General features: G+C 54.2%; 2 protein-coding genes and 1 pseudogene across 2 annotated transcripts; 2 read left to right on the top strand and 1 right to left on the bottom strand.

Annotated features, from left to right (window-relative positions):
• The first annotated feature begins 17,428 nt into the window (after window positions 1-17,428).
• LOC135878408 (MLX-interacting protein-like) lies at window positions 17,429-45,615 on the top strand. The gene is given in 19 exon segments (XM_065404076.1): window positions 17,429-17,745; window positions 29,490-29,596; window positions 30,041-30,123; window positions 32,436-32,525; window positions 33,271-33,312; window positions 34,791-34,953; window positions 35,315-35,410; window positions 37,435-37,472; window positions 37,787-37,996; window positions 37,998-38,070; window positions 38,073-38,249; window positions 38,781-38,824; window positions 39,223-39,310; window positions 42,155-42,231; window positions 42,630-42,746; window positions 43,153-43,280; window positions 43,699-43,822; window positions 44,151-44,280; window positions 45,001-45,615. Coding segments are annotated over 19 exon segments (2,367 nt in total). The 3' UTR covers window positions 45,264-45,615.
• A 2,188-nt stretch (window positions 45,616-47,803) lies between these two features.
• POLD4 (DNA polymerase delta 4, accessory subunit) lies at window positions 47,804-53,125 on the bottom strand. The gene is made up of 5 exons (XM_065403953.1): window positions 53,036-53,125; window positions 52,537-52,636; window positions 50,794-50,901; window positions 49,102-49,213; window positions 47,804-48,097 (listed from the first exon to the last, which is right to left on the bottom strand). The coding sequence occupies exons 2-5, from the start codon at window positions 52,625-52,627 to the stop codon at window positions 48,073-48,075; spliced, it is 336 nt and encodes a 111-aa protein (XP_065260025.1). The 5' UTR covers window positions 52,628-52,636; window positions 53,036-53,125; the 3' UTR covers window positions 47,804-48,072.
• Window positions 53,126-74,059: 20,934 nt separating this feature from the next.
• LOC135877841 (glycine N-acyltransferase-like protein 3) lies at window positions 74,060-131,443 on the top strand (annotated as a pseudogene).
• The last annotated feature ends 10,380 nt before the right edge of the window (window positions 131,444-141,823 follow it).

Raw genomic sequence — 141,823 nt, 5'->3', positions numbered from 1 at the left:
CGAGCCAGAGCATCGTCCCCTGGAGCCAAGCCCGGGCTCTGGCGGTGAGAGGGGCTCCCGGAGTGTGTGAGGAGCCGGGGAGGGAGGGAAGCGGGGCCTGGGATGCAGGGAGGGAGGAGGGGTCCTGCTGCTGCCACCACCGTTGCTGCTCTGAGTCTCCCCAGGGCGGCGTGGCGTTTCCCCGCCCAAGTGGACTGTGCAGGGCACCGCCGGGCTGGGCAGGGGGCGCAGATCCCGGCTCGCGCACTGATGGGGCGAGTGGCTGGGCAGCCCGAGCTGCCAAGGAGCTGCCCCCTCCTGCCCCTGGACCCAGCCCACCTCACACCTCCCCTGCCTCAGCCCCGCGCTGCTTGCCCCGGGCCCCCACAGCGCCAGGGGTGGGGAGAGGCAGAGCCCGGCTCCAAGCGGGGCAGCGGGGGATACTGCCCCGCCAGGGGACCCCCGCGGCTCGGGCACCTAGGGGTCAGTGTCCGTCCTTTCGGCTCTGCCTGCACGGGGCTGGGGAAGCAGCTGTCAGCGCCTTCCCCTCTCAGCCCATGCATCTCCCATCCTGCTCGCAGCCTCTTTACTTGTACCTCCCCCCATCGCTCCTTCACCACACCTCTTCCCCTTGTACTCTCCCTTCACCCGCACCTCTCCCCTTGTACCCTCCCCCAGCCCTTTCCTCCTGCACCTCCCCCTTCCCCTGCACCTCTTCTCCCGCAACCCTCCTGATACCTCCTCTCCTCCTCCACCCTCCTCCGCGAGTACATCACACCCCGCTTCTCTGCCAGTGTAGAGCCCCCAAGCACCCCCACACCCGCTCCTCTGCCTGAACCCTCTTTACTAGATCCTCGTCCCTTTCCGGGTACAAGGTTTGAGGGTTAGTCCCTATGCCTTCCATGTGCATTTGGAGCACTAAAGGTAGGCTTGCGGGGGGCGAGATTTATACTTAAGTGAAATAAAAATAGGAGAAATGGTTTGATCCCCACTGAAGTGTAAATGGGGATTGCTGTGGTGAATGAGGTCACGTTTGGGGGGGGGGAGCCCAGGGCTGGGGCGGCAGGGGGTGTGGGGGGGGGGGGGGGAAGAGAGAGCCCAGGGCTCGGGTGGGGGGGCAGCCAAAAATGTTTTTGCTTGGGGTGGCAAAAAACCTAGAGCCTGCCCTGGGTGTATAAGGGGCTGAGGGCTCCGGCTGGGGGTGCAGCCTCCAGGGTGGGGCCAGAAATGGGTTCAGAGTGTGGGAGGGGGCTCCAGGCTGGGGCAGGGGGTTGAGGTGCAGAGGGTGGGGATGAGGAGGTGAAGGCTCCAGGCAGTGCTGACCTCAGGTGGTTCCCAGGAAGTGGTGACATGGCCCGCCAGCTCCTAGGCAGAGACACAGCCAGGGGTCTCTGCGCGCTGCCCCTGCCTGCAGGCGCCACCCCCGCAGCTCCTATTGGCCATGGTTCCTGGCCAATGGGAGCTGCAGAGCAAGTGCTCAGAGCGGGGACAGCATGCGGAGTCTAGGAGCCAGAGGGACATGCTGGCCGCTTCCCAGGAGACATGCAGAATCAGGCAGTGAGCCTGCCTGCCCACTGCGCCTCCAACCCGACTTTTACCGGCCCAGTCAGCAGTGCTGACCAGAGCCGCCAGGGTCCCTTTTCGACTGGGTGTTCCAGTCGAAAAACGGACACCTGGCAATCCTAGCGCTGACCAGCCAGGGAAGGCTGTGTTTGCAGTGTTGCTAACTCTTGCAAGCTGACCGCACGTGACATGATTTTGATGCCTGCAGGATGTGCTGTCATGACACAAGAAGCTCCTCCAATACCATGGTTTTCACAGCTGGGCATTTGGGCAGAGCTCTGTGCAAAAGCCTCAGGGCTGAGAATGCAGCGCAGCCACTGAGTCCTATTTGCATGGATGGCCCTAGAGTGGAGAGTGGGTCCTGGGGCATTGGGAGGCACAGGAGTGGGGAATCAGGGAAGAGGGCCTGCTGGGTCCCAGGTAAAGGCGATGCCATGGGGCCGGAGAGCAGTGGGAATCGAGGAAGTGGTGCTGCTGGCAGAGAAGCCCCAGGACAGCAAGAGGCAGGGAGGTGTTGCTGCTGGGTCAAGACGGTAACAGGAAATGGCTGGCAGCTTCCTTCACAGCAGGGTCAGGAAAGGGTTAGTGGAGTTGCCATCTAAGGAGCCAGGGAAAGGTGTGTATTAAAGGTTGACTTTTCCACCTGAAATTATCACACACACATTGGCAGAGGAGTAAAGGGGAGTTAAAAAGACAAAAGAGAGACTAAAAAACATAAATATATTTCAGAGTAGCAGCCGTGTTAGTCTGTATCCGCAAAAAGAATGAGTACTACAGCCCACTTCATCGAAAGCTTATGCTCAAATAAATTTGTTAGTCTCTAAGGTGCCACAAGTACTCCTCGTTCTTTTTATAAATATATTTGTAACCCTTCTGCCAGTCAGAGTTGGGTTCAGTGTCTAGTGGTTCCTTTTCAACACTAAAACACATAACCAGCTCGAGCCTTCATCCAGTGACCTGGAACAATTACACACCACCCCCTGGGTGCCTCTAAGAGGAAATATTTCCCCTCTCACAAGCACGGAGTCTGAGTGTAGCAAAAAACTTTTAATAAAAGGAGGAAAATAATGCGGCATTAATTTGGGGAACACCACAAACAGTGTTTGTAAACATAAACCATGATCAAAAGACCCACCACCAAGTACGTTGCGCAGTATCCTTTTCCCCTCAGGTTCTTAAGTCCAGCAACCCAAAAGTCCCTTTAACATGCCCATCCCTTCTCTGCACCCCACACTTAGTTGCTGTCCTTGGACAGTGCAGACCCAGAGTTCAGAGGTACATCTACCTCCCACCCTGGGAGTGGGGGGGGGGGGCAAGGAGGCACCTTATTCACTGTGCTGTTTGGGCACTCATTCGCCACCCCTCTCTGCAGGGCTCTGCTCATCTCTGCCAACTGCTCTACTGGCCACTCACCACACCAAGATGTCTTCAGGACCCCTCACTTAACACATCTCTGTGATTTCAGTTGTTAGTGGTGGAGTCTCATTGCTAGTGTACACTGTCCCAGAGCAGGACTAATATTTAAACCTAGGTATTAGTGATTTCAGTACTGAAGCATATAACAAAATTCTCAATTGAGTCTTAATTAACTTATACAGTGGAGAGAAAAAAAGCTCAAATAGTGTTTAAGAATCCTTAGACACCACCAAGTACAAGTACCTGTTTTCCTCTAGGCTTTGGAACCCATGTCCCCTGCCTAGCGAGAGTCATTTAGTTGAGGGTGCGTCCTTCAATCGGGAAATGCCAAGTACAGGTCTGCAGTCCTTGGTTCACACAAGGATAACAACCTTTTATTACTCCTGCCCCCCAAACAAGGAGACTGGGAAATCCCACACCAGCCAAAAGTGACAATTTGGGCAAGCAATCCCATCATGCTGAGCACCTAGGCCAGGTGGGTGTGCCCATTCAAACGAGATTGGCGCCTGAAGTCCTTTTCCATAGCTCACCACTAGATGTCAGGGGAGAGCTCATTCAGACACTGCTTACATATTTTTTAAATCTCATGTTTTTGGGGGCAATCTCATGATTTCTGAGCTCTTGAGGGGGTCTGACTCCCGGGTTTTGATCTCTGAAGGTTGGCAATACCGAGCCAGCGTGTCTAGCTGGCAGCCGGTTTCAAGTGGAGTGCCCCAGGGGTCGGTCCTGGGGCCGGTTTTGTTCAATATCTTCATTAATGATCTGGAGGATGGCGTGGACTGCACTCTCAGCAAGTTTGCAGATGACACTAAACTGGGAGGAGTGGTAGATACACTGGAGGGTAGGGATAGGATACAGAGGGACCTAGACAAATTAGAGGATTGGGCCAAAAGAAACCTGATGAGGTTCAACAAGGACAAGTGCAGAATCCTGCACTTAGGACGGAAGAATCCCATGCACTGTTACAGACTAGGGACCGAATGGCTAGGAAGCAGTTCTGCAGAAAAGGACCTAGGGGTTACAGTGGATGAGAAGCTGGATATGAGTCAACAGTGTGCCCTTGTTGCCAAGAAGGCTAACGGCATTTTGGGCTGTATAAGTAGGGGCATTGCCAGCAGATCGAGGGACATGATCGTTCCCCTCTATTTGACATTGGTGAGGCCTCATCTGGAGTACTGTGTCCAGTTTTGGGCCCCACACTACAAGAAGGATGTGGAAAAATTGGAAAGAGTCCAGCGGAGGGCAACAAAAATGATTAGGGGGCTAGAGCACATGACTTATGAGGAGAGGCTGAGGGAACTGGGATTGTTTAGTCTGCAGAAGAGAAGAATGAGGGGGGGATTTGATAGCTGCTTTCAACTACCTGAAAGGGGGTTCCAAAGAGGATGGATCTATACTGTTCTCAGTGGTACCTGATGACAGAACAAGGAGTAATGGTCTCAAGTTGCAGTTGGGGAGGTTTAGGTTGGATATTAGGAAAAACTTTTTCACTGGGAGGGTGGTGAAGCACTGGAATGGGTTACCTAGGGAGGTGGTGGAATCTCCTTCCTTAGAGGTTTTTAAGGTCAGGCTTGACAAAGCCCTGGCTGGGATGCTTTAGTTGGGAATTGGTCCTGCTTTGAGCAGGGGGTTGGACTAGATGACCTCCTGAGGTCCCTTCCAACCCTGATATTCTATGATTCCATGATTCTCTTCTTTGGCCCATAAAGGTTCCTGTGACTGCAGCTCCACAGACAACTCACCTCCAAGGGTGCTACATTCTTCTGATCCAAACTGCTGAGGGAGTTACTCCAGACCCTCCTCCACTGCCTCTTCTTGGAGGTGCAGTCTAACACTTGGCTAGTCTCAGAAAACAAGATCAGCTGGAAGGGAGATGGTAGCCAAACAGGAGAATGGATTTGCATATAGGGTGACCAGATCGCAAGAGTGAAATATCAGGACACATTGGGCGAGCGGGGCGGGGGGGAGAAGAGAGGACGACAATGACAGACACAGGTGCACAGAGCCATGAGAGGGGGCCCTAGGAAGCTGCGAGAGGAGGCCCTAGGAAGCTGCGAGAGGAGGCCCTAGGAAGCTGCGAGAGGGGTTGTACGGCCCCTGCTGCAGCCCGCACCACAAGCCACAGGGCAAGGACACCTATTGAATTCAATGAGAATTTTGCATGTGAATTGATGTACCTAGTTCTGAGATTATAAAGCCAGAAGGGATCCGGTGATCACCTGGTCTCACCGCCTGTATAGCACAGACATAGAACTTTCCCAAAATAATTCCTAGAGGATAGCTTTTAGAAAAACACCATAACCCTTAGTATATTGTTAATCGTTAATTACTCTCACCATTGAAAAGGTATGCCTTATATCCAGTCTGAATTTGTCTAGCTGCAACTTCCAACCGTTGGCTCATGCTCTACCTCTCTCTACTAGACTGAAGTGCCCATTATTAACTATTTGTTCCCCATGTAGATACTTACAGTCTATAACCAAGTCACTTCTTAACCTTCTTTTTGTTAAGCTAAATAGATTGAGGTCCTTGAGTCGATCACTATAAGGCATGTTTTATAATCCTTTAATCAGTCTTATGACTCTTCTCTGAACACTCTCCAATTTATCAATATCCTTCTTAAATTGTGCACACCAGAACTGGACAGTATTCCAGCAGTGGTTGCACCAGTGCCAAATACAGAGATAAAATAACCTCTACTCCTGCTTGAGATTCCCCTATTTAGGCATCTGGTCACCCTATTTCTGTATGCATTTCCCCAGGTTTTTTTGTAAAAATCAAAACTGAACTGCCCCAGAAATTCTGGCATGTGGAATCATCGTGAAACTCGCATGGCTCCAACCCTGCCGATGAACCTTTAGATCCACTGCACAGACTTCTGCCACTTGAGCTAATGGAGTAAGTGATGGCAGAGGCAGTAGGTGGTCATCCTATATGTGATAGATCAGCTCTATAGGGGGATGAGACTTTTTTTGCCACTGGGTTTCACAGATATCTGCTGACAGAAGAGGAACTGTGAAACTCAGGAATCCTGGGTCTATTCCAGGCTCCTGAATGGAGTGGTCTCTAGTAGTCAAAGACCCTTCTTCCCCGTCCCCTCCAGTCTATGTCTATCCTATTGCTGTCTAACCCGCCCCAGCTCCTCATCTGATTTCAACTGCCCCCCACTACCGCTCTGGATTCCTTGTCCCAGTTTCCTGGTCCTGTCTCACTCTCCTCTCTCCCCGCCCCCATCCCTCAGATGGGATGTTTGTTCCAGACTGGCAAAATTATAAGACTTCCCAACATTTCAACACTTCCCATTCTAAATTTTCGGTTGCTTAACTATAGGCTAGCTCTGCCTACAACAAAGCATATTCAGAACCTCTGATTAAAGGGATTATAAGTGTAGCAACCTCCATCATAGCTAGTCACCAAAGATTGAACCCGAGCCATCCAGACTTAAAAGCATGAGCTTCTACTACTTGAGTTCAAGCTATAACTCCCTTAGCTGGTAGCTATACAGTTATCCTCTAAAAATCCACCAGAGGAGGGCACAAAACACATGTTGGACAGTGAATTACAAAAGTGCCAAATATTATTATTAGACCTGCAATACTTTTCACAATGAACATCAGCAGGGGATAAACTGGGAGTTTAAGAATATTTGGAAAACAATTTTAGAATAACATTCAGTGCTGTGGTTTAAAAGAAAAAAAACTGTTAAAACTCATAACTTAGCAGTATTCACTGTTTGAAAAAAAAACAACTTTTAGGAGCTATGGGATACAAGTTAAGAATGTTGAAACAGGAAGATGTTATGCTTAGTTACCACTTGGGCAAGGCGGCGTGCTATGTAATAATTGCAAGATTTCACTGTAATGTTTTACAATATATAGCAGCGCAATGCTGATTCCATTGATATTGTTGAGCAATTCATGCTGATTTTATTTCAGCCCACATCTTAATAGTTTTGAATACTATAGATCACAATTTTCAGCTCAGTTGGTCTGAACATGCAGAGCTTTAAAACTGCTATGCTCTAAACTGTATATTAACTACAATTTTATAAACCTGCATGTCAGAGAACTGTGTGCCACTACTACTAGACAGTGGCACAAGGCAATTCAGTGTAAATCACAGAAATGTAGGACTGGAAGGGACATCAACAGGTCATCTAGTCAAACCCCTGCACTGAGGCAGGACTGAGTAATAACACTAGACCATCCTTGACAGGTGTTTGTCTAACCTCTTAAAAAACTCCAGTGACTGCTATTCCATAACCTCTCTAGGTAATTTGTCCAGTGCTTAACTACCTTTACAGTTAGGAAGTTTTTCCTAATGTCTAACCTAAATCTCCCTTGCTACAATTTAAGCCCATTGCTTCTTTTTCCTGCATGTCCTGAGTGGAACGGGGGTGAGTCCAGGCAGTGGGATTGGGGGGAGGGAGGTCGAGGAAGTTGGTGGGTGTGTGGGGATGGACCAGGGGAAGCAGGGTGGAGGAACTGAGGGGGACAGGACTGGGACTGGGGGAGTCAGGGGGGCTGAGGGGGATGGGACAGGACTGGGATGGGGGGAGCAGGGTAGGGGCTGAGGGGAGCATGAATGGGACAGGGTAGAGAGCTGTGTAGAGTGGGGCGGGGTGGGGGAGACAATGGGGCTGGGCTGGGGAGGGTCGGGGGGTTGGGGAGAGGGACAGGGTCTGGAGGGGATGAGACAGAGGGGAGCAGGACTGGAATGGGGGGAAGTTGAGGGGGTGGGACAGCAGGGGGAGCGATGGGGGTGGGATGACGGGAGAGGCTGAAGAAGATATTTGGGGTAGGGCAGGGACTGAGGGCAGTGGGTTCGGGGTGGGAGGTACAGGGGGGACTCGGGGGAGGCTGAGGGAACAGGGTCAGGGAGGGGGCTGAGGGCAGTGGGTTGGGTCTACACTGGCACTTCTCAGCATTGCTGTGCCGGGCGGCAGACCTGCGCCAGCGCTACCTTGGCAATAGAAGAGTCCTCAGTGGAAATGCAGACTTCATGACATAGACCCTCCTCGTCACTCCAAACCTGATGCTGCTCTGGTCAGTCGCTAGGCTCTTGTCACTTTCAAACCCATGCAGGGTATCTGGCTCTTTTTCAGTTCTCAGGTTAAGAAAAGCCTCTGCATTTTGTGAGGGCTTCAGCATTCACATTCCTACTTCACAAACTGTCTGCCTGACACATTGCTTCCAGGGCATTCATCTTTATTCATTATCGGCAGGTCCATCAGATTAACGAGCAACACAGGGGGAAGCAACACAATGGTGTCAAGGATTTTTAATTTTTCAAACCACTTTGGCCTCAACAGGGATAACAGCAAATCTGGACAGAGCAGATGGGTGTCAGGATGGGTTTGGGTATTTATTTATTTATTTTTTTAAGTGAAAATGTTTGGGTCTGAGCAAAGGCTGCAAACTTCCCTTTGGAAACCTCTGCTGATCTTTTGCCCCAGGGGCTAACGACAGCCTGGAATCCGGGACAGATTTCCACATCCATGCAGGGTGAGATGATGGGGGGGGGGGGGAGGGGAGGGAAGAGACTGATGGGGGGCACAAGGGGGACACTGCGGGGGAGGCTGAGGGAACAGGGTCAGGGTGGGGGCTGAGGGCAGTGGATTGAGGGTGGGGGGCACAGGGGGGATTGTGGGGGAGGCAGAGGGAACAGGGTCAGGGGGGCTGAGGGAACAGGGTCAGGGTGGGGGCTGAGGGCAGTGGGTCGGGTGAGATGATGGGGGGAGGGGAGGGACTGTGGGGGAGGCAGAGGGAACAGGGTCAGGGTGGGGGCTGAGGGCAGTGGGTCGGGTGAGATGATGGGGGGAGGGGAGGGACTGTGGGGGAGGCAGAGGGAACAGGGTCAGGGTGGGGGCTGAGGGCAGTGGATTGTGGGTGGGGGGCACAGGAGGGACTGCGGGGGAGGCTGAGGGAACAGGGTCAGGGTGGGGGCTGAGGGCAGTGGGTCTGAGGGGAGCCCCCCCAGAGGGACCTGCCAGGGGGCCAGGTGAGCCCAGCAGTGCTTACCTGGAGCGGCTCCCAGGAAGCATCCAGCAGGCAAGTCCCGCTCTGGCTCCTAGCCTAGGGGGGTCGCGTCGCTGGCGGGTCGGGTCACGTCGAGAGGGGCGGGGGGGACTCAGTCTCTCTGCCCACTGCTGGCGTCTACAAGCCACGCCCCCCAGCATGTAGCCGAGCTCCGGAGAATTCCTCACTGCCTGCCTCACCTCTGTGTGTGCCTCAGGCTGCTGCTGCATTCTCGGACGCCAGCTGGGAGCTCAGCTGTGCAGCGCTGCCCCAGGGGCCCCGGAAGAACAAGTGAGTGGCGCCGGTGGCGCCGGCTTGCCGCGGTCCCCCGGATATCGGGACAAAGTGCGTCCCGACCAATGTAAGGTCGGGACGCGGGACAAGTCCCCTAAAATCGGGACTGTCCCGTCAAAATCGGGACGTCTGGTCACCCTGTTTGCATAACAGAGATAGATGTAAAGGTCTCATCACCTACCATAGATAAATAAGCAAGAGAAGAAAAATTGTTTGCCTGTCTGTGCGGTCTCTGTGCTTTTGGCAGCGAGATGGAAAAATGGCATGAGAAACAGTAGGTCATGGGATGGAACAGAGGGCAAACTCCCACAATCCACTGAGATGAGTGCTGATATTCAACAATATGCTGCAAAACTTTCCCACAAAGCAGTGCACCAGATGGGAGCGTTGGGGACATTGGGATGTCTCCCTGTCAAGGTTCCTTCCCCACTCTGAACTCTAGGGTACAGATGTGGGGGACCTGCATGAGAACCTCTAAACTGAATTACCAGCTTAGATCTGGTTTTGCTGCCACCACTCCCAAATGCTAACTCCCTTCCCTGGGTAGCCTTGAGAGACTTCTTCACCCACCAATTCCCTGGTGAATACAGATCCAAACCCCTTGGATCTTAAAACAAGGAGAAATTAACCATCCCCCCTCCTCCCTTCCACCAACTCCTGGTGGATCAAGATCCAACCTCCTTGGCTCTAAAAACAAGGAAAATCAATCAGGTTCTTAAAAAGAAGGCTTTTAATTAAAGAAAAAGGTAAAAATCATCTCTGTAAAATCAGGATGGAAAATAACTTTACAGGGTAATCAGATTCAAAGAGCCCAGAGGAACCCCCTCTAGCCTTAAATTCAAAGTTACAGCAAACAGAGGTAAACCCTCTAGCAAAAGGTACATTTACAAGTTGAGAAAACAAAGATAAACCTAACACGCCTTGCCTGGCTGTTACTTACAAGTTTGAAATATGAGAGACTTGTTCAGAAGATTTGGAGAGCATGGATTGATGTCTGGTCCCTCTTAGTCCCAAGAGCGAACAACCCCCAAAACAAAGAGCACAAACAAAAGCCTTCCCCCCACCAAGATTTGAAAGTATCTTGTCCCCTTATTGGTCCTTTGGGTCAGGTGTCAGCCAGGTTACCTGAGCTTCTTAAACCTTTACAGGTAAAAGGATTGTGGAGTCTCTGGCTAGGAGGGATTTTTTAGTATTGTACACAGGAGGGCTGTTACCCTTCCCTTTATAGTTATGACAGGTAAGCACGGCCGGGACTCCCCACCTCACCCCCCGGCAGGTCCCTCTGGCTCTTAGGGCGGGGTGGGCACCTACTACGGTGGCTCACGAGACCCTCCTGCCCAGCCCCTGAGCTCCTGGCCGGGGAGGCTAGTCCCCGGCTGTTCCCCTTCCCCCGCAGCTTCAGCTCGCCCCGCCACTGGCACATGCTCTGGGCGGCGGGCTGTGAGCTCGGCCCGGCCCGGCTCCAGGCACTGCGAGGCGGCCCGGCCCGGCCCCGGCCCCGCCGCCCGGCCCCGGCCCCGCCGCCCGGCCCCGGCCCCGCCGCCCGGCCCCGGCCCCGCTCCACTCTGGCCCGGCTTCGGCCGTGCGGCGCGGCCTGGCTCCGGCCGTGCGGCTGTAGCGCCGCCAGCCACCTCCAGGCAGCGCGGTAAGGGAGCAGGGAGGGGGTGCTGGATAGAGGGCAGGGGAGTTCAGGAGGATGGGGGGGTGGATAGGGGTCGGGGCGGTCAGAGGGCAGGGAATGGGGGATTGAATGGGGGCAAGGGTCCCGGGGGGGGGGGGCAGTCAGGAAGAAGTAGGGGTTGGATGGGGCGGTGGGAGGCAGTCAGGGGCAGGGGTTCCAGGGGCAGTCAGGGGACAGAAAGAAGGGGTGGTTGGATGGGGCAGGGGGCCATTAGGAATGAGAGGAGGGGTTGGATGGGGCGGCGGGGGGCAGTCAGGGGACAGGGAAGGGGGGTGGATGGGGCAGGGGTCCCGGGGGGGAGCATCAAGGAATGTGGGGGGTTGGATGGGGCAGGAGTCCCGTGGGGTGGGCCACGACCCCCTCGTGGGGTGAGGAGGGAACCGGTTGTTAAGATTTTGGCAGCTCGTCACTGCTAGTGAGTAAACACCACCAGCATCTTTTCAATCTGCCAAAAGCACATTCAGCTATCATTTTGCACCTACTGAGCCAATAGTGGAATTTTCCTTGGTGTTGTCGAGGTGGTCAGTGTACAGCTTCTTGAACCACGGGTAGGCTGGATCCCCCAGGATCACTATTGGCATTTCAACATCGCCAATAGTAATCCACCAGTTGGGAAAGAAAGTCCCTGCTTACATCTTTCTGAACAGTCCTGTGTTCTTAAAGATGCGGATGTCATGCACCTTCCCTGACCAGCCAACACTGATGTCAGTGAAGTGTCCCTGGTAATCCACCAATACTTGCAAAACCACAGAAAAGTTGATATACTCTGTTGATATATTCTGTGGTGAGGTGGTCTGGTGCCAAAATAGGGATATGCATGCTGTCTATTGCCCCACTGCAGTCTGGGAACCCCATTGCTGCAAATCCATCCACTGTGTCCTCATTGGTGAGAGGTGCAGTCAGGGCCAGATTTAGGTGCAGGTGACCCAGGTGACTGCCTGGGGTGCTGAGCTTAGGGGGTGCCAGACTTGGAGTGCTGTTTTTGTTGTTAGTGACTGTTATGGGGTTCACTCACCACTGTGGTGCCTCCAGCTGGATGTCCTGGGAATTAGCTCTGTTCACCAATACACCCTCCTCTGATGGTGCCTCGCTGCCATCACTTTTGTTTCAGGACCCGTGCCACTCCCAGGACTATGGCATCCTCTTCAGTGACTCTGTGCTTTCCCCTTCCGGGGGACAGTATCGCAGTCCGTCAGTCCAGCCACTTCCTCAGTGGTGAGTTGGGGCAGGAGGGACCCAGGCCCGTCCTCTTCTCCAGGTCCAAGCCCAGGGACCCTGTAGATGGCCCCACTTGCTGCATCCCTTCCGACTCCTCTGTAGACCTCCCTGGGCCACTTCCCTGCAGCCCTCCAGCAGCCTCTTTGCCCTTGCCTCAGGGCCTCAGCCTGCAGATTCCTGCAGCCCGCCAGGAGCTGCCTTTATCTCCCTGGGTCTCTGCCTGCAGCACTGCTATGTCCAGGGTGCTTGCTGCCTTCCACCTGCAAGGCAGCCAACCCTACTCTCTCCTCAAGCTCCAGGGAGTGACTGAGGCTGTTCTGTACTGCAGCTCTTCTTATATGGGCCTGCCCAGCCCTGATTGGCTGCTCCTATAAGCCCTTCTCTAATTGGCTGCCTCCTGCGCAGCCTCCCTAGGGCTCTATTAAGCCCATATGGGCCAGTGTGGGGAAGAGGCCCCATCACAGTGACAAAAGGGAAAATAGAATGTTTGAAGTAAAATGTTTCAGGTATTCTGTATGTGGATTAATTTTTCACTAACCTCCTAAAATGTTCTGCACCTTTGTTGAATCTTGTTCAACCTTCCAGACTTTCTGAGAACTACATTTTCCTTGAACCTCCTTGAAAGTTGTCAGCTATGCCCTTGCGGGTATATAAGGGGCTGAGCGTTGCCTCTCAGTCAGTGAGATATAAGAATGAAGTGAAGTGAAAGCCCAGCTGCGAGATTGTGAACCTTGTTTTATTGTGTAATTGTGAACGTGTACTTGTGTTTTGACTTGAAGAGTGTAAGTAGCAACTAATAAAGGACATATTTAATGAGATGCCAGAGAACCCCTACAACTTTGATGAGAAGCTGCCTTGATTTAATTGTGGCCAACAGAGATAACAGATTTCAAGATGCCATCTCTGATGCCAAAGAAATTATGGAAAATTTAGGAATTGAGTCTGTCTTCAAGGAAACTCGTATTCATCAGAAGAAGAGACAGTTTGGTTACGAGGGCAGAAATAGGGTGATAGGAAGCTCAGAAGAAAAATTCAAGAAGGAGTTTTTTTGCTCGCTCACTGACACTGCTTGAGTGTCCATTGAAGAAAGGTTTGGACAAATGAAGCACCATAAAAAGACCTGAGGTGAAAGGGGGTGGGGGGGGGGCACGGTTGTATGACCTTAGTAAACTGCTGGTGGACAGGAAAACACTCTTGAACAATTGACACATTGGGAATGTTTGGATGTCAATGATAAAGACCTCTATGTCGTATTGGACAACATTCGTCACATTTTGCAACTCAGGAAGCACTCTCCACTCCAGGTTCTCCAATTCATTCAAGATGCAGAGCTGAAGGACACTTTTCTTAATGTGTGGATAGCTTTGAGGATTCTGCTCACGCTGCTGGTCACAGTCGTGAGTGGTGAGCGCAGCTTTTCGAAGCTCAAGCTCATTAAAACATATTTTTGATCAATGATGGCCGATGAAAGACTGACATTCAGAGGCGTAGCGAGCGCCCTCCGTACCCTCCGACCGGAGGGGGCCCCGCAAGGAAGGGGGCCCCTAAAAGTGGCAAAATAAATACCGCATTCCAGTTTCTGCATTGTAAGGGGCCCCGCCCGGACATATGTTCGGAGGGGGCCACCGTTTGGAGGGGGCCACGTTCTTTGTTGCTACGGCCCTGCTGACATTGCTTGCTATTTTATCGCTTGAAAATGCCATTGGCCAGTCTTTGGATCTTTCTGATGCTGTGCTTCTGTTCACAAGGGCAAAGGTGAGAAAAGTGACTTTTGAACTAAAGGACACTAGGGTTAACATTCTGTCACCTACTGTAACACTATTTAATACTGGTCCACCCAATGTTGGTGCACAGTTCAATTTCTTGATATTAGTACATATCGGTTATTCTTAAAATTAAAAAGTTTCTACAAGCATAGAGGAATCAAAATTTTAAATTGCTTATATATGGCATGAATAAATACAAATTTACAGATCCTAACATGCAAATTTATCGTCTTATATGATGGGGATAAATCATTCATGTGTAACGCTGACAGACCCCGGTCATTGGCGGGTGGGATCAGACCTGGGACCTCTGGAGCTTAGTGCATGAGCCTCTACCACATGAGCTAAAAGCCAACTGGCTCTTAGCTAAGGCTGTAGAGCAGACTCATTAATCTCTCTTTAAGTGATCTCCGTGCCACTAGATGGGACAGAACACCACCCCCAGGAGGTGTGTGGGTTACACATGCAAATCTTGCATCTAAGTCATGAAATAGACTACAAATGCATAGACAGAGGGGTGAAGGTGCTGGATGGAAAGGGCTGTGAAAGGGGGATACTCCCTGGTTACGGCACCCCTGAATCTGGCCAATAACTCCACTGGAGCTATGGCCAATTGACACCAGCTGGGGGTATGGCCCAATGTCCCTCTGTGATGTTTGGCTGGGTTCTGTCTCTGCATGTGGCCCCTCCCACAGCAGGCAGCCTTTGCTGGCCATTGGTGGCCTCCAGCTGAGCTGAGCCTGTCGAGTTCAGTTCTTGGAGGTTTCCCTTTCATTCACCATTCTCTGGGGAGGACAGCACTTGAGAGCTGGCGACCGACCTTCCAGATATCATGGTCAACCTACCGCAGTCTGTGTCATTCTAAGGAGTTCTGCCCCAAACCCCTTTCATTCCAGCTCTCCCCCACTCACCACACTGCTCTTCTCGGAAGCGACTCTGGGACCCAGTCCTGCAATGTGTCAGGCACCCTCAGTGACCTCAAGGGGAGGAGAGGGGCCCGCAGCAGGATGGGAATTTGATCCCAGGAAGTGTGCACCCAAGGAGCACTGGATTGGTTTGGTCTGGGCAAACAGGGCTATTAAAGGGGACGGGCTTTCTCCCTGACCCTTTGGGTGCCAATCAGTGCTTGCAGGGGTGTGTGAGATGGGTAGGAGTTTACCAAATTCACAGTCAATTTCATGGTCATAGGATTTTAAAAATCGTAAATTTCATGAAGTTGTTGTAATTGTAGGGATCCTGACCCAAAAAGGAGTTGTGGAGGGGTCGCAAGGTTATTGTGTGTGTGGGGGGGGAGGGGTTGCGATACTGCTACCTTTACTTCTACTTTGCTGCTGGCAGAGGCGCTGACTTCAAAGCTGCTCAGAGCCGCTGCCAGCAGCAGGGCAGAAGTATTGGTACTGCCATCCTTACTTCTGCACTGCTGCCTGCAGAGCTGGGCCCTCAGTCAGCAGCCGCCACTGTCCACCCACCCAGCTCTGAAGGCAGCAGTGCAGAAGTCAGGGTGGCAAGGTATGGTATTGCCACCCTGACTTCTGTGCTGCTGCTGGCGGGGTGCTGCCTTCAGAGCTGGGCATCTGGCAAACAGCCATCGCTCTCTGGCCACCCAGCTCTGAAGGCAATGCAGAAGTTAGGGTGGCAATACTGAGACCCCCCTTGCAACTCCCTTTTGGGTCAGGACCCCCAATTTGAGAAATGCTGGTCTTCCCCCGTGAAATCGCCCCTGCACAGCCCACTTGGGCGGGGAAACGCCACGCTGCCCTGGGGAGACTCAGAGCAGCAGCGGTGGCAGCAGCAGGACCCCTCCTCCCTCCCTGCATCCCAGGCCCCGCTTCCCTCCCTCCCCGGCTCCTCACACACTCCGGGAGCCCCTCTCACCGCCAGAGCCCGGGCTTGGCTCCAGGGGACGATGCTCTGGCTCGCCAGCGGCACGGCTCTGGCCAGGGCCCGCTCCCGGCTTTTTGCCGCCCAAGCAAAAAAAAAAAAAAGGCGGGGGGGGGGGGGGGCTGGAGTGCCGCCCCTTGGAAAGTGCCGCCCCAAGCACATGCTTGGAGCACTGGTGCCTAGAGCCAGCCCTGGTGATTATAATGCAGACATGAATAGAGTAAACCCCCAAGGACCACTTTTGGGTGAGGAGGGGGGAGGGGCAGGTGCCATCATGGGGGGCCAGTAATAGTACATGTCTGGCAATGAAGAACTGGAGAGAGGTCACTAATTCGTGTCATGGAGAGGCCACCAAAGTGCAATTTGTGGTCACTACCAATGAGGGAGGGAGGGAGCGGGGGACGGAGGAGAGTGTGCTGGAACTGGTGAGAGATTGGCATAGACAGAGGGTTGAAGGTGCAGGCTGGAAAAGGCTGTGAAAGAGGGAGACCGAGAGAGGGGCGACATTTAAAAAGGAAAATTTAAAAAAATCATTTTGTTCTAAGCAGGGAAGGGGGCATTAGTCTGCTCCTTATAAGAGGTGAATCTGGGCATGGCTGGGACTCAGCCCTGCTCCCTGTCCAGCCATGCAGGGTATGCCCCCCTGCAGCCCCTCCTGGCTAGTCAAAGCTGTGGCGCCACTGAAAGCACTCAGGTTTTGGGAGGTGGCCCCGAGTCCCTGAACCCCATCAGCAAGCAAGTGCAGATGAGCAGAGTGTGGGTGGGGAGAAGCTAGTCCAAGTGCTCCTGGCCTGGGATTTCGGGAGAGTTGAGTCACCCCCTATTTGGAAGCTTAGGGGTCAGATTGGAGCGAGGGGAAGTGTGTGTGTGGGTCTATTCAAGCTCCACCCACAACTCCAACCTCCACCCAGTATTCCAGTGCTCAGCAGTGAAATAATTAACACTGTCGCTGTCATTAGGTTCCAGAGCTAACACTCCATGAACTCTGTCCCTCTGAACTCCCTGCACAAAGGGGCCTGACTCAGGGGTTCTGGGTTGGGGCTTGGTGTTGAGTGGACCCTACGCCAGGGCCCCTTTCACGGGGCTGTGGGGCGTGGAAAGGGGCTGTGGGCATACTGGCCCCTCTCCCCAGCTCCACTGCGTCCCACACCCTGCAGGGCTCAGGCACACAGAACCCCTTTCCGCCGCCTGCGGCCACAAAACTACAGCCCCCAGCAGCCCATGCGCACCGCCTGCCAGCACCTCCCACCGGCCGCGGGGCAGCTCGGGAAATGTAGTTCTATACGACAGCGTCTGGGCTCGGGCGCCATCTTGTGTCTGTCCGGGCGAGCGATCAGTGTGGGAGAGTGCGAGGGAACTACAATTCCCATCGTGCCCTGCGCAGAGGGGGAGGTGCTGCTCATGCGCACGATGTTTCTTCCTTGTTGCTATGGGATCCTGGAGCAGGGGCCTGGCACAGTTACAGCCTGCGCTCCACTTCCTGCCAGTGACCAATTTTTTGGGAGGGATTAAGCCCCCACCAACATTCTGGTTGCCTTAGCAACAGGGGTGCGTTGTCTTGGTGATTGTGGCACTGCCAGGCAGTTGCTAGGGTCGCGCCCTGGTTGCCTGGGATGTCGCGACCCCAGATCATCCACAGCGGCCACTTCATGGTGTCGGAGCCGCATGCTGACCCTGAGCTGGACCCGGGGGGCAGGGCTGCGGTTGGGAGCATGGCGGAGCGGACAGGGGCTGTGGAGGTGGGGGCTGGCGGCTGGCAGGAGGGGGCTGGGGCCGGTGAGCGAGCCGCAGTGCCCGGGGACGCCTACGACTTCGACACAGTCAACGCCTGCACGTGCCGGACCTACCGCTTTGGCCCTTGTAGCAGTGGTGCCCTCAGCATCGACGCCTCCCTCACCAAGCTCTTTGAGTGTATGACACTCGCGTACAGGTGAGAGGGTGGGGAAACGAATCCTGGTGCTAGTGCCCCGGGGCATGGATCCTATTGGGGGGGCGGGGCTGGGAGTGTGAATCCTGGCACTAGTGCCCCAGGGCACGTATCCTGTTGGGGGGGCAGGGCTGGGAGTGTGAATCCTGGCGCGGGTGCCCTGGGGCACAGATCCTGTGGGGAGGTGGGGCCGGGAATGTGAATCCTGGCGTTAGTGCCCCGGGGCACGGATCCTGCTGGGCATGGCTGAGGGTGTGAATGCTGGTGCCTTGGGTGTGGATCCTCCAGGGGAGGCCTGGGGGTGTGAATCATGATATTAGTGCCCCAGGGCACAGATCTCACCGTGGGCAGGAGCTGAGAGGGTGAGTTCTCACTGTAGTGCCTCATAGTGTGGATCACAGTGGGGACGGGGAGCTGGGAGTGTGAATCTCCAGTAGGAGTAGCAAGGTTATTTTACCTCTGTATTTGACACGGGTGTGACCGCTGCTGGAATCCTGTGTCCAGGTCTGGGGTCCACAATTCAAGAAGGATATTGATAAATTGGAGAGTGTTCAGAGAAGAGCCACAAGAATTATTAAAATATTAGAAAACATGCCCGTATAGTGAGAGACTCAAGGAGTGCAGTCTATTTAGCTTAACCAAGAGAAGGCTAAGGGGTGAGTTGATTACAGTCCGTAAGTACCTACATGGGGAACAAATATTTAATAATGGGTTCTTCAATCTAGCAAAGAAAGGTAGAACATGATCCAATGGCTAGATGTTGAACCTAGACAAATTCAGACTGGAAATAAGGTGTGAATTTTTGGCTGTGAGAGTAATTAACCACTGGAGCAATTTACCAAGGCTTGTGGTGGATTCTCCATCACTGGCAATTTGTAAATCAAGATTGGATGTTTTTCTAAAAGCTCTGCTCTAGGAATGATTTTGGGGTATTAAACAGGAGGTCAGACTAGAATGACCACAATGGTCCCTTCTGGCCTTGGAATCTATGAATCTATACAGAGGAAGCCATTTGTAAGTGTGACACTTCCTCACTGCTCTAACCTTTGCTCTCTTCATCATGCTAGTGCTGTAATTTCCTGCTCCAGGCCTCTGAGGTTTGTAAACACCAATACATCAGCTTTGCATTAGTATCTGCACTGACTTGTGTATGTGGCAGCACATGGCATTGTACTGAAGAAGGGCGGCTTTTGCTCTGCCATTGTCAGATCAGGGCATGGGAAAGAGCATCTCTTTCGCGGGGCTGCCTAGGAGGTTGCACAACGCTTGGACAAGTCAGACAGCATTTGTAGGCCCTCCTGAGAAGGAAGGAAATCTTTGGTGCAGATGTACACAGTTGTGTCTGCGAGATTTCCTCAAGGCACCCCATGCTGAGCCTGACTGTACATTTCCACCCTTTCAAAGCTTTCGCTTTAAGTTTAAGATTAACTGTGAATTTCGCGCAATTGCTATGCGTGGCTTGTGGTTTTTTTATACTACAATATTCCTTATAGAGTGTTTGTTAAGTTATCATTGGAAACCCTCAACTGTAACAGAGATTTTGGTCAGGAAATTTCCATCATTTTATAAATAAGCCTAAGGTACTCAGGGAGAAGCCAGGGGTGTTAATTTTGAAATTAGTTGTAATTTACAGTTAATTAAGAGCCCTGAATCTCTCCTCCATTCTCCAGAGCCCGAAGTATTTTATTTTGTGTACGGTGTCAGTGCAAATTTAGAGGACTGTTTAGCCGGATTTGCACTGGGAGCATAGGCATGATTTGGGCACTGAGAGGCAGGGAATAACTTTGGGGGTGTTAATTGACTGTGAATTACAGCTAATTGGCCAACCTCAGGAGATCATATAGTCCAACCCCCTGCTCAAAGCAGGACCAATCCCCAGACAGATTTTTGCCCCAGATCCCTAAATAGCCCCCTCAACGATTGAACTCAGAACCCTGGGTTTAGCAGGCCAATGCTCAAACCACTGAGCTATCCCTCCCCCCACTACTCTTTAGCCACCCCGCACAGACTCACTGCCAGTCACATACTTCCCCCACTCCCTCTACAGCCTAACCCACTGCCAGTCACATACCACCCCCACGCCCCTCCACATCCTAACCCACTGCCAGTCACATACCACCCCTACCGCATACACATCCTAACTCACTGCCAGTCACATACCACCCACACACTAATCCACATCCTAACCCACTGCCAGTCACATACCACCCCTACCGCATACACAGCCTAACTCACTGCCAGTCACATCCCACCCCCTCCACAGCCTAACCCACTGCCAGTCACATACCACCCCCACCCCCTCCACAGCCTAACCCACTGCAAGTCACATACCACCCCCCACCCCCTCCACAGCCTAACCCACTGCCAGTCACATACCACCCCCACACCCCTCCACAGCCTAACCCACTGTCAGTCACATACCACGCCTGACACTACCACATACAGACAACCTAAAGTCTGCATTCCTGGAGCCGTGAGAGTGTGGAGCTGGCCTGGAGAAGACAGGCTCCATGCCCTGGGAACTCTTACACAGGGCACAGTGGATCTGGTCTGTGGTTAAAGAGGAGGTGGAGGGGTTGGGAGAGAGAATCTTTACTCACCCAGGACTCCTGCATGAAATTCAGGGAGGTGTCCTCTGGGCCTAATTCACTAGCTTCCCGAGGCCAGCAGGAGACCAATGGAGCAATCAGTGTGCATGATGCCATTGCCTGAAGATTTTCTAAGTTTTCTTGGGGTCCCAGCCACATATCTGCGAGCATCTATGGCTCCTCCTCCCCACAAACCTCACTAGGGGGCATGGTGCCGGCATGCCTATTTACAGATATGACAACTTGGAAAACTTCACAATGGAGTTCAGAAGCTTGGTACCTCTCAGCTTTTCTCTACTGGGCTCATGTTACAACCCACTATGCTGTCCTGTCTTCCACCACTTCCTGGACCAGAGAGAGATCAAATCTAAAGCCATACAAGTGCTTTAAGAACAATCAGATGACTTTGATCAGCCTCTGATTTTCCCAGGCATCTTTTTGCCAATTGCTGAGTGAATCCACTGCAGTTTGGGTGAGGGGAGGGGAGCCTCATTTAGCCAGAATCCACTCCCCTAGCAGATTGGGAGCTTAAAATTCCACTTACAGGGAATTTCCAGCTTGGGAAGGGAAGGTGGGTGAGGAAAGCTTGTCCGTGCCTGCTGTAGAGCAGCTCCCTGAATCCACCAGCACTACCTTCCAGGCCTCGGCAGGCCTCACTCTCTCTGCGCAGGTTAGATTTGCTGTTCCAAAAGGAATAATACACACCGGCTTGTCAGATTCAACTCAGGATCTCCACTCTGTGTAACACTCCGCACTTAGATATGGTGAAAACAAGAATGAGCTTATTATCAAAGAACGGAGATTCAAGTGAGAGAGAATACTGAAACAAACCGACATATAAAACAAAATCATAACACATTTTTTAGAGACTGAACTTATCTAACAAGGCGTTTCCTTATCTCCTACATGATCACTTACCCGGTGTTTTCAACTAGTTTGGCTGAGACCCTTTTTCATAAAAATCAAACTCACTGGTGGCTTGTCCTCACAGATTGAAGGAATGCCAGGGTGTCTCTCTGTACCCCCAAGTACATCCAATCGGACCTTCAATGGTCATCTGAAAATAGTGTTCCACCGCTGCTGTTCACCTTTTCCTGTTAATTTCCTGCTCAAGTCTCCGTAAACTATGGATTAGCATTTTGTTCAGACTTTAAATGGACATTCATTGCCAGTGATACAATCCTCAATTTGCACATGACTAACCAGATTGAGATAAGCATCTCTTCCCTTCTGCCTGCCATGAGTATGTGGGTTACCTTTTGGTGACCTGTCTTAAGTCTTGGACATAGACAACATAATTTTTAATACATGTCTTCACATATTCTCTGTACATACGTCTCACAAATGATTGGCAAGACCACTGTGACACAGGGTTTCATTAGAGACCTTATATGACGTTCTTTTGGTGAACCCAGGGGATCTCTGTATTCCTGGGTGCCCTTGTGCCCCCTGACAGTTAGTATGAAGAAGTCTTTGGGTCATACCTCCCCTCTTTCATTTCCAGTAGGGTCAGCCATAGGCATCGGTTCAGAATCCTCTTGCCTGGACAGTGTGTCTGCCACTGTATTTTCTCTACCTTTAAAGTCATTTTTATCTCTATATCTTTTCGCATCATATAAATGTTGACAGGTTTCCACACATCCCTCTTTTTGCCTTATGACATACCCCCTAGCACTCATTTTTGGATGCATGCATTTTAGGTGTGGTTGGCCATTTTGAAAAAAAAAAGGCTTTAATTTTTTTAATTTAATTTGTCCTTATTGTATGCATTAGAACAAGTGAAAATATAGCTTTCATGCCTTTTCCTTGTTTTTAGAGGAAAATATGTTTTTTACACATTTAGAGCAATTTTCAATACTATCTAGTAAACAGGTATACAAAGTCTGAATGACAGATGATAGAGGTTTCAGAGTAGCAGCCGTGTTAGTCTGTATCCGCAAAAAGAACAGGAGTACTTGTACACTCATCAGATGCATAGAATGGTTCTCAAATAAATTTGTTAGTCTCTAAGGTGCCACAAGTACTCCTGTTCTTTTTGCAGATAATAGAGAAGTGTTAACTTGCATTTTGAGAGAAACATAATTTTAACACACTATATTTCTAAATAAAGGCACTACATACTTTACAAAAATCTTAGTAATGACAGTATACTCTCTCTCTCTCTCTCTCTCTCTCTCTCTCTCTCTGTGTATAACAGGCATTTTTAGAGAAAAATATTTTATAAGCAGTTAGTCAATTTTAAGTAAAGCCTTAAGGTCAAGGGAATAAAGGAAAAGCATTATATAGAATAATGCATTTTTAGAGAAAAATATGGTTTTATGCATTTTTTTGTATTTTTATTTATTCTTAAAAGTCATTAAATAATTTACAAAATCTTAGTAACAACAGAATAAAGAAATGTGTGTGTATATATATATATAAAAACATGCATTTTTAGAGGAAAATATTCTTTTTATGTTGTTAGTACATTTCTAAATAAAGTCACTAAATAATTGTACAAAGAGGAATAAAGGAGATGTATTAATACACATAAGTATACATTTTTAGAAAAAAATAATTGTTTGCAGTTAGTACAATTCTAAATAAAGTTCATTAAACAATTGTACAGAAGTCACAAAATATTAGTGCTAGAGAAAGAAACTATAACCAGAGAGCTTGTTACATACTACAAATGACAGACACAAGATAACCATGAAAGCTTTAAAACAGAAAGAAAGGAAGGAGGACAGAGAAAAGCATCTTACCTCACAGATTGTTACTGGCCAGATGGCACAAAACTTCGTTGGCTGAGCCAGTCAAAAGATATTCTTTAATGACGGGGTGTCTTAAGGAATCATATTGCATAGAATATTAAAATGTATCCCATTTTCCAGAATCATGCTGAGCACAGCACTTTATGGATTTATCCATTAATATTTAATTGACCCATATTTTCCTGTCATGGTGAACACAGTACTTTACTGGTTGTAACATATTAAAATGTAAATTAGAGGTAAAATACCAGTCAAAAAGAGCATGCATGTAGATTTCTTTAGCAATTAGCCATACATTTAGCAATTAGCATTATTTGGTTTTAACCCTGTACCAGGAATCAATTTTCCTCTTTCTCGGTAATGCCTTTAGCATTTGTCTTTAAAAAATGGAAGACCAAGCCTTTTGGCTTAAGTTGCATTAGAGGCCTCTTAAATTTTGTAAACTTTTTGAAGGACTTATAAATAAAAAAGGGCAAACAACACACAAATACACAGCACCACTAACCCCCCCCTCCCCGCTTCCCAAAAACAATTAAACATACACTGGAGTCAACTTGTATACTATTTTATAGATAAACTTCTGTAAGCATACTCAAACCAGTTTTATATTATTTTATAGACAAGTCACCTTTCCACACACATTTTCATATTTGTTTCTTCAGCATTATTTTATACAAAATACACACAGCCTAACTTAAAAGAAATTGAACGGTGCAAAATTGGTTAATACACCCCGTGTTGACAAAATGCACAACTAGTTTAAACTATTTTACGTAAAAAGAGTCAATTACACTCTTTATCAAAGATAAGAATGTTAATTCTTCCTGCCCCCTCGCCCCCCCCAGCACAGAGCATTTACATCCACCCTTCCCTCCTCTTTCTCAAAACAATTAAGCATAGAATCATAGATTCAAACCAAATTGGATACTGTTTTATAGATAAACTACCTTAAGCATAATTCCAATTATGTTTGTTTTATAGATAAGTCACACACGTTCATACTTGTTTTTCAGCATCGTTTTAGACAACACACACACACAGAGCTAACTTACAGGAAATCTTATGGTGCTGACAAAATGAAGAGCTAGTTTAAACTATTTTATGTAAAAAGAGTTGATAACACATTTACTGTTTTTCCCACAAACTATGCCCTTTTTGTTGTAACACTTTCAGAATGTATGGTATGGAATGTCGATTAAATAATTTGATTAAACTTGTATTTAATAAGTAAAATAAAAGCAGGAATTGGGTATTAGGGAAAACTGTATTTTTGTATTTGAGAGGTAGTGGAAACAAACAAAATGTTCTTAAAATACGTGAAATGCCTTAGCAGTAAATATTTTGCATTAACTCATATGACACATTTAGCAAAATAAAAAAAATTAAAAGTCACAAAACCGACTCACAGAGTAACCCGTGCTAATGGTAACATGACAAAACAGAGCATTAGGATAAGAGAGTTGGTCTGGATTTTGAGAGACATTTTAACAAATGTTTGAAATCTTTAGTGAAACAGTTTTGTATCCAGTGGCGGATTAATAATTTTGCTGCCCCTAGGCCGGGAAATAATTGCTGCCCTGGCTCCGCCCCGACTCCGCCCTTTCCCCGCCCCCATTCCAGCCCCCTCCCTTCCCCTATTGGATCCCTTCCCCAAATCCCCGCCCCCGCCTCTTCCCCCAGCGCGCGGCATTCCCCCTCCTCCCCCCTCACTCCCTGCCCCGCGAAACAGCTGTTTCGCGGCGCAAGCGCTGGGAGGGGAGAGAAACAGGACGTGGCGGCGCGCTTGCAGAGGAGGCGGAGTTGAGCTGGAGCAGGGGGGCGGGGCGCGGAGGGGAGCTTCCGCCCCTGCAAATTTGCTGCCCTAGGCCTAGGCCTTGTCGGCCTAGGCAATAATACGGCGCTGTTTGTATCTGTTCATTGTTAGTTATTGTGCTTTAGCAAGGGTAAACACGTGTCATACAGAAACTCTTCCCAACCTCAACATTATGTTACCCCTTTTTAATTTTTTTTCTAATTACTTTTCACAGGTGGTCAGAAAGAGTAAATAAATAACACTTACAAAATCATCAGGAGGAATTAGTATCCATACTAGGGCAAAACTGCAAGATTGGCTCTTTCTGACAGAGATGGAAAAACATTGTAACATAATCAATATTCTTGTCTTTACAGCCTTAGTGATATTTTATAGAATTACCTCAAAAGCAGCAAAAACTTTTGTTTGTTAGTACCCCAAGCCACACATTGGGGCTCTAAAAGAACTGCAGTGCCTAAACGTGAAGCACAGAAAGAACGATGGTGGGAGGGAAGCCAATTGCTACACTGTGCAGCCACAGAGGTGCAAAACTTTAAGCGCAAACTTTTTCTTTGATTGATAAAAAAGTCCTGTGATATAATCAAAATGCATCAGTGTCTTCACTTTTGTAGCAATTTTTATAGAACTTTCTGCAAAACAAATACTTTTTTCCCCATTTTATTTATCACATTGAAGCAGCTCCAAAGAATTAATTTTCCTGTCCTTATACAAAACTCTGCATTGTATATACACCTGGGGAAATTCTGTACCAAAAAGTTAAAAATTCTGTGCCAAAAAATTAAAAATTCTGTGCACAATCACTTGTATGTTCTTATGCACAATATTTTAAAATTCAGCATATTTTATTTGTTAAAATAACACAATCTAGTTTCAGTTATTTTGGTAATTTATTTCAATTATTTTGGTAATTTATTTCAAAATACCTGTCAGTAAGTAAGATTCAAGAAATGTTTTTTGACAAATAGATTCCTTACTAGGCATATTAATACAGAACTCTGAGTAATAATTCATTTAAACTACAATACAGAAATTTATTTCCTGCACCCCTCAGAAGCAGATCCCCACTTCCAAGGGATCTGGTGGAATTTGACCCTCCTACCCAATGCCCAAAACGAGGGACTTTGACTGTTCGTTAGCACAAGTTTTGTTAGCACGATTCCCAAGTGGTTTTTATTATCTGACACCCTCTCAGACTGCTCCCTGTGCTCCTCTCTCTTTCTTGTTCTTCTGCACTGCGAATCCTTCCCTCCACTCTTCTTGCTCTCTGCTGGGATCTAGCAAATGTGTCTTCCTTGGAGGTGTGCCAGGGGTTCAGCACTGATAACCGCTCTTTCTGCGAGGGCCGTGCAGTGCCAGATGCTTGGAGAACAAAGAAAAACAATTCAAGACCAGGGCATTGATCAAACTGGGATCCAAAATACAGTTTCTATTGCTTTCTTGTGTTCTGCTGCTGCAGTAAAAATGCCTGCCACGCAATGTGTTTGCCTTTATCGTACAGTGCAGCCACCTTGAACCACATGACACTGGGGAGGAGATGGGGTTGCCCCAGTCCACCAAGGAGGGAGCATCAAGCAACATCTGCCTGCTTGGCTTTTATTCCTGACATGCTCAAAATGGCATGAGCACCACAAAGTTGAAGCTAACAAGGGTTTATGTCCTGAAATATTGAATCCCACATCCATGGCCCAAACATGCCAGTCCCCACTCCCTTGTTAGCTTCAACTTTGTGGTGCTCATGCCATTTTGAGCATGTCAGGAATAAAAGCCAAGCAGGCAGAGAACTAAGGACACTGGCCAGGGATGGACACATCTGTCCTCCCGCAGCGCGTTGTCTGCCCAACATGACAGTACCCAGCCAGTACCTGGATCAGAGTTGTTTACATCCCCTTATAGAGCCGGAACCTAGACAGATTATTGTAACACAGCACACAACCCTTAATGGCTGGATCTCAGCATCTCCAGCACTGGCTCTCCCTGAGTTTTTGGTTCACTGTTTGTTGTGCCAAAGAGATCTTGGCTGTCTGGGGGAATCTTCTGGGGGTCCGTGATTGACTGGGTGCCTCTTGATGGCATGGGCAAACAATCCAGCATACAGGGGTTCCGCAGTGGGCACCCTGGCAAAAATCCAGTCCAGCCCCTCATAGTAAGCGCATGTCCTGGGAGGTCTTGGCTTTGCAATTCTGCCAGAGCTCCTGGTGCTGGGTCTCATCCCAAGAATGCCCCTTCTCCTTCATCTGCTGCCATAGCCACTCCTAGATCTGCGTTATGGTGATTCTTGGGTAGATGGAACTGGACATGCTCTCCATCCCATAAAAGTCCCGGACCTCTGGATGGCACCACACGGAACTATGGGGTGGTGTATGGGGTGAGCGGGGGTGTCTGGTGGGGGATACTAACCTGCTCTGTACGGGATGTACAGAAGTATAGGGCATGGCTTGCTATAGGGATTGGGGGATGTGAGCTTGCCATGAGCTGTGATCACAAAGGTGCATATTTGAGTGTATGCTGGTATTTAACCCAGAGTGTGCGTGTGTGACATATGGTCAAGATGTTCCTGGAGCAGTGGAGGGCATACAAATCATAGCGTTTAAAGCCAGAAGGGACCATTAGATCATGTGAAGTAATGCATTATGGGAAGGCTATCTGATCAGTGTAGATAATCCAAAATTGGGATGCATTCACACAAACCTTACAGCTCATTCTGGAATAGAGTTATGTCACTTCCAAAGCAGGGCTCTCCAGGGTCAGTCCAGGAAACGTGTGGCAGTGAAATGTGGGCACTGAGGAAGGTTGAAGAGCAGCAGAAGGACATTTTTGATTCTTTTCGTCTTCATCAGCTGCTCCATATCAAGTGGCAGGGCAAGATTAACAATAAGGAGATTATTGCTGTACCGTCGCCATCAGTACAGGTTCAGGTTCATTGGCTTTCTTGATACAGACATATTACTAGGATGGAAGACCAACAAATTATTAAGTGTGTTTACCAAGGAATGTCACTACATGGCCAACAATCACATGGACACCAAAAGGTTTGGTGGCGCAGGAAGACCTCTGATGATGGACACAGACTGAACATCCAGCCAGACTGTCTTATGGACCTAGCTAGAGACTGAGCCAGGTGGCATGCAATTTGCCTTTGTGGCTTACCCTGATGATGTGGATGATGATAACTTCCAGCACAGGATAAGACACCAGATAACATTGAAAAAAGAACTTGTGTGTTTGGATGCAAGGCAGTCTGTGCCAAAAAAACTAGATCCACCAAAGAAACGTCCCCATGTGGAGAAGCCCTGAGAGTCTTTTCATTTCTTAATACCCTGCATCTCCTAGATCAGGGGTTCTCAAACTGGGGGTCAGGACCCCTCAGGGGGTTGCGAGGTCATTACCTGGGGGGTTGCGAGCTGTCAACCTCCACTCCGAACCCCGCCTGCCTCCAGCATTTATAATGGTGTTAAATATATTAAAAAGGGTGTTTAATTTATTAGGGGGGGTCGCACTCACAGGCTTGCAATGTGAAAGGGATCACCAGTAAAAAAGTTTGAGACCCACTGTCCTAGGGCATGACTTCACTGCACAGTTAGCCCTGGGTGATAGGCACCCAGGTTGGCCTAGGTGTCAACGTCCTCACTGCAAAGCCCAACCATGTCTTCACTGTTTCTGCACTTGCCTGTGTATGTCAGATTGAGTATCCCCTGGTTCTTTGTGCTGTGACACTCAGATTCTTTCCAAGTCAGTTGTGTCAATTGCAGCAGAATTTGTCTGTCTTTGTGTGGAATTGTGGGAAGGCATTGGAGGACTATCAGCACTCAAATGATTTAGCCTGCATCCTCACTGCAAAGTGGGTGGGTTCCAGCCCAAGTTAAACCAGAGCCTGGGTTCTAACCTATTCCCATAGTTGGACCAGCTAGCCTGAGCTTGAAGCATCTCCAAACCCAGGTCAGAGGTTTTCCTGTGTGTGGATGGGGGGGAAATTGGGCTGTGTGCGGGATCCATGGGGTGGTGTATGGGATGAGCGGGGGTGTCTGGAGGGGGATACTGACCTGCTCTGTACAGGATCCATGGGGTGGTGTATGTGGTGAGTGGGGGTATCTGGTGGGGGATACTGACCTGCTCTTTACAGGATCCATGGGGTGAGCGGGGGTGTCTGGTGGGGCAGGATACTGACCTGCTCTGTACGGGATCCATGGGGTGGTGTATGGGGTGAACGGGAGTGCCTGGTGAGGCAGGATACTGACCTCCTCTGTATTGGATCCATGGGGTGGCGTATGCGGTGAGTGGGGGTGTCTGGTGGGGAAGGAGACTGACCTGCTCTGTACAGGATCCATGGGGTGGTGTATGGGGTGAGTGGGGGTGTCTGGTGGGGGATACTGACCTGCTCTGTACGGGATCCATGGGGTGGTGTATGGGGTGAGCGCGGGTGCCTGGTGGGGCGGGATACTGACTTGCTCTGTACAGGATTCCTGTCCCTTCTCCATCTCTGTTCTCTTCTGTCATTGGCTTGCTCCTCCCATTAGGCTCTGCTCTTCCCTGCCCGCGTCCCCCTCTCTCTGGACCTGCATCATTAAAGGATTTTGTTCCTTATGTTTTTCATAGTGGGAAAATTGTGTCCCCCAAATGGAAAACGTTCAAAGGCCTGAAGCTGCTGCCGCGTGACAAAATCCGGCTCAATAATGCCATCTGGAGAGCGTGGTACCTGCAGTGTGAGTGGTGGCTGGGGCTGCCCAGGGGCACATGGGGCTCTGGAGTCTCCCCAGAGTGGGCACAGCGCAGGCAGTGGCAGGGTGAGCTGACTAAGCAGAGTAGCCATCATACCAGAGGGGCTGCTCAGTCACTAGGGCTCTGTGCTGAGTGGGCGAGGCAACGTCACTTTCAGGGCAGCAAGAACCTGCTTCACTAGACAGCACCACGTAAGGAGCTTTCAGTCACTGCCCCACCCTAGAGGGGAAGGCCCCATGTCCCATTCCCCCACCCCCACCCTTCCGCCCCGAGACAGACAGTGTCCCTGCCCTGGGGCCAGATCAGAGCCGGTGACCCCTCGAGGGGAAAGGCCCTATGTCCCATTGCATAATCCCCATGGGAGTGCTCCCTAGTCAGTGGCGGAGGAGGCTATAGCAAAGGCAGCTGTTGTTTCTTATCCCCTGCAGATGTGGAGAGGAGAAGGAACCCTGTGTGCAATTTTGTGACGCCGCTGGAGTGCAGTGTCGGGGATGACCACCGCAAACTGGAGGTGAGCACATGGGGGTGAGGGGCACTGCAAGGGGCTCCTCTCCTGCAAGAGATTTTATTGCACCAGTGACGCAGATTACTTCATAGCTCCTCCTTGCCTCCTCTCCCCTGAGGGTTGCCCCTCACTTACCCCTCCCCTCCCCTCCCCTCTCCTCCCTCCCCTCCCTTCCCCTCCCCTCCCAAGAGGACTCTGACCCACTAGTCCTTGGGTCACCTCTCCGCTCCTCTCCCCCATATGGGGTCCTCATAAGGGCTTTCTGATATTTTTCCATCCAAACTGCCTTTGGCAGAAGATGGGTTTTCCACTAAACAGAATTTTCCACAAATACTGTCTGCTTTGCAGTGAAATTCTGATTTTTCATTGGAAAACGGAATGCCCCAAAATTGAAATGTTGTGATTTGGCAGTGCTGCCGCGGTGCCTTGTAGGAATTGGTTCTGCTTTGAGCAGGGGCTGGACAAGATGACCTCCTGAGGTCCCTTCCAACCCTGATATTCTATGATTCTATGATTCTAATTGTCCCTCAGTCTCCTCCACTGACTGGACTCCCCAGCTGGATTACATCTTCCATGATGTATAGGGCTACCATATGTCCGGATTTCCCCGGACATGTCCGGCTTTTCGATCTATAAATAGCCGTCCGGGGGGGATTTCTAAAAATCTAAAAATGTCCGGGATTTCCCCCCAGTTGGCTATTTATAGATCAAAAAGCAGTGCAGATCAGCAGCCAAAGCCCCTTCTCAGCTCCCCCCATCCCCTGCAGCCTTAGCACGCCTCCGGCCCCGCAGCTGTCTTCCCCCTCCTCCCTTCCCCTGAAGGCTCCGCCCCCCTGCTCCTCCCCCTCCCCTGCTTTCCGCGAATCAGATCTTCGCGGGAAGTCTGAAAAGAAGCAGGGGCGGGCGGGCAGCAGCAGGTAAGCTGGGGCGGGGGGGATGCGAGGAGGAGGGCTCCGGGGAGGCGCGGCCCAGTCCGGCCCCGGCCGAGTGGCTCTGGCCCTGGCCGGCCCAAGTGGCTCCGGCCCGGCCTGGCTCAGGCCCCGGGGCACCGGCCCCAGTTCCGGCCGAGCGCACCGGCCCGGCCCCGGCCCCAGCGGCTCCGGTTCCGGCCGAGCGTGTCGGCCCCGGCCCCGACCCCAGCGGCTCCGGCCCGGCTCAGGCCCCAGGGCAGCGGCCCCAGTTCCGGCCGAGCGCGCCGGCCCCAGCGGCTCCGGCCTGGCTCGGGCCCCAGGGAGGCCGGCACGTCCCCGGCCGAGCACCTCCGTCCCGTCCCCAAGCCCCACGACTCCGGCCGGAGCGCAGCCCGATTCCTGGGCTCTTGTTAAAGCCGGCCCTGGTCAGGGGAGGGGTGGGGGGGGTTGGATGGGTCGGGAGTTCGGGGGGGGGCTGTCAGGGGGGCAGGGGTGTGGAGAGGGGTCGAGGCAGGCAGGGAGCAGAGGGGATTTGATGGGTTGGGAGTTCTGGGGGTCCTGTCAGTGGGCGGGGAGCAGTTGGATAGGGCATGGGAGTCCCAGGGGTCTGTCTGGGGGTGGGGGTGTGGATAAGGGTTGGGGCAGTCAGGGGACAGGTAGGGTCCTAGGGGGGCAGTTGGGGGGGGTTCTCAGGAGGGAGCAGTCAGGGGACAAGAAGCAGGGAGGCTTAGATAGGGGGTTGGGTCCTAGGGGGCAGTTAGTGGCAGGGGTCCCAGGAGGGGGCAGTCAGGGGACAAGGAGCAGGGCGGGGTTGGGGGTTCTGAGGGGGGCAGTCAGGGGGTGGGAAGTGGGAGGGAGTGGATGGGGGCAGGGCAGGACAGGGGCGGGGCTAGAGTGGGGCTCCTCCCCCGTGTCCTCTTTTTTGATTGTGCAAATATGGTAACCCTAATGATGTACCATGGACCAGGGATTTCCATGATGCACAGCCTCCTGTCTCCGAGAGATCAGATTGTGATGCATCATGGGAGTTGTGATTTGGTTTCCTGATGTCCCCAGTCTACTCTCTGGGCTGTGCTCCCCAGTGGGACTACATCTCCCATGATGCATCATGGTCAGGGATGCCCATAGTGCACAGCCTCCCTTTGCCAAGAGGGGAGATTTTGGTGCTCATGGGAAATGTAGTCCAACCAGGAAGGCCAGCTTATAGGGGAGAATGGGATCATGAGGCAATCAAACTACAGCTCTCATGAAGCACAGCTGTAGCATTTATTAATTGAAATATTTCATTTTTTAGCTGAGATTTTTTGGTTTTTGAATTTCTGCTGAAAAATCTGAATTTTCTGTGGAAACTCCCCCTCACTCCCATTTTCCGATTGACTCTAGCCCCACCCTGCCCTTGCCTTGCAGGCCGTGATCATGGAAGGGAAGTACTGGAAGCGCCAGATCGGAGTGGTCATTCGGGAGTATCACAAGTGGCGGACGTACTTCTGCACACGGGTAAGACCCCACCACCGCCACCACCCCTGCATCTCTGGAGCCCTCCCCCTGCTCTGAACAGTGCTCCGCTCTGCTAGCAGGCCCAGAGGCCACTGTCCTGTATGCCAGAGCAGGTACAGCCCAGGCAGCAGTAGATGCTGTGGCCCCCAGACCGGCTTTGTATTCAGCCTCTCTGCTGCCACTGCCATCTAGGGGCAAGTTGGCAGCAGTGGGGGCTGGGTTCTGTGATGTGCCCGTCAGGAGTAAAACTAAGCACCCCTCCCCTCACCCCCGGGGTGTAAAACTTTGAGATCTCTATGCCAAGTAAGGAGCAGGCTTCAGGTAGAGAGAAACTGCCATTACTGCCCTGCAGTCTAGTGGTGACTCAATGGCCAACCCTGGGCTTCCTTGGAATCCGTACTCCATCCATCCATCAGTCCCTTCCCCCCTCCCTCCATCACTGGACAGCTGGCTGTCATCTCTGCCAGCAGCTACCCCTGCCTGCCCACAGCCCTCTGTAGATCTCCCCAGCTGCTATAATGCTAAGTTGGTGGGACATGCCTCCCCCACGATTCCCCCACTTCCCTCTCAGATCACCCAAATTTACCTCAGTGATTGAGAAAGCAAAGGCTGGCTCAGTGAAATCCCAGCCTGCTGGGGATGGGGAGTGAATGGGCAACAGCCTCATGCCAGAAGACACGATGCCCTGGACTGGTGGGCAAGGACCATGTGTTGGTTTTAAAGCTCCTGTTTGTTTAATGTTTAGGTCCAGAAGAAGAAAGATAAACCTGAGTCTTTATCCACCCAGGTACAGATTCCTTGCTCTGTCCCTACAGGTTGCAGCACCTCCTGCTGGTAGAGGCTGGAACTGGAGTAGCCCAGAGTTCCCCCCATTCCCAGCACTCCTGCCCCACTCCCTACAGTACCCCCTGCTGGGAGAAGCTGGGACTGAGGTAGCTGGGAGCTCCCCCAACAGCCAGAGTTCCTGACCCTGTCTTGGTACATGGCATCGGCTGCGGAGCTAGGTGGGGGACCACCTGGGCCGTGGCCTAGCCACGAGTGGCACTGCAACCTGGTGCATCAAACTCAGATTTGGAGGTGGTGGATGGATGGGTTCATAGGCCAGGGAGGTCAGGCTGGTGGAGCAGGGGGACGGGGGGGAGCACGTGAGAGGGGAAGAGGAGGGGCAGGTAGCAGGGGGGCCAAATCTATGCTGCTGTCCCCTTCCACTTTAAATGGCACTCCAGAGCCCCTGCGTAAGATGCATCTGCACCTCTGTTCCCCCTCTGTGGTCCTGCAAGGGCACCCACTCTCAGCTGCACTCTTCTCTGACACCACCTCTCTTGAGTGGAGACACACATCTTTCTCGCCCTGCCTGGGGCATTTTCAGGCTGCGCAGTCCCCTGACTGTGCTGTGAAATCCCACAGCAAAGCAGATTGTCTAAACAGGCCAGCATCTGTGCTGGGCATTCTCATCAGAGACTAATAACAATGACATTGCTAGCAGTTACAAGTGATCACGTGGTTTTTCTGAGCAGGCACTTTTATTCTTAAGGTAAAAGCATTACAGAGAAAACACGGAAACAATAACACAAGCTACACACTGGTAATAAGCTTACCAGAGATCACCCCAACTCCAGCAAGGGCTCAGGCTGGTGATCAGTCCTCCCAACCTCACCCGGGGATATTTCTGTGGTCACCAGTTCATAGCAGCTGTCACTCAGAACTAGCTCCCCCAGGAGTTAGGGAGTCCCTCCTTTAGCCGCTTTGAAGAGGGTGTGAATAGGTCTCAGCCAGGCAATGGGTTTCTCCCCAAGGCGCTGCTTCAAAACGGTAACTCCACTAACTTGCATCCCCCCCTTCCCAAGTATTTCCTAGGAAACCCACTTAACTAAAAGATCAGTCTAGTCTAGCCCATTGCTTTAGAGAGTCCTTTGAAGCACGTGCCACTTCCCAGGGTTTGCATTAGTCCTGTCTCCCCCTTAAAGGAGTTACATCCTTCCACAAAAATAACAGGAGTACTTGTGGCACCTTAGAGACTAATAAATTTGTTAGTCTCTAAGGTGCCACAAGTACTCCTGTTATTTTTGCGGATACAGACTAACACGGCTGCTACTCTGAATCCTTCCACAGTAATCCGGACACAGCTTTAATATACAGCGACCTCCCAAGACACTTCACCTTAACTCAGCAGGGTTTGTTCAGGGTGCTGCCAATTATTGTCCCGTCTGTCACAGGATCTGGGTCACCAGTTATCTCTCTCTGTCCCCCTCCCCACCTGGGCAGGAAGCGGCTCGTGCCATCCAGGGCGAGGGGCTGAGCAGTGAGGCCAAGGGCAACTGCCCCATGGAGCTCGACCTGGACACCCTGGACAGCCTCATCTCTGACCTGGCCGACACCATCTTCTACAGCCGCAACCCGTATGGGGGCCCCAACCCCCGCAGTCTTGGTGAGCACTGGTCAGAGTCCCTAACACAGGGAATTCCCCTCTCCATGCCCCATAGGCATTCCCCTTTTCAGGTCTCAGCCCCTTTTCCCCATCTCTCCCCTTCTCTCGTTTGCATCCCCTGCCCCCCAAGTGCTAAAAGGGGGCGGTCCTGAGCTCTGACCCCCTTGTATCCCCCAAGCATTCCTGTCTCCGGATCTCTGCCCTTCTCTATCTAGGGGTGTGAATGGGCCCCCCTAGAATCCTCGTTCCCTGCCTGGCAGTCTTGTACCTGAGGGGAGCGAGGTGGGTGGGGCAGGGCTCTGCTTTGGGCCGGATGGGAGCGGCCGGTGCTGTGTCTGACTCCCATCACCATGTCCCCCAGCTCACCAATTCAACGCGGACATGATTCAGCCCACCCTGACCCAGCTGCACCCTAACTTCGGAGAGGATTTCATGGACACCCTGGACCCCATTCATGGTAACTTTCACTGGCCATGGTGCACGGATCCCATCTGGGGTGAGGTGGGCGATCCTGGTGCACAGGGGCGGTGGGGAGGTTTCCAAACACCATGCTGCCTGGCAATAGAGGGAATCAGCCAGGTGTCCCCTCCCGACGGCCCTGGGTCAGACCAAGGGTGTCCCCTCCCGACCGCCCTGGATCAGGCCAGGGGTGTCCCCTCCTGACCGCCCTGGGTCAGGCCAGGGGTGTCCCCTCCCCTGCTGCCCTGGGTCAGACCAGTGGTGTCCTCTCCCCACCATGCTGGGGCACACTGTTAATCTGTTGCTGGGGGGAATTGGAAATCCCCATGGGCAGATTGTGTAGCTGAGTGCTGCTCATGGCCTGGCCTGTGGCCGACCCACTGCTAGCTCAGCCGGCTGCAGAGACTGCTTTTCCTCACAGACCCAGGCCTCTGCCAGATGCTTGCTGAGTCGCCCGCTACAGGCCAGGCGGAGATACCACGGTGGGGAGAGCCGCCCAGTATCTCACCTGAACCCCGCCCATGGCGGGGCAGGGCACTGTGCTCTCTACAGACTGGCCCCTACGGAGGAAGCTTAAACACTATTCACTGCCCTGAAAAAGATGCCCCTTGCTCTCTGTGCCTCAGGGCAGCTATCCTAGCATGGGGCCTCTCCCCTCTAGGGGGTGCCGAGTCTGAGCCAGCCCCAGGGCAGGGCACGGGCTAGCTCAGAGGGATGGGAAATGGGACACACGGGCCCTTTCCCCTCTAGGAGACGCCGGCTCCAATCCAGCCCCAGGGCAGAGGATTGGCAAGATCGGGGTGTGTGGAATGGGGTTTGGCCCTGCAGGCCTGGCATTGTCTGACGGGCTCATCAAAGGGAAGTGGTGAAGTGACTGTGGACAGAGAGCTGCCCCCGCAGCATGGGACATACCAGCAGAACTTCCTGCTGCTGGGCCTTGGCAGGACACTGGGGCTGTACGCCAAGGACCCTTATCTCTGTCTCTCTCTGTCTCTCTTCCCCGCTCCTCGCTTGGACCCAACAGACAGCCTGGCCAGCTCTCCCTTGGGGGCCGCCAGCCCCAGCGGCTCAGCTGTGCCTCCTCTGTCACCTCTAGCTCCTCTGACTCCCTGAAACTCCTCCTGTCTGTTGCTCATGTAGCCGCTGCCAAGAAAGATACAGAGTGGGCCCCCACGTTTGTTCGTCCTGCTGCTGCGCGTAGGGCTGGGCCCAGATGCTGCCCAGGCTAGCTGGATGGCCAGGCCCCAACTACCAACATCACTGATGCCAAGGGGCAGCTGGCTAAGACTACGGGTCCCAGCATGGACCCAGTGAAGTGTCTCAGGTCAAATTGGAGCAGTGCATCTGGGATATGTAGTGTCTCCAGGCCACCTCCCCATTTTCAAGATGAGGTAATTGGAACAGTGGGCCACCATTTCATCAAGGGGTTTGCCCATATGCCCAAAACTACCATGCACACAGCAAACCAACCCACAGCTGTCACCCTAGTCACCGCTGCTACGGCCCCAGCCACTGCGCACCAGGGAATCCTGCATACCCTTCAGCCACACAGCTCTGCCAGCGCCCCTCAATCCCAACCCACAGCCCCCTGCTAGCCCAGACCTGAGCTCCCCCCATAGTTCTGCCAGTGCCCCATAATCCTGACCCACAGCCCGCTGCTAGCCTAGCCCTGAGTCGTCCCCCCCTAGTTCTGCCAGTGCCCCTCAATCCTGACCCGCAGTCCCCCTTTGCGATCTGAGACCTGGGATCCTCCCCACCCTCCAGCTCTGCCGATGCCCCTCAATCCTGACCCACAGCCCCCTGCAATCCCAGCTCTGGGGTCCCCCAGGTCTGAGCTCTGAAGCTGCCATTTGTACCAAGTGTTGTGATGTAATCATGATCATTCCTATTATGATTATTCTGCTCTGATTTATCCAGGTCCTTTGCATTTTCTTTCTTTCTCTTCCCCCGTCCTCATCTCTCCACCTCCTTTCAGCCTTTCTTCTTTGTCACAGTTCATTCTTTCTCTCTTTCCCTTCACAGATTTCTTTTCTGCCTGTCGCCCCCAGCCTGTGACCCAGGTGAGTAGCAAGTAGCAGCTGCCCTCTGACTGCTCAGCAATGCCCCTGCCCTCTGTCTGCAGAGATCAGCTGGCACCACATTGCAGCCCATGCTTCACCTTCACTGCAAGGTCTATGACCTCCTCCCTGGTGTCACAGCCCCTACCCACCCCCTGGGGAAGGCAGGGCTGGGTGGTGCAGGCCCCTCCCTGGTGTCACAGCCCCCCCCTGCTGGGAGGGCAAGGCTGGGTGGTACAGGCCCCTCCCCCTGGCCTAGTGTTGCAGGCCCCCTGCTGGGGAGGGCAAGGCTGATTTTCTCTCCCCCTCTCCCCCAGGCCTCCACGCTACTACCAGCTGCTGCCCCACAGGGCTCTCTGTCCAGCGCTTGTGACCCGGATGTGACCACCAGCACTAACGAGCTGCCTCTCCACAGGGGCTCCCTCACCCCCCTTTCCTTCCCCCTGGACCTGGAGCCCCTCACAACCCTGAATGGACACCAGACCTTCCTGCCGCTCTTCCCCACCTCCCCGCTGCGGGTCAGCCCACCCCCACCCGGCCCTCCCATGCAGCACCCCCAACCCACCTTTGTCTTCTCCGTCATCACCCACACGGCTGCTGAAAAACCCCCTTCACCCACCCGGCACCCTCCTTCCCCCGGGGGAACCTTTGCCATGCCTGTGTCTGGCCCCCTGCCCAACAGGGCAAGGTCCCGGCAGCTACAGCACATTGCCCCAGCGCCCACCTCTAACCACCTCCCGGCAGCCCCCAGTGCCTTCCTTACCCGCCTGCTCGTAGCAGGTATGTGCTTGTGGGGGCAGCGCAGCCTGCCTGCCTGGCACTGGGGGGAGAGGCTGTTGTGGTGGGATGAGGGGGAGTGGGTGTGGGGTGGGGAGAGTGGGCATAGGGGGCATTGCTTTTAGGGGCAGGCAGGTGGTGATGGGTGCGTGGGGCAGGGGAACTGGGCATGCCTGGGGGTGTTGCTGGCAGAGGGGTCAGTGGGGGGGGAGTTGCTCGTGGGGGGCTGGGCATAGAGGGTTGCTGTCGGGGTGGGGGACTAGGTACTGGGGGGGAGTTGGCAGGGGGCTGACCATAAAGGGTATTGCTGGTGCAGGGGAGGGCTGTTGGGGGTGGGGAACAACAATGGAGTTGCTGGTGGGAGGAGCGGGTGGGGGTGTCCATGGTGCAGGGGAGCCTCTCCCCCCACCCCCTCAGATGTGGGCCATCCCAAGACCCAGGGCTGGAGAGACACTGCTCTAGGTGACTACCTAGGAGCTGTGACCTCTGTGGGAGAGCCTCACTCCTTCTCTACCCGCTTTCTTTCCCCCCCAGGCCCATCAACACAGCCTCTCGCTCCAGCCAGGGACTCTTCCCAGGTGAGAGCACCCCCTGCTGCAGAGGGTGGTGCTGGGCAGTTCAGGCTCCTCTCCCTCCCTGGTGTCACAGTGCCCCCTGCTCTGGAGGATGGGGCTGGGCAGTGCAGGCTCCTTCCCCTCCCTGGTGTCATAGCACCCCCTGCTGGAGAGGGCGGGGCTGGGCAACTATTAGCTCTCCCCCTCCCTGGTGTCACAGCGCCTTCTGCTGAGGAGGGCTGGGCTGGGCATCTAAAAGTTCTTCCCCCTCCCTGATGTCACAGCACCCCCTGCTGATGAGCTATACAATTTAAATCCACCCAGGAATCACTCAGCTAACGCTGCTGGGTTTAGGGTGCCCTGCTTGTGACTGGGGCAGATTTCTGTCCTCCCCTGCTGACTCCCTCATCTCTCCCCTCTAGGTCTGCACCCCACTAGAGCTCCCTGCAGGCGTCCTGCTGTTGGAGAAGCCTATCGACCCTCGCTCTGTCACTGCCTCCTCCAGCACTGGTAAGATGGGGGGTGCTGCTGTCAGGCCTCTCATCACATGGGCTCTTGCTGTGGGTGCTTGGCTCTTGGGGGTGATGGGACAGGGGAGATGGGTGATGGGGCTGGGGAGAGCATCAGGCTGCGGGGGGGGGGCAGGAAGGTGGTTGGCTCATAAGAAGCGTCTGGGGAGTGGGAACTTGGTGGGTTCATAGGTGGCTGGAGAGAGGGGCGTGTTGAGGGGATGGCAAGGTGGGGAGCTGGCTGGAGGGACTGGGGAAGTGTAAAGGGGGACAGCTTGGGGAGACTGGGGGGATGACAAGGTCAGGGGCTGGCTGGGGGATCAGGGGTGATGGCAAGGTGGGGGGATGGCTGGAGGACCTGGGGGGATGGCAGGGTGTGGGGATAGCTGGGGGGACCTGGGATGATGGCAAGGTGGGGGCTGTCTGGAGAATCTGAGGGGACAGGAAGGTGGGGGCTGACTGGGGGATCTGTGGGGATGGCAAGGTTGGCAGGCTGGCTGGTGGGACCTGAGGGGATGGCAAGCTGGAGGGCTGGCTGGGGGGACCTGGGAGAATGGCAAGGTGGGAATTGGCTGGAGGATGTGAGGGGATGTCAAGGTGGGGGCTGGCTGGGGGATCTGAGGGGATGGCAGGGTGTGGGGATGGCTGGGGGGACCTGGGATGATGGCAAGGTGGGGGCTGTCTGGAGAATCTGAGGGGACAGGAAGGTGGGGGCTGACTGGGGGATCTGTGGGGATGGCAAGGTTGGCAGGCTGGCTGGTGGGACCTGAGGGGATGGCAAGCTGGGGGGCTGGCTGGAGGGACCTGGGAGAATGGCAAGGTGGGAACTGGCTGGAGGATCTGAGGGGACGGCAAGGTGGGGGCTGTGAGGGGACAGGAAGGTGGGGGCTGACTGGGGGATTTGTGGGGATGGCAAGGTTGGCAGGCTGGCTGGTGGGACCTGAGGGGATGGCAAGCTGGAGGGCTGGCTGGGGGGACCTGGGAGAATGGCAAGGTGGGAACTGGCTGGAGGATCTGAGGGGATGGCAAGGTGGGGGCTGGCTGGGGGATCTGAGGGGATGGCAGGGTGTGGGGCTGACTGGGGGATCTGTGGGGATGGCAAGGTTGGCAGGCTGGCTGGTGGGACCTGAGGGGATGGCAAGCTGGGGGGCTGGCTGGGGGGACCTGGGAGAATGGCAAGGTGGGAACTGGTTGGAGGATCTGAGGGATGGCAAGGTGGGGGCTGGCTGCGGGATCTGGGGGGCTGGCAGGGTGGGGGCTGGCTGCGGGATCTGAGGGGATGGCAGGGTGTGGGGATGGCTGGGGGGACCTGGGATGATGGCAAGGTGGGGGCTGTCTGGAGAATCTGAGGGGACAGGAAGGTGGGGGCTGACTGGGGGATTTGTGGGGATGGCAAGGTTGGCAGGCTGGCTGGTGGGACCTGAGGGGATGGCAAGCTGGGGGGCTGGCTGGGGGGACCTGGGAGAATGGCAAGGTGGGAACTGGTTGGAGGATCTGAGGGATGGCGAGGTGGGGGCTAGCTGGGGGATCTGAGGGGATGGCAAGGTTGGCAGGCTGGCTGGTGGGACCTGAGGGGATGGCAAGCTGGGGGGCTGGCTGGGGGGACCTGGGAGAATGGCAAGGTGGGAACTGGTTGGAGGATCTGAGGGGATGGCAAGGTGGGGGCTGGCTGGGGGATCTGAGGGGATGGCAAGGTGGGGGCTGGCTGGGGGATCTGAGGGGATGGAAAGGTGGAGGCTGGCTGGGGGATCTGAGGGAATGGCAAGGTGGGGCTGGCTGGAAGATCTCAGGGAATGGCAAGGTGGGAACTGGCTGGGGGACCTGGGGGGATGGCAAGGTGGGGGCTGGCTGCGGGATCTGGGGGGATAGCAAGGTGGGGGGCTAGCTGGGGGATCTGAGGGGAAGGCAAGATGGGGGTTGGCTGGGGGATCTTGGGTGATGGCAAGGTGGGGGTTAGCTGTGGCATCTGGGGGAATAGCAAAGTGGGGGGCTGGCTGGAGGATCTGAGGTGATGGCAAGATGGGGGTTGGCTGGGGGATCTTGGGTAATGGCAAGATGGGGTTGGCTGGGGGATCTGGGGGGATAGCAAAGTGGGGGGCTGGCTGGAGGATCTGAGGTGATGGCAAGGTGGGGGCTGGCTGCGGGATCTGGGGGGCTGGCAGGGTGGGGGCTGGCTGTGGGATCTGGGGAGATGGCAGGGTGGGGGCTGGTTGTGGGATCTGGGGGGATGGCAGGGTGGGGGGCTGGCTGGAGGATCTGAGGGGATGGCAAGGTGGGGGCTAGCTGGGGCACCTGTGTGTGTGTGGAGGGGGTTGGCTCAGGGGAATGGGGTGACTAGGGGGTGGCTCACCCTGCATTGCCTGCTGGTTGGGGGCCCGGCTGCTCAGATTCGGGGATGGCACCAAGGTGTGATCACACCCAGGACAGCCAGGTCTGTGGGTCAGAGGCTGGTTTGGCCCCAGGCTGGCGCTGCCTGGGGCTGATCTGAAATGTGCCATTCTGGGGAGGACATTGGGAGGCTACAGTTTTAGGCTCCTCCCCATGGCGAGGGTGGTGCTGGGGAGGGTTCACGGCATCACTGATCTGGTGCTGGGGGTGGATCCTGGGAGTGTGGGGCCTGGAGCCCTCTATCCTTCACATGAACAGACCTCTGCTCCTAGAAGTGGGCTGGGAGCTGAACCCACCTGGGCAGGGTCTGACAGGTTCCCTTACCAGCCCGTGTGCCCAGAAGTGCTGGGGTGGGATGGGTCACTCACCATGCCTTACTGGGCCCTGGGGAGCAGCATTGGGATCTTGCCCACATGAGCGACCCAGATGTTTCCCTGTTTCCTTTGGATTCCCCCAGATGCCAAGTCCGAAGATAGAGCTGAGCGCAGGGGACCCCATGCTTCCCACCAGCCCTGCAGCCTCCCCAGCACCAAGGTAACATGGGCCCCTGCCAACCCGCCCACACCCGGGCCCCTCCCCGCTGAGTGGGGCGGCAGGGAGACTTCCCAGGGAAAGCCCAGGTGCTGCAGGGAGCGGGTGAGGGCTCAGTAGAGGGTGCTGTCCCTCACTGTCAGTGTTGACCACAGTGCGACACTAGGGGGCGCTGTGCTGCCTGAAGTGTGGGGGGGCTTGGTAGGGGGGCACTCTCCCCTCATTCTCAGTGCTGAGCCCAGTGCCCCAGCCAGGGGGTGCTGTGCTGCAGCGGGTGCCGTGCGTGAGCTGGATGGGCATGACTGCCCCTTGTGTTAGCTCCTGGCTCTGCGCTGTCGGAGAGGAGTCAGTCCTGATCCCTGGGGCGGGGCTCACAGCCTGGTTTTGATTGGATCCTGCAGGGCAGCCAAAGAGCCGGCTTTACCTCTGCTGACCACGCCCGGCGCATGAACATCAGCTGCGCCTTCGACACCCTCGCCAGCCTCGTGCTGCCGGGCTTGGCCCAGCCCAGCGTCAAGGTACATGCCACGTGGCGCCCCTGGCCATGCCTGCTGTCCAGCCCTCCAGTTCCCCCTTCCCTCCACTGCCTGGCACCGTTCTCCCCAGCAGTGGGTGCTGGAACACCTGGCCCCACTTCGCTGTGCTGGCCCAGTCCCTCATCCATCCCTGTCTCTCTGTCGGTCCCTCACCTTTGTCTCCCCCACCCATTTCTCTCTCTGCCTATCCCTGGTCCTCATCCCTCCCTCTCCGTCTCCTCCTCTGCTCGTCCCGGGTCCTCGTCCCTTCCTCCCCGTACCCTCTGTGCCCATCCCTGCTCTTCGTATGTCCCCCGTCTCTGCCCGTCCCAGTCCCTCGTCTGTCCCACCCCATCTCCCTCTCTGCTCGGCCGGCTGCTGTGTCTCATGCTCGGCCCATCTTCCCCAGCTCAGCAAGGCCACGCTGCTGCAGAGAAGTGTGGTGTACGTGGGGCGGCTGCAGCAGGAGCGCCGGCAGGTACAGGAGACGGCCTGGCGCCTGCGGGGCGAGATTGAGGAGCTGAGCGCTGCCATTGGGTGAGTGTGGGATGAGGGTGGGACCTCATTGTTGTCATTGGGTGACTGCAGGAAAGGGGTGGGGCCTATGGGGTGTGATCGAAGAGCTGAGTACTGCCATTGGGTAAGTGCAGGGAGCAGGCGATGCCTGTGGATGAGATTGAGGTGCTGAACTCTGCCATTGAGTGAATGCAGGGAAGGCGCAGGGTCTGTGGGGTGAGATTGAGGGGCTGAGCAGTGCCATTGGGTGAGTGCAGAGAGGGGGTGGAGCCTGCAGGGTGAGATCAAGTGTCTTGAGTGCTGCCATTGGGTGAGTGCAGGGATGGGGTGGGGCCTGTGGGGTGAGCTTGAGTGGCTGAGCGCTGCCATTGGTTGAGTGTCGGGAAGGGGCAGGGCTGTGCCCTGGACTGGTTTTACCTTCTGCCCCCTCTCACCCCAGGGAGTTCCAGTGCCAGCTGCCCCCCAGTGGGACCCCAGTGACTCCTCCACGCTTAGATCACACGGCCCAGCTGTATGACGACTATGTGCGCCAGCGCACCCTGCAGAACTGGCGCTTCTGGCTCGTATCCGCTGGCATGATTGTGTTCAGGGCATCCTGGGGGGCAGGGACACTGCAGGGCCCTGGCTGGGAGGGGGCAGGGATGGCTCTTCCCAGGGCAGAGTAGAAGGGTCTCTGGGGGTGGGGCAGGGCAGGACAAGGGGCTCTGGGGGCAATGGCAATCCCTGCAGAATTGGGGTGGCCCCTCCTGGGTTAGGGAGGGCAAGACAGAGCAGCTGGCCCTGCAGGTGGTGGTGGGGGGGGCTAAGCCAGCCCTTCCTGGTCTCCTTAGGTAGCTCCGAGGCAGGGGGCAGGCAGGAGGTGGATTCTCCTTAACCCCCCTCTGCCCACAGTTCAGCGTGCTCATCAAGCCGCTGTTTGAGAGCTACAGGGAAGCGGTGAGCACCCGCAGTGCCAAGGAGTTCTGCCAGTCGGTGCTGGGCTGGCTGGAGCAGCACTGTGCCCTGCCCATGCTGCGCCCCGGTACGTCCCACCCCCGCACCAGGCCCAAACATCCCCACACTCCCAGCAGCTGGGGGGAAGGGCCCCACTCCGGGGAAGAGGGATTCCAGCCTCTTAAGGAGCTTCTGTGATCCCCTCGGCCTCCAGGAAAATCCCGTTTCCTGAGGTAGGGCCCCCTGAGCTCCCAGAGATGGGCACTCATTCATCCTGCCTGCCTGACGGGGGTGTCCTTATCCACAGGGCACACAGAGAGGATGTAGTAACCCACGTCAGAACCAATCAGTGGTGGAGATGGGGATAGAACCCAGGAGTCCTGGCTCCTAGACACCCCCGGTCTAACCACTAGACTCCACTCCCCTTCCAGAGCTGGAACTAAAACCCAGGAGTCCTGGCTCCCAGCTTCCCTCCCCACTCTACCCATTAGGCACCACTCCCCTAGCCCAAGTCTTTCTGAATCAGACCCCTACAGTTGGGCTCCAAACCCCAAATCAGGTTGGCTCCAGAATCACTGGTTGCTTTGGAATGTGCCTGCCCTGGATTCAATGTCACCCCCAGGCATTCCCCCACAATCTGACCACTGGGCAGGGCTTTCTGAGCCGCCTCCTCTACCCATCCTGCCAAGCCCAGCTCAGGGCTCTTCCAGCTGATAGGCTTGGGGTAAGGATGTGGGCGGGCAGCTTCCATCTGGAGCTGGTGCTAGTTTCTCCCTCCCCCGCAGCTATCTCCAGCTCCCTCCTGCAGCTCAGCAAGCTCACAGCCATCCTGACCCAGCCCTCGCGCCTCCCCGAGCAGGCCCTGCAGGCTGTCTGCCGCCCCCCGCACAGCAAGGGCCACAGCTAGTGGGCCCCACTGTGCTGCGCGAGGACGTCCCGACGCTGCCCATTTGCGGAGAAGAGAGGATGGGAGGGACGCAGACATCTTCGACTCCTGGGTGGCGCCCCACCCCACCATGGGCCCAGATGCGTCTGGACGGACATGCAGGGGCTGCTGCGGGGCCTCTGTAATAGCCCTAGCAGGGGGAGGCTGATTGATCCACAGAGAAGGTGGAATTGGGGGGCTCAGAGCTGGGCATCCCTAGAGAGCAAAATGGGGGGGGGCTCAGAGCTGGGGATCGCTTTAGCCCCCACTGACATGGAAATGGGGTGGCTCTGAGTGGGATTTCCCTGTAGCACCCATAGAGAGGGGCATCTCTCAGAGCTGGGGATTCCCCTATACACCTCTAGTGAAGGGGATCTGGAGGATGAGTAGAGGGTCCCCTTTAGCATCCCCCCATGGGGGCAGGGGGATGCTGGCAGGTCGTGGCTCTGTTTGGACAGTGACAGCAGGAGCTGTATTAAACCCCCAGCATGTGGGACTGGCCAGTGCCTCAGATCTCTTCTTGCAGGGGGAAATGGAGGGCAGGGAGCATCCAGAGATACCTGCCCTCCCCTGCTTGCCCACCAGAAGGCACTAAAATGCCACTAAGGCAGTGGGCCAGCCAGGGATCTGTCAGTGATTAACCTGGGCTCTCCCCTTAGTCTCAGCCAGCCTCTGCCCTAGGAACTGTCAATGCCTATGGGGTGGGGGCCCAGCCACTGCATCCTACCTGCTCTCCCCACCCCCAGTGTCTCAACCCTGCTCCTGGGTCCCCAAGCAGCAAGAGAGTCACCTGCCAGAGTAAAGCCCCATCGCTGCCCCCTTGCGAACTGTTAGCCCCAGGTGGAGGCGCACAATGAACTAATCTCAGTGCTTGACTCGTTTGAGCTGCCCTGCCTCATGGGAATGTGGCTCCCAGCAGGAGGCGCTGCAGGGAGTGGGGCAGGAGCACTGGCTGTGGGGGGAGCTCCCGGCTACACCTGTCCCAGCAGAGGGCGCTGCAGGGAGCAGGATGTGGCTGGTGACTGGGTTGCTCTGGTTTCCTTGCATGTCTGTCTGGGGTTGCCCCTGCCCTTTGATGACATAACCACTCTGGTCAGAGATTTCGCCCAACTGAGGTGCCGCAGCTGTGGCCACCCACATGGGCCCATGGCCAGCAGCCACCCAGCTTTGACTCCTGGGCGCTAGGGAGACAGCTCACTGCTGGGGTTGGCCTCCAGGGTTCCCTTGCCCCTGCACTGGCTGAGCCCCCCTACCCTTCTACTCCCCTTCCCCCTCACCCAGCTCTGAAGCTCCTTCCTCCCTCACCCGCCCCACCACAGGCTCACCGCATGATGCTCGCTTGATGGCAGTGCCTAGGGGACTGGCAGGCCTGGGGAGGCAGCCCCCTCCCTGCTTGGTGTTTCTGTTTCCCCATGGCGGAGAGGGCAGAGGTTGGGAGAGAGGGTACATGATGAATGTTTAACCCCAAACAGGCCAGCCTGCTCTAGCTTCAGCCCAGCTCAGCCCATGGAGCTGCACTGGGCAAAGCCAAGAGCCAGCAGCCATCCCCCAGGCCTGCTGACCAGCGCTGGCACAGGGGGCCCTCCATGCACAATCTGGGCCCCTAGAGGAGAAAGGCTCTGTCTCCCATTCCCCAGAGCCAGCCAGTCCCCCACCCTGGGGCCAGAGCCAAGGGAGAAGCCCCCCCCCCACCCCCCCCAGGCCCACTCTGCATCATTGGATGACAATGCTTTTTGCACTGAGGTTTGGGCAGCTCCAGGCTGAGTAGCCTGGGCTGATGAGCACGTCTTCCCTGGGGGTTCCTGCTGACCTGTGATTGGGGCAGGGGTTCATGCACTGAGGCTGGGGTTCACTTGCCCCTGCGTGTGGAGAAGTCACACAATTACACCTGTAGCTGCTGGGTGTGCTGTCACTCCTATAGGGCCAGACGCCCCAGGCCATGACTTGTCGTGCTCAGGGCCCGCAAAGGCTCTCACAAGACAAGACACCACAGTGTGATTCTAGACTCACAGGCAGTAGAGCTGAACAGCTGTGTGCTGGAGCTGACCCACACAGGAAAATGTTCTAGACCAGACAGGTGCACTGATGTTCTGGAGCTGGTGCCTTGGATAGAGAAAAATCTGCTTCTGCATGCAGGTGAGCCTGGTGCCAAATGGATTTAGAATATGTGCATTAGCAAGATGGTGTTACAGAGCAGATGGCATAGCCGAATGGTTCTAGACCACATGCCATATTTGGTCACACCATCGCTCTGTGGGTCTAAATTGCACATGCCCTAGCTGGCTGCGATTGGCTTCTAGAATGCATGCCATGCCATGGTTCTAGACTACCTGTGCTATCTGGACAACACAAGGTGAGTGAACATTAGGAGACACCATGGTTCCAACACAGCAGCACTAGTTGGATACTAGGGGGTTCTAGAGCAGAAGGCTAGCTGGACATAAGGGTCCAGACCAGCTGCAAGCTTCAGTGTTTTGGAGCAAAGCTAACTAGAGGGCATGAGGGCCCCAAAGGTGGCTGCTTGTCCCACCCATCTCTAGAGGGACTGTGCACTGAAGTCGGAGAGCTGTTTCCCCATGACACCTAGGCTTTTCAGAAGAGACGCGGCCCACTCATGCTTTGGCATTTGACCCTCCTGCACCTGCCTTGCCCCAGGGTCTAGAATTCACCAAGCCTCAGAAGTTCTCAAACAGGCCCTTTAATCTGGGATATGGACCTCAGCAGCTGATGGAACAGAGCACAGCTTGGTCTAGGGTTGCCAGGACCTGGGTTTGCCCATCCAATGTGGGCCCTGGGCACTCCATACCCCAATTGCCAGGGGAACACCCCCCCCCCCCTTCTTAATACAAGCACAGAGCTATTTTCCAATCAGGAACCAGAGTAAATGCTGTGAGGTCCGGGCGGCAGCATGATTCCCCCTTCCTTGCTGTATGGCGGGGCCAGCCATGCCTCATCTCAGAGTGGGTAGTCATGCCAGAGGCTGCAGAGGAAGGCAGAGAGAATACGGTTACTCCCCAGGGTCCCTAGCTCTGCATCCTGCCCCTCCCCCCCCCTCCACGGGGCCCAGCCAGGGCTGGAAGGCCTGGAATGCAGCTGGTTCCCTGCAGCGCCGCTGTGGTGGGTCTGCAGGAGACACAATTTTATGGTTCATTTAGGGAAATGACACGGCTGGGTCCCACGACTATTGACTTTCAGGGATGGCCAGCCTGCAGCAGAGGGGAGGGAGCTCAGATCTCTCGTTCTCCCCTCAAACCCCTTCATTTCTTCCTTCTCTTTGCCCAGCCCTCAGAGCCAAGGGCTCTGAGCCCCAAGGCAGGACTGGAAACCCCAAGGGCTGCATGGTGCAGGGCTCAGCTGGTGGCACTCTCCCCTCGTAGTCACTGCTGGCCCCAACGCTTCAGTGCAGCACTAGGGGGTGCTGTGCTGCAGGGTGAGGGGCTCAGTAGGGGGCACTCTCTCCTCACAGTCAGTGCAGGCACCAACTGTACTGACCTTTGAATCACCCTCAATAGGTTTCAGGATTAATGCCCTACTGACATGCTGGGGTAGCTCTCCTATGTGGGAGCTGTGGGTCTAGGCGCTCTGCAAACTCCGGCAGGTATCACTGCAGGGGGCGCATTGCTTCACAACTGCAAGGGAAGAGGGTTCATTTCTCCACTGGGAGTTGGGGGGGAGCAGATCCTGAAGCCTGAGCCTGCAAAGGGGTGTGGAGATGCCCTAGATCTGCAATGATCATTTGTGGAACCCCCTTGTCCCTCAGATCTATGCACAAAGCTCCTTCCAAGCCAGGCTGCTGGGAGCAAAGGGGGTGGGGGCTGAGTTTCAGCTGATGCACCCAGGAGACTGATCACATTCCTCTTCTTCCCCCCACGCACATGCAGCAGGGCTCGTTTCAGGGAGATTTACTATCCCAGGGTGATGACGCTGCTAGGCAGCAGCTGGGAAAGCAACACACACACACAAGGGGCTGGGCCCCAAACCAACCAGTGCATGAAGCTGGGGTCTCCCTCATGCTCCAGCAGTGTCTCCCTCACCGTGAGAGGGGGGCTCAGCCCCAGGGACTTGGCCCGCTCCCAGCGCTGCAGCCGGGTGATCCCTGCCAGCAAAAGTGAAAGGTTAATGGGGGGTGGGGTGGCAGGAGCGTGCGGCCACTGAAGGCCCAGGTGCACCCCCATTGTGCCAGCACTGCACAGCTGACGACCAAGATCAGGGTTCCCCATTGTGCCAGGTACTGCACAGATCCGTCCCTAAAGAGCTTCATTTAAAAATGGCAGAACAGGCTCAGCCCTGGGCAGGGTGGATGGGAGTGCTGCCCCCCCCCCCCGGTTTTGATCAGGGGGCCAGCCCTGAGAAAATGGGGATCATTGGGGGGGGGAAAGCTGTAACTCCTCTCCTCCCCCCAGGGATCCCCAGACAAGTGAACCAAAGAGGAAACGGGGTGTTTGGGTGCTGCCATCAAAGGCCTGGCCCATGTCCATGAAGGGTCTGGAAAGACAACGGGCACCCCAAGGACTTAGCACCTGACACCTGCTTTTCGGCAGGTGGAGCCCAGGAACTCAGCACAGCTCTGGTATCAGACCGACGGGCCAGGCAGCTGGGCTAAGAGCCAGGCTTTGGGGAGCCAGAGCCAAACGGGAATCCACCCCAGCTTGACTGGGCGCTGACCTCTGTGACCTTTGCTTCTCTACACTGCCCTGAGGACTCCCCATGCCATGTGCCTGCAGGCTAACAAACCCTGCTCTGGTTGGAAAAGCTGCCTAGTGTCACTGGCTGGGATGCCCGGGGCCCTGGAGAGGGGGACAGTCTCTGACCAGGCATCTGGCTCAGTTGGACTCGCTGGGCAGAGCTCATGATGCAAAGCAGGAGCCCAGTGTCTCAGACGCTAAGGCTGTATGGCAGGTCCTTGAGGAAACGTGGGACCCTCCGAGGGTCAGGCACATTGACAGGGGTCCTCCAAGAGACTGTTTCAAAGTTGGGATGTAGTGCCCACTCTGCGGATCTGTGACAGAAGGGATGTGGGTCCTTCCCCTATAGGGGGTGCTGGCTCTGATCAGGCCAGGGGGGCTGGTTGGCTCAGGAGGGCAGAGAATAGAACACTGGGCCTTTTCCTTCTAAGGGACACCAGCTCCTATCCAGCCCTACCCCAGAATTCAGGCCCTCAACGTTGTTTAGCAGCAGTGGACCAGGTGGCGTGGCATTCATGTCCCACTGGCCAGGCTCCCATCACCGCATCCCCCAGTGTATGGCCCCATTGGCCACCTGGGGATGGGGAAGGGAGCAGGGTGACTAGGATGATCCAGGGGCTTCCCCTGCTGCCCCCCATGGGGCCAAGAGATGAGCTGGCCTGGCAACCCCTCAGCAGGAGCCAGCTGGAGCTCTCTCAGTGCAGGGATAGGGGGCGGAGCTCTCACGAGTGGTGGGGGAGAGGGAAGGAAGCGGGGCTATCACCAGTGGGGGGAGGGGAAAGGGGAGGGACACACATTGGTTCAGGATGGAAGGGGCGGGGCTCTCACCAGTTCAGGACAGAAGGGGCGGGGCTGTCACTGATGTGGGGGGAGAAGGGGGCAAGGCTCTCACCTGTGGGGCACAGGGAGCTCTCATCAGTGGGGGGCTCTCACTGGTGGGGGGAAGGGTGGGGCTCTCACTGGTTCAGGATGGAGGGGGCAGGGCTCTCACCAGTGCAGGGTCCATACTCCCAGCTGAGGTCGAACTGTTTGAGCATCTCCAGCTGGGCCAGGTGCAGGGAGCCGCCTGGGGGGGCATCATCTGGGACCGGCACCACCTCTGAGCAGCAGATGGGAACAGACAGATCAGCATTGCTGTGGAAATAGGCCCAGGCCCCCAGCAGCCCCCCCCCCAACCCAGTGCAAGCCAGGAAGCCCCGGGCTCAGTTGTTCCCCCCAGGGCTGAGCTGGAGGGGGCACGGCTTGAGAACACAGGCCAGTAATAGTGGCTGGCCCAGCTCCCAATGGCCAGGGGCAGATCGAGTGACAATGGTTATTATGGGTCTGTCCATGGCTCCAGATCTGTCTATCTCCCCCACGCCAACAGCCCTGACCCCTGGCTCTCCCCTAACCTGGAGGGTGGGGTATGTTGCAGGGACAATGTCGCCCCCCAGGACTGAACCCAGCCCCAGCTCTGAGAGCGCAACCCACTTGGTCTGAGCCACCGAGCCGCCCAAAGCTCGAGGCTGAGACAGGCTCCAGTCTGCACCCCTGGCTTGACCACTTGGGGGAGGGGAGGGGACGGATAGTGAGCAGCACAGGAGCAGAGCAGAGTGTACTCATGTCCCCAACCCCTGAGACAGTTCTGCCCCTTCATCCCCCACCCCTGTGACAGCTCCACCCCCTGCACTCCTCCAGCCCCTGACAGCTCCACTCCCTTGCACCTCTCAAAACAGCTCCGCCCCACATACCCTGCAGCTATTGAAGCGGTTCTGCATAGGAAACCAGGTGTCCTGTTTTCGACTGGAACACCCAGTCGAAAAAGGGTCCTGGCGGCTCCAGTCAGCACCACTGACCGGGCCGTTATCTGTCCTGTTGGCAGTGCTGCGCAGCAGGGCTGGCAGGCTCTCCGCTACCTCTGTGCCGTGTGGCTCCTGGAAGCAGTGGCATGTTCCCACTCCAGCTTCTATGCATAGGGGCAGCCAGGGGGCCCCCCTGCACACTGCCCCCATGCCAAGTGCCACCTCCGCAGCTCCCATTGGCTGGGAACTGCAGCCAATGGGAGCTGTGGGGGTGGTGCCTGTGGACGCAGCATGCACAGCCACCTGGCCGTGCCTCTGTGTAGAAGCCAGGGAGGGACACGCCGCTGCTTCCGGGAGCTGCTTGAGGTAAGCACTGCCCAGAGCCTGCACCCCTGACCCCCCCCCCAGGCCCCAACCCCCTACCCCAGCCCTGATCCCCTTCCCACCCTCTGAACCCCTCGGTCCCAGCCCAGAGCACCCTCCTGCACCCCAAACCCTTCATCCCTGGCCCCACCCCAGTGCCCTAACCCCCTCTTGCATCCCAACCCACTGCCTCAGCCTGGAGCCCCCTCCCACACCCTCAACCCATTTCTGGCCCCACCCTGGAGCCCGCACCTCCAGCCGGAACCTTCACCCCCCTGAGCCAGCCTGGTGAAAGTGAGGGAGGGAGGATGGGGAGAGAGGGAGATGGAGTGAGCGGGGGGCGGGGGTAGAGCCTTGGAGGAAGGGTGGGGCAAGGGTGTTTGGTTTTGTGTGAGTAGACAGTTGGCAACCCTAGTTCTGTCCCCTCTGCATCTCCCAGCTTCTGAGATGGCTCCACACCCACAGCACCCCCAATTCCTGCTCTACCCGCATCCCAAGATCCGTCTGTGACATCCAGGGCCCCAGCTGTGCCAGGCTGGGGTTTGAGCCCATCTTCTGGGGTCCTGCCCCTCCATGGGCCAGGCATTCACCTGGCTGTAGGCTCCCCTCCTTGGTGTCAGGGTCCTGCCGCTGCCTCTTCACCACCTGGAAGGAGTCGGTGATAAGCCGCTTCCTGCCCATGGCTCCTAGCTGCAGGGGGGGAGCAGGAAAGTTGGTCAGTGGGGAAAGGTCTGGGCCCTGGGGCAGCTCCCAAGAAGAGCCTGAGGGAGATGCCCCAAGGTGGCAAAACTATTACACTTAATTACCCCTAATGTTTTCACCCCTCAGCTCATACACTCTGCTCTAACCCCTAGACCCTGCTCCCCTCCCAGAGCCAGGATAGAACCCGGGAGTCCTGGCTGCTAGCCCCCTCCCCTGTAACCCCTAGACCCCGCTCCTATCCCAGAGCCAGGATAGAACCCAGGAGTCCTGGCTGCCAACCCCAAACCACAGCCCCTCCCCCTCCGTCCTCAGGGAGGGGCTGGGGGTTCCCCTTCCTGCTCTCCCAGCTCTGGGGAGGGGGAGACGGTCACAGGGACGGGACGATACCGTGGTCGGCTGCGATCGACGCCAGGACCCACCAACCGAGGCCGAGAGCCCTGTGGGGGTCCTGGGGCTCCGCCTCCCGCTCCCGACACAATGAAGGGGCCCCGCCTTCCGGGCCGGCAGCCAATGGGAGCGCTGCTTTCGCTTCATCTTAAAAGGGCACGCACAGCTGGGGGATGCAGAGAGTGAGTGAGGGAAATGGCGGAGCTGCGGAGCACGGGATAGGGATGGCCGGGCTGGAATAACACCAGCCCACAGCACGGATGGGGGGACCTGAGGGGGCGCACACAGCAGGGATTGGAGCACAGTGGGGGAAGAGATGGGGGACACGGTGCCCACAGCAGGGATGGTGACACAGGGGAAGGGATGGGGGCACACAGGACCGATGGGAGCACAGGGGGAAAGGGATGGGAGACGCACACAGCAGAGATGGGAACACGGGGGCAAACAGCAGGGATGGGAGCACCGGGGGGAAGGGATGGGGGATATGGGGGTGCGCACAGCAGGAACGGGAGCACAAGGGGGAAGGGATGGGGGACACGGGGGCTCACACAGTAGCAATGGGGCGGTATGTGGGAGGTGCACACAGCAGGGATAGGAGCACGGGGGGGGGAGGGATGGGCGGACATAGGTGGTGCACACAGCAGGGATGGGGACATGGGGGCAAATGTAGCAGGGATGGGGGACATGGGAGTGCACACACTGCAGTGATGGGAGCACGGGGCAAGGCATAGGGGGATGTGGAGGGCACACACAGCAGGGATGGGAGCATGGGGGGAGGGATAGCTCAGTGGTTTGAGCATTGGCCTGCTAAACCCAGGGTTGTGAGTTCAATCCTTGAGGGGGCCACTTAGGGATCTGGGGCAAAATCAGTACTTGGTCCTGCTAGTGAAGGCAGGGGGCTGGACTCAATGACCTTTCAAGGTCCCTTCCAGTTCTAGGAGATGGGATATCTCCATTAATTTATTTATGGGTGGAAGGGATGGGGACATGGGGGGGAAGGGATGGGGGCTCACAGGGGCACACAGCACCAATGGGGGGGGGGGGAGGATGTGGAGGCACACAGCAGGGATAGGAGCACAGGGGGAAGGGATGGGGAACATGGGGGTGCACACTTCAGGGATGGGGACATGGGGGAGGGAATGGGGGACATGATGGCACACAGCTGGGATGGGAACATGGTGGGAGGAGGTGGGTGCACACAGGAGGAATAGGGGTAAGCGGGGGGGAGGTCATGCCCATCCTGCCCTATCTCAAGGCAGAGATCGGACCCCAAGCAATCCCCTCGGGATAGGAGGGGAGAGGGACTCAGGTAGGCCAGTGAATTGGGGCTGGGATAATCCTCCCACTTCCCCATCCCACTGCCCTGCACCTAGGCAGGCTGAGCACCCCCAGGGTGAATGGGTCAGCAGGGACCCCCTCCCTCCCTGTGAACAGTTTAGGGGGATATGGCAGACACATAGGGCTAGCTTATTGGCAGATGCTCATAAGGGGACAAGGCCAGGACTAGACTCCTCCCTCAGTTTGATCTCCTCTAAAATTGAGGGGGATAAATGGGAGTCCTGGGTAGGGGGAGGAGGAGAGCATGGCAGGGTCTCACTCTGGGGTGTAGGGGATGCTGGATATGGGGGGAGGGAGTACAGTGGGATCTCAGATGCAGGGGGTATGGGGGAGGGAAAATTGGGTCTCTAGCAGTTGGGGGCATGGGAGCGTAATACAGTCTCAGATGCAGGGAGTACTGGGGGGAGCATGGCAGGGTCTCATTCTGGGGCTGTTGGACTGAACAGGTGCCTGTGTGATGGGGGAGGGGGACTAGAGAAGTCCTTGGGGCCCAGGGGGAGAGCAAGAGAGAATCATCATTGACTGGGCTGGGGACAGGTGCCTGATATAACCAGGTGCAACAGTGATGGGCATGCTGTGGGAGGGAGGATGGAGACAGTTTGGCTTCCCTGTTCATGGTGCTGTGTTGCTGATCCCTCCCCATGGACAGGGCAGGGGGAATGGACACAGCAGGGCTCTGGTTTTGCTGGAGAATCACCCTGGAGTTCAGTCGGGGTAGGGGGCCTCACTGCACCAGGTGCTGCAGAGACCCAGATGGTGTCTGCCTTTGGCAGCCGGGCCTGTGGGCAGCACTAGAGAGTGGGACCATGTCCATGGGGAACCCCTGCCCTGCCTGCCAGCCTGCCTCAGCTCTGTTCCTGGCCTTGCCCCACAGGACCCTGCTTCTGCCATGGGCTGGGGAGATGGGAGCCCTGGCCAGCCATGGGGCAGTGTGAAGTTTGTTTAGGGGAGTGTGATAATCTCTACTTATGTTCACTCCTATTATAAGACTATGATACATTTTGTACAAAGCACACTGCATAAGGTATCATTTGAAAACTCATGATTTGCTGATCATTACTGTCCTGATAAATGTGGCAATACTGTATATAAGATTGCACTGTATGATCTTACCAAGACATATTCCAACATGTTCTGGAGGGCAGTCACAAACAAATTCTGAGACAAAAGGCTAGCCAGTGCCTCAGCCAGGTGTCAACTAGATCAAATGGATCACCCCCTAATTCAGTGCCACTCTTCAGCAGGAGAGAGCATGTGGGCAAAACAAAACAACCTACATTTGACAAAGAAGCAGCTTCAGGTTCCTGGCCACACAGACTTTGCCTCCTGAACATTAGCTAGAGATAATTACTGTGCAAGGGAAAGGGCAGATGCCCCAAATCCTCTCTCCCTTGCTCTCTACCCACGACCTCATCAAACCAGAAGAGCAAAAGCAGCAGCAATGGACTCGAGGGGAGATCCTGACTGGAAGAGGTTTGTCCGGTAAGACCACTGGAACCTGATGTGACAGACACCTTTGCTTTGTATTCACTTAGTTTGTTAAGTTAGGTGTTGTTTTACCTTTTATTTCATTGTAACCAATTCTGACTTATCACTTTTAGTCACTTAAAATCCATCTTTCTGTAGTTAAGATGTTTTGTTGTTTTATCTAAACCAGTATGTTTGGATTGAAGTGTTTAGGAAATGCATCTGAGATAACAAGATTTGTGCACATCATTTTCTATTCATAAATGGACTTTATATGAGCTTGTATTGTCCAGGAGGGTGCTGGGCAGTACAAGATGCACATGTCTGGGACTGGGAATTTGATGATGTTGCCCTGTTGTGTAATTTGTAAATGACTAGCTATAACACTTATGTAGTATAGTTGAGTGATTTACAGGGCCCGCTCCAGGCACCAGCCCACCAAGCTTGTGCTTGGGGCGGCACCTGGAGGGGGGCGGCGCGGCGCTCCGGCCGCCGGGGAGAGCGGAGCCCCCGCCGGGGCTCGCCGCCCTCCCCCCGGGGCTCCGGCTGCCCTCCTCCCCCCCGCGGGGGGGGGGGGGGGGGGCGGCGGCCGGAGGCTTTTTTGCCTGGGGCGGCAAAAAAGCCAGAACCGGCCCTGGTGATTTACATGTCGGAGGCTGTGTGAGAGCAGTCCAGGAGTGGTTGCTCTTACAACAAAGCAGTGTAAAAGGCACCCCAAGCTAGAGAATTCAGGGGACACAGCTGTCCCATCAGTACCCTGCATAATGTCTGTAACAGAGCACAGACTCACCACTGCGGTGCCTCCTGCTGGTTGTGCTGGGAATTAGCTCTGTCCAGCTGTGGAGCGTCCTCTGCAGGTGGTGTCTCACCCGTTGTCTGCTCTGCTGTTGGGGACCCACGTTGCTCCCTGGCTTGCAGCATCCTCTTCTGGACACAGTCCTCCAGCTGTGCCCCACTCAGTTCTCTCCCCTTCCGGGGGTATCAGCAGTCCTCAGTCTGCACCTGCCCTCATGACCAAGTGCAGCCCCAAAGTCTAGCCCTTTGCCTCAGGGGCCAGCCACAGTCTGTATCGGGCCACGCTCTTCCACAGCCAGGTGCAGTCTAAGAGGGGGACCCAGGACCCTCTGGCAGCAGCCATGTCCTGCCCTCCTTCTCTCCCTGGGCCACTTCCCTTTGCACCTTCTCAGCCCTTTCTTTCAAGGGTCTCAGACTGGCAGGTATCAGGCTGGAGCTTTTCCTCTGCTCCCCTGAGCCTGCCCAACACTGCTCTATCTAAGGTGCTATCCCTGGGAACCAGTCCTCCTCTCTTGCTTATCAGGGAGAGACAGCGGTCTCCTCTGCTTTGCAGCCTTTATATAGGGCCCAGTCTGGCCCTGATTGACTGCCTTTCTGCCCTTCTCCGATTGGCTGGGTTCTGCACAGGATCCATCCAGCCTGCTTTAACCCGTCCTCTGCTGAAGTGGGGCAACTGCCCCACTACACACCCTCCCCCTTAACATCACATTGTGTGTGTGTGTGTGTGTGTGTGTGTGTTTTTATCTTCCCAGCTTCCCTGGCAGCTGGGCATGCAGGAGATCCCTCTCCTGTTACAGGCTCTCCATTCTCTAGAGCAGCTTGCTTGCCTCTTCCAGTGTTTGGGTCCCCACCGTAGACTGCTCAGCCCCTGCATGGGTTTCCCTCTCTGTTTGGGACCCCACTGTAGCTCCCCTGGCTCCCATGTGGGTTCCCTGGTTTAGCTGGGGCCTCTTAGCCCCAGTCCCTCTCTCGTTTTGGGCCTCAGCCTTCCCTGTCCCTCCACCCTGGGCAGGCTCAGACTGGGCCCACTGCTCTGGCCTCCCCCTCTGTCTCAGGGGGCAGTGCCTTTTTAAATGGCCCTTGTTGTGGCAGTGGAAGCATCTCCTTTGCCTTCCCTTTGCCTGGGCCCTCCCAGAGTCTGTCCCTGGCTTAGCCCTTCCCTCAGGGCTAGCCTAAGCCCTGCAAGTCCCCTGAGGGCACTCTCTCTTCATGTGCCCTGGTTTCCTACACACCCAACAAGCCTGGGGCCCCCGTTTCCCCTCACAGGGGGCACTCTCCCAGTTCTTTCCTTGTCCGGGGGCAGGGGGGCCTGTGTGCTCCATTCTGGTAGGGGCACTCTCATTTGTAGTGTCCTTTTCGCCAACAGGTGTAACAGTCTTTAGGCCCCAGCACCAGCCTCCAGCCCTGGGTGCCTGGCCTCCAATGAGGTTCATGTGCTCACCCCTACAGCAGCTGGAACAGTCCCCATTGCTGCTTGGCGAGCTGGGCCACACAAGCCCTCCAGTAATAGTCCATCTTCTCCACCCTTGGTCTCTCAAGTCTCTAACACAGCACAGTTTGCCCAGTACTTACTCTCTATTCCCCTTGTATCAGGGGAGGAACACATGTACCCATATTCGCCACCACGTGTGACGGAGCACAGACTCGCCACCACGGCACCTCCTGCCAGTCGCTCTGGGAATTAGCTCTGTCCAGCTGTGGAGGTCCCTCTGCAGGTGGTGTCTCACCCAGTTATGAGCTCCCAAAATCCTAAGAACCGGTTCCCTACCAGGTCCTCGGCGGCACTTCGGCGGCAGGGGGGTCTTCACTTGCTCCGGGTTTTCGGCGGCAGGTCCTTCACCTGGAGCGAGTGAAGGGCCCGCCGCTGAAGACCCGGTAGGGAACCGCACGGTGAGTACAAGCCCCATGTGCCTGTCTCCCCCCCCACCACCCACTCATCCGACCCCAACCCAAGTCCTGGCCCCGACTGCCCCCCTCAGAACCCACAACCCATCAACCCCCCCCTTGTCCCCTGACCACCCCCTCCCAAGACCCCCTACCCTAACTGCCCCCCAGGACCACACCTCCTACCCAACTCGCCCCACTCCCTGTCCCCTGACTGCCCCAACCCCATCCACCACCACCCCAACAGACCCCCAGGACTCCCACGCCTACCCAGGGGGCAATTTAAAGGGCCTGGGGCTCCCAGCAGGGGCTGCAGCCCCAGGCCCTTTAAATTGCCACCAGAGCCCCACTGCTGGAGCCCTGGGGTAGCGGCAGCAGGGCTCTGGGGGCTATTTAAAAAGTCCGGGGCTCCCGCTGCTTCTACCACCCCGGCCCTTTAAATAGCCGCCGGAGCCCCGCCGCCACTACTCCAGGGCTCTGGCGGCTATTTAAAGGGCCGGGGCAGTAGAAACAGGGGAGCCCCGGTCCTTTAAATAGCCCCCAGAGCCCTGGGGTAGCGCGGGGCTCCAGCTGCCTCTGCTGCCCTGGTCCTTTAAATAGCTGCGGGAGCCCCGCCACTTCCCCCAGGGCTCCAGCAGCTCTGCAAGGGGGGGGGGGAAACGGGGAGGGGCCAGGGGAGCCTCCCCAGCTGGGAGCTCAGGCGAGCCAGACAGGAGGGTCCCGTGGGCCAGATGTGGCCCGCGGACTGGAGTTTGCCCACCCCTTTAGGAACCGGTTCTACACCGGCTTCTAAATTTAGCAACTGGTTCTTGCGAACCAGTGCGAACCGGCTCCAGCTCACCACTGGTCTCACCCGTTGTCTGCTCTGCTGTCTGGGACCCACGTTGCTCCCTGGCTTGTGGCGTACTCTTCTGGACACATCCCTCCGGCTGTGCCACACTCTGTTCTCTCCCCTTCCGGGGGTATCAGCAGTCCTCAGTCTGCACCTGCCCTCATGGCCAACTGCAGCCCCAAAGTCTAGCCCTTTGCCTCAGGGGCCAGCCACAGTCTGTATCGGGCCACATTCCTCCACAGCCAGGTACAGTGTAAGGGGGGGACCCAGGCCTACCTACTACTCTGGGTCCCAGCCCAGGGATCCTCTGGCAGCAGCCATGTCCTGCCCTCCTTCTCTCCCCTCTACTGCTCACACTCCCTGGGCCACTTCCCTTTAGCCCTTGCACCTTCTCAGCCCTGTCTTTCAAGGGTCTCAGCCTGGCAGGTATCAGGTTGGAGCTTTTCCTCTGCTCCCCTGAGCCTGCCCAACACTGCTCTATCTAAGGTCCTATCCCTGGGAACCAGTCCTCCTCCCTTGCTTATCAGGAGAGACAGCTGTCTCCTCTGCTTTGCAGCCTTTATATAGGGCCCAGTCTGGCCCTGATTGACTGCCTTTCTGCCCTTCTCTGATTGGCTGGGTTCTGCACAGGATCCCTCCAGCCTGCTTTAACCCCTCCTCTGCCAAAGTGGGGTAACTGCCCCACTACCATGTCATGGGGGAGGGATAGCTCAGTGGTTTGAGCATTGGCTTACTAAACCCAGCATTGTAAGCTCAATCCTTGAGGGGGCCATTTAGGGATCTGGGGCAAAAATCTGTCTGGGGATTGGTCCTGCTTTGAGCAGGGGGTTGGACTAGATGACCTCCTGAGGTCTCTTCCAAACCTGATAGTCTATGATTCATAGTGGTATAGTTGGCAGGATATATGCACAGATAGTTATTTTAAATGAAGTGTATATGTTAAGCCCTGGTACAGTGATTTTAAGAGAGTCTCAAGTATGATGGCTGGAAATGGTCAAAGAGGTTGCTGTTTGTTGTTTTCTATTTGTTTATTTTGGGTGAGGGAAATAGAAACAGAAAAGCGTAAAAATGAACACCAGTGAAACAACTGCAAAGTTAGAACTGGCCAGATTGGAGGCAGAAGAGAGACAGAACACAAATTCCAAAAGTGGCAGGTAGAAAGGAGACTGAAATAAGCAGTCGGAAAGAAGTTGAAGGAGACAGAGGCAGCTGCTGCATGGGAAGCTGAAGAAGCCTCCCATAAGAGAGCCATGGAGCCAAAAGCACCAAGAAACTGAAGCCCAGAAGTGAACTGAAGAGGGAGAGGAAATACAATCTAGAACTGTTGGAAAAGCATGGAAAGATCCTAAAGTCACCAAAATCTCCCTACTCTTAAGGAACTCTCAACTGGAACAAGTTGTGTTGTTACAAGAGTGTGGACTTCAAGTAACCTGTACTTGGCACAACCGCAGCCATTTTGTATACCCAGCTACGATTAGTTAAAAATGAGAACACTACATAGTTAGAAATAATTTGGCTGTTGCCTAAGTAAAGCAGACAAATAGCTGCACAGCTGCAGCTTTGTACAAATTTATTTAATTTTTTTAAAGAGTGTAAATAACTGGCCTTGGATCTGTGCATCTTACTGTTATGACTAGGAGTGACTTTGCTGATAAGTAGCATTATGAGGTGTGGGGTGTGGTGGTGGTGGTTTTTTGTTTTTGTTTTTGCTGTTGCTAGAAAAATGTTCGCCTAGGAGAGGTTACTATAAGTTATAAATATGTACTTTGTTTTGAGTAACTTAAAAACATTAGTTGAAAAGTGTGCAATTTGGAGCAATTCAAGGAGGATTTCTAAGACTTAACAGACTGACATCTTACTCCCCAGCAGCTGGAAGGATGGCTGATCACCGGAAACCTGCTGTTGAACACTTGACCCCTGGCTCTGCCACTGGCCCTGCCCCCACTCCACCCCTTCCCACTCCCCTGAGTCTGCCATGCGCTCGCTCCTCCCCCCAAGCCTCCTGCACACCACGAAACAGCTGATCGGGAAGTGCGGGGAGGGAAGGGGAGGCGCTGATCAGCAAGGCTGCCGGTGGGTGGGAGGTGCTGGGAGCAGGGGGGGAGCTTATAGGGGGCTGCTGACGTATTACTGTGGCTTTTTGGCAATGTTCATTGGTAAATTCTGGCTCCTTCTCAGGCTCAGGTTGGCCACCCGTGCTCTAGACTATTGCTGTTGCATATGTGTGTGTGCTTGAGACATAATCAAAAAGGAGCTTTAAGAGAAAGCACTCTTGTTTGTACCAATTGTTTATCAGAGGGAGGAGCTGTGTCCCCATTGATTTAATTTCTGAAACTGCTTGGAAGACAAAAATTAGTTACCAGAGTATCATATTCAAATAACTCCCAGTAACAAATTTGGTGAGCCAGCCAGGAGTGGTGGAGAGGAAGAGGACGATTGGTACAAAGTTTGTTGCAATAGGGACTAGAGCATTGTTTCCCAAACTTGGGACGCCGCTTGTGTAGGGAAAGCCCCTGGCAGGCCGGGCCGGTTTGTTTACCTGCCGTGTCCGCAGGTCCGGCCGATCGCGGCTCCCACTGGCCGCGGTTCGCTGCTCCAGGCCAATGGGAGCTGCTGGAAGCGGCGCGGGTCGAGGGACATACTGGCCACCACTTCCAGCAACTCCCATTGGTGTGGAGCAGCGAACCGCGGCCAGTGGGAGCCGCGATCGGCTGGACCTGTGGACGCGGCAGGTAAACAAACCGGCCCGCCAGGGGCTTTCCCTACACAAGCGGCGTCCCAAGTTTGGGAAACACTGGACTAGAGGATGGTGGGACAGGGTCGCAACCTGTAATTCCCATGTTGTATCTGTAAATTGACTCGCAGACTACAATCCATTACTGGGACGCAGGCTGGTAGCCTGGCAGAGTAAAAAAAATATTTCAGAAGAAAAGGGAACATCTGAAAAAATGGAAAGGTTAGAAATAGTTTTGGGTAACAGCTTGACAAATTTTGTATAGGAATATGGTAATAGTCTTTGGAAGCCTGGAGCCTTCACCGGCCCTGGGGCATTCCTGCAGCTCTGTAAGCAAATGGTAGCAATAATAGTAAATTATATATATATATATATCAGTTAAAGGCAAAAGTAAAAGAGTTAGAAAAGAAAGCAGATAGCCTAAAGGCAGAGTCAGACACCCTTAGGGCTACTCAGGCAGCATAGCGAGTGGCAATGCAGAAGCAAATGTGTAGTAGTAAAAAAAAGTGAGTGAAAGGCTGGAGCAGGAAGTATATGAATTGAAAAGGCAGAAAGGGGAAAGTGGAAAAAAAAAACCGAGGAGTCCTTGTGGCACCTTAGAGACTAACAAATTTATTTGGGCATAAGCTTTTGTGGACTAGAACCCACTTCATTGGATGTATGAAGTAAAAGATACAGGAGCAGGTATAAATACATGAAAGTATGTGGGTTGCTTTACCAAGTGTTAGGTCAGTCTAACGAGATAAATCAATTAACAGCAGGATACCAAGGCAGGGGAAATAACTTTTGAAGTGGTAAGAGAGTGGCCCATTACAGACAGTTAACAAGAAGGTGTGAGTAACAGTAGGGAGAAATTGGTATTGGGGAAATTAAGTTTAGGTTTTGTAATGACCCAACTACTCCCAGTCTTTATTCAGGCCTAATCTGATGGTATCTAGTTAATTCCAGTTCTGCAGCTTCACTTTGGAGTCTGCTTTTGAAGTTTTTTTGTTGAAGAATTGCCACTTTGAGGTCTGTTATTGAGTGTCCAGAGAGATTGAAGTGTTCTCATACTGGTTTTTGAATGTTATGATTCCTGATGTTAGATTTGTGTCCATTTATTCTTTTGCGTAGAGACTGTCTGGTTTGGCCAATGTACATGGCGGAGGGGCATTGCTGGCACAAAGTGAGGCAGCTGTTACAGCCTGTAGGCTGTTCGCCCGGGGCTCGTCCCCCTCCGGGGCGGCGGGGAGCCAGAACGCCTCGCTACTTTGGTCAGGTGTGTCGGGGAATTATCTTGGCTGTGCGGCAAACAGTCAGCAGCTCCGGCCCTCTGGCGGGGGCTGAGCAAACAGTTCAATAGTAGCAAGCCCCGGCCCTAGATCAGGGCGGGCAACAAACAGTCAGTAGCTCAGGCCCTCAGGCAGGGACTGAGCAAACAGTTGAACAGCAAACCCTAGGCTCCTGGCTCTGAGCAGCCGGGGAGAGGGGGAGGCTGCCACCTGCAAGGTGGGTGGCAGGGGGGACGCAGGCCCACCCACTCCACTGCGTCCCAGCCCGGGGCCCTAGCAGCGGCAGAAGACCCGCTGCTGTGTCAGTGGGGATCCTGGCCGCAACACACTGACATGGGCTCTGGCAGTGTTGCAGCCTGACTAGGGTCGGCTGCCCCCGGGCTACTTCCTACCTCCCCCCTATAGGTATCTGGGTCCAGACGGCATCCTCCATGGGGTCACACACCATGGGCTCCTCGGGGTAGCTGGCGAGTGGTAGGCTTGGCAGCGTCTCTGGGCTCGCGCTACCATCAGGCGTTGGCTGGTCTGGCCAGTCCTCGGGTCGGCCGCCCATCGCCGTGGTCTCCCCACTGGGAGCTACCTTGGTCCAGACGGCGTCCTCCAAGGGGTCACACACCATGAGCTCCTCGGGGTAACGGGCGAGTGGTAGGCTTGGCAGCGTCTCTGGGCTCGGGCTACCATCAGGCGTTGGCTGGTCTGGCCAGTCCTCGGGTCTGCCGCCGATCGCCGTGGTCTCCCCACTGGGAGCTACGCCACAAGCGTCTGGTCGCTCCGGTGGCTGAGTTCCAAATGAGCTCTGGGGTCGGGCTTTTATACTTCCTGTCCTGCGCCTTGATGTCTGAGGGGCGGGCGCAGGGTTTGCTGGCTCCACCCACTTTGGTGTCCAGAGAGGCTCGTCCCTCTCCGGGGGGGTGAGCCCCAAGAACTGTCACCCCTGACAATTTGTGGTGGGAGGTGGGCAGGCCACCAGGGCCTGGACTTTTCACATGAGGGGCTTCACTTGTCCATTCCCTATGGTGTAGCCCAGATAAGTAGTCTCTTGCCATCCAACGCGGCATTTTTTTCGGGTGGGCTGTCAACCCGGCGGCCCGCAGGGATCTCGGGACTGCAGCTACCCATACCAAATGATCCTTCCGGTGGCTGCTGTAGATGCCCACATCGTCTAGGTAGGCAGCCGCATAGTCTTGATGGGGTTGGAGGACATGGTCCATCAGTCACTGAAACGTGGCTGGGGCCCCATGAAGGCCAAAGGGCATCCGGGTGAATTGGTACAGACCTGTTGGGGTGGCAAACGCGGTCTTCTCCCTCGAAGCGGGGTCAAGGGGGATCTGCCAGTAGCCCTTGCTGAGGTCAAGTGTGGGGAGGAAACGAGCCTCCCCTAACCGGTCAAGCAGCTCATCTACGCTGGATATGTGTCAAATTTGGAAATGGCGTTGATGCATCAGAAGTCGATGCAGAAGTGTCGCGTCCCATCGGGCTTGTGTACCAGCACTATCGGACTACGCCATTCACTCTGTGAGGGTTCAATTACGCCTAGCTCTAGCATGGCTTGTGCCTCTTCCGCGACGATCTGCCGCATACGGTGCGGCAAGGGCCTGGTTGTTTCTCGGATCACTACCCCAGGTTCTGTCTGAATGGTATGATAAACCAGGGTTGTGTAACCCGGCTGGCTGGTAAAGGTGCACGGGAATGCCTGCAGGAGGCACTGGGCTTGCTTGCGTTGTTCGTCCGTGAGGGTCTCCACGAGCTGGGGCCCCTCAGTGTCCTGGGTCAGGGCGGCATGGGGGCTCAGTTCTGGCTCCGGCGGGTAAGGGTTAATTAATAAGCCCTCGCACTCCCACCAGGGCTTCAGGAGGTTGACATGGTACCACTGGGTTTTCTTACGTCAGTCCGGTTGGATGAACTCATAGGTGACGGACCCCACCTTCTGGACCACCTCGTAGGGGCCCTGCCAGCGGGCCAGTAGCTTGGACTCGCTTGAGGGCAGGAGAAGCAGGACCTGGTCCCCAGGTTTAAAGTCACGGCTCTGCGTGTCTTGGTTATAGGTTCGTGCTTGAGCCTCCTGGGCGGCCCTTAAGTTTTCCCGGGCAAGCCCCCCGGCCTGAGTGAGGCGTTCTTGGAGCTGGAGGACATACTTCAAGAGGCCCTGGGTTGGTGATGGAGCTTGTTCCCAGTTTTCGCACATCAGGTCGAGCAACCCCTGTGGGCGGCAGCCATACAAAAACTCAAAAGGGGAAAACTTCGTAGAGGCCTGGGGCACCTCCCGGATCGCCAGAAGCAAAGGCGGGAGTAGCTGGTCCCATTGGCATAGTTCTTCTGGGGGGAATTTGTGCAACATGTCTTTTAGAGTACGGTTAAACCGTTCAACCAAACAGTCGGTTTGTGGATGGTAGATAGAGGTGTGCAACTGCTTGATCCCCAGGAGCCTACACACCTGCCGCAGCAGTTGGGAGGTAAAGTTGGTGCCCTGGTCCGTGAATCTCCCGGGGTAGGCCTACACGAGCAAAGACCTTCACGAGCTCGCCCGCAATGGTTCGGGCAGTGATGCTCCACAGCGGTACCGCCTCCAGGAAACGGGTAGCATAATGTACTAGGACCAACACATATTGAAATCCCGCGGTGCTTTTCGGGAGGGGCCCCACCAGGTCCATGGCCACGCGTTCGAAGGGTGTTTCGACTATGGGCATGGGAACGGAGTTAGCTGGCACTCTGGGCAGGAGTTACAATAGTTCCTTACTTCCTGATGCACGCCGGGCCAGAAGAAACGTGTCAGTATCCGGGCTAGAGTCTTCTCGGCAGCAGGGATGTCGTGGGTGAGTTTCATTACTGCCCGCCGATGACATCGAGGTACGAGTAGTTGGCTCTGGGGTTCTCCAGTGTGTGGGTCCCGTTCTACCCGATAGAGCTGATCCTGTCACAGTTCAAAGTGTGGCCACTGCTTCGCCCGGTGCGGGTCAATTACGGCCCCATCAACCATGGCTAGTTGCTCGTAAGCATGACTGAGGGTGGGATCTGCCCTTTGGTCATGACAAAAGTCAGTGTGAAGCAGGGGTTCAGCAGCAGCTTCTGGAGGGGAGTCCTCGGGCTCTTCTTCCAGTCCATTGGGGTCTGGCACCTCCTCCCCCTCTGACTGGGTCTCAGGGAGGCTCCTTTCCAGTACTGGGGTAGTTGCGGGCCTCTCGTCGGCATTGGAGCGGAGGACTTCCTGGAAGTCTGGCCAGTCCCGCCCCAGGATCACCGGGTATGCGAGCCGAGGAGCCAGGCCGACCACCATCGATCGCGTGACCCCATCCACGGTCAGTTGGACTTGGGCACTGGGGTAGGGTCGTACGTCGCCGTGAATGCATTGTAGACAGATCGTCCCCAGGCGTGGGTCAGCCTGGAGGCCTAGGCTTTGGCGAACCAGCGTCTGGCCGCAGCCTGAGTCAATTAGGGCCAAGGTTGGGCAATCCCCGACAACCAAGGGCACTGTAATCTTGGTGGCTTGTGGGTGTCAGGCGTGGGCTTCTCCCGTGCAGACCTGGCCGAAGCTGCAATCCATCTCGGTGCAGTCTCGTTGTAAATGGCCATATTTCCCACAGGAAAAACAGGGTCCAATATCCAAGTGCCCCGGCTGGGACAGTGTTCCCGCCTGGCCCCCGGCAGGGCTTCAGTTGGTCCCTCAGGCATCTGGTCGAGGTGCCGGGGCTTGTCGAACCGGGACCTTGGCAGGTCGGGGTCAGGGCTCCGGGCCCCGTGACGGATTTCGTGGTTCACTCTGGGTGGCCCCCCTTTTCTCTGGGTTAGGGCGCTCCGGTCCTGGCGGGGCAGCTCAAGTGATTGGTCCCACTGGTGCCTCAGCGGCGAGGAAATCCTCCATGAGTGTGATGGCAGCAGTTAAGGTCGTAGGCCGATGGTAGAGGACCCATGCCCTCCCTCGCGATGGGAGTATATGGACGAATTGCTCCAGAATAATTTGTTCAACGAGCTCATCCGGGGTTCGCCTTTTGGGTTGTAGCCACCACTGGCAGGCTTCCCTCAACTCTTGGGCTACCATTCCGGGACGGGCCCCCGTAGGGTAGACCAAGCTCCGGAACCGCTGTTGGAAAGTCTCCGGGTTAACGTCCAAGGCATCTAAGATTGCCGCCTTTACCCGGGTGTAGCCCGAGCCGCGTCCATGGACAGGCCCCGATATGCGGTTTGGGCGGTCCCGGTCAGATATGGGGCCAAAATAGTAGCCCATTGGTCTTGGGCCCAGCCTGCGACTAACGCCACCCTTTCAAAAGTTACCAGAAAAGCTTCTGGGTCGTCGTTGGGGCCCATCTTTGTCAACCGGATGGGATGGGCCAGGCTGGGGGGCCCAATGGCACCCGCAGGCTGGGGCTCCGCAGGACGGGGCAGCAAGGTCACCAACTGCTGCAGGCATTGCTGGTGGTGGTCCTGGTTCAGCTCCAAAATCAGCTGTTGCTGTTGGGTCCCGAGCCGCTGGACCAGCTGCTGCTGCTGCTGGAGCTGGGTGGCGGCCTGCTGCTGTTGTTGGCTTTTGGCTAAGAACTTAATAAGCTTGTCCATATCCATAGTCGCTCGGGCACACTCCACCGCAGATCCCTTCTCACAAGGATCGGGGGATCACTGCCCACATTCTCCACTACGTGTAGGCTGTTCGGCTGGGGCTCGTCCCCCTCTGGGGCGGCGGGCAGCCAGACTGCCTCGCTACTTCGGTCAGGTGTGTCAGAGAATTAGCTTGGCTGTGCGGCAAACAGTCAGCAGCTCTGGCCCCCTGGCGGGGGCTGAGCAAACAGTTCAATAGTAGCAAGCCCCGGCCCTAGATCAGGGCGGGCAACAAACAGTCAGTAGCTCAGGCCCTCAGGCAGGGACTGAGCAAACAGTCAGAAGCGGCAGAAGACCCGCTGCTGTGTCAGTGGGGATCCTGGCCGCAACACACTGACATGGGCTCTGGCAGTGTTGCATCCTGACTAGAGTCGGCTGCCCCCAGGCTACTTCCTAACTCCCCCTCTAGAGGTACCTGAGTCCAGACGGCGTCCTCCAAGGGGTCACACACCATGAGCTCCTCGGGGTAACGGGCGAGCGGTAGGTCTGGCAGTTCCTTGGGGTAATGGGCGAGCGGTAGGCCTGGCAGTTCCTCAGGGTAACGGGCGAGCGGTAGGCCTGGCAGCGTCTCTGGGCTCGGGCTACCATCAGGCGTTGGCTGGTCTGGCCAGTCCTCGGGTCGGCTGCCGATCGCCGTGGTCTCCCCACTGGGAGCTACGCCACAAGCGTCTGGTCGCTCCGGTGGCTGAGTTCCAAGTGAGCTCTGGGGTCGGGCTTTTATACTTCCTGTCCTGCGCCTTGACCTCTGAGGGGCGGGCGCAGGATTTGCTGGCTCCACCCACTTTGGTGTCCAGAGAGGCTCGTCCCCCTCCGGGGCGGCGGGGAGCCAGACCGCCTCACTACACAGGACTCCCAAAATAAGACTCAGGCAGACCATGGGGAATGTAAGAGACACATTTGTGCCCTTAAAGCGAAGTTGGGAGGCAAAAGAGAATAGTGGCTGTGATAAAAGGGGCTCATAGTCTGGGGGGAGATAGGGCAGAGGGGGACCCTGATTTGTATCTTCTTTGTTATAACTATGAAAGGGGCGATTAATTATTTTCCCCTGGGCCTTTTTGGGCAGTACCCATATGGCCCTTTCCTCCAGACACTAGAAGGGCTGTGAAAGCCCCTGCCCATAACCCCAGTAGTAAGGAAAACCACAGTCAGGAAAATTGGTCCCCAGGAGTGTAACCAAGGATGAAAGGAATGGGTAAAGAGCAGGCCCTTCTCCATGATCAGGTTAGGGCCACAGGGAAAATCGGTAGGTCTGCCAAACCGAAGTACAGCCTTGGGATAGCTGATAACCCCGGTCTCACTCTGGCAGATGTGGTGGCCTTGGCCAGAAAATGTATGACCCCCAAGGACTTTGCAGGGCTCCCTTTATGCTATCCAAGTAGGGATCCTAAAAAGTAATGCTTTGAAAGAATTGAAAGTGCTGATTGACTTCACTAACAGGTTTCTATGGAAGATGCCCCCTGGCAGACCCTGAGAACTGGTGGAGATTTTGGCTCACAGCTCTTAAGGCATCTGAAGAACTGAAGTGGCCCAAATAGCCCCTGGAAGTTCTAGTAATTGCAAAAAAACACTAGATGGCATGAGCTAACAAAATAAAGAAATGGGTTGCATACCCAAACTTCCTGTGAAAGTTGACGGGGCACGAAGGAAAGACCCCGAGTCTGACTGTGCCACCCATTGTCTCCCTCTAGGGAGGCCAGGTACCTCTCGTTTCTCCAATAGTGGCACATTTGGACACCAATGGGTGGGGGAGGTTCAGGGTTTATGTAAAATTTAAAGAAGGGGTGTTAAAATAAATTTTATTGGTAGAGTCAGGTGCACCTTATGTCCCACCCCAGAAGCAGTACAGGTATTCAAAAAAGGCAAAAGTCAGCCTCTCCCCTCCAAAAAAACCCCAAACAAACCGCATCATAAAGGGCTCTTAAGCCAGCCAAGGGGTCCTAGTAAAATAATCAAACCCCAAACAATCCAAAATTAATAAATTTGCTAAACACCAAATGGGTGCTTGAAGCACAGTTAAAAGCCACAAAGCCCCCAGCTTGGTAAAAATCTACTTGTACTCAAATGAGTCTAAGTGCTGTTGTTTAAATGTATATTAGTACTTCCCACTATATAGGAAAGGGAAAAGTTTTTTTGTGCTTTGTATTTCAAATTATTAATAGTCCAAATATTAAAAATAATGCACGCCTGTGTGCTGTTTCACTGGCATTCAGATCACAGGCCTATTCCTCTGGTAATATAAGTCAGGAACACATAATATCTGCAGCACGGGGAAACAATTCATGAATAACTGTAAAATGTAAAATAAACAATGCAAACAAAAAATGTCAATTGCAAAAACCCAGGAAGCAGGAAACAATGCTGCCAGTGTTTTCTCAGTGTGTTTCACCGTCACTGGGACAAAATGAATGCCGCCACCTCCCTCACTGCTCCAGACTTTCCAAGAGAGGATTCTATGTTGTTAATAAAAAATACTAGAGCTGTCAAGCGATTAAAAAAATTAATTGGGATTAGTCGCATGATTAAGAAATTAATCATGATTTCGTGTGATCAATCGCACTGTTAAACGATAATAGGATATAATTTATTTAAATATTTTTGGATGTTTTCTACATTTTCAAATATATTGATTTCAATTACAACACAGAATACAAAGTGTACAGTGCTCACTTTATATTTTTGATTATAATATTTGCACTGTAAAAAACAAGAAATAGTATATTTCAATTCACCTAATACAAGTACTGTAGTGCAATCTCTTTATCATGAAAGTTGAACTTACAAATGTAGAATCATGTACAAAAAATAACTGCACTCAAAAGTAAAACAATGTAAAACTTTAGAGCGGGGTGGGCAAACTTTTTGGGACAAGGGCCACATCTGGCTGGGGAAATTGTACGCAGGGCCAGGGCAGGGGGTTGGGGTGCGGGAGGGAGTGCGGGGTGTGGGAGGGGGTGCAGGAAGGGGCTCAGGGCAAGGGATTGGGACAGAGGAGGGGTGTGGAGTGTATGAGGGGGTTCAGGGAAGGGGGTTGGGGTGCAGGAGGAGTGTGGGGTGTACAAGGGGGCTCAGGGCAGGGGTGGAGGAGGGGTGCCGACTGTGGAAGGGGGCTCAGGGTAGGGGATTGGGGTGCAGGAGGGGTGCGGAGTGTACGAGGGGGCTTAGGGCAGGGAGTTGGGGGGCAGGAGGGGTGCTGGGTGCGGCAGGGGGTTCAGGGCAGGGGGTTGGGGTGCACAAGGGTGCAGCAAGGAGCTCAGGGCAGGGGCTTGGGGTGCAGGAGGCATGCGGGGTGTACAAGGGGGCTCAGGGCAGGGAGTTGGGGTGCAAGGTGCAGGCAGGGGGCTTCGGGCAGGGAGTTGGGGGGCGGGGTGCAGGAGGGGTTCAGGCTCTGGCCCAGCCCCGCTTACCTCAAGCAGCTCCAGGGTGACAGCGGTGCGCACCGGGGCCAGGGCAGGCTCCCTGCACGCCTGCCCTGTCTCCAGCCCCACGCCACTCCTGGAAGCGCTGCGGTCCCTGGGGGGGGGGCGAGGGCTCCGCGTGTGCTGCCCTTGCTGCGCCTCCAGGTACCTCCCCTGAAGCTCCCATTGGCAGCGGTTCCCCGTAAATCTGCAGCGAAAATGTTCTTAAAATGAAGAACATGTGCTGGGTCATCACCCGAGACTGCTATAACATGAAATATATGGCAGAATGTGGGTAAAATGGAACAGGAGACATACAATTCTCCCCCAAGGAGTTCAGTCACAAATTTAATTAACGCATTATTTTTTTAACGAGCGACATCAGTATGGAAGCATGTCCTCTGGAATGGTGGCTGAAGCATGAAAGGGCATACGAATGTTTAGCATATCTGGCACGTAAATACCTTGCAATGCCGGTTACAAAAGTGCCCTGCAGACCCCTGTCCTCACTTTCTAGTGACATTGTAAATAAGAAGTGGGCAGCATTATTTCCCGTAAATGTAAACAAACTTGTTTGTCTTAGTGGTTGGATGAACAAGAAATAGGACTGAGTGGACTTATAGGCTCTAAAGTTTTACACTATTTTGTTTTTGAGTAACCAAAAAATAAAAATAAAAATCTACATTTGTAAGTTGCACTTTCACAATAAAGAGACTTGTACTTGTATGAGGTGAATTGAAAAATACTATTTCTTTTGTTTGTCATTTTTACCATGCAAATATTTATAATAAAAATAGTAATATAAAGTGAGCACTGTACACTTTGTATCTGTGTTGTAATTGAAATCAATATATTTGAAAATGTAGCAAAATATCCAAAAATATTTAATACATTTCAGTTGTTTAACAGTGAGATTAAAACTGCGATTAATCGTGATTTTTTAAAATCACGATTAATTTTTGAGTTAATCGCATGAGTTAACTGTGATTAATCGACAGCCCTACTAAATATATATTTTAAAAAAGCAAGGCTGCAGGTAGTAACACCAGGAGCGGAGTGGGAAGCTACTTTGCCCTGCACTTCAAAAGCCCCAAGTCCCCAAAAAATCTACAACAAAAAAAATATTTAAAAATAATGAGAGTCATTATTCTATAAATCCATTTGCAAATAAATTTATACTTATGTATGCAGGTAATAATTGTGCATATTTAAAAAATATTAGTGCCTGGTGCTTATAATTAAGCCTGTGCTAGTGTCCCATTATTGGGGGAAGGGGGTATATTGGGGCCCCTGGATGTTGCTATTTAATAAACAACCAACAAACCTCCCAGAGCCTAGTTCGATCCCTGGGAAATCTTGGATTTTTAGTTTTAAAAGGTACAATGAGGCTACTCTCTCAGTATTTTGTCATTGTCACTTCCACTGCTTACCAGCGGGAACTTGGCCTGTATTTGTCCTTGCAGGTGAGGAGCCCTGAAGATAATTTGAGGGTGCGGGAAATGTCCCCTTTGCCCTCTTGGTAGCGCCAAGCCTGCCCCTATCTAAATTGTACCATCCAAATCCCCCCGCCCCCCAACACACCATACAAGATCCAAGAGTCCTACACATGCCTACCCCAGCATGTGGTGCACCTTGTGCAGTGCACCGAATGCCCCAATGGCCACTGTGTGGCTGAAACCAGACAATCATGACTCTCTCAAATGAACTCCCCCAGGAATGTGATACAAGACCCTCTCACAAAGTGATCGCTCCATATCTGACCTCTCAATCCTCATCCTCAAAGGAAACCTGCACGATGCCTTCCCAAGGCAGGCCTGGGAGCTTAGAGTCATAACGCTGCTAGACACTGAGATTCATGGACTGAACAGAGATGCTGGATTTATGGCTCATTACAACAGTCTGGAACCTACCAATCCTCCTGTGTCCTGCAGACTAGTTAAATGCCAACTTCACTGTGACCAGTCTCTTGCAATGTGCTCACTCCACCCTGTATGTATCTGGGATGCTCTGGGGACCTTTCCCAGACCGGAAGAGCTCCGTGGACCTTGCAAGCTTGTCTCCCCAACAGAAGTTGTTCAATCAAAGATACTAGCTCACTCACCTTGTATACCCTTGATTTATCCATCTCAGTGCAAAGGTCCCAGTTCTCCTCCTCCAGGGAGGAGGGACACCCCACCCTAAAACAGTCACATTGGAGATATACAAGCTAGACAAAGGGTGTGTGGGGAAACTGAGGCACAAGGAGACCAGGGACATGCCCACGGTCACATGGTGGGTTAGAAGCAGAGCTGGGAATAGAATGTTCTTCTGTGTTCAGGGCATGAGTTCCCTAGCTGCCTGTGCTAGAGTCAAACTGGTGTTTATTCTTTGCTGGCTCAGGCTGTCTGCAGGATGTTGGGAGTCCACAAATACTTTTACCACAGAGGGATGTTCTAGGGAACTCTGCTTGGAAGCAGCTTGATATCAGCCTGTGTGACGAGAGAATGCTTCAGTAGCTGAAACAGGAATGGAGGGCTCCTGCCCTGTTCCCTACAGTGCCCCCTGCAGGGAGAGGCTGGGACTGGAGTAACCGGGAACTCCCCACACAGCCAGTGCCCTCGTCCCACTCCCTGCAGCGCCCCAGGCTGAGAGAGGCCAGGACTGGCATATCCTGGTGTGCATTGCTGTGTTAGTCCCACACCGCTTATCCTGATGCTCTCACCCCTCCCTGCCCACAGAATGAGCTTGATCGTGCCTTCTGACTACAGGGATGCGGTTGTCCCAGCTCCGGGTCAGGCACAGACTCTGTTAATAGTTCATTCACTCAGGGATAAGAAGCTGGAGCTGCCTGCAAGGGAGAGACCCAGTGGGGACAGGACCAGCTGCTACCAGGCAGGGACCTCACTGCCCCAAGGGCACCCTGTCCCTCCAACTTCTCTGGGGATGCCCATTATCCCAGCACAGAGACTGCCCAGGTATGTGGGAACTACTGGGACCACCTTCACCCTGTACATGCCAGCCCTGGCATGGCTGGGGCCACAAACAGGGATTGTTATTGTAGGGTCTTTAGTGATCACAGAGGCTGCACCCCAACTGGTTAGTTATTGTAGGGTCTCTAGTGATCACAGGGGCTGCACCCAGACTAGTTTGTTATCGTAGGGTCTTGACTCTCACAAACACAGTTTAGCAAATTGTGGGGGGAAATGTTGTGAAGATTTGTTGCCCCTTACAAGAGAAATTAGACTTAGTTGAGATCCTGCCACTCCTTGGGCTCTGGGAACCCTGATATTCTATGATTTTATGATTCTATTGTAGTGTCTATGGTGAGTAAGGGAGAAGCACCCAGACTAGTATGTTATTGTAGGGTCTTGACTCTCACAAACACAGCTTCGCAAATTGTGGGGAAAATGTTGTGAAGGTTTGTTGCCCCTTACAAGAGAAATTAGACTCAGTTGAGGTACTGACCTGCCACTCCTTGAGGTCTGGGAACATCCAAGTGCCACTTGTGCAAATTCTCATCAAAAGTGATTTTTAGACTGAAAAGCTGAAACATTAACTGCAAGGAAGTGCTGATACTTAGGGGGAGAGGAAAATCCACAGGAAATGCTGCACTGAGAATATAACCATTGGTGCCATAGCATGAACAACACCTATACACATTGGGTTTGTTATTGTAGGGTCTCTGGTGGGCACAGGTATTGTAACCTGACTGGTTTGTGTACCCACAGCATTTGTTATTTTGGCAGGGCTGGAAGGTTGCAGACACCCCTCATGTCTCCAGGGAAGTGGGGTGGGGGGAAGGTCACAGGGAACTGGTGGGTCTCTCCCCCACAGGGCATCCCCTGTGCCATCCCTGCTGGAATCGGCAAAGGGCCCATCACCACCAGAGATGCTGATTCTGAGCTGCTCTGCCAAGCTGTGGCTGCTGGAGGGGACACTACGGAGGTGCTTGCTTGATACATTGCCAGTGACAAGGACCCATCTTTTTTTCCCATGTGCCTCTTGTTATATCCTTGGGGGCAACAGTTTTAGCAAGAAATCACGGGAGACACAGAGAGCTGTAAACTTTGGAGCAGCCATTTATTGCTACACACAGAGCTAACCAACAGCCAGCCAAAACTGGCTGGGCTATCCCCTAATAATCTAACTCAGTTGCCATAGCAACACAAGATTCTATTACCATGACAACCAAATACACAACATATTCCTCCCCCCTTAATAAGAATGTCCCCTAAATAAAACAAACACTAAACTAGAGAAGGAGGGTAGACTGCCTCCATTCCCGGCTAAGCCCTGGGGATTATTTTGCCCCGTAACCATGGGTTCGCCCTAGCTAAAGATCCAGCCGACGAGGAGGCCTTCTCTTCTGTCTCTAGGTGGATTATGGCGGACTTCTGGTGTTGTTGCACCTGAAAGTGTCTTGGGTGCGGGCCTGACAATGGGCTCAGGGTTCGTAGGGCGAATGGGTGAGGATGGGGTATCAGCTCATGCTGGGCAGCGGGGTATCTCTGCCGCTGGCAGTAATGGAGGGGAAAAGTCAGGAACAGGTGACTCTTGATTTGGTGTCTCGCCGGAGGTGGTGAAGTCAGGCAACTCAACTGAAGATGTGTCCTGAGGACTGGTATGGCCTGGCAGCAGCTGATCTACATGTCGCCATCAAGTGAGATCCTCTGCAGTCTGGACTGTGTAGGAAACAGGTCCCGTTTGAGCGATGACAGTGGCAGGTACCCATTTAGCTCCAGAAGTATAATTCAGAGCCAAAACTGGCTGTCCCGGGCTAAAGGTTCGGTCTTTTGCTCTGGGTGCACGTCTGATGACTTGATCTTGCTGCTGACGTTGCACAATTTGTTGGGGTTCAGAAGGTTTCAGCAGATCAAAGCAAGTGCGCAGCTGTCGTCCCATCCTTAGAAAGGCCGGGGATGCCTTGGTCGTAGCATGAGGTGTGTTTCTGTAGGATAATAAGAAGGTGTTGTGACGATGCGGTTCTGGCGGGACCCAACTGAGAGTGCCAGTTCAGGACAAATTGCTAAAAACAGGGCAGTCACAGCCCAAGGCTGGGGTTTTTCCGCCTCTAAGGCAAACCAAACCAGCCAGACTAAGGGGACTTCGGTCTCACCCCACTGGCTAATCACAAGTCACACAAGCAATTCCCTTAGACACTCCAGTTTCCCAGTATCACCACCAGTGCCACTCGTTATGGGGACAAATGGTTATGGAAACCAATACCCCAATAAAAGAAAAAAGGTTCTCCTGATCCCATAGGACCAAGTCCCAGATCCAGGTCAATATACAAATCAGATCTTACCTACAAATCACGCTGTTGCCAATCCTTTAGAATCTAAAATCTAAAGGTTTATTCATAAAAGGAAAAAGATATAGATGAGAGTTAGAATTGGTTAAATTGAATCAATTACATACAGTAATGGCAAAGTTCTTGGTTCAGGCTTGCAGCAGAGATAGAATAAACTAGGGTTACCATTCATCCGGATTCCCCCGGACATGTCGGGCTTTTTGAGCTAAAAATAGCGTCCGGGGGGAATTTGTAAATGTCCGGACTTCCCCCCCATGCAGAGCGTGTGCGGCTAACGGGGCAGCCGTCCGGATGGTGCCACTTACATGGGGCTCCAACAGCCAGAGAGAGCCCCTCCTCCGCTTCCCCTGCAGCAGAGATCACTCCCTCCCTCCCTGCATTCGCAGATCGCCTCCGGCAGTCTGGAGCTCCTCCCCTGCTCCTCCTCCCCTGCTGCCCAGCGTGCAGGGACGAGCGGCAGGGTAAGGGGGCCAGGGGGTCGGAGAAGGGGCAGGGAGGTTCTGGAGGGGGCAGTCAAGAGATGGGGGGGGTCGGGAGCTCAGGGGGGGCTTTCTGGGGGGAGTGTGGATAAGGTTTTGGGCAGTCAGGGTACAGGTAGGGGGTAGGGTCCTGGGGGGCAGTTAGGGTGGGGGGTCTTAGGAGGGGGCAGTTAGGGGACAAGGAACAGGGAGGCTTAGGTAGGGGGTGGGGTTCTGGAGGGCAGTTAGGGGCAGGGGTCCCAGGAGGGGGCAGTCAGGGGACAAGGAGTGGGGGGAGGGTTGGGGGTTCTGAGGGGGGCAGGAAGTGGGAGGGAGTGGAAGGGGCAGGGGCGGGGCTAGGGCAGGATGAGGGCGGGGCTCCTCCCATCCTCTTTTTTGCTTGCTGAAATATGGTAACCCTAGAATAAACTGCAGGTTCAAATCAAGTCTCTGGAATACATCCCCAGCTGGGATGGGTTCTCAGTCCTTTGTTCAGAGCTTCTGTTTGTAGCAAAGTCCCTCCAGAGGTAAGAAGCAGTATTGAAGACCAAATGGAGATGAGGCATGAGCCTTATATAGTCTTTTCCAGGTGTAAGAACACCTCTTTGTTTTTACTGTGGAAAATTACAGCAAAATGGAGTCTGGAGTCACATGGTTCAGTTCCTGCATACTTTGCTGAGTCTCAAGGCATATTTGCTTTCTCTCAATGGGTCCATTGTATAGTTGATGGTCCTTAATGGGCCATCAAGCAGGCTAGGCAGAGCTAACACCAGCTTGTCTGGGATGTCACCCAGAAGCATAGCATAAGTTTGAAATACAGACAGTATAGAGCCAATATTCATAACTTCAACTACAAAATTGATACACACATATAGACAGCATAATCATAACCAGTAAACCATAACCTTGTCTTAGACACCCCATTTGACCCCCTTTATACAAGATTTGGGTGCCACTACCGGACCTTGGTTGCAACAATGATCTATATGGTCCCAGATTATATCAATAACATCACAGGTGTCCAGACGCTTTTGAATGGATAATTGTCCCCTTGCTGATTTCAAAGCTTGTTTCATTGTCTGCACAAATCTTTCAGCTAATCCATTGGTGGATGGATGATATTGGGCTGAAGTGATGTGGTGTATCCCATTTGCCTTCATAAACTTTTGAAACTCCTGAGAGATGAACTGCGGTCCGTTGTCACTCACAAGTTGTTCTAAAGAGTCCTTGTAGTTTTTGGATAGTACTCTCTGCAGTAGTGGACTGCATTATAGAGACTTCTGGCCATTTAGAATGGGCATCTACCACCACCAAGAACATGCTTCCTTCAAGGGGGCCAGCGAAGTCAACGTGAATACGTTGCCATGGGTTTTCAGGCCAGTCCCATGGATGTAGGGGTGCCCACTGGGGTGCATTCCTCACACCCTGACATGACATACAAGCTCTTGCCTTCTCTTCAATAGCACTGTCCAATCCAGGCCACCAAAAATAGCTTCGTGCAATTTCCTTCATGCGCACTATTCCACAGTGACCAGAATGGAGCTGTTCTAACATCTGTGATCTCAGTGGTGGTGGGATAATGTCATATCTCCCCCACAACAAACAACCAGATTGGATTGATAATGCCGTCCTCCTGGACATGTAGGTAACAAGATCGGGTGAGGCCAGAGAGGTTCGTCAAGATGTTCCATGCATCACCAGGTCCATAACCTGGGACAATACTGGGTCAACTCGAGTTGCCTTCTTTACCTGAATAGCGGTGATGGGTGTATTCTCTACCTGTTCAAAGTAAAAGATTTCCTTCTGGGCAATATCTCGACGGCTGGCTGGCAAAGGCAGCCTTGAGAGACCATCCGCATTGCCGTGCAGAGTGGATTTCCGATATTTGATTTCATATGTGTGCGCGGAAAGCAACAATGCCCCCCGTTGCATATGACTAGCGGCTAATGGAGGAATGCCTGTGTGGGGTCCAAAAATTGAAGTCAGGGGTCAATAGTCTGTGAGAAGAGTAAACTTCCGTCTAAACAGGTACTGATGAAACTTCCGAATTCCGAAAACGATTCCCAATGTCTCACGTTCGATTTGGGCATAGTTAGTTTCTGCTTTGCTTAGAGTGCGTGAAGCAAAAGCAATAGGTCTCTCTTCTCCCGAAGGCATAATGTGTGACAACTGCTCCCACTCCATAAGGGGACGCATCGCAGGCCAACTGTAGGGGTAAGGATGGATCAAAGTGCGTCAGAATTTCAGAATTTAGCAATGCATCCTTAGCTTTGTTAAATGCAAAATCACAGGCTTTAGTCCACTTCCAGGCCTCGTTCTGCCCAAGGAGTTCGTGAAGTGGTTTTAGCAGTGTGGCTAACTGTGAGATGAACTTTCCATAATAGTTCAGTAGTCCTAGAAACAAGCGAAGCTGGCTAACATTTCGAGGAGGGGGAGCCTCCACAATAGCCTTAACTTTGGCAGGGGCCTTACAAAGACCTGTAGCATCAATGATGTGTCCCAAATATTCAACAGAGGGCTGGAAGAATTCACACTTGTCTTTGCGGACTCGCAGTCCATACTCTTCCAGTCTTTGTAGGGTAGTCTCTAAATTCTTTAGGTGATCCTCCTCATTCCTTCCAGTGACCAGGATGTCATCCAGATAGCACTGGACTCCTGGCAAGCCACACAAGATCTGGTCCATAGCCCTCTGGAACAGGGCGGGAGCAGATGTTATTCCGAAGGGTAGGTGACAGTATCGATAAAGCCCCTTATGCGTCAACAGCTCTTGGGACTTTTCATCAACGTGCATCTGTAAATATGCTTGACTCAGATCAATCTTACTGAACTTTTGTCCCCCAGCCAGGCCAGCGAAGAGGTCATCGATGCGGGGAAGCGGGTATTGCTCTGCACACAACACTGGGTTGACAGTGACTTTAAAATCACCGCAAATCCAGAGGGAGCCATCTTTCTTCACTATTGGAACAATAGGAGTTGCCCATGGGCTATGGGTAACTGGTAGTAGGACTCCATTTGTGACCAGGTGCTCCAGGTCCGCTTCAACCTTCGGCCTGATGGCATATGGCACAGTTCTGGCTTTCTGATATCTTGGTTGACTGTCAGGTTTAATGTTCAATGTCACAGTGATTCCCTTCATACTTCCCAGATCCTCTCCAAAAACAGCAGCATGTTTCCTTAGTATAGTGGTCAGACCGGTTTCTTCTTTAGTCACTCGGTGCACTTCTGCCCAATTCAGTTGGATCTTCCTAAGCCAAGACCTACCCATTAAGGCTGGGTAATTACCTCTCACCACAAACAGTGGCAATTTAGCAGCCTGTCCATTGAGCTCCACCTTAACATCAGTAGTGCCCAACATGGGCACAGCTTCTCCTGTATATGTATTCAGCACTGTTTTTGTTGCTTTAAGCGGAAGATGCTGTAGCTTTTCTTTATACACAGCCCTGGTCTACACTACGAGTTTAGGTCGACTTTAGCAGGGTTAAATCGAATTAAGCCTGGACACGTCCACATGACGAAGCCCTTTCTTTCGACTTAAAGGGCCCTTTAAACCGGTTTCTTTACTCCACCTCCGACGAGGGGATTAGCGCGAAAATCGGCCTTTGCGGGTTGGATTTGGGGTAGTGTGGACGGAATTCGACGTTATTGGCCTCCGGGAGCTATCCCACAGTGCTTCATTGTGACCGCTCTGGACAGCCACTCTCAACTCAGATGCACTGACCAGGTAGACAGGAAAAGCCCCGCAAACTTTTGAATTTCATTTCCTGTTTGCCCAGCGTGGAGAGCACAGGTGACCACGCAGAGCTCATCAGCACAGGTAACCATGATGGAGTCCCAGGATCACAAAAGAGCTCCAGCATGGACAGAACAGGAGGTACGGGATCTGCTCGCCATATGGGGAGACGAATCAGTGCTAGCTGAACTCCGTAGCAGTAAAGGAAATGGCAAAATATTAGAAAAGGTCTCAAAGGCAATGAAGGACAGAGGCCATAACAGGGACGCACAGCAGTGCCACATGAAAATTAAGGAGCTAAGGCAAGCCTACCACAAAGCCAGAGAGGCAAACGGAAGGTTTGGGGCAGAGCTGCAAACATGCCGCTTCTACGCGGAGCTGCATGCCATTCTAGGGAGTGCAGCCACCACTACCCCAACCGTGTGCTTTGACTCCGTCAATGGAGAATCACGCAACAGGGAAGCAGGTTCGGGGTACGCGGAAGATGATGATGATGAAGACAATGAAGATAGCTCACAGCAAGGAAGCGGAGAAACCGGTTTCCCCAACAGCCAGGATATGTTTATCACCCTGGACCTGGAACCAGTAACCCCCGAACTCACCCAAGGCGTGCTCCCAGACCCTGAGGGCACACAAGGGACCTCTGGTGAGTGTACCTTTGTAAATATCACACATGGTTTAAAAGCAAGCATGTTTAATGATTAATGATTAATTTGCCCTGGCAATCGCGGCCAGTACAGCTACTGGAAAAGTCTGTTAACGTGTATGGGGATGGAGCGGAAATCCTCCAGGGACATCTCCAGAAAGCTCTCCTTCATGTACTCCCAAAGCCTTTGCAAAAGGTTTCTGGGGAGGGCTGCCTTATCCCGTCCGCCATGGTAGGACACTTTACCACGCCAGGCCAGTAGCACGTAGTCTGGAATCATTGCATAACAAAGCATGGCAGCGTATGGTCCCGGTGTTTGCTGGCATGCAGACAACATCCATTCCTTATCTCTCTTTGTTATCCTCAGGAGAGTGATATCATTCACGGTCACCTGGTTGAAATGGGGTGATTTTATTAAGGGGACATTCAGAGGTGCCCGTTCCTGCTCGGCTGAACAGAAATGTTCCCCCCTGTTAGCTACGCGGTGGGGGGGAGGGGTGAAGGGATCATCCCAGATAATTGTGTGTGTGTGTGGGGGGGGGGGGTAGTTGGGTTTGTGCTGCACGTTAACCCGGAAACCCCAGCCCCTCCATTTACATTGCAAACCCATTTTAAATGGCCAACCCAAGGGGTGCTTGGTATGGGAAATGAGGGCGCTACTGTTTGAAGCCATTCCCACATGTTATGAGGGTTAAAAAAGCCAAAAGTCTGTGGCTTACCATGGCTGCCTGCAAGCCGAATTCTGTTGCCTGGCACCGCGTGAGTGATCTCTCACACCAAACCGGCAGGCCCTCAATATAAGAGGAAAAATGCGACCTTGTAACGAAAGCACATGTGCTGTGTAATGTGAACAGCAAAATTTAACGTGAAAGAGTGTACCCATTGTTCTCTAAAATGTGTCCTTTTTAACCACCTCTCCCTTGTCCTCCACCAGCTGCAAATGTTTCTCCTTCGCAGAGACTAGCAAAGATTAGAAGGAGAAAACGGCGGACTCGGGATGATATGTTCACGGAGCTCCAGATGTCCTCCCACGCTGAAAGAGCACAGCAGAATGCGTGGAGGCAGTCAATGTCAGACTACAGAAAAGCACAATATGAACGAGAGGAGAGGTGGCAGGCTGAATCGCGGGATGAACAGAGCAAGTGGCGGGCTGAAGATGATAGGTGGCGTCAGCTTGCAGACAGAAGGCAAGAGTCGATGCTCCGGCTGCTGGAGCATCAAACTGATATGCTCCAGCGTATGGTTGAGCTGCAGGAAAGGCAGCAGGAGCAGAGACTGCCGCTACAGCCCCTGTGTAACCAACAGCCCTCGTCCCCAAGTCCCATTGCCTCCTCACCCAGACGCCCAAGAACACGGTGGGGGGGGCCTGCGGCCACCCAGTCACTCCACCTCAGATGATTGCCCGAGCATCGAAAGGCTGGCCTTCAATAAGTGTTAAAGTTTTAAAGTTTTAAACTGCAGTGTGTCCATTTCCTTCCCTCCTCCCCCACCCCTCTTGGGCTACCTTGGCAATTATCCCCCTAGTTGTGTGATGAATTAATAAAGAATGCATGAATGTGAAGTAACAATGACTTTATTGCCTCTGCAAGTGGTGCTCGAAGGGGGGAGGGGAGGGTGGGGTGGTTGGTTTACAGGGAAGTAGAGTGAACTGGGTGGGGGGGGGGCAGAGGGTTCATCAAGGAGAAACAAACAGAAGTTTCACACCGTAGCCTGGCCAGTCACAAAACTCGTTTTCAAAGCTTCTCTGATGCGCACCGCGCCCTGCTGTACTCTTCTAACCACCCTGGTGTCTGGCTGCGCGTAATCAGCGGCCAGGCGATTTGCCTCAACCTCCCACCCCGCCATAAATGTCTCCCCCTTACTCTCACAGATATTGTGGAGCGCACAGGAAGCAGCAATAACAATGGGGATATTCTTTTCGCTGAGGTCTGAGCGAGTCAGTAAGCTGCGCCAGCGCGCTTTTAAACGTCCAAATGCACATTCCACCACCATTCGGCACTTGCTCAGCCTGTAGTTGAACAGGTCCTGACTACTGTCCGGGCTGCCTGTGTACGGCTTCATGAGCCATGGCATTAAGGGGTAGGCTGGGTCCCCAAGGATCACGATAGGCATTTCAACATCCCCAACGGTTAGTTTCTGGTCCGGGAAGAAAGTCCCTTCCTCCAGCTTTCGAAACAGACCAGAGTGCCTGAAGTCGCGAGCATCATGTTCCTTTCCCAGCCATCCCACGTTGATGTTGGTGAAACGTCCCTTGTGATCCACCAGGGCTTGCAGCAGCATTGAAAAGTACCTCTTGCGGTTTATGTACTCGGTGGCTTGGTGCTCCGGTGCCAAGATAGACGGAACGCATATCCCTATCGCCCCACCACAGTTTGGGAATCCCATTGCAGCAAAGCCATCCCCTATGGCCTGCACGTTTCCCAGAGTCACTACCCTTGATATCAGCAGGTCTTTGATTGCCCTGGCAACTTGGATCACAGCAGCCCCCACAGTAGATTTGCCCACTCCAAATTGATTCCCGACTGACCGGTAGCTGTCTGGCGTTGCAAGCTTCCACAGGGCTATCGCCACTCGCTTCTCAACTGTGAGGGCTGCTCTCATCCTGGTATTCTGGCACTTCAGGGCAGGGGAAAGCAAGTCACAAAGTTCCATGAAAGTGCCCTTACGCATACGAAAGTTTCGCAGCCACTGGGAATCGTCCCACACCTGCAACACGATGCGGTCCCACCAGTCTGCTTGTTTCCCGGGCCCAGAATCGGCGTTCCATGGCATGAACCTGCCCCAGTAACACCATGATTTGCACATTGCTGGGGCCCGTACCTTGTGTGAGGGCTGTGTCCATGTCAATTTCCTCATCACTCTCATCGCCGCGCTGCAATCGCCTCATCGGCTGGTCCTGGTTTTGCTTTGGCATGTCCTGGCTCTGCATATACTCCAGGACAATGCGCGTGGTGTTCATAGTGCTCATAATTGCCGAGGTGATCTGAGCGGGCTCCATGATCCCAGTGGTATGGCGTCTGGTCTGAAAAAAGGCGCGAAACTGACAGAGGGAGGGAGGGGCGACTGACGACATGGTGTACAGGTACAGGAAATTAAAATCAACAAAGGTGGCTGTGCATTAGGGAGAAACACAAACAACTGTCACACAGAATGGTCCCCCCAAAGATTGAACTCAAAACCCTGGGTTTAGCAGGCCGTTGATTTCACGGAGGGAGGGGGAAGCAAATGAATACATCTATTTTTTACATCTTAAGCTGACAGCAGACGGTGCAGCATGACTGATAGCCCTCCGCATCTTCTGGGTGCTTGGCAGAAGATACTGTACTACGATTGCTAGCCATCATCATCAAGACAGTTCAATAGGACTGCCGGCAGGACTGAGTCTCCAGGAGACAAAGCATGTCTGCCCAGGTGCCTCTGATTGAACTGGAATACGACAATGACGTATATCAATCTTAGTACACCATCTACTGCCAAAAGGCAAGGGGCTGCTGCTGTGTAGCAATGCAGCCCCACGTCTGCCAGCACCCAGATAGCCGATGAAGGCTACCAGTCATACTGCACTGTCTACTGCCAAAAGGCAATTAGCTGCTGCTGTGTAGCAATGCAGTACCACGTCTGCCGGCACCCAGATGACATATGGTGACGGTGAGCTGAGCTGAGCTGAGCGGGCTCCATGCTTACCGTGTTATGTTGTCTGCACAGGTAACCCAGGTAAAAAGGCACGAATCGATTGTCTGGCATTGCTCTGATGGAGGGGGAGGGGCCTGATGGCATGTACCCAGAACCCCCCGCGACACTGTTTTGCATCATCAGGCATTGGGATCTCAACCCAGAATTCCAATGGGCGGCGGAGACTGCGGGAACTGTGGGATAGCTACCCATAGTGCAACGCTCCGGAAGTCGACGCTAGCCTCGGTACTGTGGACGCGGTCCACCGGCTTCATGCACTTAGAGCATTTTATGTGGGGACACACACAATCGACTGTATAAAACCGATATCTATAAAACCAGCTTCTATAAATTCGACATAATTTCGTAGTGTAGACATACCCACAGTCTCTGAGACCAGCGAAACGGCTGCACCGGTGTCCAGTTCCATGCGTATAGGTTTGCCATCCAACAACGGGGTTACCCAGTATTCATGTGAGCCCACTGCCAAAGACAAAACATGGAGTGGCTCCTCTTCTTGTGAGGCGGTATCTCCTTGGTCATCCTGGGTCTGCTCTAGGCTAGGCAGATTTCCCTCTTTGGTCGGCCAGACCACAGGCCTCTTTTTCTTTTGTTTACAGGCACATGCAAGGTGTCCCTTTTTGCCACAGTGTTGACACACCAGGTCCTTACACCAGCATTCTGATACAGGGTGACCTGGCTTACCACAGCGGTAACATTCCTGACTCCCCACAGTTTTGTAGGTAGGTTCTTGTGACACCTTATGCACCCTAGGGGATGCACCGATGGATTGTGCCTCCTTTGTAGCCAGTTCCATGGAGACAGCAATATTAATGGCCTTCTGTAAGGTAAGCTGAGCCTCTGTCAATAGGCGCTTCCGTATAGCTTCACTGTACAGGCCACACACTAACCTGTCACGTAGGACATCATTTAACATCTCCTTAAATTTACAGTGTTCTGCAAGCTTTCTCAAAGTTGCTACAAATTGTACAACTGTTTCGTCTTCTTTCTGGTCTCTTTTGTGGAACCTATATCTTTCAGCAATTACCATTGGTTTGGGAGAAAAATGGGACCCCAGGATTTCCACAATGTCACTGTAAGATTTAGTCTCTGGCTTAACAGGGTGTAGTAAGCTGCGTAGCAGGGAGTAGGTCTTAGCCCCTACAACACTTAAGAATATTGGCACCTTCTTCTCTTCTGTAATGTCATCTGCAATAACAGAAAGCTCAAAACGCTCAGTATATACATGCCATGGCACTATAGTCTCCTCAAAAAGTTCCAGTGGCCCTGTAAGTGTAGCCATGGTTTTAGTTTCAGTTTGCACAATCAGTGCAAACAAACCATTTCTTACCCCCTTCCAGCAGCAAACAAGTTTTGTTTGTTTTTTTTGTACCTTAACTTCTACTTCCTTCTGTCGCTGGGGCAGCACAGAGATCCCACTCTCATCGCCACATTGTTATATCCTTGGGGGCAACAGTTTTAGCAAGAAATCACAGGAGACACAGAGAGCTGTAAACCTTGGAGCAGCCATTTATTGCTACACACAGAACTAACCAACAGCCAGCCAAAACTGGCTGGGCTATCCCCAAATAATCTAACTCAGTTGCCATAGCAACACAAGATTCTATTACCACGACAACCAAATACACAACACCTCTTCCTGGGATGGGGATGGGAGCAGGGCACAAAGTTCTATCTCCCCAGGGTGATGGGGTGGAGATTGGGCTGGCTGGGGGCAGGCCCCAACCCTCGGGTAGCGAGGGGACAGGTTCGTCCCTCCCAGGTGCTGGCTATTCCCCTGGCCACCCCCTTCCCATTCAACCCTCGTGTCTCTCAAAATCCAAATCCAGCACCAATTCCTGCTGTTCACTCAACATAGCCAGTGGGCTCCGTGCCAGCCAGTCAGAGAGCTGGGTAGCTCTGCCTCCCTTCATGGCTCCAGGCCTCACGTGTACTGGGGGGGGCATCACCAGCCCCTTCTCCCCTCCACCATGCTGAGGGTCACCAGTCCCAGAGGCCACCAATCAGGAGCATAAACCCCAGGGGCAGGCAGGTGGGTGGGGGATGAGATGGGACATTAGTTCCCACCCCCCACATTCTGAGGCCATTGCTGGGTGCAATGAATCCAGGCGTAATCACTTAGGCACCTGCCAGCCTTTTGCTGCCTCTCAGATGGCCGGGCCAAGCTATCACCCCCTGTTACCAAGAGGGAACTGGGGCTCACACAAGCACAGTGATGCTCCACAGGCAGGCTGGGGCAGAGCTGAGGTCTGAGGTCTTGGTGCCCAGACTGCCGCCTTGATCACTGTGCCATGCTTCCTCTGCACAGCCGCCCACTGGTGCACACAGACAATCGCCCTAGCCTATGCAGAGGGGACTGCACTGACACACTCCTACCCTGTGTGTGTGGAACTGCGATTGCACCACTCTGCACTCCCATCATTCCTGTCTCCATCGGCCATTGCACCCCTTCATACCCCCCATCACATCTTGCCACCCTTGGCCATTGCACCCCTTAATACCCCCCATCACCATCCTGCCTCCCTCGGCCATTGGTCCCCTTCATACCCCCCATCATTGTCCTGCCTCCCTCGCCCATTGCGCCCCTTCATATCCCCCCATCTCCGCCCTGCCTCCCTCGGCCATTGCACCCTTTCCTACCCCCATCACCGCCCTGCCTCCCTTGGCTATTGCTCCCCTTCATACACCCCATCACTTCCCGGCCTCCCTTGGCCATTGCACCCCTTCATACCCCCATCACCGCCCATCCTCCCTTGGCTATTGCTCCCCTTCCTACTCCCATCACCGTCCTGCCTCCCCCGGCCACTGCACCCCTTCATACCCCCCATCACCGTCCTGCCTCTCTTGGCCATTGTTCCCCTTCATATCCCCCCTTCACCGCCCTTCCTTCCTCGGCCATTTCACCCCTTCATACCCCCATCTCCACCCGGCCTCCCCCGGCCATTGCACCTCTTCATACCCCCATCATTGTCCTGTCTCCCTCGGCCATTGCACCCCTTCATACCTCCATCACCGCCCTTCCTCCCTCAGCCATTTCACCCCTCCATACCCCCATCACTATCTGACCTCCCCCAGCCATTGCACCCCTTTCTACCCCCCCATCACCGTCCTCCCTCCCTCGACCATTGCGCCCCTTCATACCCCCATCACCATCCGACCTCCCACAGCCATTGCACCCCCCATCACCATCCTCCCTGCTTCGGCCATTGCGCCCCTCCATACCCCCCCCCCATCACCACCCGGCCTCCCTCGGCAATTATTCCCCTTCATACCCCCCATCTCCGCCCTCCCTCCCTCGGCCATTTCACTCCTTCATACCCCCCCATCACCATCCTGCCTCCCTCGGCCATTGCACCCCTTCATACTCCCCCATCACCACCCGGCCTCCCTCGGCCATTGGTCTCCTTCATACCCCCCATCAGCGTCCTGCTTCCCTCGGCCATTCTGCCCCTTCATACCCCCATCACCATCCGACCTCCCACAGCCATTGCACCCCCCATCACCATCCTCCCTCCCTCGGCCATTGCACCCCTCCATATGCCTCATCACCGCCCGGCCTCCTTCGGCCACTGGACCCCTTAACAGCCCCCATCAGCGCCCTGCCTCCCTCGGCCATTGCACCCCTTCATACCCCCAATAACCCCCCCTGCCTCCCTCAGCCATTGTTCCCCTTCATACCCCCATCACGGCCCTGACTCCTTAGGCCTTTGTGCTCCTTCATATCCCCCATCTCCGCCCTGCCTCCCTCGGCCATTGCTCCCCTTCATACCCCCCATCATCGTGCTGCCTCCCTTGGCCATTGCACCCCATCATCCCCCCATCATTGTCATGCCTCCCTCCAGAGCTGCCCAGAGGATTCAGGGGGCCTGGGGCAAAGCAATTTTGGGGGCCCCTTCCATAAAAAAAAAGTTGCAATACTAAAGAATACTATATTCTCGTGGGGGCCCCTGCGGGGCCCGGGGCAAATTGCCCCACTTGCCCCCCCCGGGTGGGCCTGCCTCCCTCAGCCATTTCACCCCTTCCTACCCCCATCATCGTCCTGCCTCCCTCGGCCATTGCACCCCTTCATATCCCCCATCACCGCCCAGCCTCTCTTGGCCATTGCTCCCCTTCATACCCCCCCATCATTGTACTGCCGCCCTCGGCCATTGTACCCCTTCATCCCCCTCCATCACCGCCCTGCCTCCCTTGGCCATTGCACCCCTTCATACGCCCCATCACTGCTTGACCTCCCTCGGCCATTGCACCCCCCCATACCCTCCAACACCATCATGCCTCCCTCGGCCATTGCACCCCCCCATACCCTCCAACACCATCATGCCTCCCTCGGCCATTGCTCCCCTTCCTACCCTCATCATCGTCCTGCCTCCCTCGGCTATTCGCCACCCCCTGAGTCAGCCTGTCCCTTCCCTTCCCTTGGCTCTACCCTGCCTCTCTATGCTCCCCAGGCTGGAGTCTGCTGTGAAGCTCTCATCCCTAGATGTTTTGCAGAGCGACCTGCTGAACGAGATGTGGCCCTATGTGCAGGGCCGGTGCAAGGATATTTTGCATCTGCTGCAGCCTGCAGGAGCCCCCGGGGGGGGGGGGGGAAGGGGGTGGCGCCAGGCTGCAGCCTGGGCAGGAGGGGTGGGGGGCGTGGCTGCTCCCTGCTAGCGGTGCCGCTGCCTTTGCAGGGCTGCTGCCCCCCTGTGCCACGCCGGCTCCTCCATGGCTGGGACTCGCCGCCCTTCCATGGCTGGGACTCGCCGCCCCTGCAAGCCAACGCTCTGGCTCTCCAGTGACTCCGGAAGGCAGCTCTTCCCTGCCGAGCCAGGGCACCGCTTTTTTAGGGTTACCATATTTCAAGAATCAAAAAAGAGGACGGGGGAGAGCCCCACCCGAGCCCCGCCCCCATCCACTCCCTCCCACTTCCCACCCCCCTCAGGACCCCCAACCCCTCCCGCTCCTTGTCCCCTGACTGCCCCCTCCTGAGACCCCACCCACCCTAACTGTCCCCCTAGGACCCTACCCCCTACCTGTCCCCTGGCATTCCCAACCCTTATCCACACCCCTGCCCCCAGACAGACCCCCGGGACTCCCACGCCCCATCCAACCACTCCCCACCCCCTGACAGACTCCCCCCCCAGAACTCCCGATCCATCCAACCCTCCCCCTGCTCCCTGTCCCCTGACTGCTCCGATCAGTCTCCACACCCCCGCCCCCTGACAGCCCCTCCAAAACTCCCGCCCCATCCAACCCTCCTCCCGCCCCCTGACAGCCCCCACCCAGAACTCCCAACCCATCCAACCCTCCAACTGCTCCCTGTCCCCTGACTGCTCCGATCCCTCTCCAAACTCCCACCCCCTGACAGCACCCTCAGAACTCCTGACCCATCCAACCCTCCCCCCGCCCCCTACAGCCCCCCCCAGAACTCCCGACCCATCCAACCCTCCTCCTGCTCCCTGACTGCCCCCTGGGACTCCCCTTACCACCATGCCACTCCAGCCGCTGGCTCCACGTGGAGCCAAACCAAACAAGCTGCCGAGCATACAGCCTCTCCCCCACAGGTTGCTGTGATGCAACGCTAAGGCAGGGGGATGGGGGGAGCGGGGGAGGGACTTTGCCTGCTGGAGGCCAATGGGAGCAGCTAAATCAGGCCCAGGCGCCCAATCAGCCGCGCCACACTCTGCGTGAGGGGAAGGGAGGGGAGGGAGGAGAAATCCCAGATGCCCCCAACCACTTGGCACCCTAGACGACCACCTAGTTCACCTAGTGGTTACACCTGCCCTGCTTATGTGGGGACTGAGCAGAACCGGCGGTACCTGGCCAACCTGATTCACCACTTCCCCAACTTCTGCCTCCTGGATGCCATTGACCACCCTGTCAGCTGCAGCCTGTTGCACCCCTTTGGTGCCATGTCTCATGGCTACCCCCTGCCCCAGCACTGTGGCATGGTTACTTGTAGGTGCTCAGCACCACGACAGCCAAGTAGATGCATGCACGAGGCTGCCCCATCTTTGGCCACATGGCCCTGGACAACCTCCCCATACAGAGACTGCAGGAGAGCCAGGGCTTCCAGCACCAGGCCAGCCTGTGCCATCATTATCCACACCCCAGAGCCTGAGTCCCCTGACCCAGCACCAGCCACCACCTCCTACCTAAGTCCCCTTCCCCAGCAACCTCTATGGGGCAGGGCTGAAGGCCAACAGGATGGTCAGGAAAATCCAGGGCTCTGCATTGGGCCCAATGGAACTAGAACAGGGCAAACTACGGCCTGTGGGCCAGATCCGGATCCGGCCCTTCAGGGCTTTAGATCCGGCCGGCGGCGCTGCTGGCCCCACGTCCCTGCAGCCCCCAGGCGGGGGGCAGAGGGTTCCCTGCGTTGCCTCCTGGCACCGACCCCCACAGTTCCCATTGTCCAGGAACGGGGAACCGCGGCCAATGGGAGCTTCGGGGGAGGTACCTGGAGGCTCAGCAAGGGCAGGACACGCAGAGCCCTCCTTCCCCAGGTGCCGCAGCGCTTCTGGGAGCGGTGTGGGGCTGGGGACAGGGCAGGCAGCTAGGGAGCGCGCCGCTGCCACCCTGGAGCCGCTTGAGGTAAGTGGGGCTGGGCCAGAGCCCAAACTCCTCCTGCACCCCGCCCCCCAACTCCCTGCCCTAAGCCCCCTGCCCGCAACTCGCACCCCTCCTGCACCCCAACCCCCTGCCCTGAGCCCCCTGCTGCACCCCACACCCCTCCTGCACCCCAACCCCCTGCCCTGAACCCTCTACCGCAGTCCACACCCCTCCTGCACTCCTGCCCTGAGCCCCCTCCTACACCCCAACTCCCTGCCCTGAGCCCCCTTGTACACCCTGCACCCCAATCCCCTTCCCTGAGTCCTCTCATACACACCACACCCCTCCTCTGCCCCAATCCCTTGCCCTGAGCCCCTTCCTGCACTCCACACCCCCTCACATCCCCACACTCCCTCCTGCACCCCAACCTCCTGCCCCGGCCCTGCATACAATTTCCCCACCCAGATGTGGCCCTTGTCCCAAAAAGTTTGCCCACCCCTGCCTTAGCATTTGTGTTCAGGGTAAGGGTAGGGAGTCCCTGTTCAATACAGTGCAATGACAGAGTGTGAGTAGGTGTGTTATGGGTGTATCGGGGCATTGCTTCCCCCACTTCACCACACACACTTGGTAACAGTGGAATGGGGATAATGCTCGTGCTTTGTAATGTTTGGAGCGTGTAGTTGGTCTATGACCCAAAAACTTGGGGGCTATTTATTACATGTGTAAAAAAGACTGGTGTGTCTCTCTCTCCCCCTCCACCATCTTCTGCAACATACAGCCCCCACTCCCCTGTCCTCCCACCAGAATTTCCACCTCACCCTCTCCTTCCCATCCCATTAAGGCATCAGCATTTTTGAAGGCAGGTGTGCACAAAAACCATTGGTAAAAGCTGTGAACTTGAAGAAAAGCTGTTTTTTCAGATGGCGGGTGGCTGTAGTTCAGGAACCTCTTGTTCAAATGATCTCAAATGTGGGACTGTTATAAACATACAGTTAAGGGTTCATTTCTCTTTTACCTGTAAAGGGTTAAGAAGCTTACATAACCTAGCTGACACCTGACCAAAAGGACCAATAAGAGGACAAGATACTTTCAAATTTGGGAGGGAGGAAAGTCTTTGTCTGTGTGTTATGTGTGGTGGCAGAGCCGTGGGATCATTTGGAAACAGAGATAATTTTGAACCAAAAGCCCAGTAGGATTTTTAGAAGGATCATTTTTTTTCTTTTTGGCTGTTTAGAAAGCAGATAAAAATCTTATCTACCTTTGCTTTCAGGCAAAGGTATCAGGTTCTTGTAACAAAGGGATTTTTTTTTTAAGCTGTGAGCAGCTGGCAGGGTAGTTAACTTTCTACAAGGGAATTATTCACAAGCAGTTTTTTTCTTTCTTTCTTACTCTCGGGGTAAAGATAACAAAAAGGGACACACACAAAAAACCCTGAACTTAGCCAAATTAAAGGCTAAAAAAAAACAAACAACAAATGGCCAGGGAAAAGTCTGCTCACAAAAAAGCTTTAAAAACAAAAAAAGCCAGGGAAAAGGCTGCCCACCAGAGGGCTATAAAAATCCAAAGGAAGACCCAAAAGCATAAACTAAAGTTAGCAAGGGTTAAGCAGAATATACCAAATAATCCTAACAATCCTCCACCAAAAATCCACAGATGGGAGCGACTATGTCCACAGTATAATGAATCCAGTAATATGGCTGAATATTTCCTCACCTTTGAGAGACTGTGCACACTCTATGCAATTCCTGATGAGCACAAGATGACCACATTGGTAGCAAAATTGACTGGAAGAGCTCTGGACATATTCAACAAGATGCCTATTGGGGAGGCTTCTAACTATGGTAAATTTATGGTAAATTTAAGGATTTGGTTTTGAAATAATTTCAAGTTACACCTGACACTTAGAGAGTAAAATGTAGAGCCCTTCAGAGAGGGCCTGGACTAAGTAATGTGGCTTATGTAAACCAGATGAAGGATCTGTTAGAGAAATGGGTCAACATCAGGGGTGTAACTAGCTTTAAAGGAATGTGTGATTTGATGACTCAGGAACAATTCCTGAATATGACCAAGGATAATATAAAAGCAGTGGTTATGGGATAAAAACAAAAATGGACTCAGCAGAAAGTCTTGCTTCTTAACACTGATCAATACAAGCAGTCCCAGACCGCCAGAGAAGCGGGGCAAATCGAAACAAAATGGGTGGAGGGAGCAGAGAGGAACAACCCAGGTCGCAGTTTGAGTGGAGACCAGAAGGGACACCCTCAAACCACACCCTACCACCAGGGGCAGCCCAAGGCCCCACCTATATTCCAAGGAAAACCCCAAATCCCTTATCGTCCCACTACACCAGTCTCCAGCAACCCACCTCGCCCTGGTGACCCCTTAGCGGGGCGATGTTTTAAATGTAATGAGCTGGGGCATATAAAGGTCAACTGCCCCAAGAACCCCAACAGATTGCAGTTCATTACACCACAATCACACCAAAGGACCCCAGGCCCAGATGCCTCCCAGATACCCTCAGAGTGAAGGGAAACAGTGAGTGTGGGCGGGAAGAAGGTTATCGCGTGGAGGGACACTGGAGCACAGGTGTTAGCTATCCACCAATCCTTAGTGGACCCCATATTCATCAACCCAGGGGCCCCGGTGACAATTCAACCCTTCATGTCAAACTCTTTAAACTTACCTACAGCCAAGTTGCCTGTCCAGTACAAGGGCTGGTCAGGAATGTGGACTTTTGCAGTCTATGATAATTATCCCATCCCCATGCTGCTGGGGGAAGACTTGGCCAACCATGTGAAGCTAGCCAAGAGGGTGGGAATGGTCACCTGCAGCCAGGCTAAGCAAGCTTTCACACCTATCCTTGTTCCTGAGCCTTCCACCAGGGCCCCGTCTGTGTTACTAGAGACCCAGATGGAGGTGGTGGAACCGGATTCCCTGCCAACAACTGCAACAGCCGTAGTGGATCCAGTCCCAGAGACCCAGCCAAAGCCAGTCCCAGAACCGGAACTGGCGAAGCAACCAGCACCAGAACCATTGCCAGCCTGAATTCAGCACTTGCAACCCCGTCTACAACTCCAACGCCAGAGGGCACCAGCGAGCCTGCACTGGCAGCAGCAGATAAACCCATGCAAGAGGCTCAGCAGGAGCCTGAAATACAACATAGTGCACCAGCGGAGAGCAGTTCACAGTCCACGGAAACAACCCCATCACCTACATCGCTTCCAGAGGGACCAAGCCCAAGTCCACAATTCAATGAGGAACTGATGTCTCCAGCATCAAGGGAACAGTTCCAAACCGAGCAGGAAGCAGATGACAGCCTCCAGAGAGCTTGTGCGGCAGCACGGAGCACCCCACTGCCTCTCAGCTCTTCTAACCGATCCTGGTTTGTTGTAGAAAAAGGACTTTTATACAAGGAGACTCTTTCTGGTGGACACCAGGAAAACTGGCATCCTCAAAGACAGTTGGTAGTTCCAACTAAGTACCGGGTAAAGCTCTTAAGCTTAGACCACGATCATCCTAGTGGCCATTCTGGGGTGAACAGAACCAAAGACCGTTTGGGGAAGTCCTTCCACTGGGAGGGAATGGGCAAGGACGTTTCTACTTATGTCCGGTCTTGTGAGGTATGCCAAAAAGTGGGAAAACCCCAAGACCAGGTCAAATCACCTCAGCCACTCCCCATAATTGAGGTTCCATTTCAGCGAGTAGCTGTGGATATTCTGGGTCCTTTTCCAAAAAAGACACCCAGAGGAAAACAGTACATACTGACTTTCATGGATTTTGCCACCCAATGGCCAGAAGCAGTACCTTTAAGCAACACCAGGGCTAAAAGTGTGTGCCAGGCATTAGCAGACATTTTTGCCAGGGTAGGTTGGCCCTCCAACATCCTTACAGATTCGGGAACTAATTTCCTGGCAGGGACCATGAAAAACCTGTGGGAAGCTCATGGGGTGAATCACTTGGTTGCCACTCCTTACCACCATCAAACAAATGGCCTGGTGGAGAGGTTTAATGGAACTTTGGGGGCCATGATACATAAATTCGTAAATGAGCACTCCAATGATTGGGACCTATGTTGCAGCAGTTGCTCTTTGCCTACAGGGCTGTACCACATCCCAGTTTAGGGTTTTCAACATTTAAACTTGTGTATGGCCGCGAGGTTAAGGGGCCATTACAGTTGGTGAAGCAGCAATGGGTGGGGTTTACGCCTTCTCCAGGAATTAACATTCTAGACTTTGTAAGCAACCTACAAAGCACCCTCCAAAACTCTTTAGCCCTTGCTAAAGAAAACCTAAAAGATGCTCAGAAAGAGCAAAAGGCCTGGTATGATAAACATTCCAGAGAGTGGTCCTTCAAAGTAGGAGACCAAGTCATGGTCTCTAAGGCGCTCCAAGCCCATAAAATGGAAGCGTCGTGGGAAGGGCCATTCATGGTCCAAAAGCGTCTGGGAGCTGTTAACTATCTCATAGCATCCCCCACCTCAAATATAAAGCCTAAGATATACCATGTTAATTCTATAAAGCTCTTTTATGCCAGAGAATTAAAGGTTTTCCAGTTTACAGCCCAGGGAAAAGATGACGCTCAGTGGCCTGAAGGTGTCTACTATGAAGGGAAAAGTGACGGTGGTGTGGAAGAGGTGAACCTCTCCATGACCCTTGGATGTCTGCAGTGACAGCAGATCAAGGAGCTGTGCACTAGCTTCAGTCCAATGTTCTCAGCCACCCCAGAATGGACCGAACGGGCATACCACTCCATTGACACAGGTAATGAGCCCACTGTACCGGGTGTCTCCTCAAGCCAAAACTGCTATAAAACGGGAGATCCAGGACATGCTACAGATGGGTGTAATCCGCCCCTCTAACAGTGCATGGGCATCTCCAGTAGTTCTAGTTCCCAAACCAGATGGGGAAATACGCTTTTGCGTGGACTACCGTAAGCTAAATGCTGTAACTTGTCCTGACAACTATCCAATGCCACGCACAAATAAGCTATTGGAGAAATTGGGACGTGCCCAGTTCATCTCTACCTTAGACTTAACTTGCCAGCAGATCGAGGAATGTGATCGTTCCCCTTTATTCGACATTGGTGAGGCCTCATCTGGAGTACTGTGTCCAGTTTTGGGCCCCACACTACAAGAAGGATGTGGAAAAATTGGAAAGAGTCCAGCGGAGGGCAACAAAAATGATTAGGGGTCTGGAGCACATGACGTATGAGCAGAGGCTGAGGGAACTGGGATTGTTTAGTCTCCAGAAGAGAAGAATGAGGGGGGATTTGATAGCTGCTTTCAACTACCTGAGCGGGGGTTCCAAAGAGGATGGAGCTCGGCTGTTCTCAGTGGTGGCAGATGACAGAACAAGGAGCAATGGTCTCAAGTTGCAGTGGGGGAGGTCTAGGTTGGATATTAGGAAACACTATTTCACTAGGAGGGTGGTGAAGCACTGGAATGCGTTACCTAGGGAGGTGGTGGAGTCTCCTTCCTTGGAGATTTTTAAGGCCCGGCTTGACAAAGCCCTGGCTGGGATGATTTAGTTGGGAATTGGTCCTGCTTTGAGCAGGGGGTTGGACTAGATGACCTCCTGAGGTCCCTTCCAACCCTGATATTCTATGATTCTAAGGGGTACCGGCAAGTACCGCTAGATGAACCCGCCAAGGAAAGGTCAGCCTTCATCACCCATGCAGGGATGTATGAATTTAATGTGCTCCCTTTCGGGCTGCAAAATGCACCTGCAACCTTCCAGAAACTTGTAAATAGTCTCCTAGTGGGATTGGAAAAATCTGCAATTGCCTACCTTGATGATGTGGCTGTTTTTTCTGATTCATGGGCAGAACACCTGGAGCACCTGCAAAAAGTCTTCGAGCGCATAAGGAAGGCAGGACTAACTGTTAAGGCTAAAAAGTGTCAAATAGTCCTAAACAGAGTGACTTACCTTGGACACCAGGTGGGTCAAGAAACTATCAACCCCCTACAGGCCAAAGTGGATGCTAGCCAAAAGTGGCCTGTCCCAAAGTCAAAGAAACAGGTCCAATCCTTCTTAGGCTTGGCCGGATATTACAGGCGATTTGTACTGCACTACAGCCAAATTGCCGCCCCACTGACAGACCTAACCAAAAAGAAACAGCCAAATGCAGTTGAGTGGACTGAAGAGTGTCAAAAGGTCTTTAACCAGCTTAAAGCAACACTCATGTCTAACCCTGTGCTAAGGGTCCCAAACTTTAACAAACCATTCCTAGTAACCACAAATGCATCCAAGCGTGTGTGGGAGCCATTTTAATGTAGAAAGAACCGGGTCAAAAATTCCACCCCATCATGTTTCTCAGCAAAAAACTGTCTGAAAGGGAAAGCCACTGGTCAATCAGCAAAAAGGAATGCTACGCCATTGTGTACGCGCTGGAAAGGCTACGCCCATACGTTTGGGGACGGCGTTTCCAACTACAAACCAACCATGCTGCGCTAAAGTGGCTTCACACCATCAAGGACAATAACAAAAAACTTCGGTGAAGTTTAGCTCTCCAAAATTTTAATTTTGGAATACAACACATTTCAGGAGCTTCTAACAAAGTGGCTAATGCACTCTCCCGTAAAAGTTTCCCAAAATCAACTGGTTAAACTCGTCCTTAAAATGTGAAAAATATTGTTAGTTTTTACATACTCAGTAATATATGTCAAGGTGCATGTATCTTATTAATTCTGTTTTCTCCTAAAGTTCCAGAAAGAAATCACAGCCAGTGTGGAAGAAACTGTCCAGCACGGTCTATGATTTGGGGGGCGTGTCATAAACATACAGTTAAGGGTTAATTCCTCTTTTACCTGTAAAAGGTTAAGAAGCTCACATAACCTAGCTGACACCTGACCAAAAGGACCAATAAAGGGGACAAGATACTTTCAAATCTGGGAGGGAGGAAAGTCTTTGTGTGTTGTGTGTGTTTTGCCGGACACAGATCAAGGGAGCAAGCAATCCAGCTCCTATACAGTTAGTGAGTATTTAGCAAGAAAATGCATTAATTTACTTTTATTTTGGCTTGTGTTTTCCCTTGTGTGAGAGGGAGGGTATTCCTGGTTTTTCTTTTTGTAACTAAAGTTTTGCCCAGAGGGAACCCCTCTGTGTTTTAAATCTGATTGCCTCTAAGATTATCTTCCATTCTAATCTTACAAAGGTACTCCTTTCACCTTTTTTCTTTAATTAAAATTCTTCTTTTAAAAACCTAATTAATTTTTCATTGTTTTAAGATCCAAGGGTTTCGGTCTGTGTTCACCTGTACCAATTGGTGAGGATATATTCTCATGCCTCCCCAGGAAAGGGGGTGTAGGGACTTGGGGGATTATTCTCAAGCCTGTCCAGGAAAAGGGGTGTAGGATCTTGGAAGATATTTGGGGAAGGCAAAGCTCCAAGTGGCCCTCCCTAAAGGTTTGTTTAAATCACTTGGTGGTGGCAGCGTTACTTAATCCAAGGTATAAAAGGAAAATTGTGCCTTGGGAAGTTTTAACCTAAGCTGGTAAAAAATAAGCTTAGGGGGTCTTTATGCGCGTCCCCACATCTGTACCCTAAAGTTCAGAGTGGGGAGGGAACCCTAACAGGGATGCTAACCCTACATCATACTTGCAGGAGGCACCCCAAATTTCAAGACAATCCAAGTAAGCATGGGGATTTCAGAGCACTTAGAAAAATTGGTTTTAAACAGAAGCCTTCTCTATTTTAACCATAGCCGACATGGCACTCAGCTATAAAATTGTATGAAATTAATCAGTAGCAGCTGCTTTGCTATCTCCAGATCCCCAGCATGGGACAATCCTGAAAGTACAGGGGGCTCTGAGCAGTGTGACGGTGCCCATGGATCTCAGTGTGATGGTATCCGCTGAAGGAGAGCACCCATTGAGACAATACAGCCTGGGACAATAGCTCCATTCAGCTCAGTGGGTGTTCTCAGCCCCCCTCCCCTGGTCAGTGCTTGGGAGCTTGTGTTATGCACCAAGCTTTCTTGTTCTTAGTTCCTCAGACCGATCTAGTGGTGAGCTTTTGGTGCCTGCTCCTGGGATGGCTGCACTCAGCTCCCCGCCAGAGGGACAGGGCTTCCCTAGATGCCGGCTCACACAGGGGGCAGGGAAAGGACGTCAGATACCCCCTGTGGGACAGGGTCCCCAGATCCCAGCACACATGAGGGGAGGCCAGGAGAGAGGCCAGACACCATATAAAGGGGCATGGAGCCCCAGATCTTGGCACATACCAAGGGGCAGGGAGAGGGGCTCAGAGCCCCCTAAAGGGGCTATATACATACATAAGCATATTTTCATAAAGCCTTATGGATGGCACTGTCACACCCTGCTTCTGAACTTACTGCCAGAGACTTGGACACTGTCCATGGCAGAGACAGTACATGTAAAACCCCTGTTTGTCTTTGGTTACACTCCCATTTAGTACCTTTAAACCATATGATGTCATTCATAAGTGTTCTAGCAAGTCTTGGGGTTCCTGGTCCCCGGGTGGCTGAAAACAGGTTGGGGTGTAATATTGTTAACAGAATGCAGATAGTAATATCTGTTAAAGAGTAGGTGTCTTGGCATTTAGCCATCAATGCCATGAGGTGGTGTGCCTCAGTTTCCCCTTCTACACAGCAGCATGGGCCTGTTATGCTTTTGCTGCTGTGCCAAGCTTCCAGTCTGTTTACAGGTATAGGCTGAAAAGTAACATGCTTGTGGGGTTGTCTTGTGGCCATCCCTAGTCTGTACAACAGTTTCTTCCACAAATCAGGTATGTCCCACAACTTTAAAGAGTTTACCACAAGTATTAACTTCTTTGTTTTATCCCATAGATTAATTAGCAAAAGACACAAGGTTAACAGCAAATCTACGGTGAACAGGCTTTGTTTACTGCATTTTCCCAGTTCTTTGTGCCCCCTGGTAGGCACTCAGATGCAGATTCTTCTGCCTCTTTGGAGAAGGCTTTCAATTCAGGCATGTGTTTGAGTCTTTGGCCAGGAAAGGGTGTACTACGACCATGCTTGCCCTCGGCCCCTCCCTCTGGAACTTCTCTGGGCTGGACCCCCCCACACTTGTGCAATAAGGCAAAGGTTTTGTTTTTTTCCTCCTGCCTTAAGGAGACAGTTTTATCTCTTATAAACGTAGCAGGAACATCTTTCAATGGAGTGCTCTGGACCCCTTTGGACACCTCTCTTTTTGTTCCCAACAGGTCAGCTGGATAGACCCCCCCCTCCAGGAAATCTGAACCCCAGGTTTCCCTTAAAACCTGATCCACAGGAGGATGCAGACTTTAAATGCAGACTTCCCCCCCCCTCCTGGGAAAGTTCCTCCCTACAACAGGTGGGCGGACTCTCTGGCCCCACCCCCCACCTTCCATCTGGGCCCTCTCTGGGCCAGACACTCCTGTGTCCCCCAAAAGGGAAGGTGACTCTGGTCCAGCTGTGACCAGCAAAATTCCCTCCTCTTCACTCAGGTTGGGCTTGCCAGCTGTCACCAGGACCCCAACTTCCATATGTCTCTGTGCATCCCAGGGCAGGCCCTGTCCCCTGCTGACCTGCAACTTTCTGGCAGTCAGTGGCTGGGGTGGCCCCCCTGCTATAAGGTGGTACATCCCCCTCCCCTGGGGAGCTGATTACGGGACAAGAGCTGGCTTCATGCAGCCCCTCCCTCTGGGACTTGCCTTGAGCCCCAGGGCTACAGGAACTGGCTACAACCATCCCTGCCCCCAAAGCTGCATTCTTTACTGCTACAGAGGGATCTAAGAGACACTCTCCTATTCCCCCAGCAGTCCATGTGACTTCACACACACCCCATCCCCCGGGGCTTTTAGCACAAGATTCCTTTTCACTGTTAACCAACCCTGGGACAGATTCTGCCACATTAAAGAAATCATTCCCCAGTAGAAATGGTGCAAAATTGTGTGCCACCGTGGCAACAGTCAGTTCAGCCTGCAAATCCTTAGTTTGCATGTATACTTTAGCTAAAGGTGCAAGGACTTTGTAACCCCCTACTAGCTCTACTTCTGCCATTTTACCTGGCAAGAAATCCTTCTCCTGGATCAAGTCCCTCCTGACCACAGAAATCTCAGCACCCGTGTCCCTCAATCCAAGAAGCACTTCACCATTGATTTTTAACAACATGTATATGCTCATTGCTTGGTTACGTGGGTGGAAGCAAGCTTTACAAATCCTGTGTGGAAAGAGGCCACAGCCTGGCTCTGAGAAGCAGCAGCTTCATGTGTTACTTGTTGCCTGCTTCCACTCAGCAAGAGACACTTATTCCTCAGGTGCTCAGTGGACTTACAGTGATAGCACCTCTTGGGCTCCTCTGCTTGTACAGGAAATTTGGGACGAGTAACAGGGGAACGGGGAGGCGAACGCCCAGCCTCCTTTTTTCCAGGGGCAAAACGGTGATTCTGCTTTCCCCCAACCCTGTACCCCTCTGCCACTGGTTTATGTTTAATTGCAGCCTGTGCTTGCTCATAAGAGTCTGCAAACCCAGCTAATTCACCTTTTTGTCCCACAAATACTGTTTTACATCATCACTGCATATATTCAGGAATTGTTCCTGAGTAACCAAATCACACATTCCTTCCAAGCTTGTAATGCCTTTCCCCCTCACCCGCTTATCTACCAAATCTCTCATTTCATTTACATAAGCCACATTACTTAATCCAGATCCCCTCTTAAGACCCCTGAATTTAAGCCTGTAGGTTTCAGGTATAACCTGAAACAGTTTCAAAACCAGTTCCTTAAATTTACCATAGTTTGAAGCATCATCAATAGGCATCTTATTGAATATGTCCAGAGCTCTGCCAGTCAATTTTGCTATCAATGTGGTCATCTTTTGGTCTTCAGGGATGGCATGGAGGGTGCACAGTCTCTCAAAAGGTGATGAAATATTCAGCAATATCGCTGGATTCCTCATACCGTGGACACAGTCACTCCCATTTGTGGATTTTTGGGAAAGTGGAGACAGCAGGTGGAGGGTTTTGTCTCTTCAACTCCATAACAGCCAGTTCATGCTTCTGAGCTTCCCTCTGGGCCTCCATAGCTCTCTCGTGGGCAGCCTCTACCCTGGCTTTTTCTGCCTCCACCGCTCTCGTGAGCAGCTTCCTCTGCATTAATTTCCAATTTTCTTATTTCTATCAGTCTCTTATGTTTGTTTTCTCTCTCTTTTGCTTACTGTCTAGCCAGCTCTAGTTTAGTAGCTGCTTCACTGGTAGTCATTTTCCAGCTTTCCTGTGCTGGGCCACACCCTTTCTGCAGTTCACTGAAGCTGGGATGCACTCAGCTCAGGGGCTTCTTAGTTAAGAGAGACTTTCTGGGTAATTTGCAACTTGTGCAGTTTTAGCTTCTTCTGATCTTCCCTCTTACTTATTTTGTCTCCTTTTCTGTCCCTACTTTCCTTACCCAAAATAAGCAAACAGAAAATAACAAACCAGTAACCACTTTGTCTGTTCTCTAGCCACCTCACCTAAAATCACTACCAGTCTCTCAAAGCAATCAGATGTGCACAGAACCTGTGCTGCACCACTGTGATGGGTTGGATCACAGAACCCCCTTGGGAGCTGCCACCTGATGTGCCAAGACTATTCTGCCCCCACTTTCCTGCCCTGTCAGCTTAGGACTTTAGTGCCCTGCCTGGTTTGAGCCAGACCCGCTAGCCTGCTGCAAACCCAGACCCAGGTCTGAACCACGTCCCCTAACAGCTGTAGGCTTACCTGAAAGCAGCTAACAGAAGTGTTCTTGTCTTTAACACTCAGATGCAAAACTCCCAATGGGATCTAAACCCAAATAAATCCATTTTACCCTGTATAAAGCTTATACAGGGTAAACTCATAAATTGTTCACCCTCTATAACACTGATAGAGAGATATGCACAGCTGTTTGCCCACCCAGGTATTAATACATACTCTGAGTTAATTAATAAGTAAAAAGTGATTTTATTAAATACAGAAAGTAGGATTTAAGTGGTTCCAAGTAGCAACAGACAGAACAAAGTGAATTACCAAACAGAGTAAAATAAAACACGCCAGTCTCTGTCTAATAGAGTAAGAAACTGAATACAGATAAGATCCTCACCAGTTCCAGAATGCTTCCTTTTACAGACTAATCTCCTTTTAGTCTGGGTCCAGCAATCACTCACACCCCTTTCAGTCACTGTCCTTTGTTCCAGTTTTTTTTCCAGGTATCTTTGGGGGTGGAGAGGCTCTCTCTTTAGCCAGCTGAAGACAAAATGGAGGAGTCTCCACTGGGCTTAAATAGACTCTCTTGTGGGTGGAGACCCCCTCCTCTCTCCTTTGCAAAGTCCAGCTACAAAATGGAGTTTTGGAGTCACCTGGGCAAGTCATATGTCCATGCATGACTGAGTTCCTTACCAGCCAAGGCACATTCCTGGAAAAGTCCAGATGTGGATTGGTGTCTCCAAGTTCATTGTTGGCTTAAGTGATTTTGATGGGGCACTTACTGAGAATAGTTTTTTCTCAGGAAGCTGACCAACTGCTTCACTACAGCCTACTTAAAAACAAACAAGTATGCAGCCAGTATTCTTAACTTCAAATACAAAAATGATACATGCATACAAAAATAGAATTGTTAGATTCAGTAGATCATGACCTTTACAAAGATATGTTACATGGCATATGTAGCATAAAACACATTCTAGTTATGTTATATATCACATAAATAAGCATATTTTCATAAAGCCTTATGGTGGCACCGTCATAGGGAGAACCCCAGATTCTGGCTCACATGATGCCTCCAGCCACCCTCAGAGGGACAGTACCGCCTGGTTCCAGGGCACATATGGGAGGGAAGAATGTGGGCGTGACTGACACACTCAGCCTCCCTCCCACCATCACATTACCTGAACCCAATATCCCTCACCTGAACCCCCAACCCCTCTGACCTCCTCATAATCCCCCTCCCTTTCCTGCAGCCCCAATCCCCTTTACCCCTATTCCCCCCTGCCTCCTTATTCCCTCTCCCAGCAAACATTCACATATGGCATTTATTTATTTGTTAAAAGTTTAAGCACCTTCTGAGTCTTCTGCCGTCCTGCAATTACATTTCCCCCAGTCCCCCAAATAATAAGATTAAAAACCCTTTTGGAAGAGTCAGGTTGTAGCAGCAAGAATGGTTTGTTCTCAGACTTATCCTGAGGGTTGGATATGAACTTACAGCCATTCAACCACATTGATACTGGCCTGTGTGCTGTGGCTGGCATATAGCTTTATTGGATGGGAGATTGTTACAGTTGCTAGGATGTCTAAAAGCCAAGGAAGGGGGCAGCAAAGGGGAGCTGGACTGCAGGGTGCTATGTTTATAGGACTCAGGGTAAGTTCCACCCAGGGAGGCTGGTTATGGAGCTGCGGTGGCTGGCCCCATGAGTAGGGCCCTACCAAATTCACAGCTGTGAAAAATGCATTACAGATCATGAAATCTGGTCTACCCCAGGAAAACTGGCTATTGAAGGGGGGGTTGCAGGATTTGGTATACCATACCATGAACCCTCAATTCTGGCCTGCTGGGCTGCCTCACAAGCAAGGTGGCTGGAGAGCGGCGGCTGCAGGCCGGGAACCCAGCTCTGAAGGCAGCGCTGCTGCCAGCAGCAGCCCAGAAGTGAGGGTTCATGGGGGAGCTGCGCTGCAGGGTGCTATGTTTATAGGACTTAGGGTAAGTTCCAGCCCGGGAGGCTGTGAAAAATGCATTAGAGACTGTGAAATCTGGTCTACCCCAGGAAATCTGGCTATTGTAGGGGAGTCGTGGAATTTCCACACTTAGTTTTATGCAGCTGCTGGCAGCAGTGCTGCCTTACAAGCTGGGCGGCTGGAGAGTGGTGGCTGCTGGCCAGGAGCCCATCTCTGCAGCAGCCCAGAAGTGAGGGCTCATGGTATGGTATTTTCAACCTCACTTCTGCACCGCCGCCAGCAGCAGCTTCCTGCAGCCAGGCAAGATTCTGGAGGTTGGAGTGTAGAGCCCAATGAACAGGAGGAGCCCTCGGCTGGGGTGCCCTAGTCCTGCCCCTTCTTCTTCGAGTGATTGCTCAGGTGTATTCCACTATAGGTATGCGTGCTCGCCACATGCACCGGTGCCGGAAGTTTTTCCCTTAGCAGTATCCGTAGTGTGGGAGCACCGCTGCAACCCCTGGAGTGGTGCCGGTATATCACGCCATAAAGGGGGCTGCGTGCTCCCCCCACCCTCAGTTCCTTCTTGCCACCAGTGAAGATAGTCGGAACTTGCTCCAGCTTAGCGTAGCTGCAGCGTATCTAGCTTAGTGGTATCCGGTTCACTGATCTCTCTCCGTTATTGAACTTTCTTTCGTGAGTCCCTGGCTTGGGGCATGCCCCGTGGCCCAGACTTCAAGTCGTGTGATTCCTGTCGCAACTCTATGGCCAGAAGTGATCCCCACAATCAGTGTCTTCGCTATCTGGGCGAGTCTCACGTTAGTGAGAAGTGCAAGATCTGCTGCTCCTTCAAGCCACGGACAAAGAAGAAGCGTGAGATCCGACTCCGGGCTCTTTTAATGGAGTCAGCATTGGTCCCCGGCACCGACGCGTCGAGCTGACACCGCGCCGAGGCTCCGCATCGTCGGCACGTGGTGAAGCGCCTCCGGTGCACTGTTCCGAATCGGCACCCGGCACCATGTCCTCGGTGCTCAGCGAAGCACCATCAACGTCCCGGCACCGCTCCCCAGCTAAGAAGCCAGGGAAGTCTCAGTGGCGCCAGGAGAAGAACAGGGGTGAGGCCAGACCCGAGCTGGGCAGCCCGCGATCCCCAACGGGACAGAGACCTCCGACTCGCGCTGAGTGGAGTAGTCCAGTCCCGTCCGCGTGAGCCTCACCGGAGGTACACATGCCTTCGACGCCGGAGGCAGCTCAGGCCGCGCGTGATATACTGACACTTCTGGTGTCGGGAGCGCTGCTGCAGTCGGGCCCCCGCTCCCGTGGAAAGCCACCTTTGGGCGCCCATAAGCACTCCCCGGAGGTGTCTGAGGCACCTTCCCGGGTCGAGGTGCCTATTAGAGCCCCGCGTCGCGCGTTGACTCCGCGTCTGGACTCTTCCAAGAGCAGATCCCACTCCTCCGGCCTTGAGCGCCATCGAGGAGGAGGCAAGAGAGAGCGCCGTTCCTCTTCCAGCGAGTCCGAGAGGGACAGGTTGCGACGCCGTTGGCACCGATGCTCCTACTCGGGCGCCCACCGTCACAGACGCCATGCTCGTGGCGCGTCCTGAGAGTCCCCGGCACCGAGGCACTGTGGCCACAGGCGCTGCAATGAATCCAGGGACAGCTCCTTGGACATATATGTCTCGACCTCCTCTAGGTCGAAGTCTCGGGGAAGGAGTCGTCACGATCGGGACTGCTCCAGCCGCTCTTACCTCACCATGCGCTCCTCCCAGACCTCGGCGTCGGCGCGCAGCCATCTCTCCCAGGGCTGCACCGCACAGCAGGACCAGCCTGCCCTGCCGGCGCCTGATGCGCCTCTGCTCCAGGCTGTGCCCTGGCAGGGACAGTGGTGCCAGTGGGCACAGTGGCCTCAGGCACCTGCGCAGCCAGGCCCTCGCTCTGTGGCTGGAGCTTCTCAGTGCCGACCCACGTCACCTTCACGGCACCGAGATCAACTCGTGGGTGCCGAACCCCCGGCACCGACTCCGGCACCGAACCCAGACGTGGAGCCCACGGTGCTGTTAGCTGCTGAAGGTGCTGCGCCGTCCACCTCTTCGGCGCAGGGCGATTTGGTTGCGGTACCGCCTCCTTCTTCCCAGGAGGACTTTAAAGCCCACCAAGAGTTGCTTCGGAGGGTGGCAGCCAACCTCGAGCTCCGGGCCGAGGAGATGGAGGAGCCCTCTGACACCCTCTTCAATGTCCTCGCCTCCTTGGTACCGGGGCGTGTGGTGCTCCCTTTCTATCAGGGAGTTGCCAACATCACCACTGGCCTTTGGCAGACCCTGGCCTCTCTTGGGCCTATTTCTAAGAAGGCCGAGAGGAAGTACTTCATCCCCGTGAGGGGTCTCGAGTACCTTTATACCCACCCAGCTCCAAACTCCCTAGTGGTTGAATCGGTCCACCACCGTGAATGGAATGGCCAGCCCGCGCCCATGCCAAAGGACAAGGATGCTCGTAGACTTGATGCCTTTGGTAAAAAGGTTTATTCGTCAATGAGTTTCCAGATCAGAGTGGCCAACCATCAGGCGCTTCTGAGACGTTACGAGTTTAACCAGTGGGGATCCCTCCCCAAATTTTAGCCCCTCATTCCTGACAAGGAGGTGAAGGAGTTCAGGGCGTTGGTTGAGGAGGGTGCGACCGCCGCCAAAGCCGCTCTCCAGGCGGCTTCGGACGCTGCAGACACAGCCGCTCATTCGATGGCGACCGCTGTCTCCATGCGACAGGCGGCGTGGCTCTCGCTTTCGGGGCTGTCTTCAGAATCCCAGTCCATAATGCAGGACCTGCCGTTTGATGGCAAGGCCCTTTTCGCAGACCAGACAGACAACCATCTGCACGGGATGAAGGACTCCTGTACCATCCTGCAGACGCTAGGCCTCTACGTCCCGCCTGCTAAGGACAAACCCAGGCCTCAACCCTGTGCTCCGCAAGCTGGGGTAGATATGAACCCCCGCCTAAGCAGCAGAGGGATCAGAGACGTCGGTCCCAACGCCAATCCCGCTCGTCCTGCGGCCTCGAAGGCCAAACGGCAGGGAAAACGGTGTTTTTGACTTGTTGAGGGGGGTCACCAGGCCTGTTGCCAGTGTACCCCCACCCAGTTAATAAAGTTACCTTTTCTAAACTGTTTATCGGACTTCCGACTGCGGTGGTCCCATATCACATCGGACCAATGGGTCCTCAGTACCATCTCCCAAGGGTACAAGCTGCAGTTTGTTTCAGCCCCTCCCACTTGTCCCCTGTCCGGGCGGCCGGACGGGTCCCCAGAGCATGCCCTACTTCTCTACCAGGAAGTAGAGCGCCTCCTCTCTCTGGGAGTGGTGGAACGGGTACCTCGGGAATACCAGGGCAAAGGTTTTTACTCCAGGTATTTCCTCATCCCCAAGGCGAAGGGCGGGCTTTGGCCCAGCCTCGACCTGCAGAACCTCAACCAGTTTCTGGTGCGTTGCAAATTCCGCATGGTGTCCCTGGCCTTCATTATTCCATCCCTAGACCAGGGGGATTGGTTTACTGTGCTGGACCTCCAGGATGCGTACTTTCACTCCACATTTTCGAGGGTCACAGGCACTACCTCTATTTCCTGGTGGGTCAGGACCACTTCCAATTTACGGTCCTCCCCTTTGGCCTTTCTACTGCCCCCAGGGTATTTACAAAGTGTATGGCGGTGGTGGCGGCCCACCTCAGGAGGCAAGGGCTGCAGATCTTCCCCTACCTCGACGACTGGCTGCTCAAGGTGCAGCAGCAGATGAAGTTCCTGCTAGACACCTGCGCAGCTCTAGGCCTACTGGTAATGAGGAGAAATCCACGTTACTTCCAGTTCAGTGCATAGAATTCATAGGGGCACTGCTAGATTCCCGAGTAGCCACGGCCTCCCTCCCACGGGACAGTTTCAAGATGCTCAAGGCTCTCATCGCCTCTGTCACGGCTTTTCCTATAACCACGGCACCCGTGTGCCTTCAAATACTAGGCCATATGGCAGCATGCACCTATGTGGTGTGACATGCCAGGCTGCGGATGAGGCCCCTCCAGCTTTGGCTGGCCTCCTGGTACTCCCAGGCCAGGGACGGCCTGGACAAGGTTGGCACAGTGCCGCCCAGGGTGGTGGCAGACCTCCAATGATGGTCCCTCCCGAGCAACATGCTTCCGAGAGCCCCATCCCTCACTAGATCTAGTGTCGGACGCCTCGGACCTGGGCTGGGGAGCCCATGTGGGGGATTTCAAGACCCAGGGTATGTGGTCACCACAGGAGCTAACCCTGCACATAAATGTCAGGGAGCTCAAAGCCATATGCCTGGCGTGCGTGGCATTTTGCCAGCACATACAGGGAAAGGTGGTCAGAGTCCTCACAGACAACACGACCGCCATGTATTACATCAACAAATAGGGGGGCACGCGTTCCCGGCCTTATGCCAGGAAGCCCAGCTCCTGTGGGAGTTTTGTATAGCCCACAGTATACTCCTTCGGGCCTTTTACCTGCCCAGCAAGAGCAACACGCTCGCGGACCGCCTGAGCAGGGTATTCTCCCAGCAACACGAGTGGTCCCTGCACAAGGAGGTGACCAAGTGGATCTTCCTACAGTGGGGTGCTTCCCAGGTAGACCTGTTCGCCACCGCCCAGAATCGACAGTGTCCTCAATTCTGCTCCAGAGTGGGAGAGGGCGAAGGGGCCATATCAGATGCGTTCCTGCTCCCATGGTCGGGGCCCCTCTTGTATGACTTCCTGCCCTTCTCCTTAATAGACAGGGTCCTACAAAAGGTGAAGTCAGACGGTGCGAGGCTGATCCTCATAGCCCCGGATTGGGCCCGTCAGCATTGGTACGGGTCCCTGCTGCAACTGTTAGCGGCCCCTCCTTGCAGGCTGCTGCTATGGCCGGACCTCCTCTCCCAGGAGGAAGGTCGCCTCCTCCATCCCAACGTAGCCGTGCTCCATTTGACAGCGTGGCTGCTTCCTGGTTGAATGAGGAGGAGGGGAGGTGTTCTGAGGATGTGAGAAGGGTCCTGCTGGAAAGTAGGAAACCCTCCACACGGCGAACCTACCTGGCTAAGTGGTATAGGTTCTCTATGTGGGTGAGGGATAGAGGTTTCTCTCCCTCTTCTGCCCCTATCCAGCTTGTCCTCGATTACCTCCTGTCCCTTCGGACCCAAGGCCTGGCGCCCTCCTCCATCAGGGTGCACCTGGCAGCCATTTTGGCCTTCCATCCTATGGTGCAGGGCCTGTCTGTGTTCTCCCATCACATGATGGCCCGGTTTCTGAAAGGGTTAGATTGGGCATTCCCTTACGCCAGACCCCCAGTCCCACTCTGGGATCTAAACCTGGTACTCTCCCACCTCACAGGGCCTCCTTTTGAGCCGTTAGCCACTAAGAACGCCACCTTCCACAACAGGTGGGACCACGAACACGTGGCTATCACCTCAGCCCGCCGGGTCTCCAAGCTCAGGGCCCTGACCTCTGAACCGCCCTATACGGTCTTTCATAAAGACAAGGTTCAGCTCCACCCTCACCCTGCCTTTTTGCCGAAGGTGGTCTCGGCTTTCCATATGGATCAGGATATTTTCTTCCCGATCCTCTATCGGAAGCCCCATTTCTCCAATGAGGAACGCCGCCTGCACATGTTAGACGTGCGCAGAGTGCTGGCCTTTTACCTGGACAGAACCAGGCCATTTAGAAGGTCCCGCCAGCTTTTCATTGCTTCGGCCGAGCGCATGAGGGGGCGACCGGTCTCCCCCCAGCGGATCTCCCGCTGGATCACTTCGTGCATTCACACCTGTTATGACCTGGCAGGGGTTCCCCCGCCTCCTATAGTGAAGGCTCATTCGACGAGATCCCAGGCCTCGTCTGCGGCCTATGTGGCTCATGTCCCTATTCAGGACAGCTGTAGGGCTGCTACGTGGTCCTCTGTCCACACTTTCATTGCACTATGCGATCGTCTCCCAAGCAAGGAATGATGCTGGGTTTGGTAGGGCGGTGTTCAGCCCAGGCAACCCTTAAACTTTACACTTAAACTCCTACCCGCCTCCATCAGGGATAGCTTGGAGTCACCTATAGTAGAATACACATGAGCAATCACTCGAAGAAGAAAGGACAGTTACCTCTTCCGTAACTGGCGTTCTTCGAGATGTGTTGCTCAGGTGTATTCCACATCCCACCCTCCTTCCTCTCTGTCGGAGTTGTCTGGCAAGAAGGAACTGAGGGTGGGGGGAGCACGCAGCCCCCTTTATGGCGTGATATACCGGCGCCACTCCAGGGGTCGCAGCAGTGCTCCCACACTACGGATACTGCTAAGGGAAAAACTTCCGGCACCGGTGCCCGTGGCGAGCACGCACACCTATAGTAGAATACACCTGAGCAACACATCTCGAAGAACACCAGTTACGGAACAGGTAACGGTCCTTTCCCGGCTCCAGACCTAGCGCTCGGTGGTTAAAGGGGCCTTGGGTTGGCTCTGTGTGTGCGCGCCACAGCACCCTGGGGGTCATCCACCCATAAGGCTGGACCTGTATCATCCCCCCAAAAGTGACAACCCTCCCCATACTATGCCACCCTTTCTTCTGTGCTGCTGGTGGTGGCAGCACTGTCTACAGAGTTGGGGGCAGGGGTGCAGGCAGGGGGCTTAGGACAGGGAGTTGGGGGGGTGGGGTGCAGGAGGGGTTCAGGCTCTGTCCCGGCCCCACTTACCTCAAGCCGCTCCGGGGTGGCAGCGGCACGCACCGGGGCCAGGGCAGGCTCCCTGCACGCATGCCCTATCCCCGGCCCCGCACCGCTCCCGGAAGTGCTGCGGCCCCCGGGGGGGGGGCGGAGGGCTCCGCATGTGCTGCCCTTGCTGCGCCTCCAGGTACCTCCCCCGAAGCTCCCATTGACCGCGTTCCCCATTCCGGGCCAATGGGAGCTGCGGGGGGCGGTGCCCTCTGCCCCCCACCCCGGGGCCACAGGGACGTGGTGCCGGCGGGCCATAGTTTCCCCACCGCTGGTCTTGACTCTCAGAAACACAGCTTAGCAAATTGTGGGGAAAAAATGTTGTGAAAATTTGTTGCCCCTTACAAGAGAAATTGGACTCAGTTGAGGTGCTGACCTGCCACTCCTTGAGCTCTGGGAACATCCATGCGCCACTTGTGCAAATTCTCATCAAAAGTGATTTTTAGATTGAAAAGCTGAAACATTAACTGCAAGGAAGTGCTGATACTCAGGAGGAGAGGAAAATCCACAGGAAATGCTGCACGGAGAAAATAACCATTGGGGTATCTACAAAAACATCTGAAGAAGTGAGGTTTTTACCCACGAAAGCTTATGCCCAAATAAATCTGTTAGTCTTTAAGGCAGGCCTGCACAACATACGGCCCGCGGGCCACATGCGGCCCGCGGGGGCTCACTGTGCGGCCCGCGGGGGCTCACTCTCAAGCCTGGGAGGGAGGGGGAGCAGCGGCACGCGAATCAGCTGTTTCGCGCACCGCGGCCGCTCGGGGTCTCCCCCTCCCTCCCAGGCTCTCAAACCTGGGAGGGAGGGGGAGATCCCGAGTGGCTGTTTCGCGCGCCGCTGCTCCCCCTCCCTCCCAGGTTTGAGAGCCTGGGAGGGAGGGGGAGAAGCGGCGCCTGCGCCGCGGCCACTCGGAGTCTCCCCCTCCCTCCCAGGCTCTCAAACCTGGGAGGGAGGGAGGGGGGGGGAAGATCCCGAGCGGCCACGGCGCGCGAAACCGGCCCCCCTGCCCCAAGCGGGACACGGGCAGGGAGCCCTCGCGCGCTGCCGCCCCCCCCCCCCGCCCCAAGCGGGACACGGGGATGGAGCCCTCGCGCACTGCTGCGCCTCCACCCCCCGCCCCAAGCGGGACACGGAGCCCGCGCACGGTGCCGCACCCCCCAGGCCTCAAGCAGGACACGGAGCCCTCACGCGCCACTGCCCCTCCCCACTGCCCCAAGCGGGACACTGGCACGGAGCCCTTGCCCCCCCCCCAGCAGGGACACGGGGCTCAGGCACCGCCCCCGTCCTGAGCGCTTTTTGGCCCACCCCCCCCGGGACTCCTGCCCCATCCAACCCCCCACGTTCCTTGATGCCCCCCCCGGAACCCCTGCCCCATCCACCCCCTTCCCTGTCCCCTGACTGCCCTCCGCCGCCCCATCCAACTCCTCTCCTGATTCCCTATCCAACCACCCCTTCTCCCTGTCCCCTGACCACCCTTGGAACCCCTGCCCCTGACTGCCTCCCACCGCCCCATCCAACCCCTGCTCCTTCCTGACTGCCCCCCGGGACCCTTGCCCCCATTCAATCCCCCTGTTCCCTGCCATTTGACCGCCCCGACCCCTATCCACCCCCCCACCACCCTCCTGAACTCCCCTGCCCTCTATCCAACACCCCCTCCCTGCTCCCTTACCGCGCTGTCTGGAGGTGGCTGGCGGCGCTACAGCCACGCCGCTCAGCTGGAGCCGGGCCACGCTGTCACCGTGCAGTGCCTGGAGCACCGGGTCAGGCTGAGCTTGCAGCCCCCCCACTTCCCGCGAATCAGCTGTTCGCGCAGGAAGCCTGGGAGGGCTGAGAAGCAAGCGGCGGCTTCGCGCTCAGGCCCAGGGAGGCGGAGCAGAGGTGAGCTGGGGCGGGGAGCGGTTCCCCTCCACGCCCCTCCCCCCGGGTTACCTGCTGTGGCGTGGGCGGCTCCCCCCACCCCAGCTCACCTCCACTCCATCTCCGCCTCCCTGGGCTTGAGCGCGAAGCCACCGCTTGCTTCTCTGCCCTCCCAGGCTTCCCGTGCGAACAGCTGATTCGCGGGAAGCGGGGGGGAGGAGGGGGAGAAGCAGGGCAGAGTGTTCAGAGGCGGAGGCGGAGCGGAGGTGAGCTGGGGCTGGGGAGCGGGGCGGAGAGCTGGAGCACCCATGGGGTCAGCTCCTAAGGCGCCACTTTTGGATAATGTGCTCAGGGGGAGCAGCCGCTCCCTCTGCTCCCCCCCAGCTACGGTCCTGGTCACTTCAACTTACTGGTTGTTAAATTTAGAAGCCCTTTTAGAACCGGTTGTCCCACGCAGGACAACTGGATCTAAAAGGGCTTCTAAATTTAACAACTGGTTCCCGCGAACCGGTGCGAACCAGCTCCCGCTCACCACTGGAGACTCCCCTTGCCGCTCTCACCCTAGGAGCCAGAGACCTCCCAGCAGGGCTGGTGAGTGCGGCCAGGGAAGGGGGAAGGGTGTGGTGGAGTGAGTGTCTGGGAGATGTGCGGGGGGTGCTGGGCTGTGAGGGTGTGGAGGGCGCTGGGCAGTGGGGGAGGTTTGTGTGTTTTGGGGTGCTAGGCAGTGGGGGCCTGTTGGGGGGTGCTGGGCAGTGAGGGAGATCTGTGTGTGTCAGGGCACTGGGGGTCTGTGTGGGGCATTGTTTAGTTGTGGTGGTGGGGCTGTGGGGAAGGGCACTGGGAGGGAGGGAGGAGAAATCTGTGTGTATTGGGAAACTAGCGAGTGGGGGGTTCTATGTGGGGTGCTGATGTGTATTAAGAGTTACCAGCTGGATTGAGGACTGATAGATCTGGACAGAATTTATATTGAATGGGCAAATGAAAAAGGTCGCAGGGAAAAACAGTAAGGTTAGTTTAGCCGTCTTTGACATTTCGACCAATAAGGAAATTTAAATGCATTTGTAATTACATATCTTATTCTTGGCTGATAATCATTTATTGATATTTTTTAGGAAAATTTTCAATTTAAAACACAAACTTTTGTTTTTCTTTTTTTACTTATGATGTCTATCTGAAAACCCATATAAATTGACACAAATTGCAAATTAAAACTTTTTAAATGTATAAGCATTTTACTCACTTGGGCGCATTTGCCTCATGGCACACAAATTTGAACTCTGCTTCAAAAATTTGCACAGAAGAAATTTTTCTTTTACCTTAATTATACTATCTTAGGAGCCCGCTATAACATAGTACCAAGGTTCAATACAAAGTCATATAAAAGTTATACAAAAATGCATAATGCAGAGATTTATCTACAACTGCATTGATTGACTGCTGTGTGCAGTAATATAGTGACCCCTGGACCTACAGGCTTCCACACACCGTCAGTGCCTTGCTAGTGTGCCATGCGCCGTGAGATATCTCTTCTCTTTGTGTGTGACTGTGAGTGTTTCTCTTGTGTGTGAATTTATTCAACAAAATCTTGAGCTTCATAATGGATACCATGAGTGAAAAGAAAAAGAGAAAAATAGAATCAGAGCACAGAGTTTTCAACACTGAATGGACGAATAAATACTTATATACTATTTCCAAAGACAAAATACTGTGCCTCGTGTGTCACGAAACGTTAGCCGTTCCGAAAGAATACTACCTTTGGTGGCACTTTGAAACTAAGCATCCCAATCTCGCCAAATTGAGCCCAAATGAAAAAATAATTAAAGCAGCCAGTTTAGCGAAAAACCTTAGTAGAGAACAGCAAATTTTCAAGAAAGTGAGCACTGAGAACGATACAGTTACTAAAGTAAGCTTTAAAATTTCTAAGGAAATTGCTGCTGCTGGGAAATGCTTGACAGAAGGCGAGTTATTAAAAAAGTGTATGTTGATTGCTGTATCTGAGTTATGTCCAGAAAAGAGGGGAATATTTGAGAATGTCAGTCTATCACGCATGACTGTACGGAGAAGAATAGCTGACATTTCTACCAATTTAAGTGATCAGTTAAAGCAGAGAGTCAGTGAATTCTGCTTTTACTCCCTAGCTATGGATGAAAGCACTGATTTAAAAGACACCGCCCAACTTCTTATTTTTATTAGAGGTATTGATAAAACCTTTGAAATTACTGAAGAACTTGCTGGCATGTGCTCCATGACGGGTCGCACAACTGGAAAAGAAATCTCCAGTGAAGTGATAAAGTGCACGAATGATAAGTCGGGATTAGATTTCACAAACTTGGTGGCCATTTGTACTGATGGTGCTCCAGCTATGTGCCAAAAAAATGTTGGAGCAGTTACTCTTCTTGAAGAATTTATCGGGAGAGAAATAACCAAACATCACTGCATTATGCATCAGCAGGTTTTGTGTAGCAAAGTCTTAAAATTTGAGCATGTAATGTCAGTGGTAGTTTCCATTGTAAACTACATCCGTTCTAGAGGACTAAAACATAGGACATTTCGAGCCTTTCTTGAAGGGGTAGACACCGAGTGCAATGACTTAATCTACCATACAGAAGTGAGGTGGTTGAGTCGAGGAAGAGTGCTCCAGCGTTTTGTTGCTTTGAAAGAGGAGGTAGCAAAATTCCTAGAAAATGGGCCAATAAAATTCCCAGAGCTTGAAAATGAGTCCTGGAATCAAGATCTCTTTTTCTTTTGTGATATTACAGCACACCTGAATGATCTCAACATTCAACTTCAGGGAAAAAATCAACTTATATTTCAAATGTGTGCAGCAGTGAAAGCTTTCAAAATGAAATTGAAACTTTTCAGAAGTCAGCTGTCAAAAGGTGAAATGTGTCACTTTCCCACTTGTGCACAGCGTATCCCTCAGCACAAACACGCCGAGTTAGGAGAAAAATACGCAAAGCACATCATTCTTTTGATTGAAGAATTTGACAGAAGACTTACTTTGTCTAAAGAAGAAGACGTCCAGTTGAAGCTGATTGAAGATCCCTTTTCTGTGGATCCAGAGGAAGTGCCACTAGATTTGCAGTTGGAGGTTATTGAACTTCAGTGTTCAGCAGTTTACCGAAATAAGCACAGAGAAAGCAGCTTGCGGGACTTCTACAAAAGTCTGGACAATGAAGTTGCACTGAAAACGTTCAGCATTTTTGGACGCACTTACATATGTGAACAAACATTTTCCATCATGAACATGAATAAAAACAAGCAACGTTCTTCTCTGACTGACGACCATTTGGAAGACATTATGAAAATATCCACTTCAAATATGACCCCCAAATGCGACAAGCTTGTTGCCGAAAAAAGATGTTATATTTCTCATTAAATTTGCAAAGTAATTATGAAAAGTACAAATGTTTTCTTTCAACGGAACAGATGTTTTTAATTTTTCCATGATTAATAAAAATTTTTTAAAAAATTTAAAAAATTGTTTGATTTAATTGAAAAATTCTTAATAAAGTATCACACACCCTCCCCCCCAAACCTTAGCTGTTTCGGCAGGGCGGTGCTGGGGAAGGAGGGTTTGTTTCCGCGGTGCTGGGCGGTGCTGGGGGGGGGGGTTGTTTCCGCGGGGCCAGGAGGTTTCGGCCCTCAGCTGTTTTCTTTGGAGTAATATGGCCCTCGCCGCTTTACGAGTTGTGCAGGCCTGCTTTAAGGTGCCACCAGACTCCTTGTTGTTTTTGTAGATACAGACTAACACGGCTACCCCCTGATACTTGAAACCATTGGGGTGGTTATTGTAGGGTCTCTGGTGGGTACAGGTGTTGTAACCAGAGTGGTTTGTTATTGTAGGTCTACCCACATTGTTATTTTGGCAGGGCTGGAAGGTTGCAGACACCCCTCGTGTCACCAGGGAAGTGGGGGGGGGGGAAGTCACAGGGAACTGATGAGACTCTCCCCCTCAGGCATCCCCTGTGCCATCCCTGCTGGAATCTGCAGAGGGCCCACCCACACCAGAGATGCTGATCCTGAGCTGCTCTTCCAAGCTGCGGCTGCTGGAGGGGACACTACGGAGGCGCTTGCCTGATACGTTGCCGGTGACAAGGAGACATCTTTTTTCCCACGTGCCACTTCCTGGGACAGGGATGGGAGCATGGCACAAAGTTCTCTCTCCCCAGGGTGATGGGGTAGAGATTGGGCTGGCTGGGAGCAAGACCCTCCCCCCAGGTGCTGGCTGCTCTCCCAGCCACCCCTCCCCACTCACATCTCCTGTCTCCCAATGTTCAAACCCAGCAAATTCCTGCTGCTCACCCAGCGTAGCCGGCGGGACCTCCCCAGCCAATCACAGGGCAGATTGGCTCCATATCAAACAGTTACAGCACAGGCAGGCTCTGTGCCAGCCAGTCACTGCATGGGCAGGCTCCGTGCCAGCCAATCAAAGACCTAGGTACCTCTGGCTCCCTTAATGATTCCATGCCATCACATGGCTCAAGTGGGTGTGTGGGGGTCACCAGATCCTTTGTCCCCCCCCTCCGCGCTCAGGGTCTCCCCTGCGATACCAGGCCAGGACCCACAAATAAGGAGTCAGACCCCTAAATCAGGAGAGTAAACCCAGGGTGGTGGTTAGAGACAGGCCCCGCCTCATCCCTCATACTCCCTTCCCCATATCTCTCCCCTCTACATCCCTGCCCCTCACCCCAACCCCTAGCATCCCCCACATCCCCCATTCACTCACCAATCACCTCTCCTTGCTGCTCCTCACATTCCCCTGCTCCCCCCACATCTCTGGTACCCAGAGCTTGGGGCAGCCATCTTCCCTGGCCTCAGCCCCCTGAAATTATTGTGAGGTGGTGGCCATCTTGACTAAGGGCAGCCTGTGGTGTCAGCCCCTTTGGCAGGGATGGGAGAGGGAGGCCATGTTGGAGAAGGGCAAAAACCTCACCTAATGTTCAGAAGATCACAACATGCTGAACCCCCCCCCAATAAATACTGAGTGGCTCCAAAAAGAGTTGTGAGAGTGGGAATTGCTGCCTCTCCCCCAGCTCTGACCCCCCACCACCTCCATGTCTCTGGCAGGTCTATGGCACTGTGATGACCATAAACCAGGGGAACCCAGCTGTGCAGGGGGTGCTGGTGGATTCATGGCCTGACTTCAAAGTCGTCCTCACCCAGCAGAGAGGTGATGCCCCGCAGCCACCGTGCTGCACCTGGGAACCTGGATGGCGCCGAAGGATGTAGAATGGGACCCGAGGCCTTTCCTCTCTAGGGGACCCCAGGATGGGGGGCCAGATTGGCTTGGGGAGGAGACAGGGACTGGGATTCGGGGCCCTTCCTCTTCAGGGGGCCACAGGGTGGAGCCAAGCTGGTTTGGGGGCTGGGAATGGGAAACACAGCCCTTCCCCTCTGGGGGGCCCAGGGCAGGGACCAGGCTGGCTCGGGGGAGAGGGGGCAGGCAGATCAGTCATTCCATTGGGAATTCTCCCATCTTGGCTGTATGTCTCCCCCAACAGGTGGCATTGGATGACTGATTTCTACACCAACACATACACGGTGTACTACCGGGACCTACATGCCTACGGGCCCCTGCTGGCCAGTGTGGGTGCTGTCAACTGGGGACAGACCTTCTGCATCCACGGTAACATGTGCCCCAAAGCATCTGGGAGAGCCCCACAGCAACTGAACATATATGTCCTGTCTGGGCCAAACCCCAGGATCCCGCCCTACAATGCCAGCTCTGAAGCCCTCTGCTCCCCCCAGGCTACAAGGCTGCTCCCATGAGCCCTATGCAGGGCAGGAACATATGCGGTAGCCCCTTCCCAGTGCTGGGCTGAGGTCAGCTCATCTGACCACACCCTCTTCCCTGAGGGCTGGGGGTTTGGAAGCTCAGACTCCTGCACCTCCCGACCCGTGTGCCAGGCTGGGCTCCCAACACATATGGGCCCTTTTGTCACCACCATTCAGTCCCTTTCCCCACTGCTCATGGCCTATCGCTGCCCCCTGCAGGGCTCCGGGATGGAGTGTACGAAGTCTCCAAGGACATCGCCGAGGCTAAGGGGATCAAGCTGGAGGTGTTCTGCTACTTCACCTATTTTCACCCAGATCCCAGCTCCATGCCTGAGATCTGGTCAGTGTCTGCCTGTGTCACAGGGCCCCATAGGGGGCGGCGTACAGAAGGAAGCAGCCTAAGGGGTGGGGGCATTGGCCAGCATGGCACTGGGATTAGGGTGACCAGACAGCAAGCACGAAAAATTGGGATGGGGGTGGGGGGTAATAGGTACCTATATAAGACAAAGCCCCAAATATCAGAACTGTCCCTATAAAATCAGGACATCTGGTCACCCTAACTGGGCTCCCCAAGATCTGGCTATTCCTTATGCAGGGCCAAGGGCATTGGGGTCCTGTTGCCACCAGCAGAATCTCAGTGGGATTGGCACGGAGCCCAACCTCCTTCAGGGACACTGCAGGGACTGGGGAGCGTAGCCATCGGATGGGACCAGCCATGGGGAGGGAGATACCTCTTCAGCTCCTGCACAGGGCCCCCAGCCTCTGCCAGGAAACCCTGATGTAAATGGCTTCTGTGCCACCAATGGGGCCCCATCCATGGCCCCTGGGGACCAGGCACTCCTTCAATCAGCCATCAGACCTGGCAGGGCTTGGGGAGTGAGAGACCGTGCTCCCCTATCCCTGCACCACATCTCACCTGGCCCAGGATGGAGAGGAACCTTCCCTGTACACAGCCTGTTCAGACCTCGGCTTCTCACCCAGGACCCAGCACTTTAGGGATGCAGGGGTCTCTATCAGGAAGGGGAATGAGACACTCAGTTCTAATGAGAAGAGATATTAGGCAGCCTCGCCACTGTAGGAGTAAGAGGGAAAAGGCCCCGTATCCCATTCTCCATCCTCTGAGCCAGCGGATCCCCTTTCTGGGGCCAGATCAGAGCTAGCGCCCCCTAGGGGGGAAGTACCTGTGTCCCATTTCACATCCCCCAAGCAAGGCAGCTTCCTCACCTCTCCACTTGGCTCCATCATCCCCCTCTCCTGAGTCCCACAAGTTTAGCCAGATCTTGAGCCCATCTTACAATGACCTTCGTGGGAATCTCCCCCTGCCCTGGGGGGGAAGCCCAGTCTGATTGATTGCCTCTCCCACACCCCTGCTGGGGGAAGAGCAGCCAATCAGAGCTGCTTCAGTAAGAGGTCCCTGCCCCTCCCTCTCCCTGCAGTAACATGAGACCTTCTCATGGGATGGGTGGGGGAAGAGGGAGCAGAATTTGCTCAGGATCTCAGGGTGGTTCCACTCCCTCCTCCCCTCTTGTGAGCAATGGGACAGCATGGTGTCCCTGTTCACCCCTTCCCTGGGACACCCAGCCTGAGAAGGGCAGAAGGGAGCCTGCTGCAGCCCCCACAGGGCTGAGAGGGGTGGGAGAACACCAGGAGGTGCAGAGGGGAAGCTAGGGGGGGCACAGGGAGGGGCTGGAGACAGAGTCGATGGGTGCCTGTGTGGGGGCAGAATGATTTGCTGGGCAGATATGGGGATAGGAGCTTCTGCAGTGAGGCCCACTCTGATGGGTTGGATCACAGAACCCCCCTTGGGAGCTGCCACCTGATGTGTCAAGACTACTTCTGCCCCTGCTTTCCTGACCTGTCAGCTTAGGACTTCAGTGCTCTGCCTGGTTTGAGTCAGACTCGCTAGCCTGCTGCAAACCCAGACCCAGGTGTAAATCACATCCCCTAACAACTGTAGACTTACCTGAAAGCAGCTATGTAGAGGGGTGGACTCACCCCTGCGGCGCCTCCTGGGAATTAGCTTGTTCCAGCTCTGGAGCACCCTCTGCAAGCCAGTGATCTGCCTGTCTTCTGGCCCCTGTGTCCCTCCCTGAACCCAGTGCCCTGTTATCTGGGGTGCTGCTCCCTAGCAGTAACCCCTCAGTCTTAGGTTATCCCCTCCCAGGGGGAACCCCCACCCACTATCCCCACTTCACCTCAGTCTTGGCTACTGCCCAGTCTCCAGCTAGCCCCCGTTCACTGAGGCAGACTGCAGTATCAGCCACTCATCACAGGCAAAGGGGTTTGGACCTGCTGCCTCTCTCTGTAACCCAGTGCCTCTCTGGGGCCTTGGACAAGGCCCTGCAGCCCGAGGAGCTGCCAGCCTGGAGCTCCCCAGCTCCTCTGGCCTTTCCCCAGCCCTACCTCATTCTAAGCATCCTGAGCTTCCCAGCAACCAAACCCTTCTCTCTTTAAAGGAAGAGAGACTACTGGCTTGAGCTCCTGGCACAGGACACTGGAGACCACTGTGGAGGGGGCCATTCAGGACTGAGTAATTTTTGAACTGTGCTCTAGTGGTGGGGGTCTAGACTGTGTCTGCGGGGACACAGGGGGTGTGGTGTGTTGCCTGCCCCCTGGTCCATCTGTGTCCCCCCCCCAAACCCCCACCACCACCGTTGCCCCCTCCACGACCCCCACAGCCCATTTACCATCTGCCTCCACTCCTGCCTCTGGGACTCTGCTGCTCTCCTGGCCTGCCGCGCCCTGTTGCCATCATTTGGGCCTGCAGCAGTAGGCAGCTCACACTTTGCCTTTTGGTGCAAGCGCTCGTGGGCGCACCTGCCCCCCCACCCTGGACTGACCTCTTTCCCTTTGCAGCAGGCCCCCCAGCTTTGCCCCTTGCTGCCTGCCCCATTTGCCCCCTGTAGCCTTTTGCCCCTCCCCAGCTTTAGTTTGTTTGCCTGCCCCGCCCTTTTCCCTCTGCAGCTTGGTTTGTTTGTCCCACCCCAGCCCTACAGTTAGCCCCTTGGTTCCTCTGTCCCATTCCCAGCCTGGTTGCTCCCCTCGTGTGCCCCTCCCCTCGTGTGCCCATGCCCCCTCCCATGCGCTTGTGCCCCCTTCCTGTTTTGGTTGATCACTGCACCCCCTGATGTTATTGTGACCTTCCCTTCCCTAGTGCAGATAGAGGAGCCGGTGTCGGTGACTGTCCCTCCCCCCCCCAAGCCCTTGATAACCCCTCCTGTTCCCCCCCCCCCCCGTTTCGGCGCCCTCCTCCCCTGCCTGCAGCCTAGCGGGGAGGAGTGGTTGACCTGCTCCTCCTTTACCTACCCCCCTTCTCCGGTGTGTTTTCCCCTCCCACCTTGTTCATTATGGAGGGGAACACGGCAGGTGAGCCCCCCCAAGTAGGCCCTGTCACCCCTCCCCCGACAACCCCCTTAGCCTCTTCCTCAACCGCCGCTGCCAAACCACCTGCCACTGCCCCCGCTGCGGCATCGGCAGCGGCGGGCGACGGGGTGACCTCCGCTGCTGTCACGTCCCTCGCTCCCTCCGATTCTGGGGGAGCCACCCCAGCCGGCAGGAAAGGCCAGGGCAGAAAGAAAGGAAAGGGCCCCGCTAAGAAGACTGGGCCCTCCATGGCAGGGGCGGCCCCCACTGCCGCGGCCCCGCCACCGGCCGCGGCGTCCCTTCCCGCTGCTCCCTCCACCAGCTCTGCGAGTGCCCCTCCCCTGGCCCCCAGGGTGTATGCCTAGGTGGTGGCGGCCCCCCCGCCTGCCGATACGCCATCTCGTCCATCCACTGCCTCTGCTTCCATCTATAGTGGCCTGGGCCCCTTCCCCACCTTGACTAGGAGGCACGACATCCATTGCCTCCAGGTGCCCACCTCGCCCCACGTGGAGACCTACGTGCGGGCGTTGGCGAGGGTGGTGGGGCCCACGGCCATCGTGGCGGCCTCCAAAATGTATGGCAAGGTTGTCTTCTTCCTTGCCTCGGTGGCCGCCGCCCAAGAGGCGGTGGAGAAGGGCCTGGCGGTGGGGGGCGTGTTCGTCCCCCTGGAGCCGCTGGAGGACCTGGGTGTCCGTGTGGTCCTCACCTCTGTTCCTCCTTTCCTCCCCAATGTTGCCCTGCTACCTGCCCTTTCTACCCTGGGGAAACCAATCTCCATCGTCAGCCCTCTCTCGCTGGGCTGCAAAGACCCCCGCCCTCCGTCACGTCCTCTCGTTCCGCCGGCACGTGCAGCTCCAACTGCCACCGGCAGCACGTGGCGGAGAGGCACTCGAGGGGTCTTTCCTGGTCCCCTATCGGGGGGCCCATTACCGGGTGCACTACTCCACGGGGGAGGCCCGGTGCTACCTCTGCCGGGCGATAGGGCACGTCCGGAGGGACTGCCCCTTGGCCCGGCACGGAGGAGCATCCGGGACCCCCGAGCCCCGGCAGGGCGCCAGCCCCGTCATTGCCGCGCCCCTGGCTGCCCGGTACCTGGAGCCGCCCCTCCTCCTTCTCAGACCACCACTGCTCCCGCTCGGGCCTGAGGGTTACCCCCCAACATGCCCAGACGAGCGGGAGAGCCCCGCCTCTGCTGCATGCATTATGGCGGGGCCCGTAGAGGAGGGTACAGTGGGGGTGTTGCCGGGTGCGGGAGAGGGCCCTCCCCAGGGGGAATCCGCCCCTCCTCCTGCTGCCACATTGTTACCTCCTCAGGTCCTCAAGCCATCATCTCTGCCCCCCGAATCAACCCCTGTCACCCAGCCCACAGACAATGCCATGGAGGGCTGGAACCTAGCACAGGGAAAGCGGGGCAAGCGGAAGGCTCGAACTTCACTCCTGCCATCTGGTGCGGAGGCCCCCCGGAAAACCAGGAAGGGGGGCACCGCTGCCAAGCCTTCCGCCTTGCCCGCGGGTGCATTACATCTACCGTTGCCGGCTGGGGAAGGTGTGGCAGCACCGGAGGATACCACCATCCATCCTCCACGGTCCCTCCTCATGGAAGCCCCCGTTGAAGCCCCCCTGTCCCGTTGCCACCTATACCCCATGTGATGCCCGAGGCAAGCATTGCCTCGGGTGCTAGCGGGGAAGACCCTGGGGTGGTGGGAGGTGAGCTGCCTTCTATCTATGAGGAGATCGAGGCCCTGGGTCTGACCCCGGTCACCCAGGGGGAGGACGACCCTCTGCCAGCGGGCCTCGATCTGGCCGACCTCACCCCATCCCCTCTTTCCCCATCATCCGTGCCCCTAACTGCTGCTCCTGCTCCTGCCTTAGAGGAGCCCCTGGACTCTTTGACCTGCCCGGCTGCGGGTGCCACCCCGCTGACGGCCGCCGAGCCTGTTAAGGCGACGGCCGGTGCCTCGCGGCCGGGACACGAGTTACCCGGGGTATCCCTCGTTGGCGTGGGGCAACCGAGTTCCTTCCCGGGTGGGGGCCCCGTTGAAGATTATCCACCTCCTGCTGCTGTGGCTGTTCCATCTGCCGTAGAGCCTGAGCCCGGCATCACTGGGGACCCCCTCCCGGACCCTAACCCTCAGACCCCTGAGCCCAACCGAGAGGAGCCACCTTCCAGCTGTTCAGCTCCTGGGGCCCAGGATCCCGCCTCTGTCCCTCTTCCCAACCCTACTCCTGCCCCTGGCCCTGCCCTTACTCCTGACCCGATTCCTATCCCCTCCACCTCCTGCGATGCCATTGCCGCCCCTGGGGCCGTCTCCTTCCCTTTCCCGGAGGTTGACCCCCAGGGAGCGGCCTTTGTGTTCCCCAGTCCCAACCCACTAGGGGCTGCTATCCTCCCTCGCCGCCGCCCCCCATTGAGCCGGGGTCTGAAGCGGGCCATGTGGCGCCGGCCCATTGGGCGCCCCCTCAAGGGTCCGCCCCTTGCCTACCCATCTCGGTGGGCCACGGGGCCGTGCCAGGGGCCCCAGCGGGGGATGACCAGAAGCCAGTGACCCCACCCCTCCATACGCTGCGAGAAGAGCTGCGGGAGTTTTTAGAAGACGTCCGTGGCTCCCGCAATAAGGTGCCGCTCGCTCTCCAGCGATGGGGGGATTTCCATCAGATCCTCCGGGCCGCGAGGGCCCTCATGGGGGCCGTGAGCATCCCTGCCAACAAGGATCCCCCCCAGCCCTCCTCATGCCACCTATCACCTTTGCAACGTTGAACACCTGGGGCTGTAGGGTGGGTCTCTGCAGGTGCCAGGTGCTCTCCTTCCTTCAGGAGGGGGGGTACTCTGTGGTTTTCCGGCAGGAGACCCACACGGATCCGGCCGCCGAAGACAGCTGGCGGCTGGAGTGGGGGGACAGGGTCTATTTTAGCCATCTCACAGTTCGTACGGCTGGAGTGGCTACCCTGTTCTCCCCCGACCTACAGCCCAAGGTGCTGGGGGTTGCCGAGGTTGTGCCGGGCCGCCTGCTGCACCTCCGGGTCCGCATGGAGGGGCTTGTGGTCAACCTTGTCAACGTCTATGCCCCAACATCGGGCCCGGAGCAGCTGCCTTTTTATCAGCAGGTGTCTGCCTTCCTCGGCTCCTTGGATCCTTGTAAGTGCCTGGTCCTGGGCAGGGACTTCAATGCTACCCTCGAGGAGGAGCAGGACCGCTCGGGGACCGAGCAGTGCCCGGCCGCCGCGGACGTCCTCCGGGAGATTGTTGACGTCTGGCGCGACCACCACCCGGACGATGTCTCCACGTTCACGTATGTCCGGGTGGAAGCCCATCGGTCGTGCCACTCCCGGTTGGACCGCATTTACTTGTCACATTTCCATCTTTCACGGGCCCACTCCTCGAACGTCCGGCCGGCCCCTTTTTCAGATCACCATCTAGTCACCGTGATGGCCTCTCTCTGTGCGGAGAGGCCGGGGCCGGCCTATTGGCACTTTAACAATAGCTTGCTGGAGAATGTGGGCTTCGTGGCATCCTTCCGGGAGTTCTGGCTGGTCTGGTGAGGGCAGCAGCGTGCCTTTCCCTTGGCGCGGCGATGGTGGGACCTAGGAAAGGTGCGCACCCGGCTCTTCTGCCACGACTACACCCGGGGCGCCAGCCGACGGAGGGATGCGGCGATAGAGCAGTTGGAACGGGAGGTCTTAGAGCTAGAGAGGCGTCTGGCCGCCAGCCCTGAGGATCCATCCCTTTGCGGAGCGTGCCAGGAGAAGCAGGAGGAGCTCTGGGCCCTCGATGATCATCAGGCCCGGGCTGCTTTTGTTCGATCCCGCATCCGCCTCCTTCGGGAGAAGGATCGCGGCTCCCGCTTCTTCTACGCCCTGGAGAAAAAGAGGGGGACCAAGAAGCACGTCACCTGCCTCCTGGCGGAGGATGGCATCCCCCTCACGGATCTGGTGGAGATGTGCGAGAGGGCCAGGGCCTTCTACGCACACCTTTTCTCCCCGGATCCGACTGATCCTACCGCTTGCAGAGTGCTCTGGGACGGACTCCTGACGGTCAGCGCGGGTGACCGGGACCGGCTAGAGTTGCCTCTCTCTCTGGCTGAGTTCTCGGAAGCCCTCCGCCGCATGCCCACCAATAAATCTCCGGGCATGGACGGGCTGACCGTGGAGTTCTACCGCGTGTTCTGGGATGTCCTCGGCCCGGACCTAGTCACCGTCTGGGCCGAGGCCTTGCGGAGCGGGGTCCTCCCTCTTTCGTGCAGGCGAGCCGTGCTCGCCTTATTGCCGAAGAAGGGGGACCTCCGCGACTTACGGAGTTGGCGTCCCGTCTCGCTCCTCAGCACGGACTACAAAATCGTAGCCAAGGCCATCTCGCTGCGGCTGGGGTCCGTGCTGGAGGACGTGATCCACCCAGACCAGACCTACATCGTCCTGGGCCGTAGCATCTTTGATAACCTCTATCTGGTCCGGGATCTCTTGGAGCTTGGGTGTAGGGATGGTCTGTCGTTCGCCCTCCTGTCCCTGGATCAGGAGAAGGAGTTCGACAGGGTGGACCACGGGTATGTCCTGGGCACTCTGCCAGTGTTAGGCTTCGGACCCCAGTTTGTGGGTTTTCTCCAGGTGCTGTACGCTTCCGCGGAGTGTCTGGTCAGGCTCAACTGGACCCTGACCGAGCCGGTCAGCTTCGGGCGGGGAGTGCGGCAGGGGTGCCCCCTCTCAGGCCAGCTGTACGCTCTGGCGATCGAGCCCTTCCTCTGACTCCTCCGCAGGAGGTTGACAGGGTTGGTGCTTCGGGAGCTGGAGCTGCGGCTGGTCCTGTCGGCGTACGCCGACGATGTGCTTCTCGTGGTCCAGGACCCGGGCGACTTGGCGCGGGTGGAGGCTTACCAGACCGTGTACTCGGTGGCCTCCTCCGCCCGGGTCAACTGGGTTAAGAGTTCTGGTCTGGTGGTAGGGGACGGGTGGCAGGCGAGCTCCCTCCCACCCGCGCTTCAGGCCATCCGGTGGAGCGCGGGTCCGCTGCTCTATCTCAGCGTTTATCTTTCTGCCAAACATCCGTCTCCGCCGGAGAACTGGCACGGTTTACAGGGCAGGGTGACGGAGCAGCTCCGGAAATGGGCAGGACTACTCCGGTGCCTCTCCCTTCGAGGGAGGGCACTGGTACTCAATCAACTAGTCCTGTCTGCTCTGGTACCGTCTCAACACCCTGGTCCCGGCCCCGGGCTTCCAGGCCGACCTCCGGAGGGCGATTCTGGAGTTCTTTTGGCCAGGACTGCACTGGGTCTCTGCAGGGGTCCTCCACCTGCCCTTGGAGGAGGGAGGGCAGGGCCTGAAGTGCCTCCACACTCAGGTCCGTGTCTTCCGCCTCCAGGCCCTGCAGAGACTCCTTTACGGTGCAGGTAGTCCGGTGTGGAGCACGTTGGCGCACGCCTTCCTGCGCCGCTTCCGAGGGCTCCGATACGACCGGCAGCTCTTTTATCTCGAGCCGAGAGGTCTTCCGTGAGACCTCTCTGGGCTGTCGGTCTTCTACCGGACCTGGAAACTGTTCTCGGCGACCAGGTCCATGGCGGCCACCGGGGGGGCAGATCTCCTCGCGAAGCCCCTGCTACACAATCTCCAGCTCTGTGTGCAGGTGGCAGAGTCCCCTGCGGTGCACCAGAGGTTGGTCCTGGCGGAAGTCACCAGAGTCAGAGACCTCCTGGATTATGACCGGGGAGACTGGCTGGATCCCCTGACGCTCGCTTGGCGTATGGGGCTCTCCAGGCCTTGTACTCCCCGGCGCGTACTTCAGGAGGTGAGGGCTGCTTTGCCGCCCGCTGCTCGGGCCTACCTCGACCGGGTCCTGCACGAGGGCACGCCCCACCTACCCTCCACCCCTGGCCCTCCGGACCTTTTCATCGGGCCCCTGCCCCGTGGACCCAACCAGCCCCCCCGCCCCTTCTCCGTGAGCCGGCTGCACGACTTGCAGCCGGTTCATTTCCAGACCGCGTCAACGAAACATCTATATACACTCATGCTCCACACCCTTCACTTCCTCACCCTCGTGTCCCGCCCTGACACAAAATGGCGGGACCTCCTACCACCTGTAGAGGGTGAGAAGCCCCGGTGGGCCAGCCTATAATCCACCCTGGTCCTGAGGCCCGCCGGGGATATCAGCTGGCGGCTCCTTCATGGGGCCGTGAGCACGGGCGTGTACTTGGCGTGGTTTACCCGTCTCAGACACCTGTCCTTTCTGCGGTGTGAGGGAGACCCTGGCTCACATTTACTTGGAGTGCAGCAGGTTGCAGCCCCTACACCGGCTCCTCACCAATATTATGTTGCATTTTTGGTTGCACTTTTCCCCTCACCTTCTCATTTACGCACTCCCTATATGTGGCCCCACTAAGTCATGGGACCTCCTGGTCAACTTCCTCTTGGCCCTGGCTAAACAGGCCATCTATAAAACCAGGGAGAGGAGGTTGGCCGATGGAGGCTCCTGTGACTGTGGGGCCTGTTTCCGATCCTCTGTCTGTTCACATATCCGGGCAGAGTTCCTCTGGGCGGCGTCCACTGGCTCCCTTGACACCTTTGAGGAGCAGTGGGCGCTGTCCGGGGTTCTCTGCTCGGTGTCCCCATCAGGTTCCCTTCTTTTGACCCTTTGACCACACTCCTGTCCCTGTTTATTACATTAGTTGTCCCCCGAACTTAGTTGGTTTCTGGGACTTGTAGATCCTCCCCTTAAGCTGGGGGGGGGGGGTCAGGTACAAGCTAACAGAGGTGTTCTTGTCTTTAACACTCAGATGCCCAACTCCCAAAGGGGTTTAAACCCAAATAAATCCGTTTTACCCTGTGTAAAGCTTATACAGGGTAAACTCATAAATTGTTCGCCCTCTATAACACTGATAGAGAGATATGCACAGTTGTTTGCCCCACCCCCAGGTATTAATACATAAAAGTGATTTGATTAAATACAGAAAGTAGGATTTAAGTGGTTCCAAGTAGCAACAGACAGAACAAAGTGAATTACCAAGTAAAGTAAAATAAAACACGCCAGTCTCTGTCTAATACAGTAAGAAACTGAATACAGATAAGATCCTCACCAGTTCCAGAATACTTCCTTTTACAGACTAATCTCCTTTTAGTCTGGGTCCAGCAATCACTCACACCCCTTTCAGTCACTGTCCTTTGTTCCAGTTTCTTTCACATATCTTTGGGGTGGAGAGGCTCTCTCTTTAGCTGGCTGAAGACAAAATGGAGGAGTCACCACTGGGGTTAAATAGACTTTCTCTTGTGGGTGGAGACCCCCTCCTCTCGCCTTTGCAGAGTCCAGCTACAAAATGGAGTTTTGGAGTCACCTGGGCAAGTCACATGTCCATGCATGACTTAGTTCCTTACCAGCCAAGCCACATTCCTGGAAAAGTCCAGATGTGGATTGGTGTCTCCAAGTTCATTGTTGGCTTAAGTGTTTCTTGATTGAGCACTTATTGAAAATAGTTTTTTCTCAGGAAGCTAACCAACTGCTTCACTACAGCCTACTTAGAATCAAGCAAGTATGCAGCCCATATTCATAGCTTCGAATACAAAAATGATACATGCATACAAATAGGATCAATAGATTCAGTAGATCATGACCTTTACAGAGATACGTTACATGGCATATCTAGCATAAAATACATTCTAGTTATGTTATGCATATATATATATATATATATATATATATATATATATATATATATATATATATATATATATATATATATATTTCCATAAAGCCTTAGGGGTGGCACCGTCACACCCATATCACCCTAATAAATCGGGGAGTGTTGGCAATACTGATTACGTCACATCCAGGGGTTGGGGCCAGGGGAGTTCAGCTGTCAAGGGAGACCAGCAATCACAGTGTCATAGTTTTAAAAAACCTCATGATCTTAAGGCCATCTCATGCTTCTGACGTGTCACTCTGATTGCTAACCTTTGGGGCATTGCCCTGCTGCTTTCTGCCCACCCAGGCTGGACCCAGCTGTGAGGCTCTCATCCCTGGATGTCTCCCACGTTGACCTGCTGAATGAGATGTAGCAATTGGGGGGGGGAATGAGAAAAGCAGGAAGTACCTGGCCACCCTGATCCACGACATCCCCAGTGTCTGCCTGCTGGATGCTGCTGGCCACCCGGTCAGATGGATCGCTTCATACCCGTTTGGTGCCATGGGGCCTGGCTACACTCTGCCCCAGCACCGGCGGCGCGGCTACATGGGGATGCTGAATAATTTGATAGCCAAGCGGTTGCACGCACTAGGCTATTCCAGCTACAGCTATGTGGCCGTGGAGAACAACCCCATGCAGAGGTTGCAGGAGAGGCAGGGCTTCCAGCGCCAGCCCACCCTGTGCTACTTCATTCTTCACAACCCACCACTGGCAAAAGCCCCCATGTTAACCACCAGCCCAGCACCAGGCACAGCCCTTGCATGAGTCCCCAGCCCAACCGCCTAGGGGACCTGACAAGGGAGCGGGGTAGGGGAGTCTGGGGATTATTGTTGGCCAAGTGGAATCAGTAACATCTCCTACCCCCAGCCCCACAGGCCTTGCCCTCCCCCACAGCCCTATACCCACCTTTAGAGGGTCTGTCCTACTCTCCCGAGCCCATAACTTGCCCTTCTTGATGGACCCTATGCTCCCCAGACACATACACACAGGACCCCCGTCCCACTTCCCTACACTGCCCCATCCCAGTTCCTCTTCCAGATACTCCAGCAATGGCTCAACGATCTTCCACCCAATCTAGCTACATGCTCACCGGTCTCCTGTGTCTGCTCTGCTCCTCCTCCCCTGCTTTCCCTGGGACATCCTGCTCAGCGTATTACATTTCTAACTCCTCCACAGTCAGTGTGTCACCCTCCTCGCACCCTGCCAGAGACATCTTCCCCGGATCTCTCTCTCCCCCGCTTCCCTGGGGCTTGTCACGTTTCCTGCTGTTGCACCCTGATCTCATCAGCTCTTTTCCCATCTCCTGGACAATACAAGCTGGGGCAGCTTTAAGCGGGACGGGAGGGGCTGGGAAATAAGTCCCCATTCAGCAACATCTCCTTGAGCACAGTGTGCCTGGCATGATTCTTCTAACCCATGATGGATCTGGCTGTTCCCCATTGATACTAACCAGACCGAGAGTGTTCCCATGCCAAGGACTTCCTCAAGGGCAGTCTGTCTCAGTAACTCAAGGGTTAAATACCTCCCGGGGATCTTGATTATCCTCAAACCAAACTTCATTATCCCCAAGGACTCCCGGCCTGAGGTTACACCCAAGAGCAATCCAGATGTGTTAAATTCAGTACCACACAGCCAAGACACCCATATCCCCTTAACTCTACCCACCGGCATTGACCGATGGCAGGAAGTGTTTCTGGCTTCCTGATCTCAGCTGCAATTAAATTTATCGTTGAAGACACCTTTGAGTATTTCCGCTTTGGAGCGGCATTCCCTGGCACGGCTGGGACCTTGCGGGCGAGGGGGAAGGTAGAATTACAGCTAGGGCCACACAACAGTTTCCCGTTTTTCAACTGGATTATCAAATGAAATTTTCCCAAAAAAGGTTCTGCTTGTTCTCAGTGTCGGCTTTGTTTCCAGACACTGAGGGCCTGAAAACCAAAGTGTTCTGGATGCGTAACCTGGTCTGAGGGGTGGAGTCTGCAGCAACTAAGGTTAGGGTCAAATATCTAGGGCTTCCTTTTGAAAAGTAACCAATAGCACCGGGTGGAACCATCCTACCAAATTTCTAGGATCACTAAATATCTTCCCTGGAGAGACTTTAAAAGTCAAACTGAGTGTGTGTGAAACAAGAAGAGCTTTGTTAGCGGGAACAGGGAAACCAGCACCCAGCTGGGGAGAGCTCAGCAATAACAGCTCACCTATCTGTAGTTAGGAATAATAAGTAAACACCCAGTCCTGCCCCTTAGTGTCTCCAGCTGTGTCCTCTGATTCAGTTCCCTGCCCACAACCGCTAACCAGATGCCCCTTCAGCTGTGGTTTCCTCTTCCACTACGCTCCACTCACGGTTTGGTGTCAGCTGTTGACCTCATCCCAGATCCTGGCATCAGACAGGCCTGTGCCCTATCCGTTGAGAAATGCCAGCTGGGCCAGCCCCCAGGCTCCACCACCCCACCTAGCTCTGGTGATTTCAGCCTCTTTTGCATGGGGTAAGGGAGGGCTGCCCAGGGCTCCCTCAGCCCTGCTGCCACCCTCTGTCGCTTTGGCAAAGGGCCACCTCAGTGCTGCCTCCCAATGAAGACTTTTCTGACTGCAAATCTGACCACCCCCCATCCCCATCTCCGGCAGATCCACGGCGCCGCAATGAACATAAACTGCAGGAACCCGGCTGGGCACAAAGTGCTGGTGGATTCAGAACTCTAGTTCAAAGCTGTTCTCAACCAGCCACAGACAGAAGTGTCACCCTTCAGCCACCACGCTGCACCCAGGTGGCCAGGCTGGTTCAGGGAGTGAGGAATCGGACACAGGCCCTTTTTTCCCTCTATGGGGCCTCCAGACAGAGGCCAGGCTGACTTGGAGGGGGTGGGGTGGAGGAGCAGGCAAATCAATCATTCCATTGGGAGTTCCCCTTTAGCCTTTCAGCTCTGTGTCTCTCACGGCAGGTGGCATCAGACAACTCTGACTTCTACATCAACATGTACGCAGAGTTCTACCAGGCCCTACTGGGCAGCGCGGGCGTGATCAACTGAGGTTAGGCCTTCTGCATCCATGGCAATGTCTGGGGCTGCCTCCTCCTGTGCCCCACAGTCACTGCATGCAGGGCCGGCTCCGAGTTTTTTGCCGCCCCAAGCAAAAAAATTTTCCCGCGCCCCCTGGCCCCGCCCCAACTCCGCCCCTTCCCCACCCCATTCCAACCCCTTCCCCAAATCCCCTGCCCCGCCTCCTCCCCGGGGCACGCCGCATTTCCCCTCTTATCCCTCCCTCCTGGGAGGGAGGGGGAGAAGCGGAGTGGCGGTGCGCTCGGGGGAGGAGGTGGAGATGAGTGGGGGGGAGCGGTTCCTCTGCCCCCCCCAGGGTTACTTCCTGCAGCCCTCTCTGCGCCCCCCACCGCCACAGCTCACCTCCGCTCCGCCTGCTCCCCTGAGTACGCTGCCGCCGCTCTGCTTCTCCCCCTCTCTCCCAGGCTTGCCGCAAAACAGCTGATGCGTGCGGCAAGCCTGGGAAGGAGGGGGGAGAAGCGGAGTGGCGGCATGCTCGGGGGAGCAGGCGGCAGTGGAATGGAGGTGAGCGGGGAGGGGGGAGTGGTTCCTCTGCCCCCCCGGGTTACTTCCTGTGGCCCTCCCCACGCCCCCCACCGCCACAGCTCACCACCGCTCAGGGCCGGCTCCTGTTGCCCGAAGAAAAAAAAAAGGAGCCGGAGTGCCGCCCCTTGGGGAGTGCTGCCCCAAGCACATGCTTGGAGCGCTGGTGCCTAGAGCTGGCCCTGACTGCATGTCCCCCCCACCATCTGGGGCCAAACTCCAGCAGACTCCGACCCTGCCAGACCCTGTCTCTCCAGGTCCCCACAGGCTGCTCCCATGTGCCCCATGGTCTCAGGACAGGATTGGCTCATTGGTGCAGGCGCCCTTTCATGAGACCGGCATGCCAGTGGGTCAGCTTGGTCCCCTCTCCTCCTCACATTCCAAGCTGGGCCTCCAACAGTCACGTTCCCCATTCAGGGCTGCCACTGCTCAGGGCCTGTCACCACCTACTGCAGGGCTCCAGGATGGGGTGTACGAGGTCTTGAGAGACATAACCAGGCCAACCTGATTTGCCACTTCTCCATTCTGGCTCTTGGATGCCACCAGACACCCTGTTAGCTGGAGCCTCATGAACCCCTTTGGTGCCATGGCTCATGGCTACACCCTGCCCCCACACAGTAGATGTGGCTACATGCGAGTGCTCAGCACCACGACAGCAAAGCGGACTCATGCACGAGGCTGCCCCATCTTTGGCCACCTGGCCCTGGACAACCTCCCCATACAGAGACTGCAGGAGAGCCAGGGCTTCCAGCACCAGCCCAGCCTGACCCATCATTATCCACACCCCAGAGCCAGTGACAGCTCCTGCCTGAGCCCCCTGACCCAGCACCAGCCACAACCTCCTACTTAAGGCCCCTTCCCTAGCAACCTCCAACAGGGTGGCCAGGAAAATCCAGGGCTCCACATTGGGCCCCATGGAACTAGAAACATCTGCCGTCTCTCCAGCACCTCTCTGTAACATAGAACATACCAGCCTTATGGGGGCGGGGGGGCTACCAAATTCACACTCCATTTTGGTCAATATCAGGGGATTTTAAAAATCGTAAACTTCACGGTGTTGAAATCATGGGGGTTCCCGACCCAAAATGCAGCTGTGGGGCTAGGTTGAAAGGCCATTCTAGAGGGGGTCGCAGCATTGCCACCGTTAGTTCTTAGCACTGATGCCAGCGGCACTGCCTTCAGAGCTGGGTAGCCGGAGAGAAGCGGCTGCTGGCCTGGAGCCCAGTTCTGAAGGCAGCGTTGCCACCAGCAGCAGCACAGAAGTGAGGGTGGCATAGTATGAGAGGGGCCATCACTTTTTTGGGAGAGGAAGGGCTGGTCTTAGAGGTGGGCAACAGCCCTTGTGGTCAGAGGTCATCCATCCCAAAGCCCCTTAACCTGTGAGTACTTGGATCAGAGCAGGGAGGGGCAGGGATGGGGGCTTCTACCATGTACTGAGCTCCAGCTGCTAATCCTATCCAAGCTGGGGAAAGATGGGTCTTCCTCTTCCCCTGCATGGGCTGCTCCCTGGGCTGGGTTAGAGCCACCTCCGGGATCCTCCCCTGCCTTCAGGAAGCACCGCGGCTGATGTCTGGGAACCCAGCTCTGAAGGGAGCACCACAGCTAGCAGCAGCACTCAAGTGAGGGTGGCCACACTTACATTTGTGCTACCACCACCTGCAGCACAGAAGTAAGAATGGCAATACCATACCATGCCACCCTTGATTCTGCAGTGCTGCCAGCAGTGGCGATGCCTTCAGAGCTGGAAGGCCCAAGAGCAGTGGCTGCTGACTGGGAGCCCAGCACTGAAGGCAGTGCTGCCACCACCAGCAGCACAGAGGTAAGGGTGGCATAGTATTGGGGGGGCTGTCACTTTAGGGGAAGGGGGGGGACAGGTCCAGCCTTATGGGTGGACAACCCCCAGGGTGCTGTGGCACACACACAGCCAGCCCAAGGCCCCTTTACCCACTGAGTGGTAGGTCTGGAGCCGGGATGGGGCAGGTCTAGGGCACTCCAGCCGAGGGCTCCTCCTGTGCGCCGGGCTCTAGGCTCCAACCTTCAGCACCTCGCCTGGCTGCAGGAAGCTGCTGCTGACAGTGGTGCAAAAGTGAGGATGGAAATACCATACCATGAACTCTCACTTCTGGGCTGCTGCTGGCGGCAGGGCTGCCTTCAGAGCTCAGCTCCCGGCTTGCAGCCGCCACTCTCCAGCCACCCTGCTTGTGAGGCAGCCCAGCAGCCCAGAATTGAGGGTTCATGGTATGGTATACCAAATCCTGCAACCCCCCTTCAATAGCCAGTTTTCCTGGGGTAGACCAGATTTCATGATCTGTAATGCATTTTTCACAGCTGTGAATTTGGTAGGGCCCTACTCATGGGGCCAGCCACCGCAGCTCCATAACCAGCCTCCCTGGGTGGAACTTACCCTGAGTCCTATAAACATAGCACCCTGCAGTCCAGCTCCCCTTCGCTGCCCCCTTCCTTGGCTTGTAGACATCCTAGCAACTGTAACAATCTCCCATCCAATAAAGCTATATGCCAGCCACAGCACACAGGCCAGTATCAATGTGTTTGAATGGCTTTAAGTTCATATCCAACCCCCAAGAGAAGTCTGAGAGCGAACCATTCTTGCTGCTACAACCTGACTCTGCCAAAGGGGTTTTTAATCTTATTATTTGGAGCTGTGGGGGAAATGTAATTGCAGGACGGCAGAAGATTCAGAAGGTGCTTAAACTAGTAACAAATAAATAAATGCCATATGCAAAAGTTTGCTGTGAGGGGGAATTAGGAGGCAGGGCGACATAGGGTTAGAGGGGATTGGGGCTGCAGCAAAGGGAGACGGACTATGGGGAGATCTGAGGCGTTAGAGGATTTCTGGTGAGGGAGCGGGATATTGGGACAGGATATAAGGTGGTGGGAGGGAGGCTGAGCGGGTGTCAGTCACGCCGCTATTCTTCCCTCCCATATATGCCCTGAGATCTGAGGGGGTCTGTTGCTCTGGGGGTGTCTGAGGCCATCTCCTTGCCACTGTATCTGCCAGGATCGGGAGTCCTGCCTCTTTATAGGGGTGCCTAACTGCTTTACTTGCCTCCACTCAGGTGTGCTGGGATCTAGGGGACTCTTCCTCTCTAGGGGTTATCTGCCCTCCTTTCCTTGCCCTCCGTGTGAGCCCTGCAACCAGGGAAGCCCTGTCCCTCTGGTGGGGAGCTGAGTGCAGCCATCCCAGGAGCATGCACCAAAACCACACCACTAGATTGGGGTGAGGAATTAAGAACGAGAAGGCTTGGTGCCTAGCACAAGCTCCCAAGCACTGACCAGGGGAGGGGGGCTGAGAACACCCACTGAGATGAATGGAGCTATTGTCCCAGGCTGTATCGTCTCAATGCGTGCTCTCCTTCAGCAGATACCATCACACCAAGATCCATGGGCTGCATCATATTGCTCAGAACCACCTGTACTTTCAGGATTATCCCATGCTGGTGTGACAGATTTATGTTACCAATCTGCTTGGGGCTTCAGGTGATCAGCTGAAGCCGCAGGATCTTTAGGGGAGGAGATGAAGGATCACACCAAGTGACTAAGTTTAAAGCTTTATTAACCAAATAACAGCGGTGAGTGCTGGGCGCACCCCTCGTCACTCAGAGGGAGGAAGAAAGCATTAGTGCCCGAGCCCTAACCCACTTTCATACTTACACACGCACAACCCAAGGCTAGCCAAGCCTGGATGTAACGAAAGAAGAGGAGGGGGGCAGGGTAGATGAGAGTTCTGCCCTTTGCACAGGTCGTCTAGGGTGCGCTGTAAATCTCTGAGTTGCTTCAGCTCTCGGGAGGGTTTTAAGCCCAGGGTTTTTCCGGGGCCGTTTTCATCCAGGGAACCTCATCCCCTGTGCTCTCGGTACCAGTCTGAACCGTCTCCCTTAGTTTCCCCAAAACACACCGGTTTCAGGTTCGCAAGACTGTAGTTTTTCAACTCACTGACCTTTGCAATCTTACTAATTTTGCAACCCCTTCAGTTCTGTCTGGCTCAGTTCTCCTTTCTCATGGATAGCTGGGATTGAGATACAGGCTTCTGGCTGTTTCACAGCAGAGAGCTTGTTTTTGTGCGCTGGCCTTGGGCTGCAGTTTCGTTCCATATCTTCGGGCCTCATTGGATCATCGAGTTAACCCGTTCCTTTCTCCCTTCCTCCCCCTTCGGCCTCTTGTAAAATGCAAAGGAATCTTCCACTCCACACTCACACCTTCAACCCTTCCCAAGATACTTTCCAATGCATATAAAGGCATTAGCAATATACAATGCTGGTGCTGACACAGGGGACCCCATGTGGGAGGGCATTTTATTGTGACTCTGGGGATCTGGAGATAGCAAAGCAACTGCTGCTGGTTAATTTCATACAATTTTACAGCTGAGTGCCAGGTTGGCTACAGTTAAAATTGAGTAGGCTTCTGTTTAAAACCAATTCTTCTAAGTGTTCTGAAATCCCCATGCTTACTTGGATTGTCTTGATATTTGGGCTGCCTCCTGGGGGTATGGAGTAGGGGGAGTGATAGGGTGACCACACGTAACATTTTGGCCAGGATAGTCCCTTTTTTAAGCCCTGTCCCTGCCATCCTGACTCTTTTTTTTTGGCAAAAATGGGCATTTGTCCTATTTGCTCTTGTCGACTTGATCAGTTGACAAGAGCAAACGGGACACATGCCCACTTCTGTCAAAAAGTGGGGTGTGGAAGAATGTGAGGGAGGGGGGTGAGCTGTGACGCCAGCCTCACACAGGGAGGGTGGCAGGGCTATAGTGGGGAGGGCGGCAGGGCTCGAGCGAGCAACGATGCCAGTCCCAGCCCTGCATGGGGAGGGGCTCAGTCTAGTCCCACGTGGTGTCCCATTTTCCCTTTGGAAAATATGGTCACCCTACTGAGTGACCCACATTTGAAGTCATTTGAATAGGAGGTTCCTGAAATAGAGCCAGCCACCCAAAACCAGCTTTTCTTCAAGTTCACAGCTTCTACCAACGGTTTTTGTGCACCCCTACCTTTGAAAATGCTGATGGCTTAATGGGATAGGCAAGAGATGGTGAGCTGGAAATGCTTGCAGGGTACCAGGGGAAGGCTATACGTAGTAGGGGTGGTAGAGGTTGGGGAGGAGAGAGACACCAGACTTTTTACACATGTAATAAAATAAAATAAAAGTTTTTGGGTAATAGACCAACTACACACTGCAAACGTTACAAAGCATGACCGTTATCTCCATTCCACTGTTACCAAGTGTGCAAGGTGAAGGGGGGGGAAGGAATGCCTCAATACACCTATAACACACCTACTCACGCTCCGTCATTGCATTGTACTGAACAGGGGCTCCCTACCCTTACCCGGCACAAATACTAAGGACTGATCTACACAACAAAGTTAGATCAACTCAGGGATAATCCCCATTCTGGAATGATGTAGTTACACTAACCTAAGTCCTCATGCAGACAGCGCTACAGGTGGAAGAACTGTCGCTGCGGCATTTTCAGTGTAGACACGGCTTGATCCTGCTCCACATCACATCTGCTCAATTTTACAACCCCTTCAACCTCGTTCCCTTCTGGTACATGATGCCATCTAACACTCCACTGTCATTTACCTTTCATGCATACCCACCTCACTGATGACAGTCCCTGAGGCAGGAAGACCCTGTGCCCCATTAGTGACACAACGTGCACAACTCAGCACTGGAATGAGGCAAAATACATCTCTCAGGGTACCCGTGAACCTTTCCTCTGATCACACACTGCGGGGGAGGAGCAGGAAGAGGGGCTCACCTCTGTTGAAGGGAACAGCCCCCCCAAACCACCTCATCTCAGTCAGAGCTCTGCCAAGCTGCTCCAGCTAACTCCTCCCCCATTCAGTACAGTGACACGTAATGCGCTGAGGACAGCTGGGGCCTAGGGGCTCTTGGCAGCTCCAGGGGCAGAGTTAAGGACCATGGGCAGGCACCTTAACTCCTCATTGCTTGGGTTTTAGATGTGAGAGTTTTGCTGGGCTTGTGTGACATTATGAGTGTAATATAATATTTCATTGGAAGGTGACAGGGCCAGAAAGAGTTAATTAACTCAGACTGACCTGACCCATGGGTGAACCTAAGGACTGGTTAGGAAGATATGTAAATGAATAGAGCTTTGAAATGCAAGTCTGCATTGTTAGAGATCTCAAGGGTAGATGTTTGCTCAGGTCTTGTGATGTAAGCAAACAAGTCTTGTCTACTGCTATAACTTTAATTCAAAGATCAAAAAAGAAATATTAACATTTGTGATGATACGTGAGTGAAATAGTATTATTGTCTATATGTCTCTTTGAAGGTTGTGGTAACCTGTATCTGAACTGTTTAATGGATAAATTACCCTGTGCTAATTGCCAGGATGTTTGGAAGGAGAATTAAGCCTATTGTTTTCTCAGGCCGAAAGGCTGATGGAAATGTATAAGAACCCTGGGACACGATCCTGCTGCATCTCAGATCTGCTTTGGGTTTCAAGAGGGGGAAACCTTAAGCCATAAGGATTGAGATCCCCAATCATTGACTGTAGTCACCCTGAATATGGACATTGGACTATAACCTATGGACTATATCTAAAAGGACTTTTGGCAACTACAAGATCACCTCTGCTATGTATCTGAACCTCAAGAATTGAATTCAAGTCTGTATGTATATTGACCTTTTAACCAACACACTCTCTCTCTTTTTAAAAATAAATTTTAGCTTAGTTAATAAGAATTGACTATAGTGTGTATTTTGGGTAAGATCTAAGTTATAATTGGACCTGGGTATGTGGCTGATCCTTTGGGATTGGAAGAACCTTTTCTTTTATATGATGATATAAGCTTTTCAGTAATCATCATCATATCTGACGTGTGTCTGGATGGAGGCCTGAGGCTGGGTACTTTAAGGGAACTGCATTGTTTGGACTTCTGGTAACCTGTAAGGTACTATAGAAGCTGTTTTGTGTTGGCTTGGTAAATCTAAGTATTGGAATAACCACCAGCTTTTGGGGTTTGTCTGTCCCGTTTTGTTTGCAGTTCACCCTGATTGAGTGACCTCAGCTGGCTCCCACGGGCAGCACTGTCATAGCTTGACATTCTGGAAGGGTGTGTGGAACCTCTGGGCAACATTAACTCCGTGGTTTGCCAGTGACTTAGCACGCAAGGGAGCAGGAGACATGGACACAGCTCTGCTGCAGTTTGGAACAAAGACACAGGGTGCGAGGGAGGTGACTGTGTTTGTGAGAACCCCAGAGACTCAGCATCCCAGGAACTCACACGGGGATGCAGAAACAAAAGGAGGGCAAATCAAGATCAATCCCACAGAGTTGCTGCGGCCAACATGGCCTCTGCCTTCAGCTCGGGTTCTTTGATGCTGCATTCCAGCTAAGTAATAAATATGACGCTAGGTCGTGGCAGATACTGATTGCATTGCTCCCGGCAGGTAATGAACCATGACAGCCACATCCCAGAGGGCTTCCATGTTGTTGTAGGTGAAACCTGCCCAGACTGGATCCCATGACCCCTCCCCAATGCTAATAGGGACCCATGTGAAATCCCAGCCTCTGCATGAGCAA

The sequence above is a fragment of the Emys orbicularis genome, chromosome 4, assembly GCF_028017835.1.
Source record: "Emys orbicularis isolate rEmyOrb1 chromosome 4, rEmyOrb1.hap1, whole genome shotgun sequence".
NCBI lineage: Eukaryota > Metazoa > Chordata > Testudines > Emydidae > Emys > Emys orbicularis.
The sequence above is the reverse complement of the archived record's forward strand: the minus strand, read 5'-3'. Positions and strand labels throughout refer to the sequence as shown.

Excerpts from the sequence above, each read along its gene's own strand:
- POLD4 (XM_065403953.1), bottom strand. The coding sequence starts at position 52,627 with ATGGGCAGGAAGCGGCTTATCACCGACTCCTTCCAGGTGGTGAAGAGG. Across the intron at positions 49,214-50,793 it reads GGAGTATGGACCCTGCACTG|GGATCACCCGGCTGCAGCGC; the intron begins GTGAGAGCCCTG and ends TTTTGCTGGCAG. Across the intron at positions 48,098-49,101 it reads GACCCCAGCTTCATGCACTG|CCTCTGGCATGACTACCCAC; the intron begins GTTGGTTTGGGG and ends CTTCCTCTGCAG.